Raw genomic sequence first — 144,179 nt, 5'->3', positions numbered from 1 at the left:
TCCAAAAACGTTTAGGCTGTGAATTATTCCTTCTGGGAAATTAGCGTGAATGGATAAAAACAGAGCAGGTCGGTCGAAACTACCATTTATAAAATAATCGCCAATATATAAAAATTTCCAATAAAGAAAAGTATTGATTATACCTGATTTCGAGTCATTTGCCCCCTCAAAACGACACCCGCGACTGGGTTGGACATCTTCGCATCACCTCAACATGGAACTGGAATGAAATTCAACTCGCCTAACAGACGAACTCCGGCGAAAATTTCATGTCTCCTACCAGGCGTCTCAGAATGCTGCCGGCGGGGGAATTCTCTCCGCATATGGATGGTAGGGAGTGGATACATACCCGAGGGGAAACACAGTATGCGAATCAAGTGTATCCTAAGTGAGTGGCAACGTTGAAAGAGGAGACTTTGAGGGTTTTACTATGAAATGGACAAATTATGAAATTTACAGAGTGAAAAAATGCAAGCAAACTTAGAGAGGAAGGTCAAGGTGGAGTGCATTGTGGAGATTCTAAGATTTATTAAAATAAAAATAAAAGAGGAAGAAATGGAGTAGCTGTGATAGCATTAAAGATGATGGATAAAGCGTTGAGTGGTGTGGTATGCTACTGTGATAGCGCAATAGTAATGAAGCAGGATAAAGCAATAAAGAAGATTTGCAACCCATCCAAGTATTTATAAACCAACCAGAGACCATGAGATTTACGAATCAGAAAAATTCATAGAATAATTGATAACACTTCGGAGGTCAAAGATCGGGAATCCTGTGGCATTGTGATTGGAAGGTTGGAATGCTATCATCGGAGAAGGCAGGATTAGACGGCATGTGAACTTGAAGAGATATATGAGAGAGGAAATAGAATGATTGCAGTTTACAAAGGAAGTAAAATTGATGACAGGACGTGGTTTAAAAGTCATAATAGAAGGCTTTTTACAAGGCAAGCTCTGGGTGATAAGCACTGAAGGCAAATAGACTATAAAATGGTCGAAGGGAGGTTTAAAAATGGAATAGAAAGAGTATGCGATTTGCTTGGAGCGAACATTAAAGTGTCCATATTCTTGTGGTGGCAGAGGTGAATATTAGACTAAGGGCACTAAAGGCCGCAAAGAGCATCAGCGAGTGGGACTGGAAAACTCGAAAGGGGTGAATAAAATTGAGATTGGCTAAACGATGGGAAATTAAACTAGAAAGTTTACAATATCAAGAATAGTTTAATTTGGATTTTGAATGAATAAAAGAAGTGGAAATTAAGAACTTTTTGTGAGAAATGAGTATTATATAAGAAAAAGAGGATCATCCAGGATGACGACTCTGTAAGTCGAAACCTAGGTCGTGAACAATAAAATACATGTGGGAGAACAAAATATTTTCTCTTCTGAAAAGCGAAAAGCTTGGAAAGATAGATAGGCACGATAAAGCTAACAATATAATTATAGACTATCAGCAAAGGAAGATCTAAATAAGGATGTGGGATGAAGGTAGAAGGTTTGCAAGGAAGGTGTTGAGAGAAGTCCTGCGAAGATGGAATGAGTGCAGGGGAAGCAGTTATGTAAAAACAAAAGATTCAACAAGAGAAATTCGAGAACGCGAATTAGTTCGCGTGTAGCGCAGAGGAATCAGATGTGTGGAACGTTGTTTTGATAAACTGAGTGGTGCATCAAGATCATTAGAGGAACTAGGTGGGGAGTCACGGAGAGGTCAAAGGATAAATGACAGATAAAATCTGTTGCGCCAATTGGAAGGTCTCTTCAGCGATGACATTGAAAATCAACCATTAGACCCATTGTACTACGGCAAGAGAGATCAAGTGTAGAAGGTGGTGATTCGTGGGGTACCGTGTAGATGTAAAATGGATGTAAAGAAACAAAGAAGTAAAGGTTGGAGTAGAAAATAGGATCCTATAAAGGAAATCACACAAACAAAAATGTAACCACAATATCAGCACAGCAGAAAACTGTTAAGGTAGATGGAGGAAAGGTGTGGTGGATTCGCGCTAAGGTTTCAGGAAAGGAATGCGAATAAGATAGGCAAACTAGGTTGTTATTATTTTAATCGAAACAATTATTTATCAGCAGTAATCCAACGGATTTTGTTAGGACCCTGGCACTATATACGTGACTTACTACCTCAGTCGTAAGCCTTGGCCAACATGGCACAAACTATCCTTCAACACGACGGTGCGCATTGAAATAATTCATTTCTAAGCTCCGCATTTTTCCTACCTCCCGCATTTCCAATGCCTAATATGCCCATTCTTTTCCTCCCTCTACCTCACTTTCCCAAAATCCTCTCCTCGATTTCCGCCTTCAGCATCCCATTGCCTCTCAGTATGTCCTTATTTGAGGTGCTAAACAAAAGAAAGACCTTGATTATATGTTTTACAGATCTGGAGAAGATCTATGATTGCGTATTGTGAGATAAACTGTCGTAAATATAAAGGGATAAGGATTCGACTGGGAGGACAAAATAATAATAAAATATTTGCATCTCGATCAGGAAGAAACAACGAGGGGACAAAATAAACGTACGACAGACTGGTTTGAGACAGGAAGAGGACAGGGTGAGGCAAGATTGCTGTCTAACTATAACACTTTAAGATGTAAAAGGAAATCATTGGCAGCAGAAAATCTGGAAAGGAGTTAAGATTGAAGGAAGTTATTGTTAGATTTCTCAAGTTCGATTTTCAAATAATTTAATACTGTTTGCCGAAGATTCTTAAGAACTGAAAGAAAATGTGGAAACGTTTTGAGATAGAAAGAGAGAAGTATGGCTGAAACTTGACCGGAAAAATAATGAAGGCAATTAGAACAGGAGAGGAGGAGGATATGGATGTGTAAGTAAAAAAAATAAATATTTTGACCCAACGAGAAGATCGAGGATCGGGGGGATCGAGATGGTGCGGGGGCTAATGTACTGGCTTCCCACCCAGAGGGCGCGGGTTCAAATCCCGGCGGTGTTGAATATTTTTCAGAGGTATCTCGATCCCTACATGAGGCACTTTGATTGAGTACGCCGTCCGTCGGATGGGACGTTAAACTGCGGACCCCTTGGCGCCTTTCGTAAAGAGTAGGCTAATGCCGACGCCGGGTTTCTCTCCACCCTTCATCCTTTCCTGTCTATCCCCTATGGCGCAAATGACCTCAGCAGTCGGTCGCCTCCCCTTAAAACTACTACTGCTACGAGAAGATGGAGATTGAGAGAAGCCAAGATAAAGACAAACATTCTTAATAAAAATTATCAAGCTACTGAATATGGAGTTTGAAATTAATCTGAAAAAAGAATCCATTACACTCCAGAGAAAAATACTAGGTGTATTGCATGGAGTGTAACGTCTGTTTTTATAATATGAACAGCATCAAAGAAAGACAAAGAAAGAACATGGGAATGTGGGTGAATAAAGTGAAGAACAGCGTACATTAATATAGGTATCACATACTTCTCTCCTCTCCAGTTGCAGAATATTCGAGAGGAGAGAAAATGGGAAAAGGCGGCAGGTGATCTCTGAAGAGGAGGAGAGTACACAGATATTAAGATAAAAGTGAAGAACAGAGATAAATGGAGTAGATATACACATGAGCCCAGCAGGAGTACTGCACTGAAAATGAAGTGTCAAACATGTAGGCCATGTAACTGAGCGATTAAAATTGAATAAATTGTGAGAAAAATAAGATTGAAGACAAACAAAAAGTAACAGTGAAAGAGAAATAAGATAATTTGTGACAGACACTAATGCTAAAAATATGAACATACGGCTTCAATACTGCTCACCAATTTTTAAAATGGCAATGGTCAAATGGCATATTACATCTTGCGCTGCAGATTATCGGGATGGGCAACTCCAACAACACCTTCCAATGAGCGACACGAAAACTACTTCATTTATACCACAATCAAAAGAAGTCTTCGAAAATAAGGAAACAAATACATGGGAAACAATACCTCCCACAACCTATGATGACACTGCCTATTGTGAAACTACGAGTGTGGGAAGGATGGAAGGATTGCGGTTGAGAGAGATGAGAGATGTAAGTACCAGGTCAACGCGGATAATTGAACTATCAAAAGACAAAATAAGAGGGAAATGAGGAGCACATGTTTTGCGATTACTTCGGTGGTTCAATATGGGCGTGATTGTCAATGAAACATAAGAGTTCCACATGGACGGAGATACGCAAAGAAAATATTATTGTGTGATTTGGTTTTACAGGGGAATGATAATAAGTTGGCTTTAGTTTTACAGGGGAATGAAGGCTAAATAAATGCCAGAAAAGGATTCAGGAAATGGATCAAGAGATTGGGCATTCTTAAAGTTTACTGTATGTAATAAGTCAAGACTGACTGGACAGTGAAAATTGTACGGGGAGTAAAATACATTACTAGGTAACGTAAAAATGTATTAAACAACAAGGAAGATAAAAAGTACATCTACATAAGACCCCGCAAGCCGCCGCAAGGGCGTGTGGCGGGGGGCGTTAAGTCACCACCCGTAAAAGATGCCACATGCAAAAACAACAACATGGAAAACTACACCCACAGCAGCGCACGCACTCATGCGAAAATCCCTTCAACCAAAACTCACGCAAACACATATACAACAAACTAACAAACAACTGCACCCCAGGATGCAGCACGAAAGCCATCCAACAACGCGCAAGCCAGGACACAACAAGCAAGAATGCGAAACTCCACCACCACATGAACATGCAACACTAAATGCTCTCCCCCCCCCCAAGAGACTTTGAAAGGCAGATGCGTCGTGATATTTCAATTATTTGACAATTTGAGTAATAGCTCAACGTCAGCATAAGAAATATGTTCCCTGCGTCTGTCGACGAGCAAGTTGCATCAACTTCGACATAATTTGAAGAAACATTAGCACGAGGCATCATGTATCAGATAGACATATGTCAGAGCATAAGTATACATGAAACCAACACCTAGAACCGAGGGCTAGAATTGACATAATCGATACATTATCATTGTTTCCTCGAGAACTTGACTGTTCATTGATCTTACTCACGGTGGCAGGATCAAGATTCCATTTTCAAGCGCCGAAAAACAAAGGAGGAAAATATAAATTTACAACTAACCTACTAAGAGTTCCCTTAGTCGGTATATCAGGAATAATGCGCCTATTATGCATATTCACGAATCGATTTCAATATCGGTCAATACTATGAAGAAAAATTTATCTATTTCATTCAAAAAGTATGGAAAATTATACTCTCTCACCAGAATAATTTCAAAAGGCAGTTTACTAGAAGTATGCCATATGGCGGGATACAGTTTTTTTATTAATTAGGAGTGGATGGGTGGCCAAGAAATTAAGAGGAGAGAATTAAATACGGTGTCTATCAGCCAAGACTCGTCGAATGTGCCCTGAGAGGGAATTATCAGCAATGTGCGACTCTTTCCCCCTCAAATCTCATCATTCAATTCGAAAGTGAAGATCACCACACATCCCTCGTAGCACGACACGCCATGCTCGTTACGCAAGTCACAGAATAAAATCAAGGTTCATCTTGCTACCAGGAAGCACCATTGCGAAATGCGTGACAGTGCAATAATATTTTTTTCATTTAGCCAGATCATTAAGTGAAAGTGAATATAAATATACACTTTCTTCAATCTTTAATTTCACGATTTTTTCAATTTTTTTTGTATATTATAAAGAGGTATCATCAAAATTACTGCAATGGTTTAAATTCTTTGTTCTTATTGCTCGTTTCTCTTTTTAATGGTATTTGCCTTCTATCGAAGCCTCCCTAAGTTTTGACAGTCTCTGCACGATCGTTGGCCGAATCGGTCATTTGCGATAAATCTGCTTCAAGAAATTACACCTCATTGTAGATAATTATCCAATAGAAATGCACTAAAAAGCAGACAATTTTTTTCAATAGTCGAAAAATTTTCTCATACACATAGCTAAAAATAAAAGTGAATGCACTTTATTTAATAAAGTATTAATCTAAAGTAAGGTATCATTGGTTAAGGAATGGGGTGGAAAGTGCCCACACCTTTAATTTTAGGAATACACTTCTTCGGTAACTGAAGAGAAAATTGTTTTATTTCTTAGTGCATTTTGAAATGGAAGCGTGTTAATTTCTCCGATATACGAGGGCTGTCCGGAAAGTAGCTTACAGTTTAAAATAAAATAAAACAGTGATAAGACAAAGTTTTATTATAAACTTTCGAAGGCATGTTCTTAAATTATTTTTCCAAATAGTCGCCAATCAAAGTGAGGTATTTATGATAACGGTGCACAAGCGTTTCAATTCCGTCTCTGAAGATATCTTCCGCCTTACATTTTAACCGCTTGTTTTCACCAGTATGCAATTCTGCATCACTTTCAAAGCCCTGTGTTACAAGCCACGTCTAGCGCGATATCTGTGATCGGCGATTTTCACGATTTTTTTCGTTGATTTCTCCGTCAGTTAATCTTTCACAAGGCTTGGTCGACCACTGGGATCCTCATCGTGAAGATTGGTGTAGTTATTTTTAAACTAAATTCACCACTGCCTCACCCCGCATTCCCTCATTATTCTGTCTCCTTACACTGCAGAAAATTGTCTATGATTTTCAGTTGGCTATGGGTTTTTTGCCAGTAAAAACCTAATCTTAGATCGCACTTCACAGCTCTCGGAATTTCCTATTATAGCGCAAATTTCAGCAGTTAGCAGTGAACAAAGAAGAAGAACCATAGTCTGCACACTATCACATCAGGATTTGTATTGAGTGTAGGAACGTTTAGACACCAAGATGGTTGCTCTATCCCTCCCTGCCGCCACGCTAGGCGAAAACGTAAGTTATTTTCTGAGAAGCCCTCATATTTTTATTCTATAATTTTTAGTTTGTTTGCGCTTTTTTAGTGTAATTCGCAATCCGACCTTTACTCATGGCCACACTCCTAAACACACCCACTAAATGCGACGCTCAACCCCCGAAATTCGGCCATTTCATCACGAAATGCGAGATACGTTCGTGGATAAATCCTCCTTTGACCACGGAGGGAGACACCCATATTTGTGGGACTTTTTGAAAATTCAAAATTCAAAGAAGGGTGGGATCAACTCAAATTTGGATTCCACCAACAAAGAGCTTCCCATTGACACCCATATCGTAGGGGTTATCCGACATTAATAAAAAGTCGGGGCGAACAGATAGGGTGGGAGCAATACAACTCAAATTTGATACCGTCGCCAGGAATATCTAAATGATTTTTTAAGTCCATTTAACATCGGGAAGTGGGACCAACGTCGAACTCAAATTTGGAATGCAACTAAATGGAATTAAATAAAATTTAAAATTTCAGGCATTAAAAAAAGTCTCGGACGAAATTCACCAGAATTGCTTAAAAAGACAGCAAGGGAAGCTGGATGAATTAGAATGACCTGATTCACAAAGAGAACAGGTAAGACAGTATTTTAGACAGAAGCGAAACATCTAATTTTCTCTAAAAATTAAGGAAATTAATATGATGCCAAATGATATCGGTAGAATCGACCCCCGAGATAAAAGAGATAGATAGGCGCCATTAGAGACAAACTCAAGCACTCGTTATTATCTCAAAATATTCGCAATCACAACCAAATCGAACCAAGCACTCGAATATTTTCCTTGAAGACAAAAACTTAATTATTTAATCAATTCTTACTCGGCGTGTACACGCACTTACGAGATCATTCAAATAGTTATTTACTTAAGAGCTACTCTTCCCCATCAGGTAGAAATGCATAGTTTTCATCTTAATAGCGTATGAAATTTGAGAAAATGAAGTTCCGCACAGGAGAGAGGGCGTATAAGGCTCAGATAAGTTCTGGACGTCTTCTTTATTCCTCCGACCGAGAACATTTAGGGGAAATATGATAAGGTGGCTCTCTACTTTGGCTGAGTGTGGAGGTATTTTTTTAAGCAACGTTTCGCTCGCGTTGTAGCGACCTAGACCAAGATCTTCCGCGGAGATTCTGAAAAAAAGGCAATTTTGCGCTTCTCCTCCACGTTGAAAGAAGAAGATGTTAACTACCTCTCTTCCCTTCTAATCATCAACGATATTATTAATATCAAGCCAACTTTTTCGAAAAAGAAAATAAATCGCACTGGACGAAAGCGTATTCTACAGTGATTTCTGATACGTTCAATAACATATTTCCATTGACGAAACACACAACTTGAAATCAGCTTGTTTTTTTATTTTAATGTTATTGGAATGCATATAAGGTCTGTGCAAAAAAATATGACACTGGTCTTTCTACACGCGAACTGCTTGAAGCATAACAATCAGTGAGGTGTTGTCTAATAGCGGCATCTATGAAAAGTAAATTAGCTACTAGCACGTGGTCCTATCTTGACTTGTCTCCGCACAACAGCGATTCTTGCCCGAGGTTGCACACGCTTTCTGTACAAATTCTTGTATCGGGAAGAATGAAGGCCTTAGCGAACAGCGAATTGAAATAAATATGTCAAAACGATTTTAAAAGGTTAATAAAAGGTTAAATAATTCTGAAACGATAGTTTCACAGTGAGTACTTGCACAATCTTCTCTTGTGAATGAAGATAAATAAAAATCTAACTTCATAATCAGTGATTGAAATAATGCAATACCGAGCCTTACGTAACACTCCTCCTGAACTTCCCCACGCCATCCGGAAAGGAAACGTAAGGAAATGCCACACTCCCCACCCTTAGCCTTACGCAATCAAAGCTCAGCCCCTTCAGAAGTCAAATGCTGCAATGATGGAGAAACTTATGGCATTTAAAGGTTCCACCAGAGCAACAGAACCCATAACAATCAAATCATCACGCATCCGCAACGACTGTATGCGGTGAACGACTAAGAGAAAAAAAGGGAAATGTTTCACTGAAATAATTACAAAGGGAATAAATTGTGGGGGTATACCTTTTTCCTTCCATTGCGGAAGTTACATTTCAAGTAATTTGATTCTACTTTCGAGCGACGTTCCATCATGTGACAAAATCGAAGGTTTCGGGATGAAATGGTTTCCGATGAATTCTGTTCAGTTTTGCGAAACGACCTCAGATGCCAGGAGAAACTATTCAACTCACCAGAGTCGAAACATACATCGATCACCTTGCAGCGTACGGTCAATTCCGGTCTATCAATAAGATACAGAGCTCAGTCTCATTTCTAGCTATATGCGGGCTTAGACGAATTTAATAAATAGTCATGAATAACGCCATGCATTCGTTACGGCCAGGCTCGCGTTCAATACCAAGTTAAACTTGTAAGGGCTGGTATCTTTCGCCTTGAATCGCCTTGATTTCGCCTTGAAGAGCAACCAATAAGAGAATTTAGCAAGGAAGAAAATCGAAATCGCAAAGATATTATTACGGCTTCAGAAGTACCTTATTATACCTGTCCATTGATTATTATGAGGGAAAAGAACACATGGCTGAACACCTAAAAAAATGCTCTTTTCTCATGAAGACGAAGGAAAAGATCCTATGAGGACATTAGTTACATGGAACAATGGGAAAACTATGCCCGAAAACTGTAAGTCGAGACTTTTTTACCTTCATATGAGCAGTGATTTGGAATTTCGACCGATTCGTCAACGTAAGCCACAATCACGAAATTACTACATTGGGAAGTAGCACATATGAATAATTTACAATTCAGAATTCATATGGCTTTTGATTACTATTGAATATCTCAAATAAAAATTGATTAACCCATCGAGCAAGAAAGTAATTTCTCCAATCGAATACGAGCCACAGGTATGAAACAGTAAATATGCCTTGATCGTGCAACTGCATAGCCTTCGCTCAGAATTAAAATAAAAAACAAATGACTCTTCCTCAAAGTCGGCCCCAACATCTCTCATGCCTTTCTCTCGAGTCCAAAGGAACCACTTTCAGTTTGCCCCAACCGAAGAGAGTGGAAAGTACTCAATAAATATAGGTATGTTTGTGTGGATATATATATATATATATATATATATATATATATATATATATATATATATATATAGCTGAATACCCGGCTTTGCACGGGTTAGGGAGAAACAATAATATAAATATACTACATAAATAAAAACAACAAATTATAAAGTACAATAATACACTACTTCATACAAATTTAAGAATCTTTTTTATTTAACACCTGTTTATAAACTACATTTTTTGTTTCATATCCAGGAGAAAGAATATATAATTTTTTAGGCGAACCTACTATGGAGCAAGCAACATAAAGTTGCCCGTGGCGATCTTAGATGAACACCACAAAACTTTAAAGACTGTCCCTGTGATTTATTAATGGTAATTGAAAAAGCTACCCGGAGTGGAAACTGTTATCTTTTAAAGTTGAAGGGAAGATCAGTTGGGATTAGAGGTACCCGTGGAATAAAAATTATTTCACCTTTTCCTTTTCCAGTTAAAATGACTGCCTGGATTATATTTTTCATTGATTTTGTCACACACAATCGTGTACCATTGCAGAGTTTTGGTGGATCTAAATTTCGCAATAAAATGATTGGAGATCCTACTTTAAGTATAAGGCGATGTTGTGGCAATCCAGCTGGATCAAGTGAATTTAGGAATTCCGTTGGATAATTGACGGCTTCGTCAGCATCCACTACGGTATCAACCGATTTATATTCAATCACGTCTCCTGGCAGCATGGCTAGCATCTCCTTGTTAATTTCATTAACATCATCGTTCTTAGGAGCAAGAAATGCTCTTTATCGCAACCATTCTAAATTTTTATAATTTTGATTAACGTTAGGATAGACTGCTTGTATCATATCGCGGACAGTTTTCACCGATACACATAAATCTGACGGCAATTTTATCATACCAGATGCTTCAATAAATAATCTATCTTCTCCAATCTCCAAAAGTTTATTTGCAAAATTTTGAGCATTCCCATCTCTTAAGAGGATTCGCATGTTTTGCTTAAAGCTAATTTCTTGGACATGATTCCATAGAACAGAATGCTTTAAACAGGCATAAATTTCATCGGCTGGAGTCGATTTTGGAATGACAGGCAGAGTTTGACGGAAGTCTCCACACAGGAGAACCAGAGCTCCTCCCATTAAACTGCAGTTCCCTCTAAGATCTTGAAGTGTTGCGTTGAGGGCCTCAAGAGATTTTTTATGAGCCATCGTACACTCATCCCATACTATCAATTTACATTCTATAAGAACTTGTGCCTGGCCGCTTGTTTTATTTATATGACATGTGGGATTTTCTTGTCGGGAAATATTAAGTGGCAACTTAAGGGCAGAGTGGGCTGTTCTTCCTCCTTCCATTAATGTCGCTGCAATACCTGAAGATGCAACGGCTAGAGCAATTTCTCCATGAACCCTGATTTCGGCGAGAACTAAATTAATTAAAAATGTTTTTCCCGTGCCACCAGCAGCATCAAGAAAAATGATACCTCCTTCTTGTTTATCTACTTGATCCATTATTGTTTCGTACGCGAATTTCTGATCTTCATTAAGAAGTGGCTTTTTATCCGCGATGTATGCTTCTAAGTCTAAGACATTGTAGCTAGTTTCACGTATATAATCTGGATAAAATACACCCTGTTGATCTTGTACAGGTGCAAAAAGACCGAGTTCCACTAAAGTCTTCTTAACCATGGTGATACACTTTTCCTCCAAAATAATCAAAGTTTTATTAAAAATGTCGGAGTTAAACGTAATATCCAATGTAGGATTTTCACTTCGAACTTTAGCCAGTATATCCTCACTCATTGATTCTTTATATTTTTCCCATATTGTTTTTGGGTTACATGGATTACAGGAGGTTATTATGATGGCAAACAAAATTCGGATTTGTCCTGGAAGAGAAATCAAACTGGCCTCTCGCAATGAGTCATCCCGGTGTTGATCTCCTTCTAGCAACCCTAAATTCTGGCAAGCTTCTCTGAATGTCTCACATATTTCTCGGTTTACCGTTCCTAATTCTGCAAATGAGCGAGGTCCTCTAATGGTATGTAGAAGCATTCTTAAAAAATAACATTCGGCGTTGTTAAGATGGACTGTGTAGACTCGGCCCAATGCGTCACATGAATAAATATTATTCTCAGGATCAAAGTTGCCCATTTTTCTTCTACAAAAGACTTTCCTTGATGTATTCCCTGTATAATATCTCGGCAATTCTGAATACAATAGTGTTCTTGCAAAAGTATCCTGCTGGCATAGTTGGAAAAATGCTGTTTCTATGACAGCAAAAAAGTAAACAAATTACATACATACAAACAAACACTCTCCTTTATATATATAGATATATATATATATATATATATATATATATATATATATATATATATATATATATGTATATATATATACATATAACATAATGGAAGAATGTACACACGGAGTTAGGCAAAATGAAGGACAAAGAGTTAAACAATAAATTGAGGCGGGCAACAAATAAAGCAAATGAAGCATGGTGGAAGACGCAGATATGGAAAGTTTGCAGAGGAAGGGAGAAATTGGTGCGCTGTACAGCAAATTTAAATCTTTATCGGGAAGTAAGAAAGGAAGATCTATGCTAACAGTTAGAGATAAGGCGGGTAAGATAATAGTTGACGAAGGGAAGATCCAAGAGAGATAGAAACAATATATAGAAGAACTTAGACCAACAAAGTTAGACATAGAAAAGGAACGACGTAGAGGAAGATAGCTTAGGTCCAGGCATATTCGACGAAGAGATAAAAAGCGCACTAAGGGAGATAGGGCCAATAAGGGAGAAACTAAATAAGGCCGTGGGGGTGGAAAAATTTCCTGCGGAACTACTGAAATGTATGGGAAAATGTAGGAGGAAGAGGCTATAGTATATGGGCTGATTCGCAGTATCTATGAAGAAGGAATCTGGCCGGAAGACTATGTGAGATCAGTGTTAGTTCCTATTCCGAAAAATTAAAGGCGACATCATGTGAGGCCTACAGTACAATAAGTTTCATATTCCACGCAGCTGAAGTTGTTCTCAGGATCATAAACAAAAGGATAGAGAGTAGGGCAAATGATTACTTAGGGGATGATCAGTTTGGGTTTAGGAAGGGGAAAGGTACGCGTGATGCCATTGCAGTAATGAGATTATTAATCGAGAGGAATATAGAACACAACCAGGAGGTATTTGCCTGTTTCGTAGATTTCGAAAAAGCTTTTGATAGAGTGAACTGGGAAAAACTAATGATTATATTGCAGAAAATAGGAATAGATTGGAGGGAAAGGAGGCTAATCCGCAACCTGTACATGCCTCAGACAGCTCAGGTGCGGGTGGGAAACGGGGAGTCCGGATGGGCAGTGTTAGGAAGAGGTGTAACGCAGTCTTATATTCCGAAAGAACCGTGGTTCAAGTCCCGGTCAAGGAAATACTTTAATATTTGTGATCTGCTCGATTCCACCTTCCCCATATCTCCAATTATCGTCTTTTATTTGCGTTCCTATCCCTTTTCCTTATATCTATGTCCATGTATGATTATTTGTTCGCCATATGGTGGGTTTTCGTGTTTGAATGTGTATGTGATGTGTGTGCGTGTTTATGTATATACATATATATATATATATATATATATATATATATATATATATATATATATATATACATACATATATATATATACATATATATATATATATATATATATATATATATATATATATATATATATACACGCCCGACGACACGACCATATGGAGAACTCTACATCAAAGAAGAAATAGATGGATTGGACTCACATTGATGCACAATGGATTGATTAGGAATATAATAGAAGGGAAGATTCCACGAGGAAGACCGAGAGACATGTACATAGGACAAATTAATAAGCACGTAAAACAGTGAGGGTATCAAGGATTGAGGGAATTGATATTAAATAGAGTAGATTAGAGGGCTGCAGTAAACCGCTCCTAGGGTTGAAATACTAATGATGATATATCATGTATATACATGATATATCATCATTAGTATTTATACATATAATATGTGTGTATATATATGTGTGTCTGTTTATGGTGATAATAAACAGAGTAATCGACTGGAAGGTCGGTTTGGTAGGTGATGGCAGAGTTCACCCAGTACTAAGCCCGACGGCGTGTGAAATTCACACATCAGGGTAGGGGGGCCAGTTGCTTTCCCTGTGCCGGTTATGGTTTCCCAGGAAGACCTAGTACCCAAAAAATCACATAGCTAGGGTGGAGCTGCAGGTGCCTAGAGTGCCTTGCCCGGGAATCGAACCCAGGACCCTCCGGCCAGTTGTCCAACGCTCTACCCCCTGGACTACCGCGACTCACGCATATATATATATATATATATATATATATATATATATATATATACTATATATATATACATGTTCAAGAAGTTCTCTCGGGTTTCCCACCGGGTCAGGTTGCAGTACACCGACGTTTCGAAGGCTGACTCTGCCCTCTGCCATCGTCTTCAGGGTGAAGACGATGGCAGAGTCAGCCTTCGAAACGTCGGTGTACTGCAACCTGACCCGGTGGGAAACCCGAGAGAACTTCCTGAATACCATACGCCGGGAAAACCTGAGATCCTTCATTATATATACATATATTGTAAACACAAAAAAAATAAATATACATGTATCTCTCTTCCCCTTCAATGTCAGCAGGGGACGAAAGAGAAAAGCGGACATCTTTACCGAAATGAAACAAGAGGAAAGAGTTGCCCTCTCTTTCTCTCAAACATAGACGCACGCACGAACTGCGCTCACACAATACAGTACAAGGGACAATGTTTTTTCAGGGACTCTCTTTCTGAGATAACGCCGTGGACGAGGTGGTACCTTCTAGTCGTTTTTTGTCCGACGAGTGGATGGGGGCGGTGAGAAAGAGACACGGCGGAGGAACAGAAAAATTGGACGAGAGTAGGTGGTGGCGGTGAAACTCTCAGACCGGACTGTCTCACGTCCTACCCCGAAAAAAAAGAGAAATGAAAAGGAGTTTTAACGGTTCGCTCGTGAGGGCGCAAACATTGGTACACTCCCTTCGGTGCTCTTCACCCCCCTCCCCTTCTCCAAAAGGAAAAAACCGTCCGTCCCCCCCTTCCCTCACCGCCCACCCCTCGCCTCCTCGCCCCACCCCCCTCTCCCGCCGCTTTCCCATTGGTCACGAGCACGGCGGAGAAGGAAGCACGGAAAACGAAGCGGGAACACGGACGGTGAGGGAATATGAGGAAAAAAATGGTGGACGATGAGAGGCACTCAGGCACGTCGCCAACCTTAGACAAACATGCTAACGGATGGCATGTTACAAAAATGAGAGACACTCTCCGCTTGGATCCTCCGGCTTTCCTTTGAAGAACACTCACTACTCTGTTGATAGCCAGCTACACCCCCTGCGTACGCGCGTATGCCCTTAAGGGCACCCATATGCGTACGGCATCAACCAACTGAAGGACGAATAGGAATGGGGAAAGCAAGAAAGATATTTAGGAGTTGGGTCGGAAGTTAGGTCCTTTTAAGCGGCTGATGCAGCAGCGGGCGTTTTCTCCAATTTTATAGTTATGGCCCGATCGTAAATTATGGGCTGGAAAACAAATAATTGATAATTCTCCAGTGGCGAACGTAACTTAATTTAATTTACTGTAATTTTTAATATTTTCAATATAACTATGGTTTAAAATCTTCCATTCTCTATTAATTACCATTAATACAATGTAGGCAAGCATGTACCTAATTCATAGATTTTATATTTCCAGGTCACAATTTTCACATTTCAGACGTGGCTTCCGTTCCCAAGTTCAACCTCCTTTGATATCTCGGTCGGAAAACCTTTTGGCCAGTTCCCGAAGAACTTAATTCCACAAAGACAAGAAATATAAGAAACCAATCTGTTTCACAATATACGGTGACGTTCGTCAGATATATTTCACGACAGTCGCGCATGAGGTTGGACTTATGGAATGGAGTACAGCCAATCATCACATACAAGACTTTTACAAGACATACTTGTACAATATGACAAGGCAACTTTCAACTGCACCCCCCAAGAACGAACGTCCAGTCGAATATCTACAAATGGTAAATTTACCTTAAGGAAATTCTGTCACTGTTGGTAATGATGAGACATCAAAAATATATTAAGACGGAGTCCAGCTCTTAAAAAAAAATAATTGTTAACATTCGAGAAAATTTGGGCTCTTATAAAAAACGAAAAAAGTATTTAGGGCCAGTTATAAATAACTAACAGCGAAATTGGGAGAGAAGATTAAAAAGAAACAAAACATCATTACAGCCAGATGGTATCACTGGTCCATGCCTTTTGGTAGCAATAGTAATATTGCTTACTTTACATCATTTTACTTGTTAGTTAATTCCAAAAAGTTCATTGCGTTTCTATTATCGCCTAATATTGCCGCATACGCCATTGCAGTGACTTGGGAGTGTATAGCGCGGACGAAATTCACGAAAAAAGTGATGAAAATTAGAGATTAATTACGATCGAATTGTTCACCAAACTTACGTAAAACGCTAAAATAAAGCCAAAGAAAAAAATTGCTCAGATAAAAAAAAATTAGTATGGTTTATTTCCGATGATTTTCTATGCGTAGAATTAAAATGAATCCAAAACAAAAGTGTTCGAGCATCATAAAGAAAATCGGCTGAACTACTTGCATACAAGTAGTGAGTGCAAACGGTGGCGGATAATTGAGCAGTTTACTGATTTTCTTATGTGCTCAGCATAATATCAACAAAGTCAGGTCACATTTTGTGGCAAATTTCTATCATCATTTAAAAATTTAATAAAATTGCAGTCCGCACCTCGATTTTATTTGAAAAAACATGATATGCATTGCAATGCTTTGTCTTAACAGACAACTCTACATATAACTCTCGATCACCTTCAAATGGTAAAAATCAATTAACAATAAAAGCTTTCTTCAAATGTTAATTAGTTAAAGCGATCGAATACGTCGTAATTTAAATGAAATCAAAGTCGGACGGTAGGTTGAATCCATTTTTTCAATTGAAAAAAATCTTCTCCGCATGTACGTGAAAGACGCTAAGATGGATGAAGATGTTAAAATGAATGTTAGGCGAAAAGGCGTGCTAATTCCCGCTGAATGGTTATGCTCGTGTCACGTGATGTATGTAAACAAATGAATGTTTAACTAAGTCACCAAAATGGCAGTGCATAAAAGTGGACTCCTCCCCACATTATTGCAAGAGGAAGTGAAACTTGGGTACGTCAGATGAGCATAAATGCTGACTGAATGCGGTGAGTACGGGATACCGGAGGAGTGTGGGTAGTAATCATTAGAGAGGGAGACAGAGATGGGGTGAGAAATGAGTTGGTAATGCGAGAATGTGGAGTGCATAGAGTGTGCTGGGTTGGTTCTACTTTAATTACATAGTGCCCAGGGAGCCACCACTAGGGTGTGTGGCAGGGGGTGATTATACAGCAGACTACTTTTGACCACCCAAATTACTTATCCCTCTTATGGCGGTCGGTTAACATATTCTGATACGTTATCGTTACTCACGTAAAAGTTCTAATATTTCCTGTAATTTAAGTGTCATAATTGACACATATTACAAATATCGAAAATATGATTGCCTTCACAATACCTTTAGGAAATAGATAAAGAGAAGCATTCGGCTTCGGTGGCGAGCATATAAATTTCGGAGGTCCCTTACTTAAACGGCGCGATTTCGGCCAAACGAATGCGTAAGCTAATTCAGAAGGAATCATAGCAGATTATTACTGGGTAGAAGGAGAAAGAGGAAGTTTAACCATCAGAAATTAACTCCTTGAAGATAAGACAAATTTTCATGATGGTCACGTTATGAGAGTTGAATGAGAGTCGAATCACCAAAATGTTTATACATGAGAAAATAGTAAATAGAAAGGTCCTAGAAAGTTATAAGTGATTGCAGTTGAGCAGATACTATGTATGAACCAGGATTATTAGGAGTCTTAGGAACAGAAAAATATGCACCAAACAATTACAGAATGTGAATGAAGTGAAAGAAGTAAGGCACGCTAGAATGGATGGAATCAATAAGAGAGACTGCATTTCCTGAAATAACATAAAATTAGAATTTTTTTACTTGTCTAACATGGAAAAGGATAGCGAGAAAGGCCGGACCGCATGTTTATTTACATAGTAATTAAATTATTCCTCAGAATATTCCAGAGCAATCACTAAAATCATTAAAGAGGATGAATCCGTGAAAAAAACAATTGGTCCTTTTAGCAAGCGATAGTAGATTGCCCCAGACTGAAAAGAGAGAAAATTTGTACTGTCTAAGCAGACTCAAATAAAATCGATTTGATAAGTATTATTCTTACTAAATAACGATTTTTTTAATATTCCATGCTTACATTAAAAAATAGGGATCGACCAAATTAAGGACGGCGAAACTTAAATAGTGAATACATTACGTGAACAACAAAACTACTAGCCTTCGTGGACTTTTAAGGAAAGAGGTACTACTCATATGGCGACAAAATCGGCGGATGCGAAAATAACCACAATTAACTTCAATGTCACTTAAACGATTATTCATGCACGCCTAATAAAATAGTTTTCCGATAAAACGGGAAAAAGCTATGATTGTCGCCTTGACAATCATACACCATTATGTATTATATTACCGAGCGGAACGCCGGATAGAACGCAGACATAGTAATGTAACGTTGGGTACATGTACGCCCAGGAGAAAAAACTTACTTCCGAAGTAATTTCATACATTGAAATGCTTCATTAGCAGAAATTAATGTATATATCATACACTAAGGCTGAAAATATTTCTTCAACCAAGACCGGACAGCGTTTCGAAATTTATTTTTCAAAGCCCAAGATCCAACGCCCTTCAGTTTTCGTTGAAAACGAAACGAACGAAAAGTGTGATTTTGAAATCCACGTGTTACTTCTCTTCCTGCTCGCTATGTGGAATTGGGAGACTAGTGGTCCACACGCCTTCATCACTGCTCGCAACCCATATCCTTCTTAGCAGCTCGTCGTCGCAAGGTAATGAATCGAAGCCCATGCGATTAATGGGCTAATTAATTAAGTAATGCGATTAGGTGAATGTTTAATGGTAAATTAGTAGCAAGGAAACAAATAGGAAAGGCATATAACATTCTGTGGATGGATGAAAATGAGTTCTTAATTGAAAAAACTAAATTTTTCCCCTCCAAATATATACCCAGCGGTCTTAGGTTCACGTTCCCGACGATTCCCACCGTTCCAGCCACGGATGGAATCGAGATATGTGCTCGGAAAGTACAAAAGGTCAGATAGCGTAACAGAAATGTTGGGTGTTAAGTATTGGGAGAGTTTGGAAAATAGAAAAAAAAGGAGGAGGTTAGGTGCGATGCAGAAAATAGTTTAAAATGCGGAAGCGCTGGAAGATTCATGGAAGGAGATGGATAAGTCAATTTGAAGGGAAAAGCGATTACAGTTTTAAAATAAAAACACAAAAAACAAATAAGAAAAAATATTTATGTTCAAACAGAATTATTTGTTGAATGAAGCCAGTTGCCAGGAGAATTGCTTGAGCCCTTTTCATCGCATTTTAGGAGTTTTAATAATAGGTGTAAAGCATCACAATGTAACAATTTCAGAGAGTAAAAATCATTCGCTTTGACCGGGATTCGAACCCGGATTCCTCGATGTCCGGCCGAGCCCTTTAGCCAGTTAAGCTATCGAGGTTATACTCCAAAATTTTGGACTCAGGACATCGAGGGATCCAGGTTCGAATCTCGGTTATGGGGAATGATTTTTACACTATGAAATTATTGCATTTTTATTCGCATATTGTGGATGACTCCGTTAAAAGTTACTGCCACGGCATCGCCCGCAGTTTCTTGTAAAGTGTAAAGCAGTCACTGTAAATATTTTATCTGTCAGAGCAAAACCTTTATTTTTTAGTGATTTTATATTATTTTAATCATTAAAAATATTGTTCTGTACGGGATGTGGACGGCGGGAGAAATTTACTTACAAAAGTGCGTGGTGCCATAACGGAGCGTGATTTTGGACCGAGTGTGATACTGGACTGTGTGCGTGATACTGTTGCTTTGTACAGTGTGAACCTGGTCCACATGTGACGTGCAGGTACGATTGGGAATTTCGAAAATCTTAAAGTGCTATTGTTTTTAACTGTATTTTGTTTCATATCTGTTCTTCTTGTGTATTTTAGGGTTGCATCACTTGACCATTGCCACCCAGCCATTTGCCTAATTGCAACGAAATGTAAATAATAATAATAACATTATATGTCCGTTTTTGTGACACCGGCGAAATGTTTGAATTTCGACCATATTTCTGTAGTGTAGAAGATAATGCTGCGAGAGCGATACAAGGATGAGTAGAAGAATATAAAAAGCCTTGTTGCCAACCCGATATGCGTAAGAAAATAGATTCAATATATTTAAATTAGCCAAAATTTAATTCAAGTATAACAGAAAATAAATTGCACGATGGACATGGTATGTCGTATTGTGAGGAACACAACTTTCATTCTTTACATCTAATGATCATTTTTTTACATGCAGGTACCATAAAAATTTGCCTTTGAATGAGAGTGTCACATGACATCGCGATCAGCGAAAGCAGCGAAGACTCGCCGCCCTTCCACCGAAGTCGCCCACTCGCATCCGTGTTCCGCGCCTCTAACCCGTCACATGTTTGGACCTTCGATGACGAAAATAAAAAAACCCATTTCCTCGGGAGAGAGAGGAGGGCGGGGGGGAAGGAAGGGGTGGAGGGGGGTGTGGGAGGAGATGAGGAACGGATATCTTCACGGCGCACGCACACAGAGGCTGGCTCACTCACGCACGCTCATGGAAGCCATCGGGGACACATTGAGGGGAAGACAAGAGACGGGAGACAGAGAGTCGATCGCCGAGAGGATTGGTTTCCTTCCCCTCAGGTGCGCATCGAAAAACGAGAAAGAGAAACACGACTGAGAGGAATTAAGAGGGCAGAGATTCCGAGAAAGGGAGAATTCTTAAGAAAACAGTCAGTTTTGTAGGTTTTTCTCATAGGCTTGTGGCTGGTTGCGCGTCACGACGCTCCGTGTTGTTCCTGCACACTTCTTCCGTCGGTGTTCGAGCAAACACCGCTTCATATATTCGAATTCACGTTCAATCCGAAGATTACTCACTCGGGACGTTCTCCGCTCTTCTCCCTTCCACATCATCCCCTTCGCTTGCACTTCCAAGCTCACTCCTCTGCATACCTATGAGTACGGTTAGCCATCGGTATTGCATTCAGCCCAAGCCTTCAATTTCTTCTTATTGTATTACCTAGATATTACATGCTTCTTTCCTGGACAGCCCAAGCATCTGTTTTTTTTCTTATTAATTTATGGGGATCAACAGTTTCTTTACTTCCTCCTAATCTACTTGAAGCTTAACACATTTATCATCACGCACATATATATTAGCCTGGCCTTTTTCTTGGCGGAAAATCGCATAGCCTTTGTTTTATTAATATTGATTCACATCCCTTATCTGTAGCACCGAATTTCCAATTCACTCAGCAATGCTTGCAGCCCTTTGGCTGACTGACAAACTAAAGCTTGGTCATCAGCAAACCTAACTGATTTTACGAATTCCCCGCCCACTTTCATTCCTACCTCGAGTTCTTCCCATGCCTCTTTGATCATTTCCTCTGTATACAGGTTGAACAGCAACGGTGATAATGGGCAACCCTGCCTTACACCCCTTCCTAACACTGCCCATCCTGACTCCCCGTTTCCCACCCGCACCTGAGCAGTCTGAGACATGTACAGGTTGCGGATTAGCCTCCTTTCCCTCCAATCTATTCCTATTTTCTGCAATATACTCATTAGTTTTTCCCAATTCACTCTATCAAACGCTTTTTCGAAATCTACGAAACAGGCAAAAACCTCCTGGTTGTGTTCTATATTCCTCTCGATTAATAATCTCATTACTGCAACGGCATCACGCGTCCCTCTCCCCTTCCTAAACCCAAACTGATCATCCCCTAAGTAATCATTTGCCCTACTCTCTATCCTTTTGTTTATGATCCTGAGAACAACTTTAGCTGCGTGGGATATGAAACTTATCGTCCTGTAGTCCTCACATGATGTAGCCTTTACCTTTTTCGGAATAGGAACTAAAACTGATCTCACAAAGTCTTCCGGCCAGATTCCTTCCTCATAAATACTACGGATCAACCCATATAGCCTCTTCCTCCCACATTTTCCTAAGCCTTTTAAAAGTTCCGCGGGAATGTTATCCACCCCCACGGCCTTATTTAGTTTCATCTCCCTTAATGCCGTTATATATATATATATGTATATATAAGATTAAGATAATCTCTCCTCGGATTGATATTCCGAGGGAGTGTATAATACTGGCAAGTGGCACCATTCACTTGGCTAGTGTCCCTTTCGTTTTAAGGTAGGAAACCCAAAAGTTCTCCAACCGCTGGCTGATTGCGTTGAAGCCTAGTAAGCGGACGATTCCGAAGAGCAGGATTCCTTAGACGGGGGGTGCATATGAATTTGCTGTCCAATGGTGTCGATTCAATATAGCAATTCCAGGTCGTTCCAGGGCAGAAATAAGCACCTAGTTGAACTGGCACTGAACCATTCGTGTCGAATTCTGACACAAAGACAGCATGTACCTTGATTCCATTTACCCAAATGGCTATTCGTGTTTCACAATATCGATCGATTCTTGGCGCTCACCAAAACAGCCATTTACATTTATCGTTGCAAGTAACAAGAGTAGCTCGTAAGATCAATTTGAAAAATGAAATAATATTCATACTTTCCAATGGCAAATAATGAAAGAACACCTCACTAATCATCCGCCCACTAGTTTTAACACCTAGACTAAAAAACACTTTCTCCATATTCGAGTTATGTAAGAGACGAACAGCATTCACTCGGGCACGATGATGGAAAATATTGGTGTATATTGTACAACTGCACAACTCACAGGCGCACGCAGTTGCTGGGTTATGACCTTGTTGGTGCGCGGACTGGTTGATGTTGCGGATGCGGCACTCAGCAATGCTTGCAGCCCTTTGGCTGACTGACAAACTAAAGCTTGGTCATCAGCAAACCTAACTGATTTTACGAATTCCCCACCGACTATCATTCTTACCTTCAGTTTTTCCCATGCCTCTTTAATCATTTCCTCCACATATTCGTTGAACAGCACCGGTGATAATGGGCACCCTACCTTACACCTCTTCCTAACACTGTCCATCCAGGCTACAGGCTCCGTTGGAGCAGTCTGAGACATGTTCAGGCTGCGGGTTAGTCACCATTCCCTCCAACCTATTCCTATTTTCTACAATAAACTCATTAGTTTTTCCAATTTAATCTATAAAACGCTTTTTATAAATCTACGAAACAGGCAAATACCTCCTGGTTGTGTTCTATATTCCTCTAGATTAATTATCTCATTACTGCAATTGTATTACGCGTAAATCTCCCCTTCCTAAACCCAAACTGGTCATTCCCTAAGTAATCATTTGCCCTACTCCCTATCCTTTCGTTGATGATCCTGAGAACAACTTCAGCTGCGTGGAATATGAAACTTATTGTACTGTAGGCCTCACATGATGTCGCCTTTAATTTTTCGGAATAGGAACTAACACTGATCTCACAAAGTCTTCCGGCCAGATTCCTTCCTCATACATACTACGAATCAGCCCATATACGAGGTCTGTTCAAAAAATATCGCGAATTTTGAATATTCGTGGGTTACGTACAAGGTGTGATCAAAAGAAGATAGGACTGATTTTATAAATTGTTTGTTTCGATGGATACAGCTTAATCGAACTTGTCGCCCTCAAAGTGCATGCCTTGGCTGACAACACACCTTTGCCAACGTTTCTTCTTGATCTCGAACCCTGCCTGGTAAGCCACCTTGGGGATCCTCTTCAGGTCCGCCGTAGAATTAGTTTTAATGTCCGCAATAGAGTCGAATCGGCGCCCTTTCAAGGTTGATTTTAACTTTCGAAACAAAAACAACGTTTTAAGAAACTCTGGGTCGGCATTGGCTTGATCCAGGAGTTCCTAACAAATGTCCACACGTTTTTGTCTCTGTTCATCAGTCAGCACCCGCGGGACGAATTTTGGTGCAACGCGCGTCATTCCCAAAATGTCTGTCAAAATTGTGTGACAGGATCCAAAACTAGTGTTCACTTCATCAGCTATCTCGCAAGCAGTTAAACGGCGATTTTCCAGGACCAAATCGCTCACCAAATTGACATGGTTGGGGTCTGTCGAAGGGGAAGATTCGCGAATCTTCATCTGTCGAGGTTCTGCCCGATTTAAATGACTGCACCACTCAAAACACTGGCTTCAACTCAGATCTTCATTGCCTGTTCTATTTTGACTACGCTTATTCCTACCTCTTCATTTAATGCTATGGCAACCCCTCGTTGGCTCTCGTCCTCGCCGCTGGATATTATTCTATAATTATCACTACAGTAATCCCTGCTATCTTTCCATCTCATCTCGCATAGACCTAAAATATCTATTTTTCCCCTTTCCATCTCTCGCTTAACATTCTCCAATTTCCCTGTCCTCATCATTGCCCTAACGTTCCACGTTCCTATTCTAACTAATTTGGTCTTCTCCTCCGTCTTCTGTCCAGCTGTTGCCGGTTTCCCCTTGCAAGGGTTTCGTGGGATGACGAACGCGGAAGCCTTGCCTCCTCCGCTGACGGGCACGACACGCGGACTGTTAGGCCAAGCCCCGTAGTTGCCAGGACTCATATTCTCCGTAGTGACCATCATTGTAATCTTGGGAATGATAATTAAGGTGGTTTCCCGTTGCCTTCCTCAATAGTGTTTTTAACGTGACACCATCACTTACTGGCCTCCACACTGGGGTCAGACGGCATTGCAGCCGCCTCACTGAGGAACAGATGCGGCGTGGTCTACAATAGGTCTTGTTCCTAACCTTCGACCTTTTTGTAATGGGTGATCCTACCATGAGTGATTATCATCGCACCCGCCAGTAGAGTTCCAGGTGTCATCGGAACGCACAATCCCCTCCACCACGTCAAGGCTATCGTCCGTGGGAGGGCTGGACAAGATTATAAAATTTAATTAACAACTGTCTAACAGTCAAGTAAAGCTTTTAACGGATACAGAGGCTAAGCAATATAAAATTTGAGCATATAAAGTGTAAATTCTCAACAAACCACATACATTCCACATTTCAATTAAACATTCATCAAATGCACACCCTTTCCGTCTCCCTTCATTCAATCCAAAATTCCTCTTCCCATAACCGGGCCTCTCCGCCGACTAGGACCGGGCCGGGGCTCTACGTACTAGGTTTGTAAAAAAATATCGGTGACAATTTTTTCCCGACGTGTGCGTGAAGTACTAAATTCAGACCGTCGGCTAAGTTAAAATACGTAAAATTTGAAAGGATAAGCGAGATAGCGCTAGCCAAAAACAACACAGAGAAACACATTCAAGTGAAACTCGCACGTATTCCAAATTTTCTGGGGAAAGAAGGAACTGAGGAGCTTTTCTCTTCATTCATTCCCCAGAGAAAGGCGCTTTGGCCACCAAAAATATGGAGTAGTGTGAGTTTCAGTCGTATGTGTTCCTCTGCGTTTTTGTTGGCAAGCGCTATCTCGCTTCTTATAAAATATTATTAAATTCCGTGAGACTTGTTAAAAAAAGATTCGTTAAAACTTTGATATAAAGCGTAGTAATGCAAGATGGTCATTGAAGCAGGATGCTAGACGTAGATTGGAGGCTTGTGAAATGTCGGTGTGGGTGTGAATGGAGAAGGTGAAGTGGACAGAAAGGAAAACAAATGAGGAAGTGCTAGGTATGGTGGACTAGGTGAGGGGATTGCTGGGAGAAATCTTAAGGGGGCAGGAAAGATGGATGAAAAGAATATTGATCGGCAGTGGATGCTGGAGGCTGTGAAAGAGGGGAGAACGTTGGGTGAACGAGGAAGGGGAAGGAAATGGGATAGGATACGGATTTTGGATGGAATGAAAGGAAAAACGAAGGACACGGAACGGAAGTGGGACTTGCTGTATTGCCCGATTTCAGGTTGAGCTTTTGGTCAGGAGAAATTCTATAGCCTTGTGTCCATCCAAAATCTACTTTAACCGGTAGAATACCGGTTACCGGTACGGAAGTCTCGCGGATATAAATAAGAAATCAAACGAAGGAGCGAGATGACGTTGGCCAACACAAATATGAATACAAACATAAAAAAGGACACCCGTACGTAATTTATCCCGAAATTATCGATGGCAGAACCATCTTCTTCTGCGTACAGAAGGAACTGACACTCAACGTCTTGTTAGGATGTGTGAGTAACCTCCACATCGAAGTGATCAACTCGAAGGTTGGTTATAATACGAGGTATTGTATCTGCGGGTAGACTCCAAGGCGAACTTATCCCGATGGCATGGGAAATCCACACACTCAGAGCTGGGAAACCCTCTTTTATTTCACCATCAGTTTCCCACGAAGTTCTGGTAAAAGCTTCAGTTTAGGGAAAACAGCTGTCATCTAATCACCATAACGGAACAAATAAAATGAACCAGTGCTCGTATCTTGTATTTGCGGTGGCCGGCCCCGAAACATTACTCCCACTTGGCTCCGAGTTGAAACCCGTAATTGCCAACCCTTCATTTAAGGAGGGATGGATTGCAAATGGACGTGACCATATCGAAATTTGGTTTTAGAAGACATATACTACACTGCACTGATGGTACACGGTTAAAAATGGGATATCTTCAAAATAGCCCATTCTCATCTTTTAGAACATGATTTAAGGAAATTATATACGTGGTTGAAACAAATAGAGTGCGACCTCACCGCCCTAAAAACAAATTTCAAGTTGTTTATGTCAAAAGATTCTCACCATTTCCATTTTTAAGATGCCTCCAAATAACTCTCAGGGAAAAACCTTAATAGTACTAACTCATGACTTGAAGGAGGCAATCTCAGCTCCTCAATTCTGTAAAGAACGGTTTAGAGATACTGTGCTTACATTCTGTAATTATCTGTAAAGATACATGCAGCATTTTAAGGTACATTTAAATGAACAAGATTAAAATTGAACAGATATTTGTAAATAATCAGGATTTTTATATTTTACACTATCAGGCTTCACTTCGTGTCATTTTCCACAGACTTGAGTCTGTGGCAAAATTTCAAACTCATTTAATGTGGAAATCAGGAGTTGGTTTAAAAAGTTAGCCCACAGATTTGAGCGAGAACTGTCAGATAAAATACATCGCCTCATTTCATACGAAAACCTTAAAAAACATTCATCTAAATTTATAAAATACTGGGAGATTTAATTCAGCCTCCCAATCACATCACCAGGAGGGAAAATTGTCTCGAAGTAAAAGAGCTAACCTGTCGAACGGATAGATTCAAGAACCTGAATTTGTTTATTTTTAGTTAATATATGTTTTTAGCAAAATGAACAATCACATTAAGGGTCGAAACCTAGGTTGGCTAGGAAATATTTTAATCAGAAAATTCTAATATATTTTGATTGAGAAATTTAATTGGTAACTTCCACAAAGTGACTTACTGAGGCTTTTAAGAATATAGTATATCTGATTTTGAACCATACTTATATTTATATTGCACTATAAACTATTGCACATATGGATGTGTTGATTTTGAATGCGGTTTTGTTCCCTTTTACAGGTGGTGACATAACAACCCTCGCCACATGCCCTTGCGGCGTATTATGTAGATGTAGATTAATTTTTCATCAAGTACTCCTAACTTCCTAACTCCTAGTTTTCCTAGTATTCCTACGCACCCTCAGGTCGGGTGATGGGTTGTCGTGTTTATAAAATCGTAGACTTAATGTATCTGTGAATTACCGACATGCATGACTGAAAGGCCACCTGGTAATTATTGACTACGCATTGCATGTGAAGCCGCCATTTTAATGGATTTCCTCATTTGTCTTCTTTTGTTTAATTTGGTTCGTTAATCGCCGAGCTCATAAAAAACCACGTCTTACCTCAGCAGCTGCCTCAGACAAAGTAAACAATGAATACAGATGAAAATTTTATCATATTTAAGGGCATGTATACCATCATGATAAAAAAATTGACAATCGGACTCTACAAATCAGCGAAATTTAAAAATTACCGTTATTTTCCGCACACACCTCATACCTGTATATGCTCATGAATACCCCGCAATTCGCCACAAGGACGTGTGGCACCTGCCATACACGCTGAATTATTGCACACACCTAAATACAAGTCAGCTTATATACCACTTCCATCCTCTTGCATACCTATACAAAATACAACAAGCAATAATTGTTGAATTTGACCAGTTCATCAAATTCTAGTACGCAAAGAAATTTGTTTTTTTTTTGTTGTCTCTTCGGTTCGATTTTGTTCCGACTTCGGTGCATCGTCCGAGGGGAGAATTGATTGATTGAATCTGTCGGCGACGGACTAACTTATTTTATTCCGGTATTGGCATCTGCCAATATAATATGGTGCCAAAATAATTAGCTCTGTATCGCAGGGAATCTCATGTGCCCTGTAGTTTTATTTAAGTTCTAAGTCTTGTCTACACTCTTCGTGATGCAAGACGCAATCCCAACTAAATTCCTCCAGCTTTCCCGCCACGCTTACTTGCTTCCCGTAGCAATTTTCAACAAACCTAGCGGAATTTATCTGCACCATATTTTATTCCTTAATTAACGATTTCTCCAATGGAACTCTGAATAATTTTCACGTATTATAAATGTGGCTTAAATATAGCAAAGTACCACCTCTCTCTTACTTTTTCATTATCTTTTTAAGACTGACCCGAATATTCCATTATTGTGTGGGTCCCTTCAAAAAGGTTTGAAGTCAGCGTAACATACCCAGAAATTTGGACATATCACTGACAGTGATATGATCTATCGTTATCATTGCGATATTCGGCTGTCGATCGAATTTATAAATCAATATTCTTTATCGAAGTGTTCCGATCACTTTCAGATATTTCCACGGCAGAACTTTCCAGGCATACTATGACAATGGTGAAATGCTTCACAGCACGAATGTTTCAAGTCAACCACATGATACGGAAGCCCCTGGAAAGCGACTTTGTTACAAACTCCAACTATGTGAAGTCACGGAAGAGATATTTATCGACAAATCTCTTCTTTGACTCATTAAACCATCACCGAATTAAGGATTAATATCAAAAGTTTTGATACCGTTGGATTTCGTTAGAAAATTTCTATCCTTGAACTGATCGGACATTTGTAAAAAGCAAGTGATATTATGGCGTCAGAACCAAGTGAATGAGAACTTGTTGTTCTTTTCGCTCAGAAGTAACTGCTTTCTTCGACTCCTGGCAGTGTTTCGCCTTATCCCAGCGGTCCCTCAATTTATTCCGTCAGCATACGTCGCTCCGTTTTCCAAACCATGCCTACTCAAAAAGCTTTCGTTCCCAGACAATAAAAAATTTCGCCTGCCAAACAATTGCTACAATAGATCATTCATAGCGAACGAGGGTATGAATCTATGCGAGGTATTGTCATTGCAATATTACACTGCAAATATGTGTGTTTTGAACAATATTACTCTAAAGCTATACAAATGGTTAAATAAATTCAATGCATTTATTTCAATTTAAAGAACAGTGCTGCATCCTATAGTGAGCAGGACTCGTGAACCGTAAGAGAAGAAAGAGAGCACGAAGAGGTGCTAAATAACAAAAAAGAACTAATAATCCATTTGTGATGAATTTTTATAACCCTCGCAACCTAACCATGACAACGGATATCGTTTGAGGCCAAGAAGCCCTTCGTCCTCCCCGAATAAAAAGCGGCCGATACTCGCCATCGCACAGAGAAATGAAACTCCGGCAATGCCGATCATTATTACGAGGAAAATAAATATATGCCTAATCAGATACCACGTTTTTCTCAGTGCGATGTGACTGTTAGAACTAATTAAGCCGTCTTGAAATTTTCGGTTCGCCCAGCCGAGTCAATTCAGAATGTATGAATTTAAATAAGCAGGGTGAACCTTGATTTCTTGCGGTGTTTATGACCCACATGGGAGAAAAAACAAATTCCGGAGCCCTTTGAGCAGAGGCAATTCAATAGGGCTGGGAACACGCCTTGAATTTTAAGCGATGCCGCGAAATAATTAACAAACGACAGCGTGAAACAAGGAGGAAATATGACGTCCAGTAATATAATCACCTATTCGATACACAAGAAGACGCGATCCAAAACTTTTTAACGTCCACAAGAAATCACGTGACACACAAAGCAACATCCGATTTATTTCCTAGTCGCTCGAAATACATATTTTCCTCTTTGATTGCTCTCTAAATCATGACGTAGACCTGAACAAAGGCCGCTCTCCGTTCCTCCGGCTACTAGCTTAACAACCTCCTTCAGACAGGGCAACCTAAATAAATCTTTTGTTTTCTTTCTCTCCATGGGGATTGCAAATGGAAAAGAACAACTATATCGCCTCACCGTACAAAACGTGTGAATTTTCGCGCGAGGAAATTTGTGGGCAAAGGTCTTTAACGGTGTTTGAGAATCGGTGGGGGCAAAGAAAATGCACGGGCCGTGAAAAAAATCTTTGCACGAGGGATTCCTATTCCACATGCATGCACCTCTTCAGAGAGCATTCTTGCGGTTCACGACGACGAAGGTCCCTGAAGACAGGTGGCGTCTCAATTAAAATACTCCTCAATGCAAGCAGTTTCAATTAGAGCTCGAATACGGTTAATGACCGCAACAAGTAAAATAAATTTCTTATTTAGTGCCATCCTACAAAAAAAACCCTTCAAGGCGTTTTCAAAAAAATAACCTCTAATTTCATAACCTACGTCATTTAAATTGAAGAATTTTATAAAATTAATTGAATGCATACGTCAAATATCCAATAATCCATTATGAAAATGATTTCCCCAAGGATAATTATTAAATATCAAATAATAACGTTAGCAAAAGTCATTTCGCGATTTGTTTCCTTAGGATACGCGACACACGATCAAAACGCACGTTAGTAAATGTTATCGATCAGTTTTCCATAGCTTGAAAAAAAACATTTAAATGCTTAGGGATAGTTCATAGAGTTTTTTGGAGAATCACGTACTATTAATAGCTTGGGCCACTTTCTCCATTCAGAATATTTTATATGCACCAAACGTGAAGTGAAAAGTTTGGAGGTAAAGAACCCGATGGTAGGATTGAAGGAACTCAACAAAGGGCTCCAGGGGTGAATGGAACAACCTCTCACCCTATGGATTGCATTTGAAGTCATGCTCAAACAAAACGTCGTGTATAGGATGACCACAAAAATTTAAGTACTAGATTCCAGAGCATTCCAAGGATTTTCAGACTACGTTTCGTAACGTTTTCAGGTTGATTTTCTACTATGTATGATCTTGACAACTTTATGAAACCATGATAGAAGTCTTACCATTTATAAAATATAGCCTAAATGGACGTGAGCGTCCAGTAAATAGAGCATTGAACAACTGACTGGAGTGCCCCGGTTAGATTCCCGAAGACCCTCAGCTTCACCCAAGCTGTATAATTCTTCGGGTACCAGATTTTTCTGGGAAACAATAGCTTCACAGGGAAAGGATCTCCGCCCCACCCCCACCCCAACCTGATGTGTGGATTTCAGACGCCATCGGGCGTGTGAAAAGGCCATCGGGTTTAAGGTAGGTGGGCTCTACCTTCACCTATTAACCCGAACTTCGGGTTGATAACAGTGTTTGGTTTTTCTACAAAGAGAACAAATATTTTCTTTAAAACAGGCTTAGTACTTCTTTTCAATTGAGTTACCCCGTGCAATGAAAAACGTTTGCATGATAAAAAAAACAAGGTAAATGTAAGGCTTTGCACATTTCCGGAGAATAATTTGAAAATATAGAATGGAATATATACTTATGATAAGAAAACGCGCTCCACGCTGAAATGACAGCCAATTTACCAGTAACTAATCAGCATCACTTAACCATCGGTATCTTTCAGAAATTTCAGGACATTTCCAGGTTTTCCAGATCATTCAGGGACGCGGCCTTCGTGAGTGCAGTGCAAAAGCGATGCGAGTAGTAGTGTAAATATTTACTGATTCCCAGCCAAATTTTAATTGGTCTATCACATAAATGTTGGTCGCAAAAATGTTATAAAAAGACTCTCGGTTGACGTTTTTCAAATGACCAAAAAATGAATGTTAGACTAAGGCAGGGTAAAAAAAATGTAATAATCGCCACGTATTATTATAGTATGGAGACGAACCTTGGGCATTCCAGGGTAAGCGAAATTGACAATTGAAAGTGACGGGAAAGGAGTACTTGCAGTAAAAAGGAAAACATAGGTGCGGAATGATTACAATGTCAATTCGATGTACCGGTGATTGACACACATTAAAGTTATGTGCTACTTTGATTTTTTCACGTCGAGAGGTTAAAGTCGAGTCACCGAATAGATATTTGGGAGAAGCGTGGAGTGGCTTGAGGGAGGAAGGGATAGACCGGGAAAGTCACGAGTGAATGTGGCCGAAGAGACTCCCAGAACGAGACATAGGATATATACGAGAATTAGAAGTCTGAGGAAGAGGAGAGTGACCAAATGATGAATGTGAAGGAGGCGAAAGAAGTGCGCAAGGATGCACTAGAGTGGAAAAAAACAGTGCAAGGGTCAACTTTTCCTGAAATAAACCAAAGTCCGACTTCTTTGATGCATTAGATCTGAAATGAAAATGACGTGACGAGCAAGTTTGTATTTAAAGTATCAAATAATCTAAATTACAGATTCAGGTGTGATGTGGTGGATCAGTTCCATGGTAACAGGGATGAAAACGCTAGTAATTTTTTCACTTAATAAAGATTTATTATCGACTAGTACATGTAGCAGATGTAGTACATCGAAATTAGTCTATAATAAATCTTTAATGAGTGGAAAATTGCAAGATTTTTCGTTTTTATTATTACCATATAATAAATGGATTAATGATTTCAAAATGACCGCTACTACGGGAAGAGAAAAAGCCTGGTCGTAAAATAATGCTGTGGCGCGTAAGACTATTGCTTAGCGCTGTCACGTAGCCGATGACTGAAGTATGGGAGACTCCTTGGGGAAATCGCATCGACATCTCATTAAAAGACCAAAAGTACTGAACTATTTGTAATTTTAACTCCTAATTTTCCATGCTTCTTTCTTCATTCAAATTCTCAAAGCTTTCCGCCGCTGACGTGGATCCATTAGACAGACTAGGTTGGAATGTATTTGCCGTTGATGATCGCAAGAGCAGCCATTCCTGAATTAAAAAGTCAGATTTGTTCATTTTTGCATTATTTCCCGATATTTATTCATAGTCCTTCGGATATCATCGAAAACATTTACTATATATTTTTCCTTTCCAAAGCCAACATCAGGAATGTCCGCTGCGGGATGCTGGGAGAGCTATTGCCATTTCCCTCTCGAGTGGAGATCTAGTTAGAACCTTATCCTTAAATTACGTAGGGCGTCTCTGGACTAATTTTATTTTGACCCTCGGGATTCTAGCTAACACGAAAAAAGAAATTCCTTGTCGTTCTTTCCCTTTCTGATCCGACCCCCCCCCCCACCCAATCGTCCACTTTCATTCCCTCACACGAGCAAAACATTCCACCAAAATACTATAATCCCGGCAATCCGACGACAGAGCGAGGAGAGAGGGAGAGAGAGAGAGTGTGGTAGTTGCGTGTCGGCGAGGGCGGAGTGGGCAGCCGGCAGATGACCACCTCGCCCGTCGGCCCGTCACGCGTGCGACCGAGAACAAGAGCGGGCATACAGAATGCACGCACATCCTCAGCTTCTTCAAATAAAAAAACCAGACGGCGATCGCCACCGGGAGAAGCAGTATTTTCCTCTTTGGTTATCACCCTGGGGATCCTCGGTGAATAAATACAAGAGGAAATAATAAGCAGTGGAGGAGAGACAATGGGAGGCGAGGGGAGGAAAAAAAGAAAGATTCTCAAAATTCTCGCCCTTAGGTCCGCCACGCTCTGGAAATTTGGGCGCAGTGGAGGGGTGGGGGGGGAGAAATGGTAGGGGGACGGGATGGAGTTAGGGGTGGGGGAAAGGGGTTTGGGGAGGCGGGGGGTGGGGGGTGAAGAGCGCACAACGGTGGCCATTGTTAGGTGGGCGTTCAGACAGCGAACGGCGTGTGTCCGAGAGTGACCGACGCCGGGGGGAGGAGGAGGGGGGCTGGTTGCAGGGAGTGAGAGGACCTAAAAAAACAAGCACCCCTCCCCCCTTTTGGAGGACTCATTTGAATCCCGTGGAAATATGCGAGCACGGAGGGAGGAAAGGAGGGGGTGTGGACGAAGTGAAGGAAATAATTAGTTCCGCACCTGCCCGCCTATTCCACCCCTCCTCCTCCAACGCGCCCCTGCCCCCACCCAACCCCTCTCGAGTCAACTCCCCTCCCTCCACCACCCCACTGGGTGCCAGGCCATATCCACCACCTGCCAAACTCCCACCCCCTCAACCCTAAATATCTCCCCGCCTTCGTTAAGAGGCCAAACGGGTGACGAAAATCGCTTTCATAAAAATCGCACGCGCGTATGTAGGGGAGGTTTAAGCGTGTTGGTGGTGGGCTTACCCAGGGGGGAGACTCGACCCCCCTGAGATCTCATGCCGAAAGACCGGCCCCGTCTTAGACGCACTCTTTTCATGCGCTGTCCACCATTCCGGCGCGTCCGGCACCGATCGAGATACGTAAACCGGTCTCTCTTCCTTATGATGAGGCTGGGTGGTTTTTTTTTAATTTCGACTGATATCGGTGGCACTCACTAAATTTATTCCTCAAAATTTACGTCACATGCATGAAGACGTAAACGCGTATATCGCCAGATTAGTTTTGCAATGCTTCTGTTTTTTTTTCTTTTATTACAATTACCCAAGGTAGCAATAAGACGCGCGTGATATGTCTACCTTAAATTGTCTCTGCAATTATATTTTCTCAAAACCTTGATATAATTGAACATCATATCATTATAATCGTGTTAAATTTTAACAAGTCCTTAAAGACTAAATTTTCGTGTTAAATTTCTCCAACGGAATTTATATTGCGTTTAAGTAATTTTCACGTGTTCAACGGTGTGACTGGTTTCGAATCTTTAAAACCGAATTCCCCTTCTTAAATACTCTCCACATGCAAGTGCATCATAAACTCGTGCGCTCACTTCGCTCCAGTGAATAAAAATGTACGAAAATGTAAAGAGATCGTTCTCACGAACCCCTTCGCGCAGTGGCACTGGTTATTTCAAAGCGGTATTTCTTCAGGGGACGTACTTTCCCTTACCATTCGCGGATCGTGGTTACAATCGTAAATACAAAGCGGATCAAATTAAAAATTGCGTCATTTTAGCGTCTCAATCAATTTTTCTTTGGTAACATTTGAATTTGTGTGCCTAACTACTGGCGTACTACCTGGAAATTGAGTAATTCCTTACTTCAGCTCAATAACGAAGGGGGTATTTACTGCCTGTTTATTAATACGCAGATGGAATTCGCATGCGGAAATCTTTATAATTTGATATTATTCATTAATAATACTATGCTAATACTGTGTAATAATACTGAACTAAAATCCTTGTTTGCGGAAGAGAGAAGCTGACTTCGGATATCACCATCCAAGGGGTGAAACTAGAGCAAGTGGAATCCTTCATCTACCTGGATAGCGGCATAACTTGGGATGGAATAAGTTCGACCGACAGCAAGCGAAGAATAGCCCAAGCTAAGAAGACGTTCATTGAGAAGAGGCAACTACTATACTCAAAGAACCCAAGGCTGGAATCAAGGTGGCAACTCGTCAAGACTTTCGTGTGGAGCATGGCGTTCTATGGTTCCGAGACTTGGAACATTTGAAAAGTGCACCAAAAAAGAAGAATATAAGCCTTTGAAACATGGTGCTGGAGGAGAATGCTGAAAATTTAATGGACAGACAAAGTAACTAACGAGGAAGTATACAGAAGAGCAAAAGAGGATAGGACCATATGGAGAACTCAACGGCAAAGAAGAAATAGATGGATTGGACACACATTGATGCACAATGGATTGATTGGGAATATAATAGAAGGAAAAATAGAAGGGAAGATTCCACGAGGGAGACCAAGAGACTTGTAAATAGGACAAATTGAGCAGGACGTAAAACAGAGAGGGTATCAAGGATTGAGGGCATTGACATTAAATAGATCAGAATGGAGGGCTGCAGTAAGCCAATCCTAGGATTGAAATACTGATGATAATGAATAATGTGTTTAATAAAAGGCTTCACAGAAGTAGTCACGGAAGTGCACATCCCAAAAGAAAAAAAACACAGAATGCTAGGTTTCGCCAACAATACAGCCACAGTGATAGAGGAGGAAGAGGACCTAGATAATACCTTTTACTAATTAGCACACGAAAAATTGCCGGATAAAAAAATCAATATTATGATCCGCCACATAAAAGAAAAAATATGAAACTAAATAAACAATCAACAACAAGGGAATAATTTTCTGCTTTATAACGATAGCTCACCGGAGATAGATAAAATTATAATGGTGTAGTAAACGTAAAAGATCATGCAAACTATGAAGAGAATCTAAATTCCATACTCCACATTTAAACAGCCATTATGACAACAAAAATATAAGCTTCACGTAAATAAATTCGAAAGCGCGCGCATAGTGAGTGAGTAAACTTCACAGTGGAAGTAAGGCATGAGTTGCAAAATGGAACAAGAATGAACGCAATGGAATCCTATGCTAAAGGGGAATGTTGACTGACACCAGTCCTCCCTCTCCCCACCTCACAATCACACTGGTCATCGACAACCCGCATAAGAAAACTACACAAAAATGCTGAAAATTTAATGAGAGGACAAAGAATGATGAAATAATTCTTGTAAGAGTGGGTTACGAAAGAAGACGAAGGAGAATACTGTTAAAAGGTATGTTAAGTAAAGAAAAGGCAATTATCGCACATTTTAAGAAAGCAGGCCTTCCTTGTGAAAGGAATAGAATAAGGTGGGGAATGAATACGAGAAAATATTTGCGAGAGGAAGACTGGAAATGAATTCTCTATGAGGAAAGTGATTAAAGACTTACAATTAAGTAATTCCAAACCCTGAACAAGAAATAAACAGAGTAAAGAGACACGTGATCATGGCAAACTTGAATGGATGTAGTATAAGGAGTGAGGGTAATATTTTAAACCAAAGTTCAAATTCAGTTACTCTTGCTTAACATTAAACCTAAAACAAGCAAGCCTAATTATTATGAGCAAAAATTATATTTATTACGCGATATTATCATCAACGTCACAATTTGATTGGTAGAAGATCGGAGTCAACGTATCGTTTCCCATGAAATGTCTATTCTTGGCTGCTTTGTAGAAATCGACAACTTAATAACAATGACCCATTTTAGTCAATTACATTTCAACCCTTTCAAGCATACATGTATGTATATACCTCTGTCTTTTCGAAATTCAAACCCTTATTTGCATTCTCGTTGACGAGCTGAAGGGCAAACATTGCCGCTCTGAACAGTTTTTACTTTTTGGTAGAAAATGACTCGCCACCCTCTTTAAGGACATGTGTATAGGAGGCGACCTTTACCGTGGCCAGTCAAGGCGGTCCGTGTAACCTTTCGACGTTAAAGGGTTGGGAAAACACGGTCAGCGAAGAGCCATAAGACACGACGGGAATATAGGATCTCTCCCAAAACGCTTCCGTTGGGGAGGGGGGACATTTCGAGCGTCAAATTCGATGGCTGTCATTCCACTCGTGTGTTTCTACGCCTCGCTCCCAACCCCCCCCCCCCCCCACAGCCTCCCCGCACAGAATCCGACGGGAGGAGGAGCAAAAGGGGGAGGGTTGTCGTCGTGGGGATAGGATGGAGAGCGGAGAACAGACTAGTAAGTTTGGAATGTTGGAAGAGGTGTGAACACTTTGATTCCACCTCTGTGCTACCGAATGCCTGCTAAGGGAAGGGATGAGGAGACGTCTCGGGAACTACAAATGGTAAGTGAAACAAACGAAAGTTGGTAAATTTGGTGAAGAGGGCTTCGGGCATCACTGTGGACGGACATTTAAGGGCGATGATCCGGGGGGAAGTGTCCCGCGCTGCTTGCCTTACCTCGATGACGAATCACGCCCCCATATACGAGGGTAGGCTGAAAACTAATGCACACATGCTTGTAGACCACAGACAAAATGACCTTCAGAAGCACCCCTGGTGGCATATGGAAGTAACATTCCCTCTCAACACGCATGCGCAGGTTTGAGGTCGTTACATTCATCCAGTGCATTTTGAGAAGCGGAAGTATGGAGGCGTGTTGTAGTGATATGTCAACGCGACTTAAATAGCGTGTTGGGTCTACTGTAAATCGATGGGTAGTGAAATTTCGTGGTTGCGAGCCTGAAAAACCCATAATTGTTAATGAAACACGCAGCGGACGTCCGATCACTGCCTCAGACGATAAACATCGCGAACTTGTCGAAGATTTGATTCAAAATGACTGGCAAATCACTCAAGAGTGTATCGCAATATCCAAGGTACGTGTCGGCTTCATTATTGAACAATTGGGATACCGTAAAATCTGTGCGCAATGGGTACCACACCGTCTCATAGACTAGGACAAACAAAACCCTCCTTATTCCCCCGATCTTGCGCCTTGCGATTTTTATTTTTTTCCTCAACTCAAGAGACACCCCAAGGGTAATCATTACATCTCGGACGATGAGGTGAAGGCAAAAATTCGATAAGAGCACGCTGTTTAACTCGGGTTGACATAGCACTAGAACACGTCTCCATACATCCGCTTCTCAAAATACACTGGATAAATGCAGCGACCTCAAACCTGCGCATACTTGTTGAGGGGGGGATGTTACTTCCACATGCCACGAAGAGTCACTTTTTATGATCTACAAGCACGTGTGCATTTGTTTTCAGCCTACCCATGAGCGTATCTCTCCAAATTCAAACTAAAACAAACTCAAACAACAAACTCTTCTGGATCCGAATGGGATGGGATGTCGACCCCCGCCACGGCGGAGGAAGGAGGGACGAGCGGCGGCAATGCTCCTCGCTGGTGCCGCCGCGGTTAAGCGGGCGGGCACCGATGCGAACAAGGGGTGGTTGCCATTCACGCAAAGAGCGAGGGGGCCACGGGGGCACGCATCTACTCCCCCTGGAGCGCGGACCGTCCATGTCCGAGAGAAATGAGTGACGGCGATATAAACCTGGGGTTGGGCAGATGAAAATAATGAAGAATCAAGAGATTAGAAATCGAATGGCTTATTACGAGGTTCTTCGAAGAAGGGCGTGTAATGAGAGGAAGAATGGAAAAATTGGGATGGTAAGAATGGGGGACTTGAACGGACAATACAAGAGGAACGCAACAGAAAGAAAACAGAGGAAGACGAAGGGAGTGAATCCTCCATTTGAATTTGAAAGAGGAAGATGGAAATTTCTAAGAAACGATAATATTCGTCGAGAGCACCGCAGAATTTAGAGCTAAAACTGTCCAATAAATTGATTACCAATCGATTCATACAGTGGCCACACCGCCGATGACAGACGTCTCCTTGCCATTTATTGATATTCTACTCTGAAGAAGCGATCAGAATGAATAACTCCAAAATCAAATATCATGTTTTAGAAAATCATAAATGTGTCGATTAAATATCACAAACCTTCCATATCTTATGACGGAGCATGACTGACGGAAGGCGGTTCGTTTTTGATAACGTGACCAATCCGGTGATGGTAATCTCGATTTTTGTATTCTTTTAATGTGATTAAACTGAAATGGTAAATTCTAAAAATGTGGTAAATTCTTCTCTAATGAAATTGAAGTGGTAAATTCTTCTCTTGCAAAAGACAGGAATTGCACTCACTCAAAATAATAAGGACTCTATACCCCGTTAAAGCCAACTTGGAATAATGTTTAACCATTTTCTTTTCAAGAAAATCACCTTAAACCTATCGCCAAGAAGAAACTGCCAATAACACTAATTGTTTTTCAACTTTGTATTTTGAATAATCAGGTATAAAGGTATCTGAATAATCCATACCTTCATTAACCAACTTCCGAATGCTTTAAATATATTGCTGAAGGTAAGTGGAAGATAGAAGACCTACTTGAACTGCCGTTACTGAAGAGCAATGAGGAGCAATCACCACGAGGTGAAAGCGTACGTAAAACAAAGTGGATCGTACGTAAACCTAGATAAACGTGAACTTAGATCGAATAAATCTTTCTTAGGAACTCCAAGACGTCAGGAGGAGGCTGATGTAATACACGTAGATCGACATGAAGCTTAGAACTAACAACGGTGGAAGGATAAGCATAAAACATCCGACATAAGTACATCATATACTATTAGTATTGTAGGTTAACTGTACACCTATAACCTATAGGAAGGTTTTGGACACTCCCTTTACTCGTTAGAAAATACGATATAACAATGGCTTACGAATAACTTCCACAGAATATAAACTTTGTTGAACCTTAAAAATTTCCTTCATCAAACCCTCATTCTTTCTGGCCCATTAATACCATTCTGATTTCCTATTCTCTTCCTCCCTCTTCGCTGTTAGCCCCCTCTGACATTATCATACAAGTCCCAATACCTCTCTATCTCCACACCTGATCTTCCAGCCTTCTTCGAAATCCCAGCGGCAATAATCACGACCATAACTATGTAATCATTATTTTTTTGTCTTCCTTTCCATCCAGCCATTTTCTCTTTCCCTCTCCGTAACTGCTGCACAGAGACTTCCAAAATACTCTCACAGAATTTTTTTCATAATTCAAATATTGTGATGCTCTTATTTCGGTTATAAATTCCCGTTGCTATAAAAAAAAGTCATACTTCCATTCAAGTCACTCTAAAAGAATTTTAACGGATTAAAAAAGAAAATAACGAATTGGCAAATGTCTGGAACCACGCTGCTACTCGCCCTCGAATGCAGACACAATGGAAAGTTAGCCAACACTCAATTTGCATGAATAAAAAAAATTCATGCTGAGAGAAACGAAAGATCTCGTACGCATTAATATTTTTAAAAAGATATTACGGAGGGGTTTAAGAGCATTAAAATTTCGGCATCTAAAGACAGTCGTCTGTCTGATTACGGATATAAAATTCCACATCGCTGGATTTTACTCACGTTGGAGAAGGCACGTCGAAGCGATGATCATGCCGTCGATATTAACTGTTTGAACGCTCAATAAAAGTGTCAGAAATAGAGCGCCTTGAAGAATAAGAGAGGATAATAGGTACGGAGAAACTTGTTCTACTAATTGATGCTGTCCGACTACTCGATCACCATAATTAGAGAATCCATCGCGATTCGAAACAACGGTTATCACGTATGAAATATAGTGTTGGTCATCAAAGGAAAAAGTGGGCCACTCCAAATACTTAGGGAGTGCACATTTTCCAGATAGAAAAGACCCAAATAAAATAAGGACGACTGTCATGTGACTAATAAAATACTACAATCTTATTTCAAAACGTGCAGTGAAAACGGATGAAGTAGAGGTCGATAAAGTTGTTCTTCAGGGAAGTAGAAGTATGGTGTAACTTTAAAACCTAACTTTAACTTAACTTTAAAACGTAACGCTGCATCACTTTGGTAAACAAAGAAGAACGAAATTAAAAGTATAGACAAGGTTGGGAGTGATGTGAATAATCTCTGGGAAAAGAAAGAAAACGTGGAGACTGTGTGAAGAAGAGAAAGGACGAGATAGGGCCAATAATGCTGATTGTGAATACCAAAAATATTCCGAGGCTAGGAAAGGGGATATCGGAAGAGGGAAAATAGGAAGAGAATAAGTTTATGAACATACCAATCCCACACTGATCCCAGCTTATTAGGTTAGTGCCCTATTCATCAATACAAAATCTTTCGTCGGGCACGACCCTAATCCTATCCGCTCCGCCTTCAGAGGATGGACGCGGGGAAGGGAGTGCCCGAGGGCGTGAAACACAATCAACTTTTGAGTCCGTGAGAAGAAATGTCATTTCAAGTGAGATATCATTTCAAACTCAAGCCAAGAAGAACCCAATTATGACGTTTCTAAAGTAACAAGACAAAAATAGATTATCTCTTCCCTCCTCTCGAAGGGAGGAATGGGTAAGGAACTGCAGTGTTAAGTGGTCTCAGTATGTCGAGGGGCGCAGTTATTTGGATTCGGTGATACGAGCGCATCGCACACACACACACACTCCGTGGCCTCGGGATCCCTTCCCCCGAACCCCAGGGGTGACAAAAGCGAGTAGCTGCCCGAGTGATTTATACTACGCGATCCCCTGTTAACAAATCTGTTAAGTACACGGCAAATAGGCGTGTGGGCGAGAGAGAGAGAGAGAGAGAGAGAGAGAGAGAGAGAGAGAGAGAGAGAGAGAGAGAGAGGGAGGAACAGTTGAGGCGCGTGCTTGGCTAGCGTGTTAATCCAAAATCTAACCAAAGCCATTTCAAATTGCTCCCCACCCCTCTGCGCCGCTCCTCTCCGGCCGAACAAGAGAGAGAGAGAGGGGGTGGGGGGGTAAATTTGCACCTCGAGAGCGGCATTCAACGGGCTCCAGGGTGTGCGCGAGGGAGGGAGCCGGCAGATGCCGCCGGCGACCCGAGGCACCGCCCGGCCACGCGGTCCGCGGATAAATGATCTATTGCCGAAGAGTGTCTTTGACTGGCAGTGCGGACCGCTGGAAAGCACGTTGATAAAGGCACGAGTAAGTAATTTCATCAATGCTCTTTACTTTTGATGTCAGTACATCGTCATCATCTCTAAAATCTTGGTAATCATAATTAAATTTAAAAAAGTGAGTAGTGATGAATTTTTGGAAAAAGAGCAACTCCCTCCTGAACGCCTACTGCATCAGGAATACCGAAATAGAAAGTGTAGACTCAAGTAAATACTTACCAAGCGTTATCCTCACGACCTATCCTGGGTGAAACACATACGGGGAATATGTGGAGAAGCTAACAAAAAATTTGGATTTATCAGAAAAATATTGTGGCAGTTTGATGAAAAGGTTAAAGATTCGCTCGTTAGGATCCTCACGAAGTTGGATTGATTGTCGAATTGGATCGCGTGCAGCGCAGAGGAGCTAGATTTGTAAAACGTTGTTATGATAAACTTAGTATCGTATTCAAATATTAGAGCAGCTAGGCTAGGAATCACTCGCGGAGCGAAGGTTAAATAACAAATTGAAACTCTCGCATAAATTGGAAGGACGTCTCTGTAAATAAAATTTGTGAGATTAAGTGTAGAGCCGATAGATTTAAGCTGGTAAACCAGTAATCCTGACAGTGGTCCATAGATATTCTTAATTTAATTTGGTAACCCGCGAACCACTACTAGGGTATGTGGCAGGGGGTGATTACACACCAGACTACCCTTGATCCAAAACACCTTCTCTACTAGTACGGTCGGACAAACATTATTTTATTCTAATCCCTTATCGTTCGTGGGAAAAATGACATCGTAAATCTCTCTGTTCTGCACTTAATCTCTCGAATTTTATGGGCATGATCTATCCAACCGTAAAACGATGTGGCTAATAACACATTTTCAATATCATCGCTAAAGAGGCACTGACAGTACTGAGAAAGTTTAAAATAATCGCACTTTAATAACAAAGATGCTAGTTGAGCGACGATCAAGAAAATGAAGTCAAGGTGAAAAACTTAAATGGCTTAAAGGCTCGCCCTATTTTCGCCAAATCTCTACGATCCCAAACACCAAAGACGATTTTTCTACCGATTTGGCACCATCTTTGAGTCTAAATGACTATAATGAAAACCTATTACATAGTGATTCCACAGTAAGTTATTCATGCCCTGATGATGACGTTGAATGTCGAAACCCGGGTCGTATCTAAATAAAAGACTGCATAATCAACAACTTGGATTTTTACATTATGAATGCCTAAAGATGATGCCTGTGACTGGAGCGAAATCTTCGTCGGACGCAGGCATCAAGGACGTCAAGGAAGACCAGTGTGGCCCCACGAAATTTGAACGACTGTGAAAGTTCGGAATCAGGCTATTCTACGTAGCCTTAGAAATTCGTCGTTGAAGTTATGACAAGAAAGGGAAATATAAAATGAAATTTAATTACTTGTAAAGGGGAATGAACTTAACACGCACATGTAATATCGATTTTTATTTTTTCAAGCGGACCATAATTAAATGCTCAAGCGTAGCGTGCACCGCATGAAACACTTAAGACACAGGAGATTTTAAACCAAGAGGTGTCGGACGGAATAAATGAGTATGTACGACTTCCTCTCACCAAATTTTCCACCATTAACTACTATTAATGTTTCATAGCAGTATCTTTAGTGAAGTCAATGACAATTTGAAGTACGGTGGCTGTCCAGAAAGTAGGTTACGTTTCGGCCTAGCGTGGCGTTGGGTAGGGCTAGCGCCACCATCTTGGTAGCTTAACGTCACTACACTCAGTACGCATCCTACTATGGTATTGTGCAGACTATGGATCTTCTATTTTGCTCACTGCGGACTGTTAAAATGTGACCTGTAATAGAAATTCCCGCGAGCTGTGAAGCGCGATCTTAGATTAGGTTTTTACAGGAAAAAACCACAAGCCATTTGAAATTCATAGACAATCTGGTGAAGTGTACGGAGACGAACTAATGAGTGAAGATGGAGAGAGGCAGTGGTGCATTCAGTTTACAAATGGCCACAGCACCAATACTCACGACGAGGACCGCAGTGGTCGGCCTAGCCTTATGACAGGCGGCAAATGGCTTCAGAGATGGAATAGAAAAGCTTGTGTTTCGTTATGATAATAGCCTCAATTCGAATGACGAATAGGTAGAAAAATAGTTTAAGATGTGCCTTTCAAATGCATGTATTAAAACTTTGTCTTTTCACTAGGTTCACATTTTACTTCAGCACGTAAGTTACTATCTGAACAACAATCTTATAAAATGAGAAACTTCGGGAACTGCGGGAGATGCCGCAACAGTAACTTTTAACGGAGTCATCCGCTAACGTGCATTTCAATGCAATAATTTCAGAGTGTAAAAATCATTCGCCTTGACTGAGATTCGAACCCAGATCCCTCAGTATCCGGTCGAGTGCTTTAGCCACTTAAGCTACCGAGGCGTCCTCTTGGACTCTGAAATTTTTGGAGCTTTTAAAGGAACAAGATGTTGTGACGAAATACCGTACATACAATGTCACAGCATACAGTCATTGTCAAAGTATAAACACCATAAGTGTTTAAAGTTGGCTTTAACCTCGTGGACTGTGGCGCGTCGCGCACGACTACGAATGCCTGTGACATTGTATGTACGGTATTTCGCCACAACATCTTGTTCCTTTAAAAGCCCAAAAAATTTCAGTTTAAGAGGACGCCTCGGTAGCCAAAGTGGCTAAAGCACTCGACTAGATATTGAGGGATCTGGGTTCGAATCCCAGTCAAGGCGAATGATTTTTACACTCTGTTTGTTGCAAAGAAACTAGAGTTCACTTCTGAGCAGAGATATTTTAAGCAATCACCTCGTGCAAAAAGAATGATCGCAATAGATGTATGAAGTCGTGTCTATGGAGAAGCAGTGGTCCTCTCTTTCTCTCTTCGCTTTGCATCACATTTCTTGGGACGCAACCTGGCGCATAAATTAGCACTGCCTGTAGCCTAAGCCAGTATACCACCTTGATCAAAAAGTTCCCGGAATAACCACCGTGTGGCGCTCCCATCGTTCCGATTTGAGTTCTGTTTTTTTTGTTAAATTGGTACATCTGTTGTTGATATTCCCTTTAAATCTTAGTGTCATAACTTGACATTTGCAAAAGTTACGTAGCCAAGAGTACATCTATCTCTGTGTGTGTTGGCGATTTTTTACAATTTCAGAAATGGATTTAAATCTGCAACAACGAACTTGTATTAAATTTTGCGTAAAAAACGGATTTAGTGGCGCACGGACGTTGGAAATGTTGGAAAAGTGTTTCGGCAACGATTCTCTAAAAAAACGGTCGTTTACCAGTGGCACGAGCGGTTCAGAAGTGGTCGTGAGTCAATCGAAGATGATGAACGCAGTGGCAGACCATCGACATCGAAAGTCGGTGAAAAAATTGATAAAGTAAAAGAAATGTTGGTCAATAACCGCAAATTAACCATCAGAGAAATAGCGGAGGACTTGAACATTGCCTATGGATCCGCCCAAGACATTGTGGTTAATGATTTGGGTTTCCGTCGTGTAGCATGCCAAAAGACCTCAATTTCATGCAAAAAAGAGACCGTGTTGACGTCGCAAAAGACATGATTTGCGAGGCTGAATCCGATCCCACATTCATCAAAAGGATCATTACTGGAGACGAGACGTGGGTTTATGAGTACGACACGCAATCCAGACATCAGGCAAGTGAATGGCGTTCACCAAATGAGCCGAGACCAAAAAAACCACGTCGTTTTCAGTCAAAAAAGAAGGCAATGCTGACGGTTTTCATGGATTACAACGGTGTAGTGCATCATGAATTTTTGCCAGAAGGCCAGACAGTAAACAAAGAGTATTATTTGGGCGTTATGAGACGTTTGCGTGAAGCAATTCGCCGAAAGAGACCAGAAATGTGGGCAGAAAACTCGTGGATTTTGCACCATGATAACGCACCGTCGCACAGTGCTATCATTATTCGTAATTTTTTGACGAAAAATGCAACAAATACCATCCAACAGCCACCGAATTCACCTGATTTGGCTCCCTGTGACTTCTTTCTGTTCAATCGAGTTAAAAAACCATTACGGGGAACGCGTTTTAGCAGCCGAGAGGAAGTAATGGAAAAATCGCAGGAAGCACTGATGGACATACCGAAAACCGAATATAAAAAATGTTTCGAGGATTGGATCAAGCGCTGGCATAAGTGTGTTGCAGTCGATGGGGATTACTTTGAAGGGGACAATATAGATTTAGATGAATAAACTTGTATTTTTAATTTTCTGAATAAATTCCGGGAAATTTTTGATCAAGGTAGTACGTTTAACGTTTGCGACAAGAAGTTCCCAAACGGAAACTTACTCGTATTTTAATGAGGAGCGTCTTCGTGTTTTTCAATGAATTGCGGGAAAGCGGAAGACGAATACGCTGGGAAGACATAGGCAAGAAAGATAGCGAGAGTCACCACGAGGACGGAAAGGGAAGGTTTCAAAGAGCTCTCTGGCCACGTCCGGGGATGTTTCCCTCTCTATCATCCTCTCTCTCCCCCCCTCCCTCCCTCTCGCTCCCTCCCTTCTGACTTGAAAGCGCCTTCCCTTCGATAAAAAAGACAGAAAAATATCAACAGAAGAGTAAGGCAAACAGCATTTGCCTTTCCTATAGTCTCAAAAGCGCTATTCTTGAATCGGCTTGCGCAACCTCGCGTCCTGGGCACACAGTAACAGGCATTTTTAATACTCTCAAGCTGCGGGTTCCGGACCACTCCTTTCTCTCTTTTCCTGATGTGAATGATGAGTTCAAAACAAGGCACCAACAGCAGAACGTATCCATAGGATCTTTAAATACCCTTGTATTCCTTAATGTAACCGACACGTAGGTAGAACAAATAAAAAAAGAGAAAAAGTGATTCAGATGTTAATATATTGACTGTGCGACATTATTTTAAGCTCAGTTTTGAAAAGGTATATGTTATTTGAAATTAAATATGTTTGTATTTGACTTTTTCCAATTTGAAATCGCTATAGTTATTCGTGTACCCATTAAGTGAAGTGTAATTTATGGTTATTATCAATATTTTATCGGTTATGGTAACTTTTTGGTGAACATGGCTACTCTTCTAAAGCTCATATAATATGAAAGAAATACCTTATCACCACATGGGGTAATAAATCATTTTTTAACTTAAAAGACCCCCTGCCTTCCTTCATTTCGTCCATCATGACTAATCTCTTCCTCCTCTGCCACGTTTACCCAACATTCCCTCCTCTATCACAAGCTTCAAAATTTCATTGCCACTCAATATCTAACACATTGCTTTTCTTGCCATTTTTTAATTGCTTCCAATAATTTTCTCCCTTCCTTAACCATACCTCGCCCATCATTGACTGCTTTCCTTACCATCCACTTTAACTTTACCATCCTTCTCTACAGAGACACCTCAAAAACCTCCAATCTAATATTTTTCTCTACGCTCAAAGAACATATTGCCGCGCCGCACAAAACTAAGCTCCATATCAAAGACTTCGCTTATCTTTCCTTCACATTCTTGCTCAAGACCCCGCTATCAACTTCCTCCTCTTTGTACAAGTGTTCTTGCCTAATTCTTCTCATTTATTTTCCACTTTAAATATTTTCAATAAAAAAGCTTCCAAGGCAAGTAAACTCTTCCACCTTTTCTAGTTTATGTCCTCTAATTTTAATGTTTAAATTTGTCTTTCTCGATAGCCTCATTATCTTTGCTTTGTTTAAATGATTATCATCCCATACACATCACACTGATTCTCTCATGCACTCAGCACTGATTGAAGCCTTTTGGCTGACTAGTTTACTAAAGCTTGATTATCCGAAAATCTGATTTCATGAACTCCCCACTAACTTTAATTCCTATCTGCGGCTCTTCCAACGTCTCATTTACCGTTTCCTCTGCGCATACGTCTAATTCGGGTGATAATGAGCACTGCCTAAGCAGTCGTGTCCCTAACACCGCCTATCCCATCCGCCACCTACAACTGTGCAGCCTGAGCCAAGTACAGGATTATAATAATGAATCACCTATGCCTCCTGCCTACTTATATCCTCCGTTTCGCATTCATCAATATTTTCCAAATTCAAAGCGTCAAACGCCTTCTTGAAATCCACACAGAAAACAGACTATACCACCGGATGTACTCCATGTCCATCGATATTACTGACCTCATATTTGCCCTGACGTCACGCGTACCTTTTTGACCCCAAACTGATCATCCCATAAGTACTTTTTTAATTTTAATCTAATTTATTCATTTTTACTCCGAGGCAACGTTTGTTGATGATTTTATTCTACCTCGGTCGCGTACAAAATCAAACTTACTGTTCTCTAGTCCTCACATATGTCTGCCTATTCCTTTTTGGAACGAGAACCAACATTAATGAGTCGAAGTCTTCCGGCTAATTTCCTCCCTTGTAAATTCTACGAATATACTCATAAAAACTCTTCCTTTCGCGTTTTCCTGAACCCTTAAGTAATTTTTCGAGGATTTTATGTATCCCCAAAGCCCTGCTCGATTTCATTCCCTTAAATGCATTATACTTATCGCAATCAAGTATTCCAGGGCTTAAGCTGATCTCATTTTAATCATGCTCTCTTCCTGTATCTACATTTGCTTATTTGCCATTCTATTCATTAGCTTAACTCATCTCTGATATAATTTGAACGGATTCCCTGTTTTTACTTACTGATAGTGTACAGCATACCCATTTCACACTTTCTCCGCTAACTCTCTGTATCCTCCCACTGCGTCTTCCGTCATTTTCATTTCACCCTATCAAATGTAACAAAACCCAAATCAAGGCAATTCAGAGCCATGTTAGGTAGTGATAATTTTAAAAAAAATCATTTTTGGGTACAGCGTTGGGCTACAGACCGGAGGGCCCGGGTGACTCCTCTGGGTACCCTCCGCTGCCTTACCTCTGGGTACCCTCTGGGTACCTTACCGGTGACTCCTCTGGGTACCCTCAGCTTCACCCAATCTGTGTGATTTTTCAGACACCAGTTCTTCCTGGGAAACCAAACAATGCACAGGTTAAAGAACTGGCAACCCCTGCCCTGACGTGCGAGTTTCACCCGACACTGGGGCTTAGTACACGGTGACCGACCTTCGGGTTGATAACTATGGCTGGTGGATTACTCAATTATTTACAAATCTCATATTTTCACTTGAGAAGGCTAAGGTTGGATAATAAATCCCTCCCCCAGTTGCTAAAATTCTTATTAGCACCATAATATCTTAGTTTGTGTATCAATTTCTCGTGAGGCCTTGTCGGAGGCTTTCTGGAAATTTAAAAAAACAGCATCAAATTGTGCATTCCCTTCCCACGAGATCAGAGTATCGCGAATAAAAAAACCAATTGTGTCCCATTGTCCATCTCAAACTCAATTCCCCTTTGGAAGTAAAAGTTATCAAAGTGAATGAAGGGAGTAAATTAATGAAACGACAAAAAAGATAAAATCTCTTTTTTGTTAAGGTCGATTAGGTCGCGGTCTCCGGAGAATCAGCAATGAAGACGATTCTTAACGTTCGAATATCTCCAATGGGTTGAAAGTAAAAAGACATCAGACAAGGCACGACTATATACGATGCGATGCGAAGGCACGAGTCGCATTCGAGTCCATTTAGTCCGAAGAACACCAAGAGCCAAAGGCTAATTAATTCTACCACTTCACACTCCGAGGCAGACAAAGGACTCGAAATGGGCGAGAGTGAGTGCCATCACGGCCGCTAGAAACGCCAACGGTAATAGCCTTTCGCTCAGACCTGCAATCTTTGAATACGTAAGATGCAGCGAACGACCGTCTTCGGGACCGTCTAGTACAATGCCCCGCGACGAAATTGAGTGAACTGAAAGAAAGGAGGAAATGGGAATCGCTCCTCTCCAAGAGATGGGATTGCTGGAATGAGAGAAACCTAGAGGAGTGGAAACCTCGCGTAAGCCATCGCTCAATAACTCCCGAGGATCGTACAATAAGTCCCGGGTCTAACAAAGAAATCAACATTTGTTTCGCAAAATTCATTTATACTCATCAACATAATCACCTTCAAGAGCTATATATAATCATTCCATAATAATTTAATGTAGTAATAATAATAATAATAATTTTTTCTCTTTAATGTGCGGTCGTTTCTTTGCGATTTCGTTCTTTTAAAGTACCAATAACTCAATGTAATAGTCGCTATTGATAGATGTTCCCTTTTCAACGAAGTCGATGTAAATTATACCTTCCGTATCCCAAAATAATATCCAGTTCAATAAGTTCCGGGACTTATTGAATGATGAATTATATGCATTTGAGCCCAGCCCAGTGCCTGCTTGTACGAGGGCTGTCCAGATAGTCGTGTAGCATGAGAACTAGTGGAGAGAGCAGAATGGTCGCTGTATTGATGCACACAGCGGGTCAGTACACCTCGAGCTGCACTCGTTTGTTTACAATAGCGAGTCAAAATACAAAAACAATTGGGATTCCCTCTTCGTTCAGTGATACGGTTTTTACTGATAAAAAAATTCAAAGCTGCAGACATTCGTCGGGAAATTATTGCTCTGTATGGACGAAATGTGATGAGTGACAAAAGTTGTGAGTCAGTGTTGTCGGTCTTTTAAGAGTGAACATAAATATTTTATTTCTTGTATTTTCAGGGCACCTTTCGAGGAAAGCAGCGGAGGTCCACGGGGTTAGGTGGAGGGTAGAGAAGGGTAGGGTTCTCTGGTATATTCGCTAAAAAAGGGCTCCACGCCGTACGTGAATGACCTATCAGTTTCGGTACCACAATACGCGCGGCTCTCAAAATGAAATTGTGATTCACTGCCATTGGGGAGCAACGCAAAAGGAATAAACGGACGGAATACTCATTTCCCCTTAGAGGAGACTGGGGAAAGCGGAGGAGTCCTATTTTACACGAAATTCTCCCGCACTGCAATCGCCTGCTTAACTTGGAGCGAAATACGTCGATAGTCCACAGGAGAGCTACGCCATGAATGCAGCGCCCTAAAATGAGGTAAGCAACCAGGTACTACGCCAAATATCCATAAATTGTCCTATGGGTGTGTTCTCTCATCCGATTTCAGTCCTCATCCCCCACCTCTCTTCCCTGGACATTCGCTTACTCTGCGGTTGGCCAAGAAAGTGTTTTTGTACGTGTTATGCATTTCCAAGGGAGACGAAATGGAGAAAAAAAGTAAGTCACATAAAAAAGGGGATGAATATATTTTTTTAAATAAGACTTTTTTATTGCATGGAGAGAAAATACGAGGTGCAAATTCGAATGAATAATTGTGTCCATCTTTGGAAACATTATAGCTCAACCTGAAAGCGTCCATTTCAAGTTGTACTTTAGGTAGAAACACTTAATTCCAACGTTTATTGGGTACCTCGTCGTAAGGGTATAACCGGAAATCAGATGGCAGACAAGCTTGCAAAAGAAGCAGCTAGGTGATAACCGATCGGACCGGAGCCGATCACACCTCCTATGCCTTTCACCGGGATCTCGGTGATCGGAGCACAGTTCACAGTCCAGCAATCTGATCTTTGGCACACCACCCAAAGCTTAAGGCACCTAGCTATACCAAGAAACTAATATTACTCAACAGAAGTCAGCTAAGAACGACTGTGGGAATGTTAACCGGTCATAATCGAGTTAAGAAACATCTAAACCTTCTGGAGCTCGTAGACTCTCCGAGATGTGGATGGTATAAGTGATAAATTGAATAAACCGTGGCTTATCACCTTGTTGGCCGATTTTACCGTCTTCGCCTTCTTCGTAGCCGGATCGCTTTACAAACCCTGACGACGACGACTTGTAAACCTTACGACTGTTCTTTTGTCTCTGGAATGTAGTTGTGTATCCGTGTTTCGTCCACAGTTATGTATCGACGCAGAAACTCTTCAGTTTTGCGACGGAAAAGCGCCAAAACAACCTCCGAATCGACTACACGATCGAGTTTATCCACTAAAAGGAAACGTGGCAACCATTTTACCTCACATTCAATTTTTAGTGCAAAATTGAAAACACTGTATCTTACGATATGCCTGTGGCCTCAACTATTTCGAGAACTTTGATTCGGCGATCAATCAAAATCATATCGTTGATTTTGTCAATCATTTCGGGGGAAGTCACTTCCATTGGACGTTCCACTGAACGATGTTCGTTATTTGTGGATGTACGGCCTTGTTAAAACTCATTCACCCAATTGTAAACAGTCACAAACACAGGAGCAGATGAAACATAAATTTCATGCAACTCAGCGTTTAACTCTCTTTCTGTGTTAAGCCTTTTCAATAGAAATGTTTAATCACCGCACAAAACTCATTTTTTGGGCATGGGTCCATTCCCAATATTCTCATTCCATCTGTGCCACATACTCGAGAATTGTTTCAGTGTCTGTAACCTTGTGACTCTAAAAATAAAATAAATTTAAACAGGAACTCGGGGATGCTTGGTTACGTTTATAAATTAGTTCAGTAATGCACGGTAAAAATCAATTTTTCATGCATGTATTTCTTCCAAATCGTAACAATTATTAATCAGCAACTCATTTCAACCCTGCATATTGTAAGAACCATTGTAGAAAGGCTTAGTCATATGCATATTTAGTTATATCTTACATTAGTTATAAAATAATAATATAGCTAGTAATTATTCGTGAGAATGGTATTGTCTAAACATAAATCAAGTATGCACAAAGTTTCAATAATTTCAGCGCAGATTATCAGAATTTCAGGCCAGGAGCAATTTCTCTCGACGACAAATTGAAATGATGACTCTTTAGCAACAGATTAGCATGTTAACATAAAGATTGAGGGATAGCTAAAAATGAAAGTTAGCATTTATTTCCGTACTTGAGAATATACACTTGTACGTTTCCATTAGTAGAAGTTACTAATGCCTGCATATGATAACATATACTCGTGTATAAACTTTAACAATTTAAATAAATAATAATAAGCGCCACAAGCGTCTTTCTCATTGCCCCACTCATTTCTTAAGTAGTTAAGAACTTTTCCATGAAAAGCGACTGGATTCATGGGCTATTTTGATCAAACTATAGGGATTTTTTCAGGAATATTTTCTGAAAACAATCGAAAATGGGGAAGACAATGGACTTGGACACGTGCTACGAAGGGACTGCCTCTTGAAGGTGGTGCTAGAAAGCACAGTGGCCAGGCAAGAGAGAGCGAAAGAGGGTCAAAATGACGGACGATTTGGAAAAGGGTAATGGTTTTCGGAAATGGAGGGGAGGGCACATGAAAGGAAAAAAATGGCAAAGAAGAGGCCTCCATGGACAGGACTTCGCAGGCATGGTACCCGCCAAATTTGTGAAAATATTCCATGACAATTTGGCGATACTCTAGACCAAATAATGGAGATTTTCAATATTTTTCCTATACTCTCAGCAAGGCAGTTAATAAAATATCCAAAAATGGAATAAATGAGACATAGGATCTATATTTTTTTTAATAAAGAACAGGATAAAATCATGATATGGAATTGGAGTAAGCAGAAGAAACGAAAGCGATTATTTTTTCCTATTCAAACTCAAAGTTGCCACAAACACAGTAATGAACCGAAGGTCGGTTTGGTAGGTGATGGTAGAGTTCACCCAGTACTAAGCCCGACGGCGTGTGACATTCACACATCAGGGGTGGGGGGCCAGTCCCTTTCCCTGTGCCGGTTATGGTTTCCCAGGAAGATCTGGTACCCGAAAAATCACATAGCTTGTATGAAGCTGAGTTTGCTCTGGGGCGTGTCCAGGAATCGAACCCGGTCCCTCTGGTCAGTAGTACAACGCTCCACCTCTGGAATTCCAAGTCCCATCCTACGTCAAACTCAAAAATAAGATAAATATATGGATTCATTTCTATATGAACTTACTAAGTCATTACCCATTTAGCATATCTCCAGCCATTTTATGACCACTCACTGAGATTCCAGGATTCAGGTTCAATTATTTCCCTAATATCCACATTTTGTGCGACGCCACGTTTTCAGGCTTGGCCTATTTAAACACACATGTGTATCAAATTTCGCGCGTCCAATCAGTGTGGCAGGTAACGGAGAGGCAAGGCATTACGAACAGATGGACGGAGAGGCCAACCGAAACCACATGGCATTCCGTCGCATAAAGCACAAAATTTGTAACTTTTATTTTTAAGGCATACTTAAATGTACCTCTGAAAAGCAACTCCCCTCGGAGAAACAAAAGAGCGTTGGGGAGGGGGAGCGAGGGGGGGGGGGCGTTCCTCGAATCGCGCGAGTTTAGCGGGAGGAGGATGGGGGGTCGAGGGATAATGGCAGGGGGTGCGCGGGGAGTGAGGGACTATTATGACAATCACGCTCGCCCCATCCTTAGGGTGGGGGCGGGTCCATGGCGGGAGTGGGGGGGGGGACGGAGAGAGATGGTGGGAACAAGAGTTTGCGCTTGTCATTTCGCCGGCCACAAAACGAAGACGCCAGCGGGGAACTTGGAAGACTCGTCAATGTAGGCATGCAAGTACGTTCGTGGTGCGTTTGTGTGTGTGTGGATGTGTGTGCGTGCATAAATGTATGCATATAAAAGAGAGGGACCAGTCTTCCTTTTATGTATCCAGCATCACGAGTGCAAATATTACCACCTCCGTCATCCAACTCCCTCCCTCCCCATTTCGCCGCCCCCCCTTATCCCAGCTCCACCCTCGCCCAGGAAAGGCAGGGATCCGCTCTTCCCTCCTCCACCTCCCCACACACCTCTCTCGTTTCTTTATATTCACGCCTACGTCTTCAAACAGATCCTCCACTCTCCCCATTAAAATCCGATATGTTTCGATCCCCGGGCTAGGGATCGCCATTTGCGCGCCGTAGGAGTGCGTATTGACACAGCATCATGCGAGATTAAAATAAACTAGCGGCGATGGATTCTTCGCGATCGGAGGAATACAAAATAGGGAACACCGGGAGGATCGGTCCTTGGTGGTGGGCGACTCGGGATACCTACTGCAGCCACGGCACAGGCAAGCCATAAAGTCAGGGTTGCACGCTGTCGTGTATAAACCTTTCCATGCATTGAACAACCTATGCCTTTCAAACGGCCAAACACAGATGTTTTCCGGGCAGGTGGGACGCATTAGGAAAAAATTTAGTAAATTTAGAAATAATTTCGTGTATTTCAATTATCTTATGGGATTAGGGAATATACAACGTGACTACGAAACATTTTTAATGTAATTAACGTAATAATAAAATTAAGTTACTTAATATTTCAATAATTACCATTGATAATCTGGCAGTTGAGGTAGGTTTTAGATAGGCACAAGCTAGCGAACGGTACAGCGACAATTCCTTGTCTCTCTAAATAAAACACACACCAACTTTACGAAAGACCCCTCTTGAATTCGCTTACTTCCTTCCTCCCTTCATTCCGATCAACCCCTACCATGTTCGTAACCTCGTTTACCTAAAATTATAAATTAAAAGATATAAGGAGAATAATTGCGTACGGGAAATCAATTGTATAGTCGAAATAGGTGTTTAAAAATAGGAGGGAATAGAGGACAGGTTTACCTTTCAAAGAAAAGTTGTTGAAAACTTAAACGTGGAGTGTGACGCTACATGGTTCCGAAACCTGTCTCAGTCGAGAGGACGGGCGTTGATATTGAAACTTCCGAGATGTGGCTTTGCAGAAGAAAGGAGAAAATAAGATGCATGGATGGAGAAAGGACTGAGGCCAAAATTTGCGAATCGTGGGAAGAAGAAGGGAAGTTGATGGTGACATTAAAAAGGCAGAATGGAAAAGGTATGGTACAAGTTGAGAGGAAATGGGGTGCATGAGGCCATGAGAATCGAAGGGAGGAAATTAGGCTAGCAGTGAAGAGGAAGGAAGAGAAAAAGTGACTTTTTGAAAGATAAGAAGGGTGCTCGAGAGAATGAAGAAGGAAGTTTAAGTATTGAAAACAAGAGTGGCTGGGTTTCAGTGCTCATATAAATCCTGCAATATGGTCCTCGTAAATGGTTACTATTAGGATCCACCCACAGACGATCAGTAGACTACGTACGATTCTAGGAATAGGTGCGTTGTCGTCTTGAAAATGCAGTAAGCATATGACGCCACTAGGCTGTAGAGCATTAATAATTACCAGCTTTAATCAAACACGACCATAAATTTAAAAGCAGAGAAAACATAATATATACCCACTATTACGGACGTGAATGCTGGTGAAGGACCATCACGACGCGCAAACAAAGAAGTGATGAATGAAGACTTACCGGAGGCAGTTCTGTTCCCGCGCCCACTCAATTGTTGGTTGCACTGCACTTCACTCCGAAACAGCAACCATGATTTTCTTATGAAATCTTGACTTTATATAATCTTTATTTCATCTTGATATTATATGACATCTTGACGACCGACGTATTCATTTAACAATTTAAAAGTAAATGGAATAGTTCTTACTCTTGATGCTCAACCGATATCTCGTCTGCTCTTCCTAAAACTGGATAAAAATTGAAAGAGTACGTCAAAGATTCATTTCCAAAATAAATGTATCGATTTACTCTAAATGAACCCATCATAAAATCAAGATTCAGAAAATTCTGCAATTAGAGTTTATATTAGATCAAATAATATTTACTTCATACCGGAGCGAATACAAAATTGGTTTCCTGGTGGGTGAGTGATGCAAGGCGATTTGTATCTAGTAGGGTGAGAAAACTATTTTTACTTTGCATTTCTTGAAATGGTATTTCTCACGTACTTATGCAGAGCACTATCGCTTTAACGTGGATCGTAAAATAGACTCTCCTACATTTGGATGGCATACGTGGCAATCGTTCATGGTCTATGCGTGTAAAATATTTTAGTGGCGGAAAATAGTTCAAATACAACAATCATGTTTGGCACGGATTTACTAGGTGAATTGATTCAGTGCGATTGAACTTTCTGAACAATTCATTACTCTTCAATGCCCAGGGCGTGCTACTGAGCTCGTCTCCCACACGCCCTTCACTCGCCTCACGCAAAAACGTAGTCAACTACGGGGTCATTGTGAGAAGATGTCTGTAGTTTACACTGGGTGTATGTTTGAGTTAAATTCGTCTGAGTCATGTTTGCAATGTATTCAAATATTTAATCATTTCCCCCACACACCTGAAGAGCTCATGAGAGACACGTTATTGTCCCAGAAAGGAACAGAAAAAACAGCTCCGAAATATAAAAACCAAACAAAGCTCCAGGTCCGGAAGAAATCCCTTCTAGAATACTGAAAGAACTTGCGGAAGATATCGCATCTTTTTTAAAAACAAGTCTTTTACAAGTCGATAGAAGGCTCAATACCTCATGACTTGAAGCTAGATCACATACTCGTAACTTTTCTTTAAAAAGGCGACGATACGGAGGACTTCAGGAATTAAAGATCGATTCCTTTAATATCGATATCACGAAAAATCTTGGAACATATCATAGTTAGCAGAATACCTTTCTCCACAGTAACAACATACTCTGCCGGAAGCAGTACTGATCATGCGAAACACGACCGGATATTTTTATTCATGATATCCTGAAATCGGGGTAAAGGAATACACAATTGGATGCTGTATTTTTTAGATTTAGAGAAAGCCTTCGAAAAAGTCTCGTACATAAGGCGATACTACGGTATTAATGAGAAAACAGCCAACTGGATTAAGAACTTTTCATCTAATTTTAAATAAAAGGTAGTCGTCTATGGGTTGAGTTAATTAGAGACCGACGTAACTTCGTGGAAGTGTTTCAAGTCCTGTACTTTCCTCGATATACATTAACCACCTAACACATGTTCACACGTTGGCAGCAATCCTAGATTGTTTGCGGACGACACAGTGGTTCACAAATAATAAGTTAACCGACAGTTCTACGACTTCTCTCCGGTAATTTGGACCAGAAATGAGATTGGCATAAAAAAATTGAGATTAGAATTAAATATCAAAAAAATTACAAGACTGAAATTGTGAAATAAAAGAATAGATACGTATACGGGACAACTTATAAAATATGGGGTCGATTTAAGCATTCCAGAACAGGTCAAATACTTGAGTGCTACGCAGAAATCAAACCTTCCACGGTGTAAACACAATAGAAGAATAATTGGATCACCACCCTTAAAGAAGGCAGGTTTCATTAACAAAATTTTAGGACAATTTCATTAAAAGGTAAGATAGAGGTGTTACTTTGCTTTAGATAGGCATAATTTAGAATATGCGGCAAGTATCAGAGATCAACGGAAGAAAGCGATAATTAAGTAATTAGAGAAAGTTCAAAGAACATCCGCTTATTTTTTAAATTGCCACGAGAAGTGAGTAAGCGTGGCGGGTATGCTAGACGAATTAGGTTAGGAGCCCCTTGATTCACGAAGAGAGCTGGCCAAACTTAACCTTTTAGGAAGGAGCAAAACACTTCCTTTGCCCTCAATTTTCCTCAAACTCATGGGATTTACGTAGCACGTACGATAAATATGCGAACTGGTGCAATCTGGCGGCCATGCCGCGGACTATAGTGCCGCCCACTAACGGCGCCAGTTGCCTGAGACCCAATGAGCCGTCTATGCTCGGCGGATCGTCGAGCTGTGCGTATGGTGCCAGTTATGTTAGTTTCTGTTGCCCTTGTTTTACTGTTTATCGAAAATGGAAATTGACGACATCACGGAGCAACGAATCAACATCAAGTTTTTGGTGAAGTGCGGTAAGAGTAATCAAGAAAATATTGAAATGTTAGCAGCTGTTTACGGTGATAATTCTCTGAGGAAAGCATCCGTTTTCAAGAGTATTAAGAGTCTTAAAGATGACCGGCAAGACGCCACGGATCATAAAAGGCCGGGAAGACCTTCGATGACCTGTGTTGACGACAGCATTGATCGTGTGCGGTCCCTTGTCCTTTCTGATTGTCAAAAAACTGTCCGAATGATAGCTGATGAACTGAATTTAGGAAAATCAACAGTGCACACTATTTTAACCGAACATGATGGATGGATTCTTCACCATGACAATGCACCTGCACATTCAGCATTGATTGTTCGCCAGTTTCTGGCAAAACATTCAATCACCATCCTTGACCATCCTCCTTATTTGCCAAATCTCGCTCCTTGCGACTTTTTCCTATTCCTAAAAAGGCTAACTGCCGAGAACTTCCAACAGTACTTGGAACAGTGGAAAAGAAGACGTAATAAGTGCATAGCAACGAATGGAGAGTACTTTGAAGGGGACAAAGTCGATGTAACGTTTGCAAAATAAAGTTTTTATGGCCTCAGTTCGCGTATTTATTGGACAGACCTCGTATAATTAATTTGATTGGAAAGCATAACCAATTTTTACCGCAGAAACAGAAAAAATCTACGACTGTGAGCAAATATTTCGCATAAAGGTGACCGAAAAATTAAATCAACTTGATTAACAGAACTCGACGAATTGGTCACGCGCATTAATTACCGCATGACGTAGCATTTATTTTCACGAGAGTATAGTATATATCAGCTAAATAAAATTCAAATGTACTTATAAACAAATATTTCTACGAGTGTGTTTGATACCCTAACACCCTCTACCACACACACGCCATTGCAGTGGCTTGCGGGGTAATGTGTATACGCAAATAATGAGGTAATCGATGAAAGTAGAGTATCACCAAGCTATTCAAATTAACGGCCTATACGTAACCGAGCAAACTGTATAAGTGAAACGCTGATAGAGAGGTTATAAAGGTTATAGATAATGCCAAACATTTGCAGAGTTGTATGATAAACCAAGAGGGGAAACCAATCTGGTGGAAAACATGGAGAGATTACCCAAGTACGAAGAAATGGGTGCGACGCTACAAGGTGAACGAACTAACAGGAAGCAATGATGAGAAATAGCATCTATAATTAATAGCAGAGGTTGCTTTGGACTCGTGAGTTCGAGAACGAATGAAGAACGTGTGTTGTCTAGATAGGAAGCCAAGGAAGTATAAAACCGAGGAATATAAGTTAGTAGGGATAATTCTGTTGAGCAAGAAATGAGCATTGAGGAGATACTCGCAGGTTTGAGGGTAGCAAAGCGGTTGAATAATACGAAAGAAATGGATAATGTAGGCAAGTGAAAAAGAGGAAGAATAGATTCCACATTTGTGACCGCATGAAGAAATATTGGAGGCCAAGAAGACGAGGCTAGAAAATACATCCACTGATAGAGTCGAGCTTCTAAGTATTGTTTATTTAGACTAACTTAGTATACACTATTGATTACATGTAAATTCACGGTTGGAGAGAAAAATCTGGGTACCAAAAGAGAGTCCTAATTGATGAATGGTAATTTAGTCTTTAACTTATTGTTTGGTTCATTGAAGCAGGGTGATAAGCGTAGATTGAAGGCTTTTGAAACGTGGGTGTGTAGAAGGATGGAGAAGGTGAAGAGGACAGGACGGAAAACAAATGAGGAAATCCTAGGTATGGTGGGGAAAGAGAGAGGACTGTTGGAAGAAATCCTAAGGACGTAGGAAAGATGGATGCAGAGCGTTTTGAGTGGCGATGGGATGTTGAAGACAGCGATAGAGAGGAGAATGTTAGGTAAGCCAGGAAGGGGCGGGGATAGGATAGACATGTCGGACGGAATGAAGGGAGGAAAGAATATGAAGAATTGAAGAGGAGCTTATTGCAGCGTTGGATGTCGATTTGTAACTACTTAGGAAAGGCAAGGAAATTTTCGCTGAACCATTTGGTAGCTTGTGTTCATCCGAAAGCTACCTTGGCCGGTAAATTATCGTTAAAAATAATATTTGTTAGGGTTTATCTCATGTTTACCTTAGGACCAAAATGCCACCGACAAACCCTTGAAAATATTGAAAGACTCCAAGGGTAAACAGCTACTATCCATCTCACTGAACTAGCAGAAAGACGAGATTTTGCCCGAAAATATAACGTCGTTTACATTCCTATGAAAGGGAGCACTAGTTCACAGCTGAGATCGACAAACATGGGATCAAATTGAGGGTTACTAGACCGATTAAGAGGCAGAATGCTCATCCTTAACGGATTATTTTATCTATATATTTATTTATACACCCTGCACGCCACCGCCAGGGTGTGTGGCAGGGGGTGAATAGACACCAGAATTATTTCACCAGAAGATGACCCTACCAATGTTACTATGATCCCCAAACGTTCGTGGAAAAAATGACATCTTAAAACTATCTGTTCTATCTCTCTAATTTTACTAGCATGATCCCTCCTACCGTAGTACGATGGGGGTAACAATACGTTTTCGACATCACTACTAAAGAGACGTCCTTCCAATTTATGCAAGAGCTTCATTCTGTAATTTAACCTTCGCTCCGTGAGTGATTCCAAGCCTAGCTTCTCTAATATTTTGGATACGCTACTAAGTTTATCATAACAACGTTTTACAAATCTAGCTCCTCTGCGCTGCACGCGTTCCGATTCAGCAATTAATCCAACTTCGTGAAGATCCTATATCCTTGCAGCATATTCTAAATGAGGCCTAACAAGCGACATAAAACGTTTCTCATTGATCTTATCATAATCAAATTTACCTTGTACTCTTCCAATAAATCCTAATTATTTTTCAACTTGTCCACATATTCCCCGCATGCGTTTCACCCAGGAAGGGTCGTGAGTAAGGATAACGCCTAGGTATTTAATTAAGCCTAAAGTTTAATTCTAATTGCCAAATATCGCACCAGCGTGGTATAGCGATAAGGTCATCTGCTAAAAGTCCTGTGCCCTCAGGATCATGGATATCATGGTAAACCACTGCATCATCGGCAAATAAACGTATCTTAATAGTGACTACGGAGTCAATGTTGTTAACGTAAAGTAGGAGTAGAAGAGGTCCGAGGACACTTCCCTGGGGAACACCTGAAGTAACTTCCACTGCATTTGAGCAATCTCCATCTACGACTACCCTTTGTGCACGACCATACAATAAGTCTTTAACCCAACCCCGTTTATTACTACTTCGTAAACAGTTGATAATGCTACGTTGGCTATCACTTTCAACCACGATTTACTATCCCAAGGATGTCATTTTCGAATTGAAACCACGCCAGTATTTTCACCACAGGGCTGAAATAGACATGTGCCAAGGATGGTACAAATCAATCACGCCATGACGGAACCTATAAGCAACACACACTATCTCGCATGTAAATACACACACACATGCGTTGACTTTAGCGCATGTACGAGGGTTGGCTGAAAACTAATGCACACATGCTTGTAGACCACAGACAAAATGGCCTTCAAAAGCACTCCTGGTGGCATGTGGAAGTAACATTCCCCTCAATACGCCTGCACAGGTTTGAGATCCTTACAATCATCCAGTGTATTTTGAGAAGCGGAAGTATGGAGACATGTTGTAGTGCTATGTCTACGCGTAATTCTGGTATGAATTAAAATATTTTTTTTTAATTATTCCTACAGAGAGAGTTGCAACTACGTTCAATTTTAAAAATAATCGCATCAATTTAAATATCGCAACATCCGGATGGTTTTGTGGTCAGGAGACGAGAGCGGATGAAGAGTAGAGTCATGGACGAGTATTATTAATTTCGAATTTCCCGATCCTAAAATGTCCTTCAAGGGGGGTCATGGGCCACCCGGGGTCCGTCCTTGGTTCTTTGATAATCCTTTGGTAATCTAATATGCTTTCTTTCATATGAGAAATTTTTCGCAAATTCACTAAGCCCTAGTGATACTGTGAAGCAATTTATGATTCAAATTGGGAGATTTCTTCCGGTTCCTAGTGCCTCGGCCCTAGAAAATCCGTCTTGTCGCCCGACGCCTTGTGGCAGCCCTTGCCGAGTTATCTGATTCTCCTCGATTCAGGACGCGAATACGTACTCATGCCGTAACCTCATTTCTCACGACTAATTTTACAACAAATAGTTGCAAACAGAGGGCGGTCTGATGATTGAATGGGACTTTGAAATAGAGAATTTCTCACTCAAGTACACCAAAAAATTCGCTGTATACAGTCTTTGTCGTAAATGATGTCATGGTACATGTCAATAGCTAATCGCTGCTGACGCAGGGACAAATGCACACAGCAGCACCGCTCTGACGCCATGTCCATCGACGGGAGACGCCCGTTCATTGCCACTTGCTTGCTTCATCCGACGGGTAATTCGGGTGGCTAAAGAGGTGAGACCTGTTACGAGCAGTTATATCGTTAAAGAGATATTACAAAATGGGAAGACCAGTCAATAAGAGATCCGAGTGCAAAAAAAAGCGAAATATTCGCAAGAAGTTGCGACGTTTTCAGATTCTCTAATATAAGAGGAGCTGATGAATTTTCAATGGGAGAGGAAGATCGAAAAAATTATATTCTCCTGAGCGCGAAAAATTTTAAAGCGCAACATGCATATTATTGCCGAAAATGTTAGCCATTTGTGAAAAAATCGTCTTATCTCAATCGTGATAGAGAAACGAGTGGTAGCAATGACTCAAAACTACCATAAACTAAAAATTCTTCTACGGAAACACAGCAACCATGGCTAGATAGAAGTATTCCGTAAGAAACCCTACGACATGTACTAGGTAGGTGAGCCCATGCAAGGGCTAAGTATTTATAATAATACACAAGATGTATTACTGATCCCTCGAGGAATTAAGGTGACCCCCCCCCCCCCCCATGGGATGGAGTTCCAGTTGGATCGATGAAAGGCATGACCATCGGGTATCTGGACGCAAAGATCGCGTATAAGCCGCACCAAATGGAGAGAAGGAAGACTAATTGTTCGAAAGTACACCACTGCGGCCCTTCTGATCCGATCCGAGCTTCTCTTGGGCTGATTCGTCCATTGACGACGACGCGACGTGCAAGGGGAAAGGTAACACGACGAGCTAAAGGGAAGATCCAGAGTGCGCGCCATCTGTGATCTAAAATGCGAATAACTCTTCTCAGCTTAGCAACGACTTTTCGTTCCAATTCTATTTAACAGAAGAGGGAGATGGACAAAGTTTGCCAACCATTACCTTGTTTTTTTTTTATACTGAAAAGAACCAAGTACAAGTATATATGTAATGCGTTCTTCTAATTAATCGATGAACGATATCAAAAATAACTTGACGCTAAAACAGGGATTAGATCAATCTTTCCCCATCCCAAACAGAACATAACTTCTTCTCATGATAACGCATATTACATCACACTCGGAGATGCATTGTCTTGAACAGTTCACAACTTTCTCCAAATTTTTCACACTAGGTGAAAACATAGGAACATAACTTGTACATGCCTTACCAGCCTTTGCATGCCCCAAAACTACTATTTCAAAATTCACAATCAGTTTTTCAAGCAAACATTGAGTGATCGTATTTCCAACTTCCAACTTCTTTGCTAAACAATACTTACATAATTCTGACAACACTGTTAAATCCTTCTCTATTTCTCATCCACTCCTGTTATGTTGAAGAAACATACCTATTTAGCATATCTAACACTCCCACAGCCAACATACTACACTTGTACATGACTTCCCCATGACAATGTATCCCCATTTAATGCCTTCAATATAGAAACAGAATTCAACAATTGCTTACCCTTTCAAAACATTTTAAAATAAAACCTTAATAATACCTAGGCTTTCAAATTCTTTAGGAAATCATCACATTCAAACATTTACATCCCTTCAGATTCCTTAAACCACTATACATTTTCAGCCTTTCATTTCAATTTAAGCATTTCTTTCGATCCCATGGCTTAAATATGCCTTTCCCAAAGAACTTCAACATATAGAAAACATAGCCATTACCCTAGGTTACAACACCAATTGGATACACTGCATCCTCAATGGGTAGAAATTAAAATACTAAATAATTAAGTCCGTCACTACCCCTTCTCCATTGTTTGACAAAATCACGTTAAACTTCCTTTTTTATCCATCGTTAATGCCCTTCACCCTATTTTTAAAAAATAAAACATCAATTCTTGCAGGAAAAATTTTAAATTAAAGTACTTACTTTCCCATATGAAAAGTGTTACATCAACCCCTCTCAGTGATCTGATGTACACCATATTCAATACCTAACTAATTCAATTCCCCCCTTCCAACAAAACACCCGAATGTCAACTACACAACAATCGGATCCAAAGAACGTTAGCCCATTCTAATACAATAGAACAGAAAAATCCACCATCACAAAGCATCTAATTTTAAAGAACCACTCCATCCATATCTTTCACAGGTTTTCACTTCTTAAAAAATTCCATTGACCTTGACCCCTATTAATTAATTTCCAACTGCAAATCCGACCATACTTATTAATCAGATCCATGCCCTATTGTGTCCTCCTTCACTTACCCTCATGGATTTAACCCATCCCCTTCCTCTCTCCATCCCTCCTCTTCCTCCAATTACCCCCCCCCCCACTCTTCACCCTACTTCCCCACCATCTGGGCTGCAGTCATTCCCTAATCATTTTTAGCCTGACAAAGATGGCCTTACCATCAAAATGGAGTTTCAACTCCCTATTTTTCTCCTTTCCCTATCATCCTTCCTTAAATGCTTTTCATCCCATACAATCTGCTTTTCCCCATTGGTCCACAATGTTCTAACAATAAATACTTGGGGGTCAATTTTCAGTCAGAGTTAAACCTATAGTAACCCATTGTATGATTTATTACTTTTGTACAAATCCAATGGAGTTAAAGATATCATATACAAGTAAATGCAGTAAAATGATTAGTCATAAAATAATAATTTAATGGACATGTTAAGACACGATTGCTAAAACTGTTCTAAAACAAAAAGAATGCATTTGATTCTACGCTTCATTAAGAATCTTTAGCATTTAAAGAAAAACCTTTTTGAGCAATGATGAGTGATAAATTATCAATCACATGATTAAAACTCGCACAGCTTCATTTTCCATCTAGGATTATGTTAAACCGCCCCATGTGAGCCGTACCACATGATCTGCCTTTCGTTTAGTGGCTTTGATAAATCCCATGTACTGCAGCTCTGCCACTGCTTGCATGAATCGAGCTCTGAAATATGCTAAGGAAGACACTTCAACAAAGAGCACGGAAAAGTATTCCACTTAAAACATACAACATAATAATAAACATGCACTACTTTTTTTAAGTTTACTGTTAAGAAAAGCAAGATTTATACAGATTCTACCCATGATTATTTAGTTTTTCAATGAATTAATTTTTAAATAATAATTACAACCCTGCTTAAGCTATTTCTGAGAGATTGTATGTTCTCATAAACAATATGCACTAAGAAATGACTCCACCAAGACAATATTCATTAAACATGTTATTCAAAGGATACTGCATGTTCACATCAACTTGCACTTCTTTGTTGTCATCATCATCACAGTTAATGATTGCAGAGAATGCCTGTAATTAAAATTGTTGGTCAGAAGAGGAACAACATTTGAGTATCACAGCACAAATGTCAAATACAAATACACAGCTAAAAATCAGTTCAAATGCTTATCGAAAGGAAGTGATGTTCAGGTCATATCCTCTCATTAAAAAGACTCACTGATCACCACAGAAAATATTTAAGGCGACTGAATGAAAGAACACAAAAAGTGACTACAAACAATTCAGACAAAATTCTCTAATAACATGGCATGCTGTGATTAACCAATGGACATAACATAATCGGGCAAGGGACAAACCAGCCGTGAATAATGTGGATAAAATGATCACCCTTTGGGTTAGGCAAAGACTGGGCTGGAGACAGCAAATTAAAGTAAGCTGGGAATTGTGCCCACATGCCATTGGCTCTGGTATCACAGCCACTGATATCAATTTAGACATGAAGTGTCACAGCTGCACAGATTACCCAAACTATTCTCTTCTGAGTATCTCAATATTTCATGAAACTACAATTGCAAAGATAAATGAATGCTTTGAAACTTTGATATAATTTTTAGAAAAAAAAAATTTGACATACCTCTGTTTCCTTAAAAGTTTTTACTTGTGATCAAAATTTCAAACATTGTCAAAAGTATTAAATACTTGCATATATATAACATATCTCTACTATCGGTTAAATGGCTAAAAAAATGGAAAATAAGTACTTTCCATTGCTAAAAAATGCAAATTAACCACAAGGCATGATAAATAGAGTGTGGAACATCAGACTTCTTTCTTTCTCAAGTAACCATGCTAATCATTAGAAAGTGTCAATTCTTACTAATAACAAATGAGATTGAAATAACTTGGCCATCTTCATTCTTTGTCATAATTACAATATCTTCATTCAGAACAATTCCAAAGAAACTGCGGGAGATGCTGCAACAATAACTTTTAACAGAGTCATCCGCTAATGTGCATTTCAATGCAACATTTTCGGAGTGTAAAAATCATTCGCCTTGACTGGGATTCAAACCCAGATCCCTCAATATCCGGTATTTCAGAGTTTAAGAGGATGCCTCGATAGCTTAACTGGCTAAAGCACTTGACCGGATATTGAGGGATCTGGGTTTGAATCCCAGTCAAGGCGAATGATTTTTACACTCTGAAAATTTTGCACCTTCATTCAGTATTCAAAACTTAATGCATTATATTATTTATTTGCAGGGTCCACAGATACCTGTACGGTACATTTTCAAGAAGTTGTTTGTTTAACTCTAATTAATTTTTTATTAATTTTGTGCCATATGAAGAAGTCAAAACTTATTATTGCACCTTCCAATAAGGACGGAGAAAATAATTTAATATATTTTATGCATCCAAGATGTTTAATGTATTTTTATTTATTAAATATAAATAAATGACGAGAGCTATGATCTTTCAGTTTATGTCTGCTTCTTATTCTTAACATTGCGCCAATAACTAAACATACAAAAATGAAAATTCTCATTTTCTTGCAATTTACACTTTTTCTTTGGTTCCTTATAAAAGTGTAACAAAGGAGTTTCACTGTACTGTCATAATTCAAAAGGCTACATGAAACAATAATAATAATACAGAAAAGGGGCCAACTGCACAATACTGCTGAGTTAATTTTCAGAATGATTAATCTAAAAGTCAAAATTTTCATGTTTTATATTTTTATTGACCGCTTCCCAATAATATGGGTAAATTAAAAAAGGATGATGCATGACAGTGGTCTTAAAAAAGCCTGAGAAACTAAAATAGTGATAGACACTCCACACTAATCAATGCAAAGCAACTATTCAAATAAAATCTCTTTAAATAGTGCACAGGCATTCAATACAGGAGGAGGATTGTTTGTACTGTAGGATGTCAGGTTGTCTCTTGAAAGGAGTGGCAAGGAAATTTATTGTCGTACCATTGTATAGTGTCCATCAAAAACTGACCTTCAATGGTAGAACACCAATAATTATAATATAATAATGCAAGCACAGATATATAATACAATCATGAAAATACAATTAAAACAATTTGGATGACCCATTAATTTAGAAATTCCTGAATACTTGAATGCTGCAGGCATAACCAAACTCACTTACTTATAGAATAGGTATTAATCAATTATTAGCACAAGTTTGTATGATTCTAAAGGTGTGGAAATAACCAGGTAACCTGAAGGTCATGGCCTTCAGGATAACCTGAACCTGGCTTCAATTCAGGAAAGGGTCTTTCACCCAACCAAAGTGAGATTCCATGCAAAACACCCTCACCCATCACAGTTTTGATTATCAATGCTCCCTCCCATTTAACAATTCACCAAGTTAAAAATTAAAAATCTTGTCCCATCATCAGAGGCCTGCTAAGAGATGTGGCAAATGGAAAATAGGCTAACTCAGGAATACTTAAAGATTATGCCATTACTGCGAGAAATCTACCAAGTACATTAACTTCCGGTGACACAAAGATGCATTAACTAGGGTATACATACCTGGAGCCAATCATAGAGATTTATCATTCTCCCACACTCTAGATGAAGCTTATAGGCTATGGAAACATCTGGCAGGGAAGGGATAATACTTGACATCTCTGGCAATTCGCAGCATTGACACTGTATAAAAAAAGAAAAATCTGATTTTATTGTAAGAAATAAAATTAAAGCACTATATTTTGGATGGTTGTCATTCCTCAAGTGCTTTAGTGACTGTATAAGGTATACCTTATCATTCAAGGTTTAGGTCGTAGAGTCATTAGAGAGGGAATAATTCCACCCAATACCCTAACAAATTTTTTAGTGATTCTATTACAGCGGGGTAAAATTTTAAGTCTTACATAGCGAAAGAATTGAATACAAAATGAATAATGCAAGACACTTTCCTCATTTTTCTCCATTTTATTTATTTTCATTCCATATTTTTCTTTCCCTATTTTTATTCTATCAATTACGAATGATTTATTCCACAAAATTTATTTCCACTTCCCATATTTTATGCAGACTAATTTTTTCCATGACACATGAAAAAATTAATTTTATTTACAACCAATTCATCATATGACTTGCAGTTTTTTGGTTTTTTGTCAATGTTGCGTGAGTCCCAGTTAATAGATGACAGGTTAAGGCATATGCCAACAATCATTACACTCCCATTGAATTTTGAACAGTATGCTGATACATATATGAGTATATGAATTGGTTTAAGTTATATAGAATCAGGCAATCTGAAAAATATGTAAAATTACATCATTGTTTTACTTTCTTTTATGGTACAGCATATACCATATATCTTTACTGAACGCATGTGAGGGTATTAGAGTGAGATATAATTGCCATGAAAACGCCAAAACCAGTTACTTAAGGCATTGGTCAATTTTAAATTTAGATTAGAATACATCATTTTCTTTGAGATTCTTGGTTACCCATCTTTCTGTTTAATAAACTATCAGTGCTTCATATTGCGCTCATTTACTTTTGGTTCAGTGACAGTTGATGCATGTGGCACTCATACCTAGGATTCAACACTCAATGACATCATAATACGATCTGATCAATTCGAGAATAAGCAAAATAGGATTTGACTAGATTCCCAAAACTAGTTCTATTCCTAAAATTATTCTGTACATTTACTTTACTACTTTAATACCTATGACAATAACTTTAAAACTTCATACATTAATAAAATGAAGAATTTGCCATGAATACAGCAAAAATCTCATTCATTCACAACTAAAACGGTTGAGGAAAAAATTAGAAAAATGAAAAAACAAAACCATTCTGATGCAGAAAAAGAAATTCCTCACTTAGAAAATGGGAAGTAAACGCCCTTCAATTCCAAACTCAGCAAATGGTAGAGATTGAAGGAGATGTACATAGAGATTGAAGGATACATAATTTCTGCTGTTAAGAATAATAAGGTATAATTGAGATAATTTCAGATGGAGGATCAAAATGATACCCAAAATAAGGCAAAATAGGTTGACAATATTAAAGCTGATCTGAGCACACTAATCTATGTGGAGTCTGACGATTTAATCAATATGAAAGTTGCAATGGTCACTGGCGGCTGGGAGAGGAAATGTGGCCTTGCCTCAAGGTACTGCTTCGGGTTGATCAGGATGGAGTGGAGGGCCGCTTGGGGGGATGGCGGAAGGAGGTGGCTCCTTACAGTGGCCACATTCTCAAACACAAGCAGCTCGTAAAGGGGGAAGGTGATGAAGGGCCGAGGGCCATTGCCAAGGGACAGAATCAATGCCTCCTTTAAATTTTTCAACACTTCCCCTTTCATGTCATCCCATTTGGCTTCCTCCTTTGCTGCCACTTCTCTGCTCTGCTTGGAAAGCATTAGTAGCCTCTGCGGATTGAGAGTAAAACACAATCACCTGTCAGTTTGACAATAATAATAAATAGTGAATTAAGTTGGCAGCCTCAATGATATAGATATATACTACACATCATTATTTTCTCTTAAGAATTTATTCTTGGATTTGATTATTAAAATTGCACACATAAATGTGACAGAAATCTTTTCCATACTCTCCCACATGGATATTACTACATATACGTGCACGAGGTTTGTTCCAGAAGTAAGGTGACTTTTCAAATTTCACAGGCAACATACATTCGATTCTTGATATCTTTGTCTTGTTGTGTTGGTACACATGTCCCAAACATTTGTTTACAGTTTCAACAATATAGCATATTCACTTTGTTATTGAAAGAGACCTGTTTTGGTGTGTTCGGCGATATTCTCCTATGAAAAAATGGATCAAAGAATTTGCATCAAAGTTAGTGTAAAAAATGAAATTGAGTGCTCCAAACACTTGATATATTGACAGTGGCATATGGTGAGTCTGCTTGGAGTAAAAAAATGTTTCTGAGTGGTTCAAGCTCTTCCAAGATGGCAGAGATGATGCCGATGAGTAACCTCGCTCTGGACCCCCCAGCACATCAACAACAGATGAAAAAGTTGAAGCAGTGGAGAAAATTGTTTTGAAAAATCATTGAATCACTATTAGAGAAGTTGCTGAGGATGTGGCTTATCAGTTGGTGTGTGCCATGCAATTTTTTTGGATGTTTTGGGCATGAGACGTGTGCCAGCAAAGTTCGTTCCGAAACTAGTTAATTTTGACCAGAAGAACCATCTCATGAGCATCGCTCAGGAGCAGTTGCATGACGTCAATGATGATCCTGATTTGCTCAAAAGGGTCATAGCTGGAGACAAATCATGGATATATGGTCATGATGTCGCATTCAGAGCCCAATCGTCCCAATGGAAGAACCCAGGAGAACCAAGACCAAGAAAAGCACACGAAGTTCAATCAAATGTAAAGGTTTTGCTCGTTGTTTTCTTCAACTACTGTAGGTGTAGTGCATCAGGAGTTCTTACCACAAGGTCGTACCATCAATAAGGAGTTATGCACCATTTGCAAGAAGCAATATGAAAATATACGGCGGGAATTGTGGAAAAACAATTCATGGCTTTTGCACCATGATAATGTACTTGCTCACTCATTACTGCTTGTGAGATATTTTTTGGCCAAAAACAACACCACAATCATGTCTCAGCCACCATATTCACCCGATTTGAACCCCTGTGACTTTTTACTGTTCCCAAAACTGAAGAGACATTTGTAATGATTGAGGAGATAAAGACTGCATCACTGGAAGAGCTCAAGGTGATACCAAAAAGTGCTTATCATAATTGCTTCGAGGATAGGAAAAAGCATTGGCAAAAGTGTATTATATCTGGGGGGCATTACTTTGAAGGGGACAACTTGAATATTGAAGAATAGATATATATTTTTTCATAAAAATATGAGGTCACCTTACTTTTTGAACACACCTCGTGTATGTAATGGCAGAATGTATTGGTCATTAAAAGAAGTCAAATAAATAATCCCAAGGCTATTTCTTCGGGGGTATGAAATAATGAAGAAAGTAGGACTTAATCATAACAGAAAAATTAGGTTAAATTAAAAGAAGAACAGATTAGCCTAAGCACACAAATTTCCCCCTCAGGTTGGTGATGCATGCACAGTGACCCTTGGGAATCGCACACAAGCTTATTAAGGATTCAAGGGGAATTTACTCATGAGGAAGAGACTTGTTAATCACACTAAAATATAAAATTAAAGTAAAAGGAAAAAAAGACCCAGATACACAATCACCCTCTTGTGATACAGAGTGATCTTTTAGGGTCACATGCACATGACCTCAATAATTACTGATACTTCACTCCTGTAGGAAGGAAGCATCAAATTCACAAAAACACAAGAAGTAAAGGGAAAACTGACCTAAAGACAGACACTTTCCCACACAAATTGTGACACCCAGTGTTCCCTTATGCCTCACACGAATACAAACACAACCTCAGAGTACACTTCTAATTGCATACAAGTCAAGCAGGAAAGAAGTCAGATTCTGAAAAATCCCAATGCTAGGTGTTTTGCTTCACAAGCAGGCCTATTCAGAGGACTACATTTCCACTGAGATCACCGTCAATTGCTTTCTGACCCCAAATGTTGCCTTAAGGTATATTTCTTAGGTTAAGGGGATTTTTTGGGCATTCAAGGCACATGGGTCATTTGATATGTCCTTAGAAAAAAATTTAAAAACAAATTATTTGGGGTAGATTTCCTTTTAGCTTCATACACTTCAACTGTTGAGTGCAAATCATACCATGGATTTAGTCAAATCATTTCGAAGGAAGTCACTACCACTGGAATTCCCACTGAATGATGTTCATCATTGTGTGTGTAAAAGGTATGTCCAAAAAGTATCGTGACTTTTGTGTTTTTTCTAAAATTATTTATTTATTCATGAATATCTATTTTGTCCCTTTCAAAGTAATCCCCATTAGATATTATAAACTTGTGCCCACGTTTTTTCCAATCCTCGAAGCACTTTAAAAAATTATTTTTTGTGATCTTGTTCAGCTCCTCCTTCGATGCAGTCTTTATCTCATCAATTGTAGCTTAGCATCGTCCTTTCATGGGCCTCTTCAGTTTCGGGAACAAGAAAAAGTCACTCGGGGCCAGATCTGGAGAATACGGTGGCTGTGGCATTATTAGTGTGTGTTTTTTGGCCAAAAAGTCACAGACAAGTAACGATGTGTGAGCAATCGAATCGCATGAGCCAATCGATATTATTTAAGTCCTCAGCAACTTCTCTAACGGTGATTCAACGATTGGCCAATACTATTTTCTTCACTTTATTAATGTTTTTGTCTGTTGTGGATGTGCTCAGGCATCCGGCACAATCTTCATCGTTCAAATCTTCTCGGCCCTCTGAGAACATTTTGTATCACTGATAAACATTGCTTCGGTCCAAGGTAGCTTCTCCATATGCCACCGTCATCATTCAGAGTGCGTCTGTGCACTTAATTTTGTTTTTCACACAAAATTTGTTACAGATTCTTTGATCCATTTTTTTGGAACAGGCAAAAATTGAAGACAAGCATAAACTTGACCAAGCAAAACAGCTGTCAAAAATTAGCTGATCATTCAAAATGGCCAAAATTTTTGGCATAAGTGAGAGACACATAAGTATTAACTAAACGCCACAAAATAATCGAAAATCAAACATACATAACCTATAGAAATTCAAAATTTGCGATACTTTCTGAACAGATCTCGTATGGTCAAGTTTAAACTCATTCACCTGATTGCCAACAGTCGCAAACACAGCAGCAGATGCACCATGACGCATCCAACATTCCGAATTCATACAACTCAGCTTTGATCTCTTTCTTTGTCACGCTTTAAATAGAAGTATTAATCGCCAAACGACACTCATTTTTTTTTATTTTTCTACATAACAAAAGTTTGTTGCTTCAATCAGCTATTAAAATGAAAACTCAAGTTGAATACAGTTGAAATTTTGACAGCAGTCTAGCGAGAGATGAGGCTAACTAAAAGCAAAACTTGTCCAATACTTCAAGCACCAACTCTTATTTTCTTAAGACTTATTGAACCACCCATGTAGATAGAAGGTTGGGCATTCTAGTTGGATGGAAAAGAGATAAAAATAGTTATCGTAATGCATTTAGTTGAGTAAATTAGGTGAAATTCAGAAGAATAATACTCCTTAGCCATTGGATCCATTAGAAACCTCTCTCTGACTGATAATACACCATTTTTAATAATTTAATTCCATAATTAACCCAATGAAGCATATTTTAAAATTCAAATAATTTAATCCTCTATTATATTCTTTCATCAGCGGTTGGACAACACATTATTCTTTGGGAAACACCAGGGGCTACTAAAACATCTAGGGCACAAATTAAAACTACAAGGTCTGTCCAATAAATACACAAATTGAGGCCATTAAAACTTCATTTTGCAAAATATAGTCAACATCAATTTTGTCACTTTCAAAGTACTCTCCATTTGTTGCTATGCACTTAATACATCTACTTTTCCACTGTTTAAAGCACCCTTGGAAGTCCTCGGCAGTTAGGATTTTTAGTTTTCTCATGGTTTCTTGATTTAATATGTCCACATCTTCTCAGTGATGTCCCCTCATCACATTTTTGCATTTTGGGAATAGGAAAAAGTCGCGGGAGGCAAGATATGGCAAATACGGAGGATGATCAAGGATGGCAATTGAATTTTTTGCCACAAACTGGCAAACAATTAATGCTGAATGTGCAGATGCATTGTCATGGTGAAGGATCCATCCATCGCCTAGAGTCAAATTTGGTCACACTTGACGCACACAATAGATAGATTGATAGATTTATTCGCCATAGAACAATACATAATTGTCTAGGCTTTATTACATTTATAGGTGCATTAACATGTATACAAATTCATAGGAATAATAATGTACATGAAAAAAAAGAGCATTAAAGATTTAAAAAACAGAATTCCCTACATCGGCTCTTTCTATGCACTCCTGGATGCTACAAAAAACGTTATTTAAAAAGAAATTTTTCAACATTTTTTTGAATTTATCTTCTTGGGGGAAGTATTCGTTTCAACTCTTCGGGAAGTCGATTAAACAGCAGTCTTCCTGAAACTTTTTTGTAGCAGTTTCTAGCAGTAGTAATGACCATTGCAGAGTAGCAGCACTACAGAAAACCCTGAGGGTTTTTCTGTAGTGCTGCTACTCTGCAATGGTCATTATGAAGATTATCCTTACCCCTGGTGTCGTACTTGTGAACATCACTATTTCTGACCAGTGACGAGGTTTTGGTGCAGGCATACAAAATCTAATTATACATATGGATACAGAGAATGATCATGATTTTGTGACATTTGAAGCACTCCCTGCAGGATTTTCTTGCATTTGCAATCTCTCAAACGCTTGAGAACTGTAACCTAGAACTCAGCCTTTAAAGTTTGTCCTTCGGGAAGAAATTCATGATTAACAACACCTTTGACATCACAGAAAACCAGGAGCATGACTTTCATTTGCGATCAGCTCTTTCTTGATATTTTCGATTGGAGATTTATCTTTTGCTTTCCACACCTTGCTTTGCGATTTTAGTTCAATGTCATACTCGTAAAATCACAATTCTTCATCAGTGATTACCCTGTTGGCAAATACAGCATCGCTTTCAAGTGAATTTTTCCATCCAGTAACACATTCAACTCTTTTCAACTTTTCATATGGTGTCAGCAGCTTGGGTACGATTTTTGCACCCATTTTTTTAAACACAAATGTTTGGCTAAAATAGTGTGCACTGTTGATTTTCCTATATTCAGTTCACCAGCTATATTTGAACATTTTTTCGACGATCGGTTAGGACAAGGGACCACACATGGTTAATGCTGTCGCCAACAAAGGAGATTGAAGGTTGTCCCGGCCTTGCATCATCCGTGGCATCTTGTCGGCCATCTTTAAAATGCTTAATCCACTTGAAAACGGAAGCTTTCTTCAGAGCATTATCACCGAAAACAGCTGTCAACACATCAGTAATTTCTTGATACCTTTTACCCCACTTCACCTAAAAATTGATGATCCTCATTTCTTTCCTCCGTGATTTCATCAATTACCATTTTCGACAAACAGTAAAAACAAGGACAACAAAAACTAACATAACTGGCACTATATGCACAGCTCGATCACCCGCCAAGCACAGACAGCTCATTGGGTCTCATGCCACTTGCGTCACTAGTGGGCGGGGCCATTATAGTTCGCATCATGGCTGCCAGATAGCACCGGTTTGCGTATTTATTGGATAGACCTCATATATGAGTGAAGTCCTAGAATTTGACGCTACAATGAATAACTGCATGATAATGTCATGCTTCACAGGGCAATGTGGGTAGGTTAATACATCACACAGTGAAACTGGAAAATCAATCAAACCCTTCGTAGTAACCATACTTGAAGTGTAATTACATCATCACAATTACTCCTCTACCAACATTGCTAAAAGAGACATGTAAGTAAGACTACAAATTTTACAATAGCATCCCATGACTTCTAATGTACGCCAAATACTCAAGCTCAATTCATTCAACTATTACCATTACACCGTGCATGAACAATTACATACACCACAGCAAAATATAATGGTCATAATTGGTGAGGAGGAAGACAGATGGCAACACAAGTAGTCTGAGAACCCTTTTCTTACATCTGCTAAGATTCACATTACTAAATTCATTCACTTTATTACTGACCTCCCTCAGTTGAGCTCTGTCCACCTTTCCTAGGCTGAGATCCAATGAATCTTTGGCTGTTTCCTTAAGACCATTACAGTGACCATTGAACAAACTTTCCTTTGGCATTTTAGGTGTCCTCTTCCTTGGACTCTTGGTGACCAAACTTTCCCCACTGACCCTCTTGGAAGGGCTCCCAGATGGTGAGCCATTCCTCATCTGGACAGGTGAACACTTTGTTGGACTTGCAAGCAACCCCTTGACTGGACTGACAACTATTTTCTCCTGAGGAGAACGAGAGGATGGAACCAGTACATTGCCATTCAATTTGATGGGCTCAATCACCACCCTCAATGACTGACAGTTTTTTTCATATTTTAAAGTTGGACTATCTTGAAGAACTCTTCCTACTCTTTTATGAGGGCTGCCCTTAATAGGCAATGCTAGGGAATCACTGTTCTCTTGGTCTTTCTCAGCAAGTTTATGCAGGTCAAACTTCATTTTATCCACAGCTCCCTTAATAATACTTCCACTTCCTGGACATGACTTCATAGAATCTTTAATTAGCAAAAAATAAATGGCAATTATTTTATTATTCTAATGACATAGTATAATACAAGTCATAAACATTTTAAATACAAGTAACTTTTAATAGACTGTGGCACCCTTAATAAAGTTATTTCCCCAAATGTTTCCAGGAAATTTAGTTTTCCAATTTACAGGATGCTTTGGATTGTTCACTGAAAAATTGAGAGCCATAGCAAATATTCATAATAATCATCAATCAGAGGAAAATAAATCACTTACAATCAAAATAGTTTGATGCAATGAGAGAGTTGAGGAATGAAACTAAATACCACCATTAAACAATACACCACATGTTTATCATGATCAAAATGAATGAAATAAAAATAAATAGAAGATTTAATACAGATGAAAGAACACAACAGTTTTCCATGACCAGACTGATATCTAGGGACATTATGTGACTCAAAAAAAGGTACTATTCTCCCAAATATGCATAAAATGAATTTTCCTCAAGAAACGAATTCTCTAGAGTAGTTCTCAAGAGTAGATCTTGCACCACTCAGCATGTCATTAGCATGCCTTTACCATGTCCGACATATTTTCCAGGCAGTGCCTCGGATTTTAAAAATACTGATTCAGGCTCTTCAAGGTTCAAGGACACTCTATTCGACCAGTGAAAGAATCAGTTACAGAAGACGAAAAGAGTGGCTCTTCATATTGATTTTTTGTAACCCGAAAAATGTATTCAGATAAAAACTATTATGAGTGTTAATTACACAAATACTACATTTAACATAATCGAATAAAAATTGAAAAGATTACCTTACCTTCAAATAATTCCTGAATGCTTGAGAAAACTTTCAAAAATTCCTCTCTGGATAATAGTCGTAATAGCTTCAATGCCTCTTCAAAGTCACCAGAAAAAATATTCTTAGTGCTGGCTTTGATGTAAGTCTCATGCAACTGCAATATACAACAAATACATATCATACCCTTAGTATGTCTTTCATCTCCATGATAATGTCAGTACTCAATGGGTGTGGTGGGAAGGATATGAGAACAGCTTTTAGCAGGAAGGAGAAAATAATGCTCCACTTTGAGGATTATTGACCTTTTGTCTTTTTAATTATTTTTAAAGCCCATGGCTTACGTTCCACTAAGAAGTCTGAAAGAAACTTTGAATTTCCACTTCCACCAAAATGCACAAAACATGCAAAAAATAAAAATTACGTGTAAGTCAATTACAGAAGGCGTTTGACTTGAGTCCATTCTGAAGGCTTTTGACTCAACCGAGTGAAAATCAATTTTAAAATGAAAGCTGCATTTTCATGATTGTACTACCCAATTTTAATGATGACTCCACCGGTTTTGGCATGAGTATCATCCTTAGATAGCACTCTTTTGACCGATTACATTTACATATTGCAAACACATACAAGGAGGAGCAGGTTGGGTAGAAGGCTCTTGGGAGTTGGGCAGTGGGGTGGCAGGTGAAGGAAGGTGGCCATTGAGTTAAAGGGGGCAGGGAGGGGAGGTTAAGGGTAAGGGAAATTGGGAGAGGGAGTCAGTCAGGCACAGACATCTACCATTGTCCTAGATGCTTGCATCTTAATCAAGGGGAAAGTGTTTTATACCCCCTGAATGAAGGAATGGTGCTGAGCAGCAGGGGCAAAATTTTTGCATGGAAGAGGGACACTCGTTGGGGGAGGAATACTCTAGATAAAGGTTCTCAAACGACCTTATGGTGTTTTTTCACACAGTCCCTGCAGTCACTCTTCATCCCAACCACCCACCCCAAATACCCCCCCACCAATACCTCTCATATGCATGCACGCATGTAGTCAAAAACAAGTGAAATTTTAAAGAGCGTTTTAATCATTTGAAAGTATTCAAATTTTAAACTTAGGGTAATAAAAACCCAAGGCTCCCTAATTTGATCAACTGTGCAGTCCTATGCTTGCACAATACTATTACTACATGTATGAGTAGAGCCACATTGAAACAAATGAATGATTTAAGTTACAGGTTGAAGCCACGTGTATTTTTTAACCTGCAAGCCAACAAGAGCATATGTATAAAAGGATATTGGACCACAAACCATTAAGATAAATACACTGGGAATAAATAATGTTGACTTTACTGCCACATAACTTTGACTTACATCAACTTACTGTTGGAAACCTTTAAAAATTGCTATCAAAACATTATTGACTTTTATGTCTGAAACCTATTGAATCTACAATCGAAAAACTTTGAAAATTTATGAGCAAAATGTACACTTTCAACAGACTACTTTTGAATCTCAAAGTGAACTGTAGAAATTCAGCAATTTTTCACAAAGGAAAGAGTACATACATTTTATGTTTAATGCTGTGTATTTATAAACAATCACCATACTTAGGTATGTGTGCCTTGGTGTGCCTTCTCTGACATGCTTAATAATAAGTACAATTATTATTATGTGAAAACACGGGTAAAACATGAAAGCCACGCAGCATAAACCTAAATTAATGTTGGCAAAAAATAACTTGGAAATCTTAATAAGGCAATTTAAACGTGGCTAAAGCTGATAACAAACAACATTATTCAACCAGAAGTAAAGAATAACAGTAAATATTATTGCATTACAATGTTTATGGCATTAATATATTTCTCTTCCTCAGACAAGTTAGTATGAATACTTAAGAAACACCCTCATCAACATACCTCACAGCCAAAAGGAGAACCAGGAAGACTCTTGGAAAGGATATTCAGGACTTTCACCCCAGTATGAAATTCCCACATCCTGGCATGAAGATCAGCCATTAACTGCAGTAACTGTTTCTGTAGTAGAAAACAATTTTTATTTCATTTCTGCCACACATTTACATTTATTATTTTTCCTCAAAATAATTTTACAAACCTGGAATATTTTTCCTTCAAAATAAACATTCATGAGCAATGTCAATGTAAAATTATACGCAAGCAGTCTATTTTAAGCATTTTTATCTAGTTTTATAATACATACGCATGCTACAGTTACTGATTTGCTCACTCTTTTTTAAATAATTTTTGCCATTATTAACATCAGTTCACCACACAATGTTCGTTTGTAACTGGATTATTACAAACTAATACATTATGTTGGCTTGTAATAGTCCAGTTACCAAGCAGTGCAAGCAGAGCAAGCAGCAGATACAGTTCTCCGCTCCATCAAACATGGCAACAAATACCATGACACTGCACGACAATCAACCATTTTCTAACTCCACATGCCTTCAACCTCCCTCCATTTTATTCAACCTTGTTGGACCAATAGTCACATATTCAAGCTTTCAAAAAAGTCCAGCCAATTCAATTAAAATTCCAACAGCTACTTTAAGCATTGCTTCTAAATAATCCAACTGATTTTAAATGTCCACCATTTTGTTCCAAATTAGTCACCCCAGTCAAAACCATATTCCAGTAATTCCATACACTCCTGCTAATTTGTCCTTAAACTTCTGCCATTCCATTACCAATTTGTCCCGCAACATGAGCATGTTCCCATCCTTCCTTTACCTACCCCACTCCAAATCTTGGCTTCCCTTCTTCTCCCAATTTCTTTCGCAGGAGCATCATACCTTGTATTGGTGTTTGAAACTATAACCAGGATTATTGTTTTACAAGTATTGTTTGCATGTATTGCATGTATATATACGAATATTTTTGTATGTATTGTATGCGTGTATGTTGAATATATTGGGTCATAGTTATTAATCAAGTAGGCAACTAATGTATTGTGGTACTGTATGTTAGTCCTAAGATATTACATCTATTGATTTTATTACTATTTATGCATAATTGTGTAATTTATCTGTAAGTTTAATATTGTAAATCTATGACGAGAGATTAGGTGGTAGAAGAGACTCCATAGTCTCAATCTTGCCCCAAAATATAGACGACTCTATCGATCTATCCTTTACCTATTACCCCCCCACCTTTAACCTCCCCTCTCTTTACTCTGATTACTTCTTAAAGGAGACATCGATGAATTGTTAAATTGGTGAAAGTTTGACAATGGCATACCACGGGGTAAAACTCAAAGGTGTAGAAAGAACTTGAGTGTGTGCTTCAACATACCTTAATATACACGTTATCAAGGAGAAGGGGTACTCTATCCTTTGGAGGCAGGCTCTCCACATACTTCCGGAAAGATGGAAGCTGTCTTAATTCTTCAAGGCTGGATACAGATAAATCCTTGATAGCACTTTTTATTTCACTCAATGGACAGCAGAGAGACATAAATGGGTTAGCATAATAATGTTCCATCAGGCAAAACTGGAAAAGAAAAACGTCCTGATATTTTTTTAAATTCTTAACAAATTTGCTGCAGGATTTTTATCATTAGATGCATTCATAACCAAGTAATACAAGTGTTCATGATTTCAGCAAAATTCGTACATACATACACGAGAACACTAATATTGTATTATTGTAATAGTAATATTGTAACTTTTGGAGAAAGTCACATACCACTTTATGACACAAACACAAAATAAGGTACCCCTGAAGTGTAAAGATATTGAATAGTTTCTTCATTTTCAAAAGCCAAGCCAAGAAATACCTATATAAATTCTTATTACAACAAACATGATATTTCACATCAGTGCACACAAAATGATCGTTTCTCTCACATTTGATGAACTCCTTACTGGTGTTAATGTATATATAATCTGCTAGCGGTATATCATTGAATGCATTGCCCAGTACGCTACACCGAGTTGGTGAGTTCCTGATATCAGACCTGACCAACATTATAGCTACAACAAGACTCACAGGCTCAGTTAATTTATTAATTTAATATTACATTCTCATCATATAAGGAAAAGGATGGCAAAGCCATGGATTATACAAGAGAGAATGACTACAAAAAATTAGAGAAGGGAACAGAAGAACATACACATGGAATTAGAAAAAGGAAAGCACAAAGACCTTAAAAATGACCTAAGGTGAGATACTATTAAGGCAAAAGAAATGTGAAATAAAAAGAGAATTTTCAGTTTGTGGAGAGTACACAGCGAGATGAGGAATTGGGTGCCCAGTACAAGCATGAGTAGAAAAGCCTCGTCAGGAAGTAGGAAGGGAACATCTAGGCAAACTATACGATAATAGATACAACAGGTAAAGTAAAAACATGGAAAAGATTAAAATAACACATAAAATAACTAAATCATAGTAATGACACATATTGTGCCAGCAACTTTAGGTGGAGAAAGAGACATGATGTCAATGAGGATAACTCAAGAGTTTGGCTTACTTAACTGCGAGAAAGTAAAGGATTTAAAGGAAATGAAATCTGAAAAGTTTTGCAGAAAAAATAATTCTCACGCAACCACACAAGGGTTAACCCCTCAGCGTGGTTCTCAGTAAGTAGGTTTTCTCGTAGGTTCTCACTAAATTGACCCCAGTAATGCATCAGTAATTACACAATGAAACATTTAATTTGCCTATGGCAACAACAGAGATAGCACATGATAACTCATATTGATCAGCAAAATCTTGGATCTACAATTTCTAGAAGTATTGTGTTCATATTTAAAGGTATAACAGTTTCTGCACCACGCAATTGTTTCAGAAATTGTCCCTTTCAGTTTTGCAATGAGAGTAGTCCATACCATTTAATCACAAAATGAAAGTCGTGATGCATGTAACTGACCTAGTATTTGAGAGCAATAATAGTGATTTTTCTTTATGTTCAGGTTTTTATCCAAACAAAAACACAATTTTCTCACTCAGCAATATTCTCCAATGACTTGGGGCACTCAACATCAACCATCCCACATATTAACAGTTTTTCAATCGAAGGCAAGGATGCCAAAAGAAAGTGTTGAAGATCAATAAAAATAAGGAGATATTTGTCCCCAAGTTTTTGGATAATTTTTCAGGGGAGGTGACAGACAGCTAAGGTAATTTACACAATTAGGGATGGATGGGAAAGGAAGAAGAGTGGAGAGAATCCCGACATCGGCATTAGCCTACTCTTGTTGAAAGGTGCCAAGGGGTCAGCATTTTAACATCCCATCCAACAGACGTCATATTCTCTCAAAGTGCTCTCCACAAAGCACGTCAAGTAGGGATCGGGATGCCACTGAGAAATATTTCTTGTCTCCAGGAATTGAACCCAGGCTCTCTCAGTGGGAAGCCTGTACGATTAGTCCCCAAGTTAGTCAATATCTGTCACCAAACAATTTCAGGCTACTTCATCAAGCACTTGGACTCGCATTTCTATTCTTTCCACACACTTTCTGAAAATGTTGTATCTACATTTTTTGAAATAATCATTCCAGCAGTCATTCAAGGAGCCTGAATATTTCCCATTTGGCTAACGATGAAACTATTATTGACAAAATTTATTATTATACTCTTAGATGGACAAGCATGGTGATTTTATGCATTTCAGTCATGTAAAAAATTTAAATGATTGCCGCAATTACGAGGGTCATCCGGAAAGTAGTACCCGTTCGTGAAATAAAGACACAAAAGTAAATATTAACAAACATAAAAAATTTTATTTGAAAGAGGATACTTTAAACTACTTCTCAACATAATCTCCAAGCAAATTAAGGCATTTGTCATAACGTGTGACAAGTTTCTGTATTCCTGCTGCATAGTCCTTCGCCGCCAGCTCATTGAGATACGCGAGGGACCCATCTTGCACAAATTTTTGCATAATGCAGATGGTGTTTAACAATTTCATGAACAATTGTTCGAGAAACATTGGGAAAATGCTCACAGATGTCATCAATTGTGACGCGCCGATCGTTCCTCACGAATTCGTCAACTGAGCTCACCAGTTGGTCTGTAATGACAGACGGTCTCTCCGAACGCTCATCGTCGTGTGTGTTCCCCCTCCCCATGTTGAAGTTGCGACACCACCGCCGAACAGACGACTCGTCCATTACATTGTCTCCATACACCTCCTTTAATTGGCGATGAATATCACATGGGCGAACGTTTCTTGCATTGAGGAATTTAATCACTGCCCTCACTTCACAACTGGCGGCGTTCTCAATTTTTTTAAACATTGTAAACAATCACAGAAACAACACAGGCAATGCTAGCATCACGCAACTTGGCTCAGAGAAGGCAGACAAGCCACTGAAGCTATCTGACCTCGTCCAGCGGCTACTCGCGTCGTCAGCACTTCATGCGGCACGAACGGGTACTACTTTCCGGATGACCCTCGTAGAAAAGTAGTAGTAGTAGTTTTGAGGGGAGGCGACCGACAGCTAAGGTCATTTGCGCCATAGGGGAAGGACAGGAAAGGATGAAGGGTGGAGAGAAACCCGGCGTCGGCATTAGCCTACTCTTTACGAAAGGCGCCAAGGGGTCCGCGGCTTAACGTCCCATCCGACGGACGGCGTACTCACCCAAAGTGCCCTCCACAAAGCACCTCAAGTAGGGATCGAGATACCTCTGAAAAATATTCAACACCGCCGGGATTTGAACCCGCGCCCTCAGGGTGGGAAGCCAGTACGTTAGCCCCCGCACCATCTCGATCCCCCTCGTAGAAAAGCATTTGGGATTATACAGGGAAATAGTGAAATAAATGAAGCATTATATTTTACTTAGCTGACTGCAGAGTGGCAACAGCAGAAAGTAAAAATCAACAGCATAGTCTTACGCTGTGCTGGAAACACAGTTTTATCATATCAACTCCAACCCAGGGACAAATTGCCTTTCCTAAAGCCAATTTTTTAGATCCAGCACTGTTGTCGCTGTAGGCCAAAATGACAAAATTGCTGATGAAGACCCGTGTGGCTAAGTGTCGTGGTAAGTGTCGTGGTCCTTTATTACCAGCCCAATTATAGGGTCAACATGCTTCTAAGTTAAACTGGCATGGATCTGGAGCAAGCATACATCCTTGAATCAATTGAACAGTATGCATCTACAGCACAAATGGTTCCCCTCCAACTTTTTTGTCCAGAAAGTAGGTCGTTTTGTCTTCTGCCAGGCGCAGTGAATGTACAATGGCCAATACTAAATATGAACTGGTCTCAAGATGAGGAGGAACGTTGTGCTCATGGAGGTCACCCCATTCACATAAAATATTCCTGACTTTTTCCAAAACTTCAGCCTTTTTCCCTACGTTTTCAAAGAAATTTAGTAAAACCAGAATTTATTCTGACTTTTTAAAACTGAGTAGGCACCTGCCAAAAACTAAATTCAAACATACCCTAAGTAAATCATTGATGAATTTATTTAATACAATTAACTTGATACATCTTTGAAACAATACCCACCACCATTGCAAAGGAGTAAATTTTATATACTATTTGGGTCTACTTTACACTTTCAGGCTTCACTTCTTGGAATTGGTTTGTGCCCATGATAAAAATTTGGACATACTATATGGGGTTGATAATATTGTAAGTTTATGGAGCACATTTTTTGTAATGCTAAGAATTTTTTAACCCATAAAATTTTTTTATGTTCCATTTTTATATAAAAATTTGCTTTTTAAAAATGACAAATTGGTGAATTTTGTTTGCAATAAATTCTTATTCCTATTCTTAGTCTTCCAATCAAGATTATCATTCTCACCTTAAAAGAATGACAAATTACTTCCACTGTATTTCAGTCAGGAGAGCACACAGTATTTTGCTTTTCTTTCTTTGCTGTGCCAAATTAGCTATACCAAGTTACTTAATGTAACACATCATTAAACAATGCACCGCTAATTAAAATGTATTCTCTCTCTCTCAAATACTGATAGTTTCTCATCATTCTTTTTCATTATTTCTTTAATTTCCCACAAAATCCATCTTTACGAGTATACTTGAAGTTACATACAATGTTACAATACCTTCAATCATAAAAGACATAATTATACGATAAACTTACCTTCTAATTCGTAAAGAATATTACCAATCTGGGGATGGATTACTTTGACGAAATGTAAATTTCTCATTCACTTCTTTACACTTATTGCTCTTATCACTCAACTCAAGTAGAACATATATTTATTTATTAACATTCTCGACTTGTCTTATACACCCTAACTTCACATAGTGTAATGAACAGTGGTCATCTTAAACAAGTAAACATTATAATTATTACCACCTACCTGATACATCCTCATAAATCCAGTTAGCGAATTGTCTAAAAAATTAAAGGTGTTCATGAATATATTCAATATTTTTCCACTCAACAAGAAAATTGATTTTGGTGAAATGATCACCTAGAAAAGATGACAAAATATATCAGTAACACAAAAATATTTAGCAGTTAAAAACACTCATTTCTAGAAAAATACACTTACCTCCTTTACCAAGTCATGAAGTATATTATTTGTAGATGGAGACTGAATGAATTTGTAAGAGAGGTTCGACAATGCATGCTCGGATACATAACGCGTCAACAGAGATGGAGAACTTGTAATGCTGAACATAAGAACCAACGGCAATTTCTTCAGGTAATTTCTTGAAAAAATAAAATTGTTCAAATAAATCACCATGCATACTTCAAGAGACAAAACTATTTTTAGAAAGACTGTCTGTCTGGCTTCAATGGCATTTATTAAAAAATACCAATGGCATGTAGGTAGAGAGGGTGTCCTTTTAAAATGTAGAAAAATTCCTCCATTTTTCCATATTTTCTTCCATTTCCCCAGACTTAACAAACACCATATAAGGCACAGAGTGATTCAAAACTACATGAATATAAGGAAGAGAGATTAAACAATATAAGTGAGCAGCTCATTTACCATTTAGTCCCAAGTGATTGAGTAATAGAAATCCAAAAGTTGGACAAGGCAACCATCTTTCTCTTATTCCTCCAAATGCTCCGGGAAGTATTGCAATCGGGAGGAAATTATGGCCTATATCTCACAAAAAATTTTCAACACAAAAGTAGACAACTTTTCTCTGCTCTTTAAAATGGTTAAGAGACAACTATGATAAACCACGGCATCTGCCAATAACTGTTTAATCCACATTCTTCATTTTGCATGCCTAGACCGTTTCAAACTTTTTTGGACAAAATGAATGCCTTTCTCCCCAAGCACAAGACGCTTCAATCATTGGCTGGCTCTCAAAAAAGTCAATACTGAACTGTAATGCATACCAGTAAATCAGCATGTGAGACACCTGCCCATCCATAAAAGAGGACAGTATAAGCACACAAAATATGACAAAAGAGTGCCAATAATGAGGTACATTTCATATGAAAAAGGCACCCCTAATATATACCAAAATGCTTTGCTGTCATTAAATTATCAATTCCCATGCCTCCTATCTGAAAATTGGGCTTGCAGGAGCTGACTATGAGAATCTGAAACAGCATTGCCTTTAATTCCAGCATACCCCACTCCCACAACAGACCAAGGGTGGATTCAGCTATAATAGGAAGCTGTTGTGAGCATTCTGGCACTGGCTGCTAAGAAAACTGATTAGGAAAATGACAAAGGAAACAAAGAGCGGGCATAAGGACAAAATATTTGAAAAGAATTAAACTTGAGAGAAGCAACTTGAATCCAATGAAGCTTGCTTTGGAGAGTCATAAGATACAGAAAACACAGCAAGTCAGATAATAATAATTTTTAAATGCAAACATTCTAATTTCTTTTTCCCTCTAGAGGGATAACTTGCCTCAGATTATAATGTTTATCTTTGACTCTTGAGACAAAGAATACCAGTACAGTATATTTAAAATGACAACCTTTATGACAAAATTGGAAAAACTGCACATGCTATCACTGATGATAACTATAATGAATATCTTTGCATGAAGATGGCATTTAAACTGAACCCAAATTAGAAATTGGTTAAGCTGTGAAAAAACCGTTCTTTTTAGGTAGTTTTCAAAAATTTGTCATTTCTCCAAAATCCTAACTGCCGGGGAGATATTTGTAGGATAATTTTCCATCCAACCTGCCAATGAGGCATGGTCAGATGACAAATGAAATGACTGTAAAAGGTTTGATAATTCAGTGTTATGATTCTCTCTCAACCATAGTTTTATAAGGTCCTGTGAGAGGGGAGGGCTACTTAAATATGACCTAAACCTTTGCAGATCATTAAGAATAATGGTAAAGCAAAGAGGAAATATCCAGGTTCAGGCGATAATTCTCTAATTGTTTCCAGGCAGCCTATTTCCAGAGTTGTCCCAGGACTTCATGGAATTCCTTCGGGTTGACACCCTAGTATACATGAGTAAGCAAATTGAACATGCGTCGAGCGCCAAAGTTTTATATTGGATCAATTACTTCAACAGAGTGATGCTGATGAGGAAGATCTCTCAAGAACCCTCCCAGTTAAAAAATTATAACTATGAGAAACCAAAGGCAACACACAGAAAAGAATAGGCACCACTGTATCTCATTTGTGAATTGAACTTGTCATATGGCATAGAGTTGACATCTAGCTACATCTTTTAAAATCCAAACTTAAGGTTGATGAATATTGTGAGCCATACTTTCATTCATAGATTCATCTGAACCCATCCAATATCAAAAAGCTGTTTCCAAAAATCTCTACTTTTTCTAAGACCATATACATGATCTAAATTTCAGAAATCATTTATGCCATGTTCACTTACTTTGAAAGGTAAATGAGATCTTGGAGGACAGATGGAGCACAGCCTTCCACATCAGCAAAAAATATCACTAATGCCTTTTTCTCTGCAGAATGTGCAGTTCTCACACCCTTACTGTCAACCAACGTGCTATACCAATCAATGAGGGATGGAAAATTGAGATTGCTTCTCTTTAAGCTCTTCACAAGCACATCTTCTTCTCCCGAAGATTCACACTCTGAACTATCACTATCAATCCTTTCAGTCTTCCTTTTCTTTCGTGCGACTCTTGACTAGAAAAAAATACATCTGTACTTAAGAACTGAATATTATAGAATTGTATCTATGTAATGATTAGTGAGACATAAAAATAAATTAGGCTTAGAACTACTCCTTACTCAAAAGATTAGTCTTGAAGTCAGCGGGGATTCCTAGAATGTACTTACTTACTCATATAGAGTGCAAAATTTTTTAACTACTTTTGAGAAAACTGATTAGTGGTAATTTTTAATATTAATGTCTATATTTAGTTTTTAAATGTACCCCAAGCGTGACAGCAAGTCGGGCTAAGCTTAAACAGAATCAAGGAAACCAGTTCCATTCAACTATATTTTGAGAAAATTTTTCTAGGTACTCTGGAACTTTTCTGTATATTTTGTTTAAGTTCAGTACACTTATCAATGGGATTCACCATTCCAGTTCAATTAATTAATCATTTACTTTTGTCACGCACCAAGGTGATGTGGAAAATATTGTTAAATGTAAAAATATTAAGACTTTGAAGTATTCACTGAAATATATCTTTCTGAGGGACCCAGCACATGAGTAAAATTACTAGAACATGTTTGCGCATTTGTTTTAATTATTTATGAAAATGATAATTCAAAATATGTATCATTAATTCCTTACATGACTTGTATTCCCTTTTGCTCTTTGGTTGCCAGTGCTTAATCATCAAAATGTATAAAAATAAGTTTTTTTTGCATCAAAACACAAGTAGAAATGGTTTATCATCTCAATTTCATTTAAGTCTACTATCCTCTCTATCACAGGGCTTTTATTAAAATATTTTTTAACTGAAACTTTTAGAAGCATTTAAAAAATGATTTTTCACAGATTAGACAAATTAACATTTACATAACTACAACAGATACACGTTCTTTCAAAATTTCACCTATAACGCCAAATTGATGGTCCTCACCAAAGTACTCCAAGCCATTGCCTGATATTTCTAACCGTGAGGGGTTTCCTTGGGTACAAAAATGGCAATTTGTTAACTCCTCTGAGAACCGCTACACTTAGTTCACAGCAATTGGAGAGCAACAAACAATTGCTAAAATTTGTAACGATTTAAAGTGTCTGAAGTGATCACTAGTAGCATACTTTGGTCTGTAAGACAGATGTGAACTGCTGCACTATTGATTCCACAGCCACTTTGAGTGATGGGCATTCTTTTCCCTTTAAAACTGCAATATAAGGTGTCACCTCCTTCCTCATCTTTGATGTTAGAGTGGAATAAATTTGAATGCAGTCTGCCAAAGCCAAGCCTAAAGACAAATTATTAAAAAAAGCCATAATCAACAAAAATAACACAATTAGAGGATTTCATGCTAATCAAATCAAAAGAAGAAAAAATGCAACAAAAATTAACACATGTTAGAGAAAAAGTGAAATTCTACAAGAAAAATACTATACCTGAATTTGACTGGTTAAACTCATCAAAAAGTTAAGGATCAGATTAAAAATAATTTCAACAATGATAAAGTAAAATTATGGTTGATGGCTCTAAAGCCCTATAAATAAGGGGTGTGATAGTCATGAAATTGACAGAAATTGTTTGGCACAATACTCAAGGAGTTTATGATAGTGTAAATGGTAGTCAGGATGTAGCCTTGATTCTGAGTTAGAGGGCTAAAATGAGCACACGGAAATACAAGTTAAGTGTTTCCTAGATAGTTCTGGGTTTGTATAAAAGATGTAATTAGAAGAAATGTTATTGCAACATACAGTGCACCGTGTGTATTTTAGACAAAGCATGAAGGGTGTATTCTAGACAATTCTGAGAAACATTTCAAATGATTTTGTGCCCTCAATGAAAGAGTTCCAAGTATTACTTGGAACCTTAGTATTACTCACTCTCCCTATATAGAATTCATTACAATAAAATATTTGTCATGTGATTATCTTACACGAATCTCATGTTCTTGGGCACAACTATATTTTATTTTACTAAAATAAGTTACACAATTCACAGTAATGAAAGAGTAATCAGTAACTCATCCCTCCACCTGAGCATCTATACTCACAGCTTTTCCATCAATTGACAGACTGCCAAACAACCTTTGAATCAGTCAAGCAGAATTTACACCATGACTGCCGCGTATGCTGCATTATAATTCCCAAATATTATGCTATTAATTTCAAAAAGATCACACCATCTGCACTTCACTTGCATACACACAAAATATTCATTCTCCTATGCACCATTTCATTCACAACCTAACTCCCCTTTCCGAGCATATCTCTTATAATTTGAATGTTGATAGCCCAGTTAATACCATGTCTGTTTCTTGGTGGGTCGGTCTTGATCTCAGACACTCACTATGGCCTCATTAGTCCAAGGTCTTTTATTGACAGTTAAAAAAAATGGAAGGCAGGGTATGCAAATTTGCCAGCTTTGACTAACAGAGGAACTTTGGCCAAGTGCAGGATTTCCTACCTCAGTAATGCCACATTAATGTCCGTTTTGGCACCTTTTTTCCCAGCATGTAGCAATTGAAACCAAACTCTTGCAATATTCCAGACACTATCGCTAGCTTAAATAAGCTTGTGTCCCTAATGCTTTGATAAACAGGAGACTGCTGCCCACACTCCACCACTAAGTGCAGTTTACTCCCACATCAGGATGGGCACTCATTTATTACCTACTTTTAATGGCCTTCTCACCTATCAGAGGCTACCCTGTACTCTCATCCTCCAGTCTTGTAGCTTTCTTCCTCTTCTAAGCCTCAATCCCTCAAGATTAAGGCCACTTCCGCTCTCTCGTCTCCCTAGGCCATTCACATTTCCCTCTTCCCGGTGGTGTCCCCAACAAAATTCTAGGCCATCTTCCATCGTCCATTCTTTGAACTTGGCCATATGATTGGAGAGTTCAGCTCTGGATTCTTTGTGCCATTGCTTTTCTCATGCCCATTCATAATCTGACATCATCATTTTTTTCCTTTCTTATTTATATATCTCGGCTCCTCTGCTTAACCCTCTCATCTCCGAACCTTATATTTTACTTTCTAGGCAGTCACTCTAAGTCCAGCCCTTCGCCCTATTAGTCAGTATACTCCCTACAATTGTTTGCAGGACTTTATTTCCTTAGAACTGCTCCATAGAGCTACATTTGACATTTGAATTGCTCCTCGAGCCTGAAGCACTGTATTCCACATTGTATTCACGCCTTGAGGATGAATGAATAAAGGAAACTAAATACTTAGAACTGTAATGCTGCCTTAATGGTTCCTTAGCTGGGTAGCTCAATCCATCTACCCTTACTGCCAGGTGTTTACTTTCCTTCATGTTTACTCGAAGTTCTTTTCCAAAAGCCTCATAAAATTTGTTTCACTAGCATTGATTCCAATCCCATTCCTAATGCAAAACCCTTACCTTCACCTCCTAATTTTATTTTATTTGTTTATTTTATTTATTGACTTAATTAGGCAAGATTGAGACTAATAGTGCCCAATGGTAGAGAGGGACCAACGTTTTTTGCACAAGCAACCAATGATGGAGGTACCAAGTATCTCCCAAAATAAAGAAACTCCCTTGAATCATAGCCAACAGCCTCTTTGGAGGTTGCATGAGCAGATAGAAGGGAGGGCATTCTGCTGCCCTTGAAGGGGAAACCACTCCTAAAGGTAGATAACCCCAAAAAGGTTAATGGCATAAGATGCGGAAGGCAAGAGGAAATCAGTGCATTTAGGACTCATGTGGGAACCCTAGTCCCAATAGGATGTCCTTGTTAGTTCAGTTTTTCCTGAGAAGAAATAGTCCGGAGTTAAAACATACACTCGGATCTTTGGGTGGGCACCTTCCCAGGAAAATCATGCGATGTAAGACACAAGGGGAAAAAGAGTAAAAGAAAATGTTTGGAATGAGAATTGGTATATGGAAGGTAGGTTAGCAACAGAGCTTTAGCAAATAGACTGCTGAGAGGGGCAGTGGACACCTTGATTATTCAGGTTTTCATACCTACATCGGCATTGATGTGGTAGATCAGATATATGAGCAGATAAAGGCAATCTAAGAGGAAAACAGGGAAGAACAATTCGGAATGACAATGACAGGAGATTCAAAGGGTATACTGGGGAAGGGAAGAGAGAGATAAGGGGGATGAGAGGAAAAATTTACATAGTTTCCAAATCTTCTGCAAATTTTTGGATCTTTGTATGGCTTCTAAACGGTTTATCAATCATCCATGAAGACTCCTGGGGATATTTCCAGGTATCAGACATTGTACTATAGTAAATAAAAGGTTCAAAAGCAATGTCAAGATGGCTAAAACCTTCCCAGGAGTGGATGCTGACACATCCCATAACTTACACGGGACAGATTTATGAACAGCATTGACACATGTTAGAAAACAAATGCAGGCAAGAAAATGGGAGGGTAAAACACTGAAGAAAGAAATTTCTGAAAAAGATTATGTGGAATATGTCAAGAGTAAATGACAATTGAAAATAGACATTAGATATAACAGTGGGTTGAGATGTCATTCAAAATACAATGCTGATGGCTTTAGGAAATGAAGTTGGAGAAGCAAAAAAGAAAAGGAATAAGAAAGAGTGAATTACAGAGAGTATGTTAGATGAAACTGGCAAATGTAGAAAGTGGAAAAATGACTCTTTCAAAGATGAAAGAAGACAGTACAGGTAACTTAGCAATGCATTAAGGAGATTGACTAGAGAGACCTGGATGGATACACAATGTGACAAGATGAATAAAATACAAAAATTAAGAGAAATGTACAGAATGGTAAGAATTCTAATGATAAGAGAACCAAGGAAAATAAATAAACATGGAATGGTAAATTAAAATAGAAAGATGATGTCAAAGAAAGAGGAAAGAAAAGTATGGATGATGCATCTCGAGGGATTATATGATTCACAGGCTGGTGCTGGAAGATAAATGTGAATGTGATGAAGATGATAGAAGAACAAGATGCAAGGTGGATAAGGTGATTCACAATCCCAAGGAAAAGAAAGCATTGGGCTACAACAGAGTACCTGTATCTGAGGCTTTGGAAGCATTAGGATCTAATGCAATGTCTAGACTGGCCAGTCTAGTCAATTGAATCTAAGACTCGAGCATTTTATTTGAAAATTTAGGTACTCAAGACATTTTTTAGCTAACTTGCCCAAGAAGCACAATGTGAAATAATGTAAAGATTATAGGACAATCAGTTTTATCTTTCATTATACAGGGGGCCCATAAGTAACCGGTGAGACCTAGTGATGGCGGCACTTTTTTGAAAAATATATCTATATTAGAAAGAATGCAATCTAGAAAGCATATGTTTCAAGTTTGAAGATGACACGTTGTTTAGAATTTGTTTGGCAGCCATCAATAGTGAGCGTTTTCAGTGAATTTGTGAAAATGGAGAAAATTGGTTATCGTTATGTGATACAATACTTTTATTTGAAATGCCTTAGCCCAACCAATATAAAAGCTGAACTGGATTCCACTCTGGGTGAGTCTGCTCCTTTGTTTACAACAGTAAAATATTGGGTAGCAGAGTTTAAAAGAGGCTGTACAAGCTGTCAAGACGAGCATAGCAAATGATGACAACTCCAGAAATAGAGAAGAAAATCCACAAATTGATACTGGATGATAGTCGACAGAAAGTGAACAAGCTAGCAGATATAGTAGGCATTTCAAAAAGTGCGGTACATCGCATATTTACTGAAAATCTGGACATGAGAAAGCTGTGGGCAAGATGGATGCCGCATTTGCTGACACTCGAGCAAAACCAGTGTCCTGCAGATGTTTCAATTGAGTGTTTAGCAAAGTTTCACAGCAACAAATCAGAAGTTTTGCACTGCTTCATAACCATGGATGAAACATAGGTTTAGGACTTCACACCCGAGACAAAAGAATAATCAAAACAACGCATTCAAAACAGAGAACCGGATCCAAAGAAAGCGAAGACCGCTTCATCCGCAGGCAAGGTCTTAGCGTTGGTTTTTTGGGATGCGCATGGGATAATTTTCATTGACTATCTTGAAAAAGGAAAAACCATCAATGGCGAGTGTTATGTGAACTTATTGCAACATTTGAGCGAAGATATCAAGCAAAAGCGGCCGCATTTGGCAAGGAAGAAAGTGTTGTTTCACAGAGACAATGAACCAGCTCACAAATCCATTATTGCTATGGCCAAAATTCATGAATAAAAGTTTGAATTGCTACCTCATGCACCCTATTCGCCAGATTTAGCCCCCCTTGGCTTATTTTCTGTTCGTAAACTTGAAAAAATGGCTCAGTGGTCAGAGATTTTCCAATCATGAAGAAGTGATGTCGGCAGTTAATGGCTATTTTGAGGAGCAAGATAGTTCTTATTATAAAAAGGGTATCAAACTTATTGAATATCGCTGGGAAAAGTGTACAGTGCTGAAAGAATATTATTCTGAAAATTAAATACATTTTTTTCCAAAATTTTTATGTTTTCTTTGTTGGGTTGGGTACTTCTGGGATTACCCTCATATTACTATAATTTTACAAAAGCTATAACCAGAGTTGCATCAGAAAACAGAAAGGGGTATTGAAGAGAATAAGGGCTTAAATAAGTTTGGATTCAGAAAGGTTAAAATAAAATGAGATGCCACTAACTTTCCGAGGATGATAGAGAAAAAAATGTTAAATACAAATCAGGATCTGCATGCATGTTTTGTCAATTAGAAGAAGGCATTTGACAGAGTCAACTGCAATATGCTTCTGAGGATTCAAAAATATACTAGTAATGACTGGCAGGATACAAAAATAATAAAATAAATACGTATACACAGAACAAAAAGTGGTGGTAAGAATAAGAAATGATGAGACAGATGAGTTATGTGCTGGAAGGGTTACTAGACAAGGATGCTGCCTATCACCAATATATTGCTCAAGAGCTTACTAACAACGCTTCAGAAAAGCAAGAGAGTGGGGGTGGGAGAAGAAAGAATAAAGATAATGAAATATGGAGATGATCATGCAGTACTACCAGAATCAGAAGATGAACTACAGTACACGATAGATAGTATGGTAAGAGTTGGGAAAGAATTTCAAATAAACATTATCATCGGAAATTAAAAAGCGTTGTGAGAAAGTAGGAATTTAGCAATCAACGACATATCCATAGACGGAAAACTGTTGAGCAGGTGAAATCATTTTAGTATTTGTGAAGCTTAGTCCACAGGAGAATGGAAGTTGTACAGAGGAAATAAGAAAGAGGGTATCTATGGGTAAGAAAGCGTTCGAAAAGGTAAAGGAACTTTTGGCATCGACTAGAATTCCAAGCGATCTGAGAAAGATATTTACTTAATGTTTCAGCAGGAATTTGGTATCTTACAACAGTAAAATATGGTTAGTTTAAAGAAAGGTGAAAAAATACTTGGAGAGTTTTGAAATGTGGTTTTGAAGAAGGATGGTTGAGGTAAAGTGGACTATTACACTGTGGAATGAGGAAGAGCAATAAGAATAGGAGTAGTAGTTTTAGGGAAGGCGACTGACAGCTAAATGGATAGATAGGAAAGGAAGAGTGGAGAGAAATCTGGCATCGGCTCTGCCTACTCTTTACGAAAGGCACCAAGGGGTCCACAGTTTAATGTCCCATCTGATGGATGGCTGTAAGGAGAGGGAAGATAACTCTGACGACAAATCAAAAAGAGAAAGATATCTTGGTTGAGGCATATACACATATTCTACTGAAGTCACTTGCTCAAAAGAGACATAGTGGGAAAATTTGAATGACAGAGAGGAAAGGAAAGAAGAAGTAAAGGAATGTTTGTTGAGATAAGAAATGGAAGAAGATACAGGCAAAAGAAACATGATGCTCAAGACCAAGTGCAATGGAGGACATCCAGTTTTCATCTGTTGGCAGATAGTCACACTTATTAATTAAAAATTGGCAATTTTTAATTAATCATGGTATTCCAGCATATCACACCTGAAACGTCTCTTTTTATATTGTCACACTTCAGCGACAGATCTATCACACTGATTTTCTACTGTGGTGAGCAATGCTTGTAACCCTTTGGCTGGCTACTTAGGCTTGATCATTCACAATCCTGGTTTTATGAATTCCCTGACAAATTTTATTCCTATTTGCAGCCCCTTCTATGCCATTTTTACCATATCATCTCAATGCAAGTTGAAAGGCATGGGTGACAATGGACATCCTGTCTTACTCCTCTTCCTCACACTGCTCAACCCCACTCTCTCCATACACCTAAGCAGTTTGGCACATGTAAAGGTTCTTGATATGTTTCTTAGCCCTCCAATCTACTCCTAGCGTGTTGTACATTCATTAGTTCTACCCAATTTATTCTACAATGCCTTCCAATTATCTACAATACTTACAAATGTACATTGACTGTACTCGCATTTTCCCCGATGTTAGTTATTTCATTACTGCTATGGCATTGTGTGTGCGTCTCCCCTTTCTAAACCCAAACTGATCATCATCCCCAAAGTAAATTCCCTTCGATCATCTCCATCCTTTTATTTATGATCCTAATTTCCACCTTAGCTCAACGTAAAATCAAATGTATAGCTGTATGATCCTCTCATACCAAGCCTTTCCCTTTTCTCCAATAGGAACTAACATTAATGTGGAACATTCTGCCAAAATATGCGCTTATTTGCAAACAAAATAAGCCTATCAATACAATTTGTTAACAAACGAACTTAATACATCATACCATACATCCAGTCAAAAGGAGAACTATGCACAAATGAGGAGGTTAGCTGTCACAGGAAATGAGGGGAAAGTTGCATAACATCAATTTATGGTTTCATTAGCAATGATAACGATACGGAGATTATAGTCATGCAAGCAAAGATCTACAAAGAGGGGGTATCCACAACCTCCAATTACCCTGCACAGAATTGTGATGGTGATACCATAAACTCTTGTGACCCCCAAAACCGAAATTGAGCCCATGATGATTATATGTGCCCTCCGACCCATGATACTTCATAACTGTAATCAGGCAAAAGACTAATTAATATTGCAAATGGAATGGCCACCAACGCAAGAAAAACAATTATTTTAAATTATATACGGTGTGGTTCTATTGGGGTAAAATAGAGTTGCTTGATTTTTCCCTACTTTGCTGATAACATCGCTGTTTTCAGGAATAGAGGAGATTGGATTGAACAAATTTACCGCTCGTTGCTCAATAAATGTGGAAAATTTTCCAAGAAAAATAGTAAAAATATGTCAAATAGTTAAAAGTGAAATATCATACGTACCAGTGTGTATCATGGCTGCAGGGACTTTCTCCGCCATATCTTTCGAAAAGCATTCTCCAGACTTCCTAACAAACTCTATAACTTCTTCAAAAAAGGGTCCATGAATCGAGTCACAGAAATCCTAAAAATTACAAGTTGTTTAAAACGTGATTAACATATATAAGTAAAAAACCATAAACACAGTAATAAACCTGGAGGTCGGGTTAATTACTGTGTTTATGGTTTTTATAAGTATAATACATATTTGGGTATTTATCTTATTTTCAATTTGAATAGTAGTTCAGGAGTAATACTCCACACTCACATCCTGCCTCTTCAACGATAGTGCTTTAAATATTTCATAATGCTGGTACCACAGGTTACCACTGACATCCCAGTTCGGGAGACTTTTCTTTTTGCACCTCTTATTAAAGGCAAAACATCCCTTAGGGATAAGATTTTACATATTCATTATTACGAAAAAGATCTATTTCAAATCAATCAATTTAAGCATTATAACTATACTATTTCATTTTACAATACGTACTCTTGACAAAGATATAGTTGCATCCATTTTGATAGAGATATATTCAGCAGGATTAAAGTAAAACACTCGAGAACTTTTCAAACTAAAGTACAGCTCTTCCACCTCAACAGGTAACCCATGACTTCCCGCGACTTCAGTTAAATGCGCGTCTCGAGCTTCTTTTTTAGGATTGTGGTAAAACATTTTATATCTATGGCGCTTAGGTAGGTATTTTTACAAAAAAGGCGGCGTTCAAAATTCTAAAGTTCAGTTGTACACAACATCTTTTTCAGTGCTTAAAAAACGTCTCATATTAAGTAAAAACTGTTTCAAGAAATATGTTTACTTAGGCCAAAAATCTTTGATTTTCAAGGGGGTGAGTAAGGGGGAGATGGGAGTTAGTGGGGTGCTGTGGTTGGGGAACCAGGAATGGCCATGGAAAGAAAGAAAGGGAGTTCTGAAGTAGACCGGGTTGAATCATAATAAATATACGATTCAAAACATCAAATTATACGTATATAATGTGGAAAATGTCTTGTCAATCTGATAGATATCGGTTTAGCACATATTATGGAAGAGCGTAATCAAACTCCATAGCTTCCCAGGAGCGAATGCGGAGTCAGATAATATTTTAGCACTAATGAAGTGTAGAAACAGAAATCAGAGTGGAGGAAATGGAATAAAGAAGCATTAATAAGAACTATAATAAGGCAGTAGAATAAATCGAGGATAGAGAGACGGTACAGAAGAAGAAAAATGTGAATATATACGGAAAGGGATATCAAAATCAGCTAAATAAATTCTATTGTTTCAGGCTTCACTTCGTGGAAGTAATTGATATCCATTGTTGAAATAGAAAGAAAGACTCGTACTTTTCCACAGATTTTATTATACGGCACGACGCGTTTCACCGACTTGCGGCATCATCAGGTACAAATTTGCAAAACAGACAGAGCAAGCATATAGTATAGTATACCCTCAGGACAGAGTGGGGGCGGGGAGGGTTGGAAGGATTTGAGGGGGGTGGGGGCTCGCAGGTGCGTTGATGGATTGTTTTGACCATTTCCAGGCTACTTTCTCGGAGAGGAGTGGGGAGGGGTATGGGAATAATTGCTCATTACAAAGTGTCGTGTTGGGGTTCACCAAGTGCCTTCTAATCTCTAATTGCTCGAGAGCGTCCATTTTTAATCCTTTTGGGAGTGTGTGTAATATCTCTGGGACAAAGTCACTGCTGTGGTTGAATTCTAGTAAATGCTTGGCGAAGAGAGAGTTGTTATTCTGATTTTTGTGACACCTAGCGTGTTCCTTGACTCGTAACTTGATATTCCTGCCGGTCTGACCGACGTAAACGCTGTTGCAATCCTCGCATTTCAGTTTATAAATGCCTGATTTGAGAAGGCTATCCTGGGTGTCTTTTCCATTGGCTAGAAGTTTGGAGAGGGTTATGGGTGGGTAGAAGGCTGCTTTGAGTGAGGTGGGTAGGCAGTTGGAAATCCTATATGAAAGATCTCCCAGAAACGGGATCGAGCACCACTTAAAATCTTTAGATACTGCGGGCTGAGATACGAAAATGCTTTTTATGGCAATTGCTTTTTGTTTTTTCCGTAGTAATGTGTCAACTAGTTTGGGGTTGAAACCATTGTTGGTAGCTATATTAGTGATATTCACGAGTTCAATTTTGAAGTTTTTGGGGGAAAGGGGGATGTGTAGGAGGCGGTGGATCATGGAGTGGAGGGCTGCGTGTTTGTGAGAAAAGTGGTGTGCGGAATCATTAGAAATTATATGGTCTGTATATGTGGGTTTCCTATAAATTGCAAATTCGTGTCTATTATCCCTAATTGTGATTGTCAAGTCGAGGAAGTTGATGGTGCCGTTGACGTCTTTTTCCATGGAGAAGGAGATATTCCGATGAAGAGTGTTTAGGAAATTAAGGAAGGAGTCTAACTGTCGGTTGGTTCCGGTCCATAGGCATAGTATATCGTCCACGTAACGAAACCAATAGGCCACGTTTTTGTTATGCTGATTGTCAGCATTAAAAAGATGTTCTTCTACAGAATTGAGGAAGACTTCGGCTAGGAAGGGGGACAGTGGGGAACCCATAGCTAACCCATCCGTTTGGCTGTAAAGGGTGTGGTTGAAACTAAAATAATTCTGGTTAACTGTCATTTGTATGAGGGGGACCAATTCGTCTGAGATATTTTGGGCAATGGTGGAATCCTTGAGTAGTCCTTCCACCCTAAGCAAAGTTTCCGATATTGGTACGCAAGTAAATAAATTGCTAATGTCGAAGGAGACTAGCCTCGCTTTTTCCGGGACATCAATATCTTTCAATTTTCGGGCTAGCTCTCGTATTTTCAGCATCTCATTTTCGTATCTCAGCCCGCAGTATCTAAAGATTTTAAGTGGTGCTCGATCCCGTTTCTGGGAGATCTTTCATATAGGATTTCCAACTGCCTACCCACCTCACTCAAAGCAGCCTTCTACCCACCCATAACCCTCTCCAAACTTCTAGCCAATGGAAAAGACACCCAGGATAGCCTTCTCAAATCAGGCATTTATAAACTGAAATGCGAGGATTGCAACAGCGTTTACGTCGGTCAGACCGGCAGGAATATCAAGTTACGAGTCAAGGAACACGCTAGGTGTCACAAAAATCAGAATAACAACTCTCTCTTCGCCAAGCATTTACTAGAATTCAACCACAGCAGTGACTTTGTCCCAGAGATATTACACACACTCCCAAAAGGATTAAAAATGGACGCTCTCGAGCAATTAGAGATTAGAAGGCACTTGGTGAACCCCAACACGACACTTTGTAATGAGCAATTATTCCCATACCCCTCCCCACTCCTCTCCGAGAAATTAGCCTGGAAATGGTCAAAACAATCCATCAACGCACCTGCGAGCCCCCACCCCCCTCAAATCCTTCCAACCCTCCCCGCCCCCACTCTGTCCTGAGGGTATACTATACTATATGCTTGCTCTGTCTGTTTTGCAAATTTGTACCTGATGATGCCGCAAGTCGGTGAAACGCGTCGTGCCGTATAATAAAATCTGTGGAAAAGTACGAGTCTTTCTTTCTATTTCAACAATGGACAGCTAAATAAACTGTACATTAACAGTTAATATGAATAAGACAAGGAAACTATGGATTACTGACACGATAATAAATGATGATCAAAGATAATGGAAGAAGGTGAACACAGAGTAATAGAAGAAAGTTCAAGAAGATAAATGTAAAAAGAGGAGGGAAACTAAGAGGGCGAAAGAAGCGTGATGAAAGATAATGATAACAAAAGTTTATAAAAGAAGGGTGAAGTTGATGCGCTGTACAGGAAGGTGGAAGCACTCCCAGGATGCAAGAAGGGAAAACCATGGACGCGATTGTATAAACAGAAAGTAAATTACTAATTAAATTAAATATGGTTCGAGAGAAATGGAAAAGGTGCATTGGGGATCCATATGGAAAAAATATCAGAGCAGCCCCTCCCCACGGAAAACGATCTTGACGTGGTGGAAGGGCTTGGGAGTTGTGCATACCACAACAGCTGTAAGATACTTGCTCCAAGTAGTGTTACTCATACCAGAAAGGTCGATGGGTAGGGGCCACACAAAAGAAGATCCGCACGGCGTCTGTTCTTCAGTGAGGCGGCTGCGGGGGCGTCTGACCCCAGAGGGGTGGCCAATAAGTGATGGTGTCACGTCAAAAAAACTACTGAGGAAGTCAACGGGAAACCACCTCAATTATCATTCCCAAGATAAATATGATGGTCACTACAGAGAATATGAGTCCTGGCAACTACAGGGCTCGGCCCGATCGGCCGTGTGTCGTGCCCGGCAGCGGGGGAGGCAAGGCTTCCGCGGTCGACATCCCACGAAACCCTTTCAAGGGAAAACCAGCAGCAGCAGGACAGAAGACGCAGAAGAAGAAGAAGACCACGCCAGTTAGAATAGGAACGTGGAATGTTAGGACAATGATGAGGACAGGGAAATTGGAGAATATTAAACGAGAGATGGAAAGGGGAAATATAGATATTTTAGGTCTATGCGAGGTGAGATGGAAGGATAGCGGGGATTACTGGAGTGTTAATTATTGAATAATATACCGCGCCGGGGACGAGAGCCAACAAGGGCTTGCCATAGTATTAAATGAAGAGGTAGGAAGAAGCGTAGTCAACATAGAACAGGTAATCGATAGATTATTAATTGTAGAGATAAAAGCAGAACCGACAAACTTGGTTATTATTTAGGTATACATGCAACCGAGCAACCATACGGAGGAAGAGGTCGGTAGGATATACGATCAGTTAGAGGGCATAATCGCGTGTGTTCCTGCAGGGAAACATTTGATAGTGATGGGGGATTGGAATGCGTCGGTTGGCGAAGGAAGAGATGGTGATGAGGTGGGGGACTACGGTTTAGGCATGAGGAATGATCGCGGGGAGAAACATGGAAAATGATCGCGGGGTGTACATGGAAAATTCCAGGTGTCTCAAAAAGGTATCAGTTAGATTATATTCTGGTTAGGCACAGGTTTAGGAACAGTGTGATAAATTCGCAGAGCTTCCCGGGAGCGGATGCGGACTCTGACCACAATTAAGTTGTTATGAAATGTAGCGTCCGTTTCAAAAAGATAAGGCAGGGGCGGCGAGTTAGAAAATGGAATATAGAAGCATTAAATGGATTGAAAAGGAAGGAGTACCAACAGGCTTTAGAGGAAATCGTGGAGGATGGTAAAAAGTTGAGGCTATCGAGGAAAAATGGGAATGTATCAAGAAAGGGATATCGAAATCCGCAAAAACAACTGTAGGAACCATTAATGGGAAAAGGACAAGGAAACCATGGATGGCGGATGGGATGATTAGAAAGATAGATGAGATAAGGGCATGGAAGAATGTAAACATAGAATTAGGCAAAAGGAAGTATACAGAGTTAAATAATAATTTGAGATGGGTAACAAATAAAGCAAAAGTAGCATGGTAGAAGACGCAGTGCGAGGATCTGGAAAGTTTGGAGAGGAAGGGTGAAATTGGTGCGCTGTACATGAAGGTTAAAACAATAAAGAGAGATAAGAAGGGAAGATTTGTGTTAACAGCTAGAGATAAGTCGGGTAATATAATAATTGAAAGAGAAATGATCCAAGAAAGATGTAAGGAATATATGGAAGCACTGTATGGTAAAGAACTTAGCCCAACAAGCTTAGACATAGAAAGAGAATATAATGTAAATGTAGATAAGCTTAGGTCCAGATATGCTCGAAGATGAGATAGAAAGGGCATTAAGGGAGATGAGACTAAATAAGGCCGTGGGGGTGGATAACATTAACTAACCCGCGGAACTATTGAAATGTTAAGGAAAATGTGGGAGGAAGAGTCCATATGGACTGATTCGTAGTATCCATAAGGAAGAAATCTGACCGGAAGATTTTGTGAGATCAGTATTAGTTCCTATTCGGCAAAAGGTGAAGGCTACAACATGTGAGGACTACATGACAATAAGTTTGATATCCCACGCAGCTAAAGTTGTTCCCAGTGTCATCAACAAAAGGATAGAGAGTAGGGCAAATGATTACTCAGGGGATGATCAGTTTGGGTTCAGGAAGGACAGAGGTACGCGCGACGCTAGTGCAGGAATGAGTTCACTAATCGAGAGGAGTATAGAATAAAACCAGGACGTATTTGCCTATTTCGTAGATTTCGTAAAGGCGTTTGATAAGTGAATTGGGAAAAACTAGTTATTATATTGCAGGAAAAAGGAACAGATTGGAGGGAAAGGAGGCTAATCTGCAACCAGTACATGTCTCAGACTGCTCAGGTACGAGTGGGGAACGGAGAGTCCAGATAGGCAGTGGTAGGAAGAGGAATAAGGCAGGGTTGCCCATTATCACCGTTGCTGTTCAACCTGTATGTGTAGGAAATGATTAAATAGACATGGGAAGAACTGGAGGGAGGCATGAAAGTCGGCGGGAAATTTGTAAAACCAGTTGGGTTTGCTGATGACCAAGCTCTAGTTTGTTCGTCAGCCAAGGAGTTGCAAGCATTGTTGAGTGAATTGGAAATTCAGCACGATAAATACGGGATGAGAATCAGCATAAATAAATCAAATATTATACGATTTTCCCGAAAGACTGAGGTTAAGCCTAAAATTAAAACAGGTGGGCAAAAACTGGAGCAGGTGGAAAGTTTACGTATATCGGAGGTGTTTTGGACCAAAATGGTCAAAGTAGTAGGAACGTAAGGAGAAGAATTGCGCAAGGCAAAGAGGCTTTTACAAGGAGGAGGGAGTTTATGACAGGAACGTTGGGTAAGGATGTTAAGAAAAAACCCGTAAAAACCTTCATATGGAGCGTAGCTATGAACGGCGCGGAAACGTGGTCATTGAAGTAGGAGGATATACGTAGGTTGGAAGCTTTTGAAATATGGATGTGGAGAAGGAAGGTGAAGGTAAAACGGACCGAAAGGAAAGTAAACGAGGAAATGCCAGGAATGGTGGGCGAGGAGAGGGGATTGTTGGGAGAAATCCTATGAAGGAAGGAAAAGTGGATGAAGGGGGTATTGACCGGAAGTGGGATGTTGAAGACTGTACAAAAATGGAGAATGTTAGGCAAACGAGGAAAAGGCAGGGATAGGATAGGATTGTTTGACAGGATGAAGGGAGGAAGGAAGTACACATAGATGAAGAGGGACTTGTTCCAGAGTAGGATGTTGGGTTGTGTTTTGTTAGGAGATATTTGTATGGTAGTAGTGTCCATCCAAAACCTACCTTAACCGGTAGATTACCTAATAATAATTTTTACCCGGACAATGTCATTCTGATCCCTTATTGTTCGTGGGAAAAATGACATTAAATCTCTTTCTTCTAACCTTAATATCTCTAATTTTACTGGCATGATATCGCCTATCGTAGTGCCGTGAGGGCAATAATACATTTTCAACATCACTACTAAAGAGACATTCTTCAATTTTATGCAAGATAGTTTATATGTATTTTAACCTTTACTCCGTGAGAAATTCCCAGCCTAGCTACTCTAATATTTTGGATACGCTGCTAAGTTTATCATAACAAATTTTTACAAATCTAGCTCCTCTACGTTGCACGCCATTCAATTCATCTTCATGAGGATATGATAGGGACGGCCAAAGTGGGTGCGACCAAAGACGACCAAAGTGGGTGCGAACCCAGGGACGACCAAAGTGGCTGCAAGCCAGAAGACACCAGTGTCAACAATGAAGACCCCAACGAAGGCAATCAGTCGAATACCTGGGTGCACTCCATCCAAGACACCACAATCAACTCATTCCCGCCATTTGCGTAGTGCCAGTAAGTCCCGTGTAGGCACACCAAAGTTAACCCCTCGACCCTTCTTAGTTTAAGTTATCTCTTTGTAAATATTTTGTATCAATGTAAATGCATAAATTGTGCCTGCACAATGGCATTTTTTGTATAGATATTTTTGATGTTTTTCATATGTAATACTCTCATACAATTCTCAGCACAGTATTTGACTAGATGATGTTGCTTTGGTGTAACTTTGTAATGATGTTTGTGGTTTTTTTTTAAAGGGGAAGTCTCTCTTTTAATGGATATAAATATATTTTCAGGGCTCATTTCAGTATTTTTTACAATTTTATTTGGTCCAGGTTGACCAATTCAAGATTGGAGTTGCCATATTGTGTAAAGGTTTCATTGTTTTAATGTAAAATCATTACAACCAAAATTGAATAATTATTTGAGTTATAATTTTTTCCTGCACTTCAAGTGATAACATTCTCACCTATATGTCTATAGGCATATAGATTATTCATCAAAATTTGTTCATTTTGATGAATGTATAACCACAATATACTAGCAGCATATTCGTAATGAGGTCTAACCAGCGAAAGATAACCTATTTCTTTAAAATTTTCATCACATGTACCCAGTACTCTTCTAGTTGAGGAAGGTAAGGTGACACCATCTTAGTAAATTATCGCAATAATGTTACGACGGATAGAGTCGGTGACAGCTTCCATTCAGGTATTTCCAAAGCGAGGGAATGAGAAATTCAATACGGGACCTCTAAAGTTGCTTGAAGAAGAGGATCGACGAGAAACAGGGGGGAGTTGGACGGCAATTCATCTAAAAGATCGTCTCATGCCCATCATCGCCACTAGTATCTAACTCTAATTCGAACCCCAACGTATTACGGGCGGAGGGATCACGAATATAAAATTAGAGAGATTGACTGCAAGACACACAGGTTTAAATGGTAATTTTTTCCAAGAACATTAAGAGACCAGAATGCTTGTAATCGAAATCCCCCTGGAGCCGGCTCGACATAATAAGTATTAACCCGCAAGGTAGCGACTGCGCATGGTTATACGATTATATTTATATATTTTTTTGCAGGTTCCCCTCACCTTTCCCCATCCATTTGAAAAACCCTAACCCCCTCATCCCTTACCCTTTCCTCCTGGTGCTGCACCCCCTGACACACACCTTTTTGGTGGCTTGCAGGGCATTGATGAAGATGTGTCTCGATAAGCTGTGATTTAAAACCATTATTTCGAACATTCTCGATGTGGTCAACCTAACAGCTTCTCCCGTATTGGGTTCTTACGGTACAGAGACCTCGTTGGACTGTTTTTTGCGGAACTGTGTTACCTACCTGTATTACTACCCTAACTCTCAATTACGTCCTGATAGCGCTTCACGTTCCGGTTAAAAACAAGTGATTAATGTTATGAAAGCCCTGCACACTATTCATTCTCTTTTACTGATTTTCTAGAATATGATTATAATTTTCTAGGACGAAGCTCTTGTATACTTTGGAAAGGTTCCCCGCGAATTTGCCGCGCACCAAGTTATCGGAGATAGAAAAGATCAAGCGAATAGATTATTTCTTTCTATTTATTATAAGTTCCCTGGACGAGGTTTGCCTTTCAATGTATTCATACGTACATGCACATCCATTGACCGCTGGCTAGAAGGGAGCGTTATCTTCTAACAATTTTATGATATTAAGACGTTAAATTGCTAAATTTGATCTTTTTCATTGAATTTAAATTTTCTCCCTAAGGACGTAACATGAAAGTGAATGATTTAGCTCGTGAAGTCGCATTCCGTCACAGGTATGTTTAAAAGGAGGGCGACGGGGGGAACGAGGGAAATTCTCTGTCGGCTGCCCTGGCTCTTCACAGCAGGTGACCCAGTTGATTCGCGGGAAGTATGTTTTTTAAGGGTCCTATGATTCAAGAGAACCGTAACAGTATTTTACTCCGCATGGATCGTTTTATGAAACATTCTCAGATTGAGGCACAAGCTTAGGGTTTACTCTTAAAGCGGAATAATTTGCAAGATTTGTTCGTGCGTGTTATGTACTTGAATGCATATCTGATAAAGCATACTTTTATGAAATGCTAAATACACCAGTATAATCTTTCTTGTGATGACTGGCAACAAATGTCACGCAAAAATGTAGAACAGAGTCCTTCTCAACGGGAAAATCTAGCCATTGTTTTCAAGTTTCAAGGTACCTCAGAAGAAAAAAAAATCCTCTCTCTCAGTCATCTACGGAATACTCTGCTGACTAGATTATGAAGGAATATTTTGGCTGAAATACTGAACAATAGGACATACCTAATCCATAAAATAAATAGATCCACCAATATCGTCACCGCGCTTCATATTTTACGGCTTCGGGATCGAAACCTGCCGAATTTTACGCTGTCTGGGACCTTTTAATTAATGACTACACAAAAACTGGTAGAAATATCATCGCCTATCGTTACAAATTTTATTCGATTACATATTATCTTTCTCTCGTTTTCAACCTGTACGAAGTGGAGAAGAAATCCTTCCTTAGGACCTTTATGGGAGTAAGAACCTGGCGGCTCCTCCCCAATTGAGTTCTTGCGGTATGGAGACCTCGGTGAACCATTTTTGAGGAACTGTAATGTTAACACCGTAACAGCCGCTTCCGCATTATTCAAACCATTCACAAACTTCGCGACGAACATACCTACAACACCCTTGACCTGAATTTCATGCTGCCCCTCTTCTCCTCGTTACGCTCCGTCCGGTGCGCAGTCTGAGTTTCTTCCGTTTCTTCGCTTTCACTGAGTTTCTCTTCAAAGGAAAGTGAAGGGCCATATGATTGTATCGTTTATTAAGATTTTATATACAAATTAAAGAAGTGATTTATGCATCATTATTTTCTCAAATACAATATAAAGTAAATTTTGTAAAATATTTGTAATTTCCGTATGAGACCATTGAATTTCAAAAAAGTGACGTAGTGAAATATTTCGGCGTAAGAGAAAGCAATGTTGATTCTTACGTGGAAAGGTCGTCACGATGAAAGGTAGGGTTGTGGCGGTTGTGACCCAATTCCAAAAGACGACAAGCCTGTGAGGCATTCCGAAGGAAACCGTTGCTTGTTATGGGTTCTTAGGAGAAATAAAGCAGTGATGGCGCATAGTATCAATAGCAGGTGCCTGGCAGTTTTGCGTAGGTGTAATAAATCTGTCATTCAAGTGTTTTCTAACTCGAATTGGCCCTCAAATAGTAATGCCCTTCGGATTACTGTAAATGCAGGTTGTGTCGATGGTTATCTAAAGAGTTTTCACACTTGCGAAGTGAAGTGTAGTGTTGGGAAGTATGCCCAAAATCCTAAACCAGATTGGAATAGGGCTGTTTCTGAAGCAGAAAAAATTGTTGGCTACCCGACATCATTCTTAAGTTTAAGATGGCTCTTGAGTGATGAAATTGCAAATATTGCTCTTCATTTACGCCAGTTAATCGGATCCAACCATCCTCTTCTGAAAACAGCGAAGTGCGTTTTTGGTCTTGTTTCGTTTCTTTCTTGTAAAATATTCTCATGGTCCTAATTACATGTAATGGACAATTGTGTTCACAGGAGCCTAATTTACAATGGCCGAAATAATATGCAAGCTTGGGGGCTGATTGTGTTGCTATTATCTAAGGCTGCAGGACATTTAAATGTCAACTCATTGGAAGAAGACAAGGCTGCTGGTGTTTTGCACAGGTATGTGGTGTTATTGTATTATGCTCAAGATACTTTGGTGTTGGATAATCGGTGTAATTTTCATATTCCTTTCATATTGATAAATCAATTTTGTTGAATTGGTTTTTCACAGTATTTATTTCCTGCCTTTTTATTTTTTTTGGTTTCAACCTGCTATTTAAAAATTTACAAGGAGGAAATATTTTTCCTCCTTTAAAGTCTGCATGCGAGAGAACGGAATTAATTAAACTAGTCGAATTGATTTAACCTGTATTGGTAAATATGGTGAAATTAATTTGAATCGATTTTACAAAGATAAGAATTAAATTGAATATTTATCAATATTAGATGTGTTAGCCAGAAATGATTTAAAAATGTCATCTTACTTGATTGAAATTCAGTCTTGTATTTTATTGCTGGTTCATCGCTTTGCAGTTTTTGGCCGTAATAATTATGTGATTCAGAGGAAATTCTTTTTATTGAAATTCAAGACTGTTACAATCCCTTGCTATCCAAGATGCCAAATGGGGTAATATATGCATTTCAATTTCTTTGTCATTTCAGCCAAAGGGCCCTGGCTGAAATTACAGAGATGATCAGAACCAGCCATCTTGTGCACAAAGGTTTGGTGAACATAAGGCCAGGTGAATACACTGGAGATGCACGGATGCTCAGCGACATGATGTTTGGCAACAAGATAGCTCTTCTTGGTGGTGATTATTTGCTTGGCAATTCCTGTGTGGAACTTGCATCCTTGCGTGATTACGAACTTGTTGAGCTTATGAGCAGTGCTGTCAGAGATCTTGCTGAGGGGGAGTTTGTTGGCCGAAGGGACTCGCAAAACAATCCCCTGCCAGGACCACCACTCCATGGCAACACAGAAGACAGCAGTGGATATTCCTTTTCACCATCTGCAGAGGAGGAGTGGGTAATGAGGAATGTGCTGTCGGCTGGTGGTCTCCTGGGGAAATCGTGCCGTGGTGCCTTAAAATTGGCTGGCCATGTTGAGGAAGTTCAACAGCAAGGTTTCCTTTTTGGGAAACATCTGGCTCTTGCATGGCAGGTAAATCTTCCCGTGAACATTCGTGGGTAAATATCTTTGTTGTTGACAACATTTAACACTGGTGAATGTGTGCAGACTTATACTTCCATGTGTGTAGTCCATTAATTTACTGAGTTGCATCAAACCGACCTTATAAATCAAAACTATGGCTTTTCATAGCTATAATGTCAAAGAAAGCACTGGAAGTTGCTGTCACTCCATTACTGGTCAACAAATTAATTAACCATGTGCTAATCTATAATTTCTAATTGAGGTTTCCCCTATTGAATATTTGCTTTTGTTTTACATTACCAAGGTCGACCTGAATGAATACAATTTTTCTTAGATGTACAGTCAATTTTCAGGATAATATATCATTTTTCATTAGCCATAAGGGTAAACAAAGATCATATTCGACTCACAGTTTACTGAGAAAAAACTTGAATTCAGAATTTTTATTCCTGAGAGAACATAATTGATTTTGGTGGGATTCCATTCCTGTTTTCTTTGTGTAAATTAGCTTGACTTAATTGAAGCCTTTAACATACCAATTTGTGGTCTGAGAGCACCAGTTCCTACTCACTAAACATCAATGTTAATGGTGGTAATGATAGATATTACCTAGACATGCTCTGCATTATGCGGTAGACCTATTAGTACAGTATGACTTATAGGATCTAAGTAAATGTTGGGTGAGTGAGGTAGAAGGAAGAGAAGATTAGGCATGTGGCATGGAGTGAGGGGAGGCAAAGGTCTGTGTAGTAGTTAAGGAATGGTAATTTTTAATTTACAAGTACTCATATGATTCTATGGTCTTAAGTTTCATGTTAGGAAGGGTGGAGAAGTGTCATAGTACTTAGTCCCAGGATTCATTGAAAACCTACCTCATAGGTAGGCTACTGTTAATGGCTAGCAGGTTTCACCATTGAGGTTTTGCTTTGTTTAGTCATGGTGAGGGTGTATAAAATTTGGCTACTACCTGAAGGGACCTGGGTTGCATTATTGATGCTTTTGAATCCTCCTGGCTGAATCCAAGCTGTGCAATTAATTTTTTGATTATCAAATCCTTCTGGGAGACCGCAGAATGTGCAATGAAAGAAACTGACCACTCTGACCTGGTGCGTGCCATAATTTTTAGTAATGTACCAGGTGAACTCTGCCACATGCCAATTTAAATCTTGTGTGGCATCTGTCTTATTGAAAATCTGTTGCCAGACTTAAAATTTTGTTTACGAGTTCTTTTAATTGAGATATAAAAAACATGTTTTTGTAATGGAGAATAATGTGTATTGTGAATTAATAATTAAAAAAACAATTTCGTGTCCTGTTTCAGGCATGCTTTGACTTGGAGCCATTTACATTGGGCTCGGGTTATTCTGTGGGATCTTCCTTTAACCTGACATCAGCTCCAGTGTTATTTCATCTCGAGCATGACAGTTCTTTGTATGATGAGATAGACAAAGGTTTGGGATCAGTGGAAGATGTGGATTATGCAAAGGTAAGGATTTACGAGTGCTACTCATTGCATTATAACTTTGGGAGGTGAAATTTTTTGTAAATAATTTTTTTGGCTGGTTGTATCTTTTTGTGGATTCAAATTGATGGATTATGGTTTATCCTGGTCTAAACATGGGGTAGAATATTCCAGTTTCCTCATCGACCTGTGTGTTCAGTCGAGAAGTATAATTTTTTGAATATCTAAATCTAGGTTTTATGAAGTAACTCCTCACATGTAGTGATTTCTCAAAATCTCCATCCGGTTTTTAGGTTGTGGACATAAAAAACATATTTTTTCCCTGGAGAGATTAAAATGGCCTCTTGTTCTAATGCTGCAGATTATCACATAACTTATTTTCCCTGACTGTTAGAACTCCAACAAAGGTGAAATTTTGCTAATTCTTTGTCGTATGCCCAAGTTCATTATTTAAAAAAGAAGCAGCAAAAGTATCAGCTTCACATCTTAAACTTACTGATACTTATTAGAAGTATTTATATATTTTTAGTGAACTTTACTTACCCCTTGTGTTTTTCTTGACATGTTTCCTTACCCCTCTCAAATTTCATTTGCCCTATATTTCATTTTTACGAACAATACATAATATCAAATTAGACCTTCCAAAACCTCAACCAGGGTATGCTCATCTGGACCAGGGTAAGAATGAAGCTATTATCTATAACAGTCAGATGTCTTTTTCTCATTAACTATCATCGTCGCCTCAACAAAAATGGTGACATCGGAAAGAAAATTCAATTTTGTAATATTTTTTGGGAATGCATTTTTGGATCTCCAAAAAAAGATATGAAGGCAAAATGATACTTGATTGAAGTAATTTCAGGGAATTCTCTTCCAAAATGTGTAGTTCAGTGCCATCAAATGATGGCATTTTATGTATTTATGCATAAAACATTTGGACCTAAAATATTGATTTTTATGGGAAACATGGAGTATTTTTTTTGCTATTTATTGATGTTTTTGATTTATTTTTTGTTGCCATAACTGTTTAATTTAGGAATTTTGGGCATATTGTTAAAAGAGAAAAAGTAACCTCAATAGAAAAATCTACCGCCCCTTAAAGTATTTACCTTCTCTTTTCTAACAGCCTGTGTGTATGTGTTATATTATTATTGATATTCTACTGGTTAAGGTAAGTTTTGGTTGGACACAGCATACCCAATGGTACAGTGATATCTAAGAAAAGACAGCCTGACATGTGACTTTAGAATAGGTCGCTCTTTAATTATTTATACTTTGTTCCTCCTTTCATGCCATCCAACATCCCATTTATCCTATTCCTGCCCCTACCTTGTCTGCCTCACGTTTTCTCTATCAGTCTTCGACATCCCATCGCCAATCAAAATGCTCTGCATCCACTGTTCCTACCTCCTTTTGAATTCTACCAACAATCCCCTCTCCTCCCCCACCATATCTAGCCCTTCCTCATGCTTTCCTTTCTGTCACCTCCTCCACACCCGCATTTGAAAAGCCTCCAATCTACACATATCATTCTGCTTCAATCACCATGTTTCTGTGCTATACATGACTGTGCTCCATATTAAAGTTTTGATGAGCCTTTTCTTTTCATCCATTCTCAAAGTCCCTGTTATGAATTTCCTCCTCCTTGTGAAATCTTCTTTGCTTAATGTAATTCTCATGCCCTTAATTCTTTGACCATTTTGCTTCAAAACACACTTAAGATAAGTCAACTGGTCCCCCTGCAATATTATGTGAGCTCTTCTATTTTAATATTTGTCTGAGCGCTTTACTTTCTAAAAAACCATGTAATCATTGTTGTGTTTACTTTGATTGTCATCCCATATCTATTGCACTGATTTTCCAATACACCCAGGAATGCTTGCAATCCCCTGATTGACTGACAAACCAAAGTTTTATCATCTGCAAGCCTAGCTAATTTTAGGAATTCCCGCCCACTTTCATTCTTATCTCCAGTTCTCTTCCCATGCCTCTTTTACTAGTGTGTATGTATGTATCTGTAATTATTATATTAGACTTAAATGCCACCCTGTATGTATGCATTACGTCTGGTAGTGAATTGTGTGGTTATAGGGTTTGCACATGGAATGGTTTCGAAATGAATCCCTTTACCCGAAGGCTTGTCAGTTTCATTCCTTTTAATTGGAAATCTGGTGAGATGCATTTCATTAAATACGGTTCTTTTTATACAGTCTCTTATAATTGAAGAGTGACACTAGAGGATTCCCTTAATCATGTTTTCCTCCCATTTTGTAGAAGCTCCAGAAGAATGCCATTGCCTAACGCTAATAAATTTCAACCACTCTGTGTGTTAGAGAGAAAAAAATCCATTTTTAATGAAAAATAAAACTTTCTGGCATCGCTTGGTGGAAACTCTTCATATTGAAATTGAAAATAAACAATTGGCTTTCTGCGTAGAAATTTTTTATTTACGACCCAGGTTTTGCTATGTTATAACATTATCAGGTGATCATGACCTGATGATATTATACCATAACGAAACCTAGGTCGTAAATAAAAAATTTCAATGTGGAAAAGCCAAGTTGTTTATTTTCAATTCCCATTTGTAATTCACAAAGAAAGAATCAAAGACTTTGTGTTTCCACAGGAAATTTCATTTCAAATGTTTAGTCATTTGGGAACAAAATTTTTTTGTATGAGTAAGTTTTCAGTAATTTCAGTTCTCACCCTTTCGTTAATAAATAAGGTTCAAGTGTGTGATATCTCAAATATCATATTACATATCACACTCATGTAACTAGCATACCTGCATAATTTTCACTATAGCCCCTGTGTGTTGTATATACTAATGAATGCAAGTGTGTACCTGGATGACATTTTAGAAAATTACGAACTGAAATAGTATCCAAGAGGGTAACAGTTTGAATTTTGTGTTAATTCATCTCTTTTGATCAATGTTTTCCACAGGTCCACACAATAGTTTCAAGTGGCCCGGGAATTGCACGTGCAAGAGAGCTGCAGAAGACCCATTCTCAAAAGGCTCTCGAAGTCTTGGAAGGATTTAAAGAAAGTGATGCGAGAACAGCGCTGGCAAATATCATATTTGCAATGGGGGGACTTTGATGTTCGTTCATTTCCCATTGGTTATAATTACAGACTGCAACAAAATAGGTACATAAATATTCATTCATATTTCAAAGACCATATTTTTTGCACATTGTTTTCTGTAGATATATGTGTACAGATACCATATTTGTTGTTGATACTGATTGAGAAGTTAATTCTTGGCACAATGGTATTTTCCTGCCGTTTGTTTGAAACATTGTCCTGTATTTCAAAATCACCTGTTTTCTATCATTGCATCATAACAGCACTGATGATGATTGTGTTTGGTGGCTAAGGCCATACATTTTAGAGATTTCTAAAGTTAATAATATGTTGGTAAACTTCAAATTATTTTTATCGAGTTTTTGGACTTTTTACGATTTTATCATAGAATATATTTCTATCAATGCAAACCAATTTGAAATGTATATTTCATGATGATGATGGTAAAATAGCCAATTCTGTGAATTGAGTAGTTTTGTTTGGTCCTTGCCTCATGCTAGTAACTAGGCCCCTAGTTCATGGAAATAACTGAGATATACGCTTTCTATTTTATATATTTGATGAAAATATAGATAGTGAACATTTGGTTCAAATTTTAGAAAGATATTCTGTATGTTTGAATTTTTGTTCAATTGGATTGTGAATGATGTTGGTTATCTTTGGATATTCACTCAAGGCAGCAATAAAAACTATAAAATCTCAAACATTAAATTTTACATAAAATGAGTTTGCTCATTTCAGTATTTCTTTTAAAAATAAATATTAAGTTCAATATATTTACTTGCGTTCAAAACTTCGGGTTATTTCAAATAGGTATCCATTATTTGTTTGAATAGCATAATTTCTTAAAATTTGGGAATAGTTCAATGTATGTAACTGAAAAACTCAATGGAGTTGTTGTGTTCTTGAAATCAGTATATTGCATACCTCTGTGAGATGTACATATTTTTTGTATATTTAGAGAGAATAAGACAGTTTTGTATGAAATATAATAGCTATATAGCTTCTTAAAGATTTGAGAATTGATGTGTAATGAAAACAATAATAACTTTAATGGAGTCCATTATTGTGTGAAAATGGTTTAATTAAGTTATTCCATAGCAAAATTGTTTCATAATGGAATTCAATGCTAGTGCCACTCATTGTTAATGGCCTTGGTTAGTGCAAAATGTTTTAAACCAAGCAAGTGCTCAAATCAGGATAGTAACGTGATGTCTTTTGTAAGGTAAGGTAGATGACACTGTTACAGTTATATAGTTTATTTATTAAATAAATGGTGATAGTATTCTTGATTATTTTTCCATTGAATTATAAACCAAAGGTTTGCATCTCATTGAGAAGTTCTCATTAAATTTCTTTCATTTCCTGATTGCTGCTGTTCATCTCCTGTGTTAACATTATATAATACTGATTGTGTTACTTCAAAGTTTAACAGCTTTTTATAGTTCTCAATTTTTTAACGAGTTACTTCTAATTAGATATCTATTAGCAATTAAAATGAGGAAGTTGCAATATTTGGATTGGAATATTTATGTAAAAATACCCAAAACCTTTCACCGATAATTATGCATATATATTTGCATTTAAAATCATGACTGTCCCAATGATTAGACTCTGGTTTCCCTTTTTGAGATTTTTTCTGGTTGAACTTAAAATTTGATTCTATTTGATATCATGAGGCAGATTCTGGCATTAACCTATTTCCTCCCCAATTTTCTTAAAAAAAATTAATTTACTTATAACGTTTTCAGCAGAAAATACACAATGCTAGGAGTGATGTTGTATTAAATTACTCATACTAAAAGAGGCAAGGAAGGGAAACTGTTGCTTTGTCTGATGTTGGCAATTGATTATATGGAAAAATGACGTTCACATTATTTTATTTTGTCTTAATGGTTGAATTGCCTTTTATTATGGACTTCAGTGATGGTGCATAATATATATTTGTATTGTTTTTGTTACCCATATACATTATAAAGGTATTGGTCTGCAGGTTTTCAGCTGCATAGTCTCATTATAGCATCGGGGTGCTCAGTATGTTGCAGTATGCTTGTTAGACCAATTGTACCAAATATTACATTATATATAGTGTTCTATTTTAAATGGTATTATATTATAGCCATTGAAATAAGGCATTGTTTTAAAGATGGAAGAGTAATCTTGAAACTAACACTGGTGCTGTAAATGAGGGAAATAAGACAGCTGTTTGATGATTACTATTTTTATTAACGATCATATTATGAATGCCTATAACGTATTGTGTTGATATTATGTCAAGGCACATTGTTGTTTTGTGTGCGTGTGATTTTTACCTTGTTGGCAATGTGGATAGATCATATTTTTATACAAATATTGAAATAAATTTTATACCATCCTTATAAAAACCTGTTGAACTATTATTACACTTTTACATGATCATTGCAAGAGGCAATACTAAATATTTCACAAAAATATTTCTAGCTCTATAAAAATATTTCTTGATATGAGACCACTTTTGACTTCCCTATGTCAATCAAACATATAAAAACACATCACGTTTGAAGTCACTGGAATAAATTGCAAATTTTGTAAGAGCTATTTTTAAATCATAAAGTTAAAAGAGACTAACATTATAAATGGGCTCACTTTTTTAGGTCTCATTTATGTACAAGCACAATTGAATATGAGCTAGCTTGAAATAAATAAAAATATCTCAATAGAAAATATCTGCCTTCAAAGTGAAAGGGCAACATAATTTGCCCCATAAACTCATGTATGCCACCAAGTTATGACACATCCTCATCAAGGTAACGAGGTACTGTTTTATATATCATATATTTAATGGCACATCAGGTCATAATTGTACATCACTGAACATGGGAATGGCTGGATCTGAAGTTTTCTTTCTATTCAATTTATATTCTGATTTTGGAATTGTTCCAAATAAGTCGTGCATGAGATCTGGCTTCGCAGACTTCCGTAAGGTGGGTGATTTTTTTGATTTAGCACTGCTGGGCCCACTAGAACAGCTCCTCTCACTGTTTAATTTTTCTTTTCCAAAATTATGGGACATCTTCCTTGTAGAACTAATGTGCATATTTAAAAAAAGTTCTGATACATTTTCAGCATTGTCATTTGAATTGATATCAATTGATTCTTCAATGTCAATAGCTTTTAAAGCCTTCAACAATTTCTCCTTTTTAATTCCATCTACACCTTCCTCACAGTTCACTTCACTGTCCTCTAGTTTGCTTTTTTCGTCATCACCAATGGTAATGTTCGTGTTTCTCTGAGATATCTTTTCATGTATGCATTCTGTTTCACCTCCATCAAATTGGGTTGATTTTGTCTCGCCAATGGCCAGAGCCTCTTTTGAAGCCACTCCTGACTTGATGCCATTGAACACCACTGAAGTGCAAGGCTTCTGTCTAAAATTGGTAAGTTTTTTCATACTTGATAGGTTTGATTCTTTGATTCCTTCCACCGCTTCTAGCTGATGCTGTTGACCTATCAAAGGCAACCTGAAAAATATATGCCAACAGCCATCGTGAGACATATGAACTTTTAAGACTATTGTTAATGTAGGAATTATAGAAATAGGTTCACTTTGCTATTTTTCATTGGGAAACTTGAACAGCAGATTTGAAAATATGAAGCATACAACATTTTAGCATATGTAAATCAATAGTTTTATCGCAATTCAAATTTTTTCAGAAATTTGGAAGTTATTATTACTAGGAAGAAAACCTAAAAAAATATATTTTGAGCTGCTAGTGAAACTGCCTCATCTTCATCACTCTGTACTTGTATATTTAAAAAAAAACCATAAACACAGTAATCAACCTGGGTCGTAATCGTTGGGTAGGCAATGGCAGAGTTCACCCAGTACTAAGCCTGATGGCATTTGTAATTCACACATCAGGTTAGGGGGGCAGTTCCTTTGCCTGAGCCACCTATGGTTTTACAGGAATTCTGGTACCTGAAAAATCACACAGCTTGGGTGGAGCTGAGCTTGCCTGGGAATCAAACCCTGGCCCTCCAGCCAGTAGTCCAATGCTCTACCTCTAGTTTCTGAAAAGCAATGAGCTGCATTTCCTTGGGAGCTGAAAATAACCATTCACTACTGCTTCATGAATAGTGAATAGGCAAAGAATTCAAAACTTCTAAGCTATGTACATTGTTTTCCCATTAAAGAAAATTTCAAGATTGAGCGTTAAATTTTCCTACTTCAAGTTTACCAGGTACTTTTACTCATATTTCAGAAAGAAAACTGAGATAGTATTTCTGAGAGATTCTGATTATATGTTGGTAGAATTTCCTACCTAATATAGAAAACAAGCCTTCTAAAGAAGTCCCTTCACACTTCTTTAACTGGTGACAGGCATTTAATCGTACAGATATGGTGAGACAGGCAAATTCACTAACTCATTCCTGGATCCCATGAATGTGTAGTTTTAAAAAGACAATAACTTATATCTGCTGCTGCATTTGGCATTGAATGGATGGAGATGAGGATTCAAGCCTCTTTCAGGTACTGGAGCCAATTCAAATCATTTGAATATTGTGGCTATACCCATAATAGGGGATAGAAGTGGGCATTACTAATAATTAACAGTGCAAATTAGATATTTTAAAGACTAGTACAGGAATGAGCTTAACCTTTTTTCCCACTTAAAAATCAAAAGTGGTGGTGGCTGACCAATCTTCTTGCCATTAAAAGATTTCCCAGCATAAAAAACTCAAATATGAGCTTTAATTAAATTCATATTAGCTGAAGAAAAAGGAAATAAGTCGCATTTGCTTTTCCTAGCTTTAACAAAATTGTGAAAGTTGGATTTTTACACTGAAAAACTTCTTTCTTGCCACACAGAGGAAAGTGAATTTTATTATCAGAGTAACAGAATTGCTGTGACTACTTTTAGGGTATCATGAACTAAATTTAGTGGAGCTGATGTGGAACTTCAAACATAAAGAACAGAATATGCCATGGCATGTTTGAAAAGTCCCATCTGAAGAAGTTGTTATTGGAAATCATGGAAAGTAGATACCATTCAGGGAACAACACCAAAGGAAATAATTAAGGAGCCTGGGCTGATTCAACTGTGTCAACAGGCCACTGGAACCTTATGGAATTTAACTAAATAGCATTTGTTCATTTGAAAATTCCAGAATTGATGGATTTGTAACAAATCAACTGTATTGGTAACTGAAATTAGTCTAGGTTTGGGACAGAAGGGAGGATTAAGAGTTCTACTGGCGAGGTTTGTAGTAACACTGAATTGTTTCAATGTTAGTATCAAATCTTTTTATATTTTCTACATCACCCTTGCAATTTCCTCTTAATTTAACATCCATATTGACACGAATATCATATTTCTTGATGGGAATCACAACACACTCATGAATTGTTATCCTCTAAACAAGATGCCATTCCACTGAAGAAAATGTTGATGACTATTTCTGTGTATTTAAAATTCCCATCAATTGTTATGATTCTTGGTTTCCATAAAAAACTATTGAATATTGTTCCAATATCTTCAGAATATCCTGTCCCTTTTTTACGCATATTTTATTTTCCTGCTATTATTACCAAAAAAAATTTTATTTCAAAATTCAGTGCCCACTAATGAGGTGCTCATATTACAATAAGATACATGGCACATTATAATGATGGCATTTTGTCTTCACTCTCCACTTGTGATCCCCACAATCTCATTTTAAAACTCATTAAAAATTTATTCACAGGATTCATAATTAACTCTATCCATGACTGTCCCTTATTATTTTCTAATATCAATTTCAGATGCACTGGAATCCTGGTCAAGGCTAATGATTTTTACACTTTGAAATTCTGCCATTTTAATGCATATTAGCAGATGACTCCATTAAAGTTACTGTCGGGGAATCTTCTGCAATTCTATGCATCAATTCCAGAGTACCATCATTACCTACCACACTGATTACTCCGCATCCCATTCCTGAATTATTGCTGGTCAACATAAATTCACTTTTCTTCTTCCTTTCCTTACTACTGAATTTGCTTCCCGACAACAATGATCGATTTTGTCCTCCCAACACATTTTCCAACCCAGTGCTAACTCTCTCCCCAAAAATTATAATTCTCCCTCTTTCAACATTTTCAATGTTGCTGATATTATGTTAATCTTGTAATTTTTTATTTGTATCCATACTTCCCTCTCCTTGGACTACAATTTTGACGTGGTAAAAGGGCTAGTGTGTTTTATCAACTGTAGTTGAAGGGCTGTGCAAGGTGTGATGGAAGTACAGTGGAGATTATTGGTGTCATTGAGTAATATGCAATAGAGGGAAAGAGCCAGCAATGAGTGAAAATAGAAATAAACAAAAAGTTAAGAAGAAGCAGGGTAAATATTGATAAAGTGACTAACAGGATATTACTCGTAGAGGTAAAAGTGGAACCAATGAGCTAGTTTTTTATTTAGGATACATTACAGAAATGCATCATGGGGAGGGAGAACTAGACGGTTTATACAATCAAACAGAGAACATAACTTTATTTGTCCAAGCAAATATTTGATAGTAATGGGGGATTAAATTTTGGTAGAGGGCAAAGCGTCATCATTAGTAGCACATGGTTTTAATACAACAACATACATAAGCTTAAGTGGGAAATGTGGGAGAATTTAAGGAAACATCAATTAGACTAATATGGTCATAATAAATTAAAAGTTTCCCCGGGGCAGATAAGTTAGTCAATACTAAAATACCAAGAGAGTACCAAATTTGCTCTATCATAGAGAGATATCCAGTGAAATTGTTCAAAATTTGGGGCTTCTCTACAATATGGTCAGAGAACACTCCACCTGGCTGACAAATTTCCTAATAAACCATGACAATTCTAGATACCCAATATGTTGCTTTGCAGTGGGTGCATGTCTTTGGGGAGAGCAAGACAAAGCCTGACCTGCACAAAATGGATACTTGAGTGCTGCAAGAGAACGTACTGGTATTGTTGCATTAGAGTAACTAGGTGAAATATATAATGGTACACAGGACATGCAAATTTTATCAGGAAATTTTGTCAAAATATATGCCATGCAAATATAAATAAAAAGTCTCCAGAATGTAGAGAGTTCTAACGGTGATTGCCTACTTGGAAGTGGCTCAAAGCTTTCGTTCAGCAATTATAAAATTCTGTAATCCATGGATAGGACTTGAATTCAAAGATCAGATTCCACGGGATATAAAAGGATATTAAACTAAATGCACATGCTCCTCAAACATTCTGAATTAGGATTTAGGAGACTGTGCCTTCTCAGGTGGATAACTAATAAGAATAGTTCCAGGAGAAAGAATAGGAATGCTTGCAACTGATTCACCCGCAGTGATAATGTTATTAAATCAATCAATTATTTCCCCGTTAAGGTATTGAACAAACTTCCTTAAGTTGCAGAATGAATGTTAAAAGGTCATCACACTAGACTTGTAAGGAAGCAAAGAATAGACAAAAAACCACTCCAAAGTGGACTCCACATTTTGTGGATGCCAATAAAAATGTTCCCCTTAATCTTAATATTATTATAAATGACCACTTCAGATCTTGTCTTCAGATCAAGTCACAGTTTCCACATTCTGTTGACAGTAAGTCACCTAACCGATTGACTCTTAATATTGGCGTTAACCTTGATCCGGCCAGTTACCATAGCATACATTTGAGTCAGATCCAGGACATAATATTTGTGAACTCATTGGCACATGACCTGACTGGACTGACCATTTCATTTAAGATGATAAAGACATGAACTGTGGCTATTTTAATGTCATGATATCAGATGCTATTACATGATATTTTGTAAAAGACATAAAAGCTAATGATTTAATCAACACACCTTTGACTGGGAATCACCAATTTCCTTACTTCTTTGGGAGATTTTGATGGGTTTGGATTTTTTTCTGTATCAATATTAATTTCATTTTCCTGGAAACAATATAGGTAAAAAATCATTTAAGAAAATTAGATAACATATTTTATTTAGTTTTTACAATTATAGATAACCGCCACACAATTATTTGGTTTTTAAAGCATTAAATGGGCTGCCAATGCCAAGGGCCACGAAAAGAGCCACATTCTCTACAAATGAGAGGTATTCATGGAGAGGCTGGCATGAAAGAAGGAAAAATGGTGGATAGAGGCATCCTACTGTTTTTAATATACACTAATACAGTACATACATTTAAAAATTATTCTACAAAATAACTGTATTAAAGTAGTTAATGCAAAGTAATGAAAATTAACTTCTCTAAAGTGATGCCAACCAAAACTCTGATCAGATTGGCACCAATTCCAGCTCCTAAATACACTTCCATACGCCCAGGTGTATTAAATAATAAATACTCAGAAATATTACAAGTTTGCAATCTACATACTTCAGTGCCTCTAATAATTCTAAAATAACAATTATTATGTGTAAAAAATTTGCATGGCAACTAGAATAACAGACTCATGATTTATTGACTACCTGCTAACTCTACATTTTGACTTTGCACAAGACTCGAGGCAGCGAGACAATTCACTTAAATGCCTCTACTGATTACCTCATGAAAACTGTTGATGCATAACAAAAATCAATGATCATATAATGAGAAGTAGAAGTTAGTTAAATGCCTCTTAAAAAACAATTTTAATTTATTAATGGTGGCTCAAAAAATAAAGCCTTGCTCCTACTTTCCCTCAAGAAAGCGGCAAACGAGTTGGCATTTGTCGAGCAGCAACTCTGTGCCTACTCCACAGTTATCCCAGAGACTGATTGCCAGAGAAGATTTAAGAATGAAGTGACAGTTCAAAGTGAATTTTAGAGACAGCCTGATTAAAATAGTTGACCCTGAATCCTCATGGATATATGCAAATTCCATGAAAATGATCCTCGCAATTTTTTCACAATGCAGTAATAAAAAGACTGAAATTTTTCTGTATGCTCTTCCACTTCTTTCTATTGAATAATGATAAAAATCAAGCAATGAGAATAATCAGAATCGGCAAGAGGATTAATTACTTTGAATGCTATTAATAAAAATCGAGGAAGGCATTACATAGGAAGAAAAAATATTAGCATTCAATAAAGCTTATCTTACCAGCAATAGCGTCTTAAGCTCATTGATGTTTTGCTCAGCTCTCAGAAGAGATTTCTTCAATTCCTTATTAAGATTCATTTCTTGCTGAATCCGCTGCTGGTGCATCCTCTGCTCTATGGCTTTCCTTCGAGCAACCTCCTAAATGTTCAACAAGAAAAATTTGTGAGAATTTATAATTTATAGATGTTTTTATAGATTTGCTAATGAATTGAAAAATATTTAATAAAAGCATTAGTGTAATTATTTCTTATCGAAGCTATAATTTGATAAAATAATTAAGCCAACATTTTTGCAAATTGCTTCCATGTTGCCAGCAGAAGCTTCTGAAAAAAGACTTCTGCCCGGGAGCAGATAAATGCAATGTCAATTGTTATAAGTGGTCATTTGAAAACTATAAAATTTCAAGAAACAATGAACTTTTATTTGATTTAAGAAAGCATTGCCTGATTTGCTGCATTGTGGTAGGTACCATAAGAAATTACATGATACTTATTGCCAAATTGACTCATGAGAAATCATATTTTCCCTTAAGAATGGAATGTAATGCAAATTAAAAAAAACACTTGTAGATCTTCCACATCAAAAATGCAAAAAGTGACGAAAGGGAAAATAAACTCCTGTTTAAATGTCCATTGATGTGAGAATTACCAGGAAAGAGAGGGAATTAAGAAAGTCCAAGATAGGAGACTCTACACATTCAATGCTGTTCGACATACCATACAATTAATAAGAAAAAGTAATTCTTAACACCCAAATAATATGTGTCAATTCTGAGTGAAATTCACCACTGAAAGTTTAATTATTAGTAAAAGGAGGAAATATTCATGAAAATTAAAGGTGCTGGGATGGTGTAGTGCCTAAAGCAATGGCTTCCCACCGAGAGGGCCTGGGTCGAAATCCTGCATATCTTTTTCAGTTTTATCCCAATCTCTATTTGAAGAGCTTTGTGGAGAGCACTATGAGTGAGTATGCTGTCTGTTGGATGGGATGTTAAACTGCTGTCAAAGACCCCTTAGGACCTTTCGATAAGAGTAGGCTAATGTCCCTAATCCTCTCCCATCCATCCCTAATGATGCAAATGACCTTCGCTGTTGGTCCCCTCCCCTAAAACTACTAATACTTCTGCAAATTAAACTTACATTCATCTTTCTTCTCAAAATCGCTCAATCGGACTGAGTTGTAAATGCCCAGGCCTATGTGAACTTAAACTTATTTCTCTGAATAATATTCAATTGAATTTCCACCAATTAATAACCTAATCTACATCACTCCTAGGGAAATCTGCAGAAAAGTCATTAACCAGTATATTCTAGTTTTCCATTAGATGAAAATGTTTACCTTTCATAAATTGCCAGAAATTTAAATCAAACAATCCTCAAGAAGAATAGGGATGTGGGTTACCATACATTATTGAAAACCATTCTGCATATGATTTCTTGCTCTTTGTATGTGTTTTGAAATCATCGTCATCAGATTAATTCAAAGCCACTACAGACACCAGTTAAATATTGACCCCTAAATATACCTTTCAAGTGATGTCAAGAGTAAATTCTAATTTGGAATTTATTAGTGGTACCACCACACACCATATTATTTTGAAACTTGAGGTGCATGACTTGGGTGATTAAAATGCAGGGATTTACTGCCTATGATTTGTTAGGTATTGTGATAAAATGTAGCAAAAAATAATATTTGGAAATAAAAATAAGTTGATACAAGAGAATCATTTGGTTAGTAACAACTTGAAAGCACTCCAAAAGCATTTCTTGATTAGGCCAATAAAACAAATAAAGTCAAACTTGGGTCCAAGTCACCTTACTTGATTCTCTAATACAGTTTACAGAGTTTTGAAAATTAGTTCTAATCTTTTATCAATAAATCCTCAACTTTATCCGTTAGATGCAAGTTTCTGTGAAATACTGTTTATTACTAAATGGAATTGTTTCAAAATTCAGTTCTATTACACCTAAGAAATTTTCTTCATTGATAATATTAATTTTTATTACAAATAAATAAGTGGCTGGGAGTATTCCCCTAGGTTTCTTTATTCACTATTGAAAATATGCACTGTATATGCATCCATTCTAACCACGTTTTACTTCTGAGACTAGAAATAATTTTGAAAGCAAAACAGTCTTGTTTTCAAAAATATGTTAGCTCTCTATCACAGAATCATGGCTACTTATGATGATAATTTCCTATTTATGCAATGCATCAAATATTTTTGCAATTTTTAAAATCTCTTCTCTCACATAATCCACAAGTAAATAGTTAACGCACCTAATATTAGCTTTGTGAAGAAAAGTTTATTTATCCAAAAATCTGAAGCAAAGAATATTCATAAAACTAAAGATTTAGGAGCATTAAGACAGTGTTAACTCAGCAGCTTGCCAACCTGGAATTGCAGCTCCATGTGCTGCAACATAGTCTTAAGAGCATTGACTTCCTCACGAAGACTTTCTCGCTCCCCGAGACTACGGTCCTTTGAAAGCTGCTGCAAATGCTGATTCTGCTCTTGCAATGCACGGAGCTCCATTTCTCGACTCCGAAGTCTCTTCTCCAAACCTCGGTGTTGTATGTTTGCCTTTTCAAAGAGATTCACTTAGAGCATTAAAACACCACAAGAATGATAGTCGGATTTACATATTAACATCATAGGAACGAGAGCAAAAATAGATGGAGGTTTGCATATAAATAAATGCACATAAAACTAATTGCTCGAGTCACCCATAAATATTTACTTTTTATTTAACTTTTTATTTATTAATTTCCACTAGCATGGCTTAAAATAAATGCATCCAAACTTGCAATAGAACCATAGTAAACAATACAACTGAAATAAGTATAGGAAAACCCTTAAATGAACAATTTTACCAGTAGTAACTCCTCATTAGATCAAAAACACTATTGTATGTCATAGGAACTAAAGCAAGGGGTCATAGTTCGGGCAAAAATTTACCTTCTTACACTTGGCTTTTAATGCTCTGACTTCTTCAGAATGAGACTGAATGAGTTGAGGTAACTGACCTTTAGCTCCCTCAAATTTTTTTAGAGCACGGTCTTGCCGATGTTGAAGAGTTCGGAGCAATTTATTTTCTGCACTTACTTCCTGTGTGTGGTAAAACAAACATTAACCTTGAACAGAACAATAGCTAACAATTGAGTATATTATATTTAATGACATACACTGAGTTGATTCCTTAATACAGCCAGCTCACTTTCTAATTCCTTCATTTTAATTAACTTTGCTGACATAACTCTGTCACCAACCATTCCTTGTTGAAATTTTCGAGGATTTTTCAGGGCATATAAGCGATTTGCCAAAGGGTATGAAGTGGCATATGGTGAAATTTCCCCTGTGGGATTTCGATGACATTCATTCGCTCCTTTAAATAGTAGATGGATGTGAGTACCATTAATCTATAAGTTATTTCACTGAGAAATAAAATTGGATACTGACCTGATATATCGGATTGTTGATTTTTATTCACAATGAGACCTTTTTTATTTTTGAATTGGACAGAAATCTCATTGTTATCCACCTTGGGGTCCCCAGTACTAAATTTAAATAAATGAAATAACAGATGAAACTAACAACTAAGCGCCGACAATAAAATGTAACAAAACAATATCATTTAGCAATACTTACCCATTCATCTCGTATTGCGGCAATTTGTTTTGATTTTCCATTATCAAACAGTGCTTCACCGTTGATAAATATTTATCCCAAGACAACAATACCAATAGATACAAGACACAGCAATACGAATAAGAGAAATAAATTTCATATTTAAACAACGAAACCAAATGCGCGATAACTGTAGTCAACAAAATATCAATAACACATTGTGAATAAGTATATAAATGAAAACTTCAAAAAGTTAGTTCCTTTACACTGTAAGTGAAAAACTCTATCTACCATTTATTGATGCCTTCAAATTCGACTTCGTTGTTGACAAATGACGTAGGGTAAAAAAACAATTGAACAACGCCACTGAGCGCATAATTTAAATTGCACATGGTTAATACACGGATAAAAGCAATTCATTAAGAGAAAATGAAACTCTGAGTAATGATCCAAGGAATGATAATACAAATAAGATAATTATTGATTGTTTCAGAAAGAGAGCTTAGGTAAATAAACTCTTATTTTATCGAAATTATCATTTTAATTAAAAAACACTTTTTTACAGGTGGCAGAAATTTCAAGTAGACAATTCCATGAGAATAATCATTCGAATGCGGTGAACATGAAAACAATGTTTTGCAATGAAAAAAACCTTAATTTTTAAAGGTAGAACTGTATCAGTTAAACCATTTGAATTCGTATCCTTTCAAGCCGTAATCCTTTTCAGTTTCTAACTTCGGAGTTTCTTGATCTGTTAGACGAACTTTCGTGACATTTGGTTGGTATCCAAACTCGTTTGCTTCATAAACAACTCGCTGTCCCTCTCCGTCCCTGTGGTTTGCAAAGTACCCTCCTTCTTTTGATCCGCTCGTGTAGCCAGTTTCATGATGTCCGTGGAAACCAACCGTGTAGTTAAACTTATAATTGGGACCACCCTTTTCTCCAGCGACTAGTCCAAGACCTTCAGCACTTCCAGGCCTCTTGGTTATTGAATTCTGGTTTCTATCTCCTGGTCTCTGTCCAGGAAGAGGGCTGTTTCCCGGGGCGCGATCATTGAAAGGGCGGTTCTGGTTTATCGATCCGGGCCTGGCTTGTACTCCCTGACCCGGTTTACCGCCCGAACTCTGCCCCGGTCCGCCAGGTGAAAATCCGCCTGGTCTTCCAGGGGCTCCCTGCCCGGGCCCGATGGAAGTCGCGGGCCCTCCAACTCCCTGAGTGAAGGGTGCCCCGCCGGGCCTTCCTTGTCCGAACGTACCGGGTGGGAGAACACCACCTACACTTTGACCTCCCGTAGGTTTATTTCCGCTATTGGGGAACTGTGGAGGCCTGCCAGAGTTTGCGTTTGCGTTGGGAGCGGGTCTTTTGGTTGTCGTGGGAACAACGCAACTGCTGCAGCCGATCAAGCCGTTGAAAGGAAATCCGTTGGGTTTTTTGGTGGTGATTTGTTGCGGTGTCTGCGGTCGCGGGGAGGTCGTCGTCGGAACCGAACCAGGCCGAGGGAAGGCCGCGCCGGACTTGGTTGGAGGCTTCTCCGTCGGGGGACCTGTCGGCAGATCATCATAATATTATCTCGCAGTGCCGCTAAGTGTACATTTAAAAAGAAAATAAACATTAATATCCTGGAATTTCGTTCGTCTTATTCAAACTGCTCTTTGTAACTCCAATGCAAGCGGTAAAAAAAGGAATTTTAGGAGTATCATTAGTGAGGACGCAACGATATTAAGGCTATCATCATTTCAATTCTATAGACTATTGAAACCTGTTATTTGCTGCAGTTTAATTTCTTCCATATCGCGTTAACACTAATTTTATTTATCCTCTTCGACTATTGGGTATTCTCTACAGCGCATGCTAATGCCTTACTATTTCGTAATGCCAACGTTCTGGAAATGACAACCTATGATTGCTTGAATTAGCCTGATAATTTTAAATTAAAATAGTGAAAAAAACAGGAGGCAGGTTGTTCAAGTGATCCCCTCTAAAAACTACTTCAGTTCATGCCACATATTCATTCCCCAAGGGTTCGATCTTGGACACCAATTATTTTTTTAATTAACGATATTGATAATAGTTAATATCCTACTCCTTTTATTTTAATTTCTGGGGCCTTACAGCTGTTGCACACACTACATTCCAGAAATGATTGGGGGTTCCCCAAAATTCCTGATTTAAATCATCAACATGTGTAAACCAAATTTATTAGCATCCATCTTCAGTGTTCCTCTATTGTGTTAAAAAAAATTATATTTTCTTGCAGTAATAGCTCTGTGGTTATTTCTTAATCAACTAAAAACTATTAAGGATTATAGAGCAACTTTGTATCAACAACTTCTGATGATTATATCTTAAAAGAGGATTATTCTTAAAGAGGTGGCTTAACAAAATGGATTTTCCCAATTAATATTTAACATTTGTAGCAATTTTACTGCTCTAAAAATCCATTTTTTCATTAGTGGAGAACTTTTATTAGACTATATCCCTCCCCTCTGGTCTCCTTATTACTCCATCAACATTATTAAAATTGAATACATTTACAAGGAGTTTACTAGAATACTTTTTCATGGGCTTAAAGATATTATAGCTTCATTCAAACTATAAAAAACCCATAAACACAGTTATCCACCCTAAGGTCAGTTTGATAGGTGATGGTAGGGTTCACCAAATACAAAGTCCAATGGCATTTGAAATTCACACATCAGGGAATGGGGCATCATTTCCCTTTGATAGCTTCATTTGACTAACTTCATTTTCTATCTTTACTGGATACATTACCACTTCTAAAGTGCACAATATTGATTGATAACCTATTAAACAATAAAATTGAAAGTACTTAATATCCAAGTGAATACATACCAACTCACCAAACAATGAACACAGTACTTTTTGACATTGAGTTTCATGGCTATCTTTACTTTTTAATTCCACAAATAATCAAATAACAAGGGATAAAAGTGAAATGCCATATAATGGATGCTGACTCATGTATTACATCATTCTCTATTTGAAAAAATGTGAATTTTATATGTATTTATGTGTCAATTAATTGTATACATACAAAGTGAAAGCCATGGTACACTGCCCAATGAATGCCTGGTACCTACCTACCTGATCCTCAAACCCTGCTGTCAAAGGAAAAAATTGCCAGGAAGATTCCTTTAGTAATGTAGGGAAGTACTAAGTGAGTATTACATTCCTGAAGGGTGTGATCCTTACTTTAATGGCAAGTCCTATAAGCACGAAACTCTGTTTCATGTGTACACTTTCATTTCTTATATTAGGCTCTAATGTCAGTTCAACTTTTGATAGACAGTTGTACATTGTGAACGGCACTTGTATCAGTAGACATTGTAATAAATTGCATATTGACTACCCTAGACAGGATGCATTTTTGCTATTTCCTATTTATTGCCATTACAGGGCCAGTTTTAATGAGCTTCAACCAAATAGGTGGTCGAACACATTGCCTACTAATTAAAAATACTTAACCTATGAGTAAAAGATAAAGAAATTAAAATTAGTGTAATTGGGCTGCAATGATTGAATTATTATTTTCTTCATTTTACTGCTCTTAATTTGTACAAGTGATGCTTTGTATTTCTCATTTTTACATGGCAACTACAGTTTCATCAATTTACGCGAAGGAAATCCAATGCACAATTTCATGCAGAATAAAAGAGAGGGTAAACTTTTTTCAGAGGGATATTATTTCCTTCCTTAGGCACTTGAGAAATTGTTGGGTGTACTAGGAGAGATGGCTTCAAGATTTAGAAGATAAATATTTAAACCTCATAAGTAGACCATTTAGTTAGCTATTTATGTGTAGCTATAATGTTTAAATTATAGGATTCTTGATTGTTTTTTGCTCTTGGTGAAACTTATATTCATTCATTCATAAAATTGCACAATTTCTAAACAGTATATTTCATTTTTATTGCTCTAATTTAATTATAAGTAAACGTGCTCCATGACATGTGGTCTTACCGATCACAAAGACTGAACAGTTCACTGATTCTAATTTTTTCCCCCGCAACACGTTCTTAAGTTTTTGGCACCCATCCTTTATATTCGAATTATTAATGTGAAAACCCGTGAATTCAGTTTCAAGATTTTTTTGCTGGGAATCTTTAAGAGTTTAGTAGCGCGGGACATCGCAGCGGTCGCGTTGAAAAAAGAACACGACTCGTCACAATATTTTGGATAATCGGGCAAATATTTATTAAATTTCTGCGAAACCAGCAAAATTTCTAAGTGAATCCTAAGTATATTATAATCAAATTAAAGATTCGCTGTCGATAAAAGGTAATTATATTTTTATACGAATTTAGCATAGTATGAGGACTGCTCAATAAAGAGTTGATCGTACATTTTTTTAATTTTCATTATTTACGGTTGGAGAGTTTAAATTTACGATGTATTATTAGATTTATGTATATGTAATACAGTTTCATTTATTTTAATCTAGTACTGATTCATCGGGAGCCGTTGCAAGTCGAAACACGTGCAGCTGGCATACGGCAACGATGGAGGGAACGCGTATTGCTGCATTGAAATTTTGCTTTCGCCTGAACAAATCTTCAGCCGTTGCCTAAGTATGTAATGACACCAGAGGCTTATGAAAAATCTGTCAAATCCTATTATCATTATTATCATATGCAATCTTCCGGTTAAGGTAGGTATTGGATAGACACCAACTACCCAGTAATTCACTCGTCTCTCATAACAAAACACAACCCAACATCCTACTCTACAATGAGCCCCTCTTCATTTCCGTACACTTCCTCCGTTCATCCCGTCCAACATTCCTGTCCTGCCCTTTCCTCGTTTTCCTAACATTCTCCCCACTGTCTTCAACATCCCACTGCCGAGCAATAAGGTTTTCATCCATTTTTTCTGCCTCCTTGTGATTTCTCCCCTCTCCTTCCTCATCATATCCGGCACCTACTCGTTTGTTTTTCTTTCTGTCCATATAATCTTCTCCAATCTTCTCCCTGCCCATTTCAAAAGTCTCCAATCTACGCCTATCATCCTGATTCAATGGCAATGTTTCAACGCCGTACATAACTATGCTCCATATTACAGTTTTAATGAGCCTTTTGCTAACATCCTTACTCAATGTCCCTGACATCAATGCCCTCCTCCTTGTGATAGCTTCTTTGCCTAACGCAATACTTATCTCCAAACTACTTTGACCAATTTCACTCGTCTTCTACTAGTAGTAGGGGCTGGAGGCCTATGAAGATGTGCAACTGACAAGAATAGCTTGGAGACGAGAAGCCACTCTTCAGATTGACAACCCGTGGTGATGATGCCGAGAGTCAAATGGTAATCCTTCGCAATCCGAGCCGTACTTCGTGCATTTACTTAACATAGCCAACCGTGAAGTGAACACATATGCACTTACTCTGATCGGTGTAACCGGTGGGTCAGGTGACTGAAATGCGAAAAACCGAGAGTTTTCATATCCCTGAAGTATTAACATTTACAATCAGTAACTAGCACCTACGACACGTTATTTATTTACCAGGTTTTTTTAATATTTCATGTATAATTCACGAATCTACACTACCCAAAACTTGTAATCAAGTACAGCTTAATACGAAATCAACTTCGTGATCGCTAAGGAGTGGGAATTTTCCATGAAGAAGTTATTTATTTTGGCTGCCGAGCTGCTCGTTGGCAGTTTCTGGCGAGGGATAGGTAAACCATTTGCGTTCCCATGCATAAATAACTGAATTAATCCATCCCATTTAATGTGCAAACTATTTCTAAATAATAAAAAGTTGTTTGTTCAAAATATAAAATTATTAATCCCATCTGTAGTAACATTGGTTAGGATATATACATTGAGTTTTTCATATTCGATTTGGATCTGCGACCTTAGTACGAGTATTTATCCACGCCTTATCAAGCCACCAACGATACAATAAATGCAACATTTATAAGAATCACGAAATTAAGAACATGCCTGACTCTAATTATAAATATGGGCCGTCAATTGAGCAAAAAACTGACGTACTGTGAAAGGGAAGAGGCGAACTGCGGGCAATACGTTATACGTGGTAATACGAATTAATTCAATAGAGGAAACTTTTAAATACGTACGCAGTTTCTCAACGAAAGAAAGAAAGAGTCGTAATTGATTAGAATTGATTTGATTAATTCATAAGAATGGTTAAGTTCAACGGAAGAGGGTCAGGCAATTAAAAGAATCGATTGGATTGACAGGCGCTGAGGCATAACGTGCTTTAATGGGGTGAAATCTAGGGAAATAACGATAAATCCAAACATACTTATGAGGAATAAGTAACCAAGCCACAACGTGGAGAAAGTTTGAAATGCCCCGAGATTTGAGGAGGTCAAAGAATCAATTTCACAATCAAATTTACCATCTTACTTGTTTAACCCCTACAATGAACAATTAATGGAACCCAAGCCGCGACTGTCATAATAGTCGAAACCACCTGATTGGGTCCCAGTCATTTGCAGCCCGCGGCGCAGATCGCGAAGGGAGAGGAGCGACTGTAGAAGATTGTGTTTTCACTCTGCATTTCCCGAGCGATAGCGAATCTATTCCTTACCTATGTATTTCCGACTCCGCGAGAGTATGTGAAACTTCCCCTCTTCGTCCGTCGCATACACTGTTGTCAGGTAGAAGAAATCAGCTGTTACGAAGCCAAATTCCCCCATTATGATTCCTTTCTCGTCTGGAAAAAAATGAAAAAGAAATCGTAACAATTGTATATTGTCTCATTTTTCTTCAGAATGGGAAATATAGTTAAATGAATATAAAGAGATGAACTCTATCAACAAGGATGGAAATGAATTCGATGGTTTCAGGCTCTACTTTGTGAAAACACATGATCACAATAAATTTTGTGAAAAAAATACAAAGTTTAATTATTCACACGGATGGAAATGTTTTACGAAAGGAAATGATCGAAGTGATTTTCAGCAATTTTAATTATATTAACAAAATCTGAGTCTATGATAAGTTCATAATTATTAACTGACGAAATTTTCAATGAAAACGAAAGTAAATGTGAGGGCCATGGATTTAAATACGCACTATTCCAAGAGCATACGGGATAGGGAAGATAAAATGAACCAATTTAATCATTTTTTGTGAAGTAGAAGAGTGAGTAGTATCATGGAGCCATGAGAGAGTGTATCCATGCTATCTCTGTCCATGGCCAAAGATAAAGGGTTTAAATGGGCATTTCTCGATCAATAATCCATCACTGGCCTTTCTGTTCCTTCCTGTGATGGTGGTCCTCGATGTTGAACTGGAATTTATACGGCCGCTTCTCATACTGCTCCTCTTCCTTCGTTTTTTGCCTCTGAGGGACCACCAAAGACATCTGGTCGAGGAGAACGGTGAATACGAGGATGAGGGTGAGGGTCGACGGACCTCCCTGAAGACAAAAGAAGAACCTTTGATATTGGGCAAAAAAAGTATATCTGCTGCCGAAACAAGCGATAAATATGACGGAGAGAGTTTTTCATATTCGAAGAATACCAAAAAATGTAAAAGTTAGAGACTTTTTTAAATGTTCATCTACTGTATAATTATCATAAAAGGAAACTGCACCAAGTGGGCAGTTTGCCAGGCGGTAACATACATTAAATGTACATTCGTGCATGAAATTTCGCAAAAACATATATGCTATTATCATGTAAATGTTTTGTATATTTAAAAAAATATATTTACTCTGTTTGGGAAGGACTAGAATAGTTCTGCACTTAGACTGTCCCAGTCAATGATTGTTTTGTTGAGAAAGGAACATTTTTTATGTTAGTTCTTTGTGTCCGGCATGTCAGCTTGTACTTATGGTGATTCATCCATAAGAAGTTAGGATTTCCCACGTCTTCCCTTGATTCTCCCCAAGCGTTATCTTCTTTAAGTTTGTAAAACATTCCACAGAGTCGGCTTCATCTTCTTCTAATTTGTAAAGATTCCTAGCCCAGTATTTTATATATTTCTGCCACACTCTCCGTCCTCCTGTTATTTCCCAATACACATCTGGCAGCCTTTCTTTTGCACCTTCTCCAGTTTTGCTATAAGCTCTACTTCATGTGGGTCCCGTACTCGTGAACGACTAGCTCTGTATACTCTTTATTAAAATCTCTGTTACACTAAGGGTTAGGACCACAAAAGACTGCAAATTAGAGACACTAATTAAAATACAAAAACACCTACGCGGCCATCAAAAAATCTACTTATCTTGAAGAGAAGGCAGTGACAACCGTAAGGAGAATCAACTCTCGTTGGGGGGGAGGGGCTCGTTATCGTAATACGTATACGCAATACGTAATACTGTGTGAAGTGGGAGAATTCACCTGATTAAGTGCATTCGGAGTTTTCAGCTTCCCTTAGATTTGAAAAGTGACTAATGGGAAAATAATTTGCAACTCTCTACCATCACGCAGCACATCTGGTACCGGGGAATAATGTAAATACGAATTTTACAACTTGGTTGTCACTGCAAACGTGAGTAATACTCAAATGTCGTAGCACCCTAGTTATCTGTACATTCTTATTAGGTATTCATTCTCATACTCATTGAGCATTTGCCTTATATTTCGCTGCTTTTTTGTCTTGTCAAGTTTCTTGAGTAACGCCTTCTGATGAATAGTGGATTCCAGTGTGCGTAAATACATTGAAAACCACCCATTCCCACCCTCCAATGGCACCACCACCATCATTCGCAAATGGAGCCCCTCCTTTCCAAAGTAAGTCATAGAAATATCCTCGAGCTCATAGAAGAGTTGAGAATTTGAGAAGGACTTTTTAAAACTGCCTTCATCATCCTTTTCTCTTTCCCATTTCCCAAGAATTTTGCCGACCGGTGACCATCGTTGCCTCACGACACATGGCCACATCTACGACCTTCGAAGATAATTTATTTATATCGAGGGATGCCTCAATCTCTCGTCTTTTTCTACGCAAATACCTTTTCTCAAAAACGATCTACCGATAAAAGGGCGTATAAGCGCCTAACGCCTTTCCCTCCGCAATATCATTAAACTGTAAAAAACGCCTCAGGATTTCAGCGTTAATAGATTGACTCTTAAGATATCCGTTAAACATAGTTGTTAAATACAGAAGATTGTTGTTGACATCTTCAGTTTATCCCTCCTGTGGAAATTGCAAGAGCAAGAAAAACTGGCGTCCACTCAACTGGAGAAGGCAAGGGGCGAATTATATAATTAGTTCTTTGTGTGTATAAGAATAAATGCAACAGAGGAAACCGTGTGTTAAATATACATGTTAAGGCTTGAGCCAATGGAGACATTACGATGAATGGAATGAATCACCCGAAAATTTGTTGCCTCAAGATTCGGTTGTCTCTCGTTGCTCAATTGATAAATAAAAGTCCTGTTTCGGGGACTCGTAACGGTAATACTGTGCTGACTAAATCGTTTACGTCAGCCCTGTATCATTACAGACTCCACCGATCTCGCAATGGGGCCTTCGAAGACTTCCAGAACCAAGTACGCAACTGGGCGTGCCAACCAAAGGGTTAATTTGCGCGATATGAAATCAAAGTTGAGACGGAGGTGGTCACGCGGAATGAAAGAAATCGATTGGACACGCGCCCAGCTTTTCCGCCCGCTGCCGGGAGAAAGACTTCGTGGGGATTGGGGGGGGGGGGTGGAAGAGAGTGGGGGAGGGCCTACGGATTCTTCGTTCCTGACCTCCACCTTTGACCCTCCGCGTTGTTTTAATTTTTACGTTTCAGACCGGCGACGGTGCCGAGTTGAGTTTCTTAGCACCTCGGGGCACGTCCGTAGTTGCGCCACGGACATCTCTCGAATGGACGGGTCGCCAAGGATCCCGGTCACCTCCGCCGAGGGACGAATGATACCTTCCCAAGCGAAGGAATTTCGAGAATAAATCGCCGATGAAGGTTTTTTGTGGAAGGGAGGATTAGGGGGAGGGAAAATTGAATAAAAATCCAGAAGACTGTACAATATACATTATAAATATTTAAAAATAAAAAAAACAGCAAACTCAATTGATTGATTCTCATTTACTGCGAGATTAATATCGACTGCTGTGGAAGCAGAGGTACCTATTTATAAAAAAACTGATTTGGGATAACACGCAGAAAAAATCTCTCGTCCACAATGCATTTTAGGATGTTAAATTACGAGAAAAAGCATAATTGTCTCCCTGAAGCACTGATTTGAGAAATAAAACAAAAGGACACCAAATCACTTCAGGAAAGTGAATTTTATAGCCCTGCGACATTAATTTAATCATGTATTTTCTTTAAGTTTGTGAATGTTTTACGATACATTTTGAGCGCTGATTTGAAAAAATTGCCTTGTACCTAGCCGGAAGCTACGGAAGTATCTGGCAGCAGTCCCAAAAGAAAAAAGGCAATTCGTTCTCTGATTCTACACAATACGCTACAAACCGTCACAGGGCGTGAGGCAGGGGGTATTAGGGCACCATTATTCGGAAATACACGCATGAAAATAAAAACAAGCATGGAAGTGGGGGGTAAGAAGTCTGCAAAAGGAAATTGCTCATCATATTAAGGTATACTGTTTTTTTGTGTGGTCGGTATCTAGGTAAAGTGCGCAATAGGTGGTATCTAGGTATATGAAGGCAAAACTCACAGAAATGGTGAACTGTTCCTTATATAAACAATTCAATTGGAAAATTTCAATACCATGTGGACAAATGTCATATGATGAAATTTGCTCACAATTTTTCATGAAACCAATGCCCAAAATTCAATAATATAAATTAATAATAATATAAAAAATGAAACCACCGTACAAAAATCAATTATAATAACATAAAAAGTTTAAGAGAGCTTTTCAATCGCAGGTCTGTGTTACTAATGGTGGACTTCGATGATAATGTATAAATGTCACCAACTTTATATTTTAAGAGTGGGCATGTGTCATTGTATGAAAAAACAGCGACTCAAGGAACTCTTCAAGAGTTTACTTTCAATAACAGAAATGAAAAAGAAACTCGCTGAAAAATTCAGCTCGCGTGCCGAGAGAAATGAAATGGGCATTTCATCATAAAAGGCTAGCAGCTAAGGCCGAGGGAAACAATAAATGTTTGCACCCAAGAGAAGGTGGACCTCGGGGAAAGAGATTAATACAGGCCCATCCTCGTGCTCAATCGCGGGAGAAAGCCTCAAGGAATTACTAAACCATCGGTTCATGTATTAGATTCGTGAGTGTTATTTGGCAACAAACAAGTATTGGAGAGTCTAAAAATTAGGCTTTCCGACAGTTCTCGTGGCCGAACCGCAACGCTAAAACTTATTTTTGCTTCGTTGTAATCAATAGGATTTCAATTGTTTCCGGCTCAACTTTGTGGAAATATATTTTAATTAAATGAATAGGAAACACACATTTAATTAAAATGAAAAGGAAAATCTTTAATTGCTAATCAATTCAAATTCTGGAGGCATTTTTATTGAGAGAACTTATTAGCGCTCCATCGAGATGCTGGGAATGATTTTCATTGATGCTTTACCGTCCGTCAGGTCGTGGAGTGGTTGGATATTCATTTTAGTCGATGGTACAACCACTGTATCGGAAGCAGAATACGTATTTACGTTTCCTCGCTTGAATTTTAAGTCGTTTCATATGGAATGTTTTGACATTTGACGACTAATAGCATTTAAACGTCGTAAAGATACTTTTGCATGATGTGGGTAGATCTGTTCATTCATATCTTACAGAGTAGTGAATCTTTAATAATGGTGTGGATGATGACTACGCATTTTCTTTCAAGAAGGAAAATATAGCGTGTCGGATTCCGCTCAGTCTTCAACGCTCGTCAAATCATGAATATATGAAATTAATTCCCCGGTATTCAATTTTATCACATGGTCTATAAAAATGATTCGATCTTATGGTTATTTTCCTGACGGTTACCATTGAGTTTTATCTTTATTTGGTAGCATTCATAAATAATTATAATTCTTTCACTCGTGATTTTAAATCACGATCTCTCAATTTGTTTGTTTTCTCTTAATTTCAGCCCGCTCACCTTCTATTCCCACCTCGTCTGCTCATCTGATGTCTTCATTCCTTTCCGTGCCTGGATCTCGACAAATTCCTTCTAAGCCTCCTTCCTTCATCGTAAAGAGTTCGCCAACCATTCCCACAGTGACTTAATAAGTTCGCTCACCTTAAGAATGCGCGTGTGCGTTTCAAGTGTCACGCACACCCGTCGCACTTCTTTGAGCAACGCCGTGAATGACTCCGCTAAAGCATTTGCGTTTAACAGATCTAAAGAAGAACTTAGTAAGCAGAAAAGTAAGCACCTTTTTTTAAGGACATCGGTATATCTTTGGAAAATAATACAAAAAAATTCTCCTGAGAAATAACAAGTAACTTTTCAAAAAATATCGCAGTGGACGAAGCTAACGAAAGACAAAAACAGGCGCAGCATGTTGGTATATCGCATCGGGCAAACGAGTAATAAATACTTTCACTCACCTCGTTTAATATAAAGGGAATGAAGAGTTTCTTTTAGAGTGATAATCTCACTAATTGAGTTATTAATGGCGTGCAACGAGAAGACCCGTCCGCGTGCGAATGTCCTTGGTACTTCTGCAAGGACGAAAACGGGTCTTGTGTATCCTTGTTGTAATGAACTGACACATTTTTCATTCTCCACAAAAGATCGCAGACAGCTCCCTCCATGACCCCAGGGATGATAAATTGAGGGGCCGTTGTAGGACGAATCTCCAAGGTGCTTTGGGGCGGGCCTCTCCATACGCCACGCCCAAGTGTCTTCCTCTTGATAGGATTTCGGCAAATGTTGAGGACTCAATTGTGAATTGGATCTGATTGCCGATGACCGACTGCATTTTAATTTTACTTTACAATGAATACTGTAATCCACCGAAGGGGATAACTTAAACTTGCTAAAAATACAAAAGATCTAATTTTAAATTCGCTGGAACTCCTGCAAAGAGCTTCTGGTTCGAAACTTATACTTCTGAGTTGCAGTTACTAAAATAAATTTTTCTTTTATACTACTGATTCCATGTCTTATTATTTGTAGAAGTCTATACTCATCCATCCTTAGACGACGGCTTCGCCATTGAACATCACTCCGCTGAATCTATTTCAAAATTGATATTGGAATCTTTTAGCCAACAAATCTGATTTCCCTCGTAAATATCATAGAAGAGTTGAAATGTAATGAAATAATAGACTTTTTAATTCCACACAATTTGTTTAAAAACACTGTGTGTGGAATGTGTGGAATTACAAAGTCTATTATTTCATTACATTTCAATATGTTATGGAAATTCCACAAAGTTACGCCTGAGACAACAAATCATAGAGGAGAATTAGTCTGATAAACAAGAAATCAATGTGAACATTCTCAGAATATCCACACCACTATTGGGAAGGAAATTTTTGCCGTTAATGCATTTAAGGATGAAAAGTATTAAAAAGCATTGAACGATTATGACTTAAATGACTCAAATGTTGACTGTGGTGTAATGATTTAAATAATTCAAGAATACTAAAAAAATGGATGCTATCATTAGCATGCGCAACAATCAAATTTTATTGCTAAGAACTTTATTTGAATTTAAGAAGATGAAACTGCGAGTTATTTCCTTGATATTAGAGTTTCAGTAATTGAGACGATTTGCACATTATATCATCATATGCTTAGCGTGGATACTGAAATAAAATCCCATTGTGCCCCTTCAATTGAAAGAATCCAAGGTAAAATAAATCTGAGCGATAAGGGGTTAATAAGGATATCAAAATCAAACGCGTGCACCACTGATTGAATGTAACACTATGATACAATAACAATCAGTGTTTCACAATAAAGAAATCAAATAACTAATAAATCCCAATAAGAATCAAGCAGAAGACAATATTCCCAAAGAATTCCTTTGTAATTGAGACTATGAGACCAATCTCTCGCCATCGTTAATCTAATCAATCATCGTGATCCTCAAATCTTTTATAATCATTTTTTTCTTTGAATTAATCTCTCAATTGCACGTACACGAGTTCATTTTATACTACAGGACAGTTAAAATTTCAACAACCGTCATTTCCAGTAACTGAGTCATGTAATGAATAACAGCTTTCATGTACCACCAGAGGCTAACGATGAAATTGTACACGGGGAGGGGAAATAATTTGCCTACTCACAGCTTCAAGTGAGTTGCCCTTAATGGATACGATTAATTATTTCCTTACTATAATTTCCTTTGGGTCACCGCTTGGAGTTCTATGTTTTACCTCGAAGTGCAGTGTCTATTATGGCTTCAATTAATGCATTGGGCAAGTCACTCTTTCATTACCCAGCTGTCTCACTCGTCACACAGTAGCGGGCCATTAGCATGTACTCTATCATCATCCCCATTGATGAATATTCTTTGTGTTATAAAACTTACGAAACAAGATATTTGACCTTTGTCTAGTTTTGTTTAATTTGTCATCATAAGTATTTATTATTTCATTCGCATGTAATCAAAGTCGTGCAAAACATTTGGTTGATCTAATGCCATTATTTTTTCAGAGTTAAAAAAGAGCAAGCTAAATATTGAAAGTGTCATGAACAAAGAAAATATTTTGGACGCGCTACTTATAAAAATAAATACTAAATACAAAGCATCCGTAATATATATTTGAGTATTTACCATTCAATTATCACAAAAAATGGTTTGTTATTTAAAAGAATTCTTACTTCCGTAATATATATATATATATATATATATATATATATATATATATATATATATATATATATATATCAATTTCAAAAGGACCTTCCCCGCAAAATATGGGTAAATCGGTTAGAATGGCGATGGGAAGGCGTGCTCTACCTTCATGGAAGTAAAAAATAAACATACGAAAAAAAATTATCCCCACAATTGCCAACTTTATTTTCAAACTTATCTGATGCATCAACAAGGTTTAGGGTGCCTCATGAGAAGTAAAATCTCGTGACCTATCACCCCGGTAACCCGATTCAAGCAACGAGGTGCATGCATTCTTGCACCGCTTATGTCGTGGTATTAAATGGACGGAAAAAAACGAGCAACGAAAAAACTTGGAAGTCCATGAAATGGACTTCAACGTCAAGGTGAAAACGGTCGATTATCAACCTTCTGGCCGCAGCGATGCAA

At 38.6% G+C, this 144,179-nt stretch overlaps 3 protein-coding genes across 3 annotated transcripts; 1 reads left to right on the top strand and 2 right to left on the bottom strand.

Moving 5' to 3' along the window:
* Positions 1-66,284: 66,284 nt before the first annotated feature.
* Positions 66,285-99,817, bottom strand: Orc3 (origin recognition complex subunit 3). Its single transcript, XM_071584413.1, has 15 exons — positions 99,726-99,817; positions 99,504-99,623; positions 99,200-99,320; positions 91,085-91,248; positions 89,726-89,994; positions 87,450-87,609; positions 87,255-87,368; positions 82,268-82,465; positions 80,873-80,989; positions 78,994-79,129; positions 77,660-78,195; positions 71,113-71,376; positions 69,519-69,638; positions 66,972-67,039; positions 66,285-66,679 (listed from the first exon to the last, which is right to left on the bottom strand). The coding sequence occupies exons 1-15, from the start codon at positions 99,750-99,752 to the stop codon at positions 66,571-66,573; spliced, it is 2,523 nt and encodes an 840-aa protein (XP_071440514.1). The 5' UTR covers positions 99,753-99,817; the 3' UTR covers positions 66,285-66,570.
* A 10,064-nt stretch (positions 99,818-109,881) lies between these two features.
* On the top strand, positions 109,882-118,690 carry Pdss2 (Decaprenyl diphosphate synthase subunit 2). The gene is made up of 5 exons (XM_071584490.1): positions 109,882-110,517; positions 110,602-110,730; positions 111,274-111,772; positions 113,085-113,249; positions 116,172-118,690. The coding sequence occupies exons 1-5, from the start codon at positions 110,153-110,155 to the stop codon at positions 116,325-116,327; spliced, it is 1,314 nt and encodes a 437-aa protein (XP_071440591.1). The 5' UTR covers positions 109,882-110,152; the 3' UTR covers positions 116,328-118,690.
* A 372-nt stretch (positions 118,691-119,062) lies between these two features.
* On the bottom strand, positions 119,063-128,646 carry LOC139687284 (lebercilin-like protein). The gene is made up of 6 exons (XM_071584423.1): positions 128,589-128,646; positions 128,362-128,511; positions 127,798-127,986; positions 125,403-125,540; positions 124,160-124,248; positions 119,063-119,812 (listed from the first exon to the last, which is right to left on the bottom strand). The coding sequence occupies exons 1-6, from the start codon at positions 128,634-128,636 to the stop codon at positions 119,146-119,148; spliced, it is 1,281 nt and encodes a 426-aa protein (XP_071440524.1). The 5' UTR covers positions 128,637-128,646; the 3' UTR covers positions 119,063-119,145.
* Positions 128,647-144,179: the final 15,533 nt, after the last annotated feature.

This window comes from Hetaerina americana, unplaced genomic scaffold, assembly GCF_022747635.1.
Source record: "Hetaerina americana unplaced genomic scaffold, ioHetAmer1.1.p SCAF_19, whole genome shotgun sequence".
NCBI classification, from domain to species: Eukaryota; Metazoa; Arthropoda; class Insecta; order Odonata; family Calopterygidae; genus Hetaerina; species Hetaerina americana.
Note: the sequence above shows the minus strand (reverse complement) of the source record. Positions and strands in the feature narration are given on the sequence as shown.

Excerpts from the sequence above, each read along its gene's own strand:
- Orc3 (XM_071584413.1), bottom strand. The coding sequence starts at position 99,752 with ATGGATGCAACTATATCTTTGTCAAGA. Across the intron at positions 80,990-82,267 it reads TTGATAACGTGTATATTAAG|AAACAGTTACTGCAGTTAAT; the intron begins GTATGTTGAAGC and ends TTTCTACTACAG. Across the intron at positions 79,130-80,872 it reads GTTCTCCTTTTGGCTGTGAG|TTGCATGAGACTTACATCAA; the intron begins GTATGTTGATGA and ends TGTATATTGCAG.
- Pdss2 (XM_071584490.1), top strand. The coding sequence starts at position 110,153 with ATGGCGCATAGTATCAATAGCAGGTGCCTGGCAGTTTTGCGTAGGTGT. Across the intron at positions 110,518-110,601 it reads CCTCTTCTGAAAACAGCGAA|GAGCCTAATTTACAATGGCC; the intron begins GTGCGTTTTTGG and ends TTGTGTTCACAG. Across the intron at positions 110,731-111,273 it reads GCTGCTGGTGTTTTGCACAG|CCAAAGGGCCCTGGCTGAAA; the intron begins GTATGTGGTGTT and ends TTGTCATTTCAG.
- LOC139687284 (XM_071584423.1), bottom strand. The coding sequence starts at position 128,636 with ATGAAGGAATTAGAAAGTGAGCTGGCTGTATTAAGGAATCAACTCAGT. Across the intron at positions 128,512-128,588 it reads TATTAAGGAATCAACTCAGT|GAAGTAAGTGCAGAAAATAA; the intron begins GTATGTCATTAA and ends TACCACACACAG. Across the intron at positions 124,249-125,402 it reads AGCTTAAGACGCTATTGCTG|GAAAATGAAATTAATATTGA; the intron begins GTAAGATAAGCT and ends TATTGTTTCCAG.